Source organism: Ammospiza nelsoni, chromosome 9 (assembly GCF_027579445.1).
Source record: "Ammospiza nelsoni isolate bAmmNel1 chromosome 9, bAmmNel1.pri, whole genome shotgun sequence".
In the NCBI taxonomy this organism is placed as follows: Eukaryota; Metazoa; Chordata; class Aves; order Passeriformes; family Passerellidae; genus Ammospiza; species Ammospiza nelsoni.
This window is the reverse complement of record NC_080641.1, coordinates 17,284,229-17,428,407: the sequence shown is the minus strand read 5'-3', so window position 1 is coordinate 17,428,407 and position 144,179 is coordinate 17,284,229. Positions and strand designations below refer to the sequence as shown.

At 38.0% G+C, this 144,179-nt stretch overlaps 1 protein-coding gene and 1 long non-coding RNA gene across 2 annotated transcripts in view; one reads left to right on the top strand and one right to left on the bottom strand.

Moving 5' to 3' along the window:
* LOC132077221 (uncharacterized) overlaps window positions 1-53,751 on the top strand; it is a 57,132-nt gene extending 3,381 nt beyond the window's left edge. The window contains exons 3-4 of the long non-coding RNA XR_009419022.1: window positions 52,922-52,991; window positions 53,564-53,751. This is a non-coding gene — a long non-coding RNA (uncharacterized LOC132077221). The remainder of the gene's footprint in view (window positions 1-52,921; window positions 52,992-53,563) is intronic.
* A 19,716-nt stretch (window positions 53,752-73,467) lies between these two features.
* OLFM3 (olfactomedin 3) lies at window positions 73,468-122,803 on the bottom strand. The gene is made up of 6 exons (XM_059478741.1): window positions 122,596-122,803; window positions 88,870-89,016; window positions 86,321-86,476; window positions 83,208-83,427; window positions 76,506-76,612; window positions 73,468-74,815 (listed from the first exon to the last, which is right to left on the bottom strand). The coding sequence occupies exons 1-6, from the start codon at window positions 122,662-122,664 to the stop codon at window positions 74,138-74,140; spliced, it is 1,377 nt and encodes a 458-aa protein (XP_059334724.1). The 5' UTR covers window positions 122,665-122,803; the 3' UTR covers window positions 73,468-74,137.
* Window positions 122,804-144,179: the final 21,376 nt, after the last annotated feature.

Genomic DNA, 144,179 nt, shown 5'->3' with positions numbered 1-144,179 from the left:
CAAAGTCCCCCATATAGGGAGTTCTTGTTGTCTAAAGCCAAGACACAAAACCAGCAGTGCCTTCAGTAAGTTCAGGGAAAACCAATAAGAGCAATTTAAGGATTTGCTCACAGCTGAGTGAGGGGGTGGCTGCTCTCACTGGTGTGTTGGCTCTTTCCAAGGCCATACTAATTTTCTAAACCTGAGGATTTTTGTTGCTTTGGCTATGTGACTATTGACTTAGTTTTTCATTCTCAACAGCAGGAGTTTTTTGTCATTGAAATAATTTTGTGGGGGAAGAGGAAAGCTCCAAGCAACTTTATTTCTAATATCCATTACATGCTCTTCAAAATGTTCCTGGCATTTCATGTAACCTGCAAACACCTTTGTTGGGTAGATTGTTTCTGTGATCTCACCTCAAGGACAAACTTTTCTTGTGCTATGAAGTCATAAGTTTTAATTAAAGGGATACAAATATCTGAATAATATAGCATTCTACTCTGTGTAATCCTAAATCACTGGACAATTTCAAAACTATTATTATAAAGTTTTAGGGTGTTTTCCCAAATACTAAACAGGTCAAAAAGAAATGGAAAGCTGAAGAGAATGGCTGTGTTCTTAGTTACTGGTGTCCAGAGGTGTCTCAGTGTTTGGTTCACTAATGGCCTTTCTCTATATGTGGAAGAGTATGTCATTTATTCAGCACATATTTATTATGGCTGCCTATTGAGAACAGGACTGAAATACCATATCTCATGTTGTTGTGAATGAGAGGAAGAAAGCCTTCCAACACAAGGTTTGTTATTTATTAGAGAACAGAGCTGTACAAGTTATTTTATGAATTCTGATTAGGAAGGCATTTTTAGTTAATGTACTGCTTTCCAGCCAGTCCCAGATTCTGAAACCCTCTTGTAACACAGTGGTCACCAATGAATAAGTTTTTTAACAGGTAATTAGAGATAGTTGTGTGAAATAACTCAGAGTGCCTGGCTAAGTTTGTTTTCATTATGAATGGTCAGATAACTAGGGTAGGATTGGACTTCTAAATGCAGTTGTTAGTTTTCAGTGCCTTGGTACTTGAAGGTTCGGCTTCATGCAGTGTTGTCCTATCCTCTTCCACCCCAAACCCCTGTGTCACCTAGGTTGCTCTGATAGGTGAGTATCATCATTTTGATGAACTATATTAAAGATATATTGTTTAGGAACCCCTCTCAAAATTCATGTTGCAGTGCCATCATTAGAAGCTATGGCTGGATATATGTGGCATCATTTCCTTCATGGAATGTGAGGAATAGAAATGGTATTCCTAAAAACATCTTCATTTCATGTCATATCTCAGACTTTGTTCACTGTGTGCCAGAAATATTTGGGCACACCTGAAAGCTCTTTAAGAATTCAAGGGGTGTTCTGATTTTCACAGGCCTCATGATACAGCCTGTGTCTGTCACACTTTACTGTAGCAAATGGAAATTAAGAATACACTTATATTTTAAGAGATCTGGCTATTAGCTTTCTGCTAGTTTTCATTGAAAGCTGCACTGTTTTGTGACTTTTGAGAAGGGCTGTTTTGAGGTTGGGAAGGTGGTATTTAAACATAGTTATTCCTGTAGCAGTTTGATACCTGAGCAAATAAATAATGTGGAGCCTATGAACAGTAAATTTAAAAAACTTGACTGTCTCTGATTTCTTTTTTAAATATCTCAGATGCACTTAGGATGCATTTACATGAGAAAATCTGCTACCTCTGTAAATCCGGTTTTTTAATGTGTCACCATTTCTATAAGGAAAAGTACTTTGCTCTTAAAATTGAATTGGTGGGGGTTTTTTTCCCCCCCAGTAAATGATATCACTCATTACCTGTCTGGTGTTAGCTAATCAGCAGGCTTTGTCAATCACTGCTCCCTTCCTTCAGCTGTGGAAGTGTGTGTACATTGTCCATACAGCTGTTTCCAGCTGCCCTGGGGAAGGTGCAAGGCCACTGGCAGTGACTGTGTCCTTAGCTCAGGATGTGTAATTGTCATTGCTCCAGGGTCATCTGATAAACCAGAACTCTGAGAGGACAAGAGCAGGTCCAAAGGATTGAAGGTCAAGGTTTTCAAAGGCTTAGATGGGGTCTCTGCAGTGGTGACCTTGCTTGCAGAGGAGGCTGCAGAAAAGCTGACTGGCTTTAATGTTGGACCTGTCCAGGCCCCAGTGGGCAGCTGCTTCCTACAGCAGCTGGATGTGGGAAGCAGCTTGAGGATCCCTGACTCCTAAAGCATGTTGGCTTGTAAAAGCAAATCATTGCATGTTCTGGGTACCACAGGCAGGAACACCATTAAAGAAGTGCTCTGAAATGGTTTGAATACAGCAATCACTTGTTCAAGTACTTTATATTTAGGTCTTAATGAGAAAATGACTGCATGTTAAATCACATAAATCCACTAAGTGCGAAAATGATAATTGTAGGATTATCTTTGGAATGGATGTCTATTTTGTCAATTGCAGAGATGGTACCTGAAGTTAAATGTGCTTTGGCAGGTGGTCATTCTTTAACTGTGGTATTTAAACTAGTTGAGTTGCTGTGTCTTGATTATGGCAGCTGGCAGATATTACATTCTCATTAACAGCTGTAAGTTATGGATATACCCATGAAAATACCCATGTATTTCTCACTCAATAAGAATTTAACATATTTCTACTTGCCTCATGGGGTTGCTAAAGCCTTTTTGTGAAGAAGGACTGAGTTAAGCTTTTTCTACAGCACTTTATATGGGAATGGATCTGTGTTCTGGAAGAAATTAATGGTGTTATCTCTGGAACCAAAGCATTTATTTTCTTGATTTAGATTCTCTTTTTATGTGAAGTCTGGCCTCTACTTTTCCATGTCAGTATGTGTCTTTAAACTGTTAATTACACTGACTTTTTGCTGGACAGATGGCTAAATAGATTGCAGCAGTTGTGAACGCTCCTGTACTGCCATGCAGTGTTCTCATTATGTTCATAAAGCCATCAGGTTATAGGGTGCTTTTTTTCAACCTAATCCACATTGAGTCATTTCAGATGAACAATGTCACCATTGATGTGAAACAATTCCTGATCTTGCTGGAAATGCCTGCCTGTGGCATTTATTCTTTGTAGCATCCCTACAGGTGCTTTTGCCAATAAGTGATTGCTTCCATGTGACGGGAGAATGGCTGTCCTTGTAGTTAAGGGTAGTGACTACCAGCCCTTCTCTATAAACTCAAGATCATGAATCAGTGGCTCATGTTTCTATTTTATTTCCTTCTAATGTAATATTGCTACTGAAAGCTTCAGCATTTCAAAGGATTGTCCACCTTACACCTGCTGTACAAGTTTATTCTATGTACTAGCCTACTGATTACTTTCCTGCCTCACAATTTTATTTCATTGAGGGTGTGAGTTTAAAGTATTTTTGAGTTTTAGAATGCTTCACCAAGGGTTTACTTGTTTGCTACAAATCCTGCTAAGAGGCATGTCTGATAGCCTACATCTTATGAAAGAGTTCAGAAATCTAGGCCTCCAACTAATGGCTGTGATGTACAGAATACAGTGAAACAGCTCAAACCTTTCCTTTTTGCCATGAAGTTATTTGTTTTGTAATGGATTTCTTAAAATCAATTGGGAGACAAAGTTTCATTCATGTAAAAGATACTCTAAATTTCATTTTGGAGTTTGAATAAAATGAAAACCTCAGGATATTTGAAAGGAGAAGTTTTATGGAATTGTTTGTTTGGAATAATAAAGATGTATGACGAGGTTATAGGTACCAGATGCTAAGTTCAATTTGCTTTCTGTTGTAGCAGACCAGGGCTTTGATTTCAGATGTGCTCAACCTTGAGCATCATTGCTATCCAAAGGAGAGAAGCTTTCTGGAATTGTGGCAGAATGCCAACAGGGCTCAGACATGCAGAAGGTGCAGAATTCTGTAGGCCGTGCTCCTGTGACTGCTGAAAGCTCTGCTGAGGTGTCTTGGGGCTAGAAGGGGAAGAGGCAGCTGGGGAGCACAGCAGGGCTGTGTCAGGCATTCAGCAGCACTGGGGGGAGGCAGCCCCACCTGGGCCAGGGCTGCTCCAGGACTGGGCTGGCAGTGGCCACCAACTCCTTGTGCCACCAGAACCCCTGCAGAGTGATGGCTTTGGCCAAGTTCACAAAATAATGGGTCAGAGGGCTTGGAGGCTCCATACCTTATATAGGATCTCTATATTTAAAGATACTTGAATTTTACTACAGTTTATATTAAAGTTAGCTGGATGCAATTGTTGGATCAGGTTATATCAGCCTTGCCCAACACTGGCTGAAAATGATGGGACTTAAACAGTGATAGAATAAGTGTCAGGGTTTGTAAGCTCAGTTTGGAATGATATGAAAAAGATTAAAATGTGTTTAACAATATACTGGTACTTCCCCCCCCCCGAAAATGTTACCCTTATTGGCTATCAAATTAAACTGTAGTTGAAGAGAAGCCATTAGGTTTGTGTTCCCATCTTCAAATCTAGTTTATTTTAATAAAGAGGAAATCAATGGAACATATGCTAATGATATTTTTAGGAATTATTTGCAATGAGCATATGTAGTTGTTTGGGAATTGAAAGGAAAAAACTCCCAAAAAGTCACAATAGCTCTTATTGTTTTCTTAGAGGAAAAAAGGAAAGGGGGGAAAAAATGAAGCTCCTGTGGAGATAATTGAAGCTGAAACATTTCTTGTGCTCTTGAGATGAGCTGCAGAAAGCAAATTATGTGAAAAAAACAAAGGGGGAAATGTCATGTGTCAGCTCTCCTCATTTTCTTTTTGGCTGCATGCCCAGTCTCTAAAGTATTAAGCTTTGCCATGGCAACAATATCTGTGAGGTGTTTTCCATCCAGACTGTACTTCTGGCTGCAGGTTTAGGGAGTAGAGATTTGAAAACTGTTTGTCTGTAATCTTATACTTCACTAAACACGAGACTTTGGAAGAAATGTGTATTTTGTGTGACCAGAAAGGTTAAAAAAGAAAAAAAAAAGGCTTTCAAAAAAGCAAATGGAACGAACTCTGCATTACAATTGCTTTACACTTTTTCCTATGGAAAATACTACAGACATGCCATGCTTGGAAGGGCATGGGAACACGACCAAGCTGTGGGTTCACTGGTAGTCCCTACTGAAGAGAAGCACAGCAAAGCATTGTTTAGAGCAACAGACTAAGGATAAAAAGGGTGACAGAAATTCAGGTAGAGAATGGCTGGTACTAAAGAATTTAAAGCTATTTAGGCACATGAGTTTTCTATGGATAGGACATTGCATGATCTTAACCTGGATTCTTGCCTTGGATCACTCCATAAAACCTGGGAAGACAAACTTTGGAGAGGCAAGGATACAGAACCTGCCTGCCAATGAATTCATGCTGAAGCTGTAATAGTATAGATATATTCCTTTTTGCTGTGTGTCAATTCACTGAGAAACAGCATTAGAAAGGAATTATTTCAGTATCAATTATTCTGAAATTTTGTAGAAACAAATACAAGATTCCTTAGTTTTCAATCTGTACAACAGTGTTTTGATGACAAATCCAAAACACAGCACTACACCAGCTACTCTGTGGAAAATCAAGTGTACCCCTGACAAAACCAGTGCAGTCCTCTGCTCTCATTTCCCCCCCTCTCAGCAGTTGTGTAATGGCAATTATTCAAGGAAATATCTAGTGAGCTGAGTTAGGCAATGGAAGGATGAGAAAAAAGTAGTGTTCTTTTACCAAGAGAACCATCTCCTCATGTGGGTTGCAATACATTCTCACAAACAGTTTTATCTCTCTAAGTAAGGCAGAACTGGCTCATCAAGGTGCTGCTCATCAAGGCCAAGCCCAGCAAGAGTTTCTCAGATAACAGAGCAGCATGGAAGGGGGAAGGTATGCACCACCCCAAAAAGATAGAATTTTTTTGAGGAAGAAAATGTATTCAGTGTTTGCAGTGGAGTATGATTGCATATTTTGTTCAAGAAATGCACATTGGGTTGAAATAGCAATTATTTGTTAATTTTGATGTGCATTTCCTTGGCAAAAAGGAAGTTATTTTCTATCTGAACTCAGATTACTGTACTTCAATGTAACTGAGTGTTTCTACTTCTGCTTTAGCAGCTTTTTAATATAGACTATAGAAGCAAATATTCCTGTTAGTGCTGCTATTTATCTGAAGGACAGGTCTGTTTTAAGAGCTCTGGATATGGACATGAAAAATCTATGGAAAACGTGTCTCATTCTGAGCTGTCATGTGCCTAAAATGTACCCAAAAGTAATAATGCATTATGCCTCTTTGAGAACCTGTATTCTCAAGGGCAAAACAAACAATAAAGACTTGTTAATCACTTTGTGATTCACTGGAAAATGATGCTGTTTAGAGGCTAGGTATGCTGGTATGACTCATTAAATTAACAATTTATTCAAGCACAAAGCTATGTCATATGCTTTCTTTCTAAGAATCCATGAAAAAATGACATTATTTTGAGTAAAAATCATTATCTTTTGACATTATCAAAACTTTCTTAAAATATTCTTTATCTTTATCTTGATTGGCATAGGTACTATTCTCATTTCTTGACTGAAATCTGCCAGCTGGGGGAGATTTTGACTTATTCATAGCCAAGCATTGGAATGGCTGATTTTTTGGAGGCAGATGTACTCTCCTATGCCCTGCTCTGTCTTGTTTCTGATATCCCCTCCTGAATCCTGTCAGACCATGTCATATTTCCTAGCCAAGGCTCCTCTCCTTTGGAAAAGAACCTAAGCATTTGAGCCAAAAGTTGATGGGAAATGACAGATGTACCTCAAACTTTACTGGTTTCTGACATAGAGACAGCTTATCACTTGAGACCATGTAAATGCATTTTATTACCCTTGTAGAATCTCAAACATCTTTGTCACCCTATAAGCTGTTAGTGCTGAAGCAGCTTGTAGATGTGTTGGTGGGGATTAGGGCTTCAATATGGTTAAGAAATACAATTTCAAAGATGGTGTATATAGTCTGTAGTTCAGACTGACCTTTCCAGGCAGCAGCTTCAAATCTAAGCTCAAGATCCTTCAGAACTGTAGAAGCATTAAAAAACTCACCCCTCCAAACCCACCATTTTTCTTACCTGTGTGTGCTTGTGTGCACTTAAAAAGTATAGTTCTACACAAAGTAATAAGAACAATGCTGCATGCTTAAAACTGTCTTCTTTCTTACATTTAGAGTTTTATTTTACTGATTCCTTTGCAAGTCTGAGCTAGTTCTCCCCTGAAGAATCAAAGGCATCTCTTCACAGCAATAAAGCAGAATGTAATTGGTGTGGCCACAGCAGAACAAGACAGTATCAGAGCCAGGAAGCCTGGATTGATGGCAGAGCTCAGCCTGGGTGCAGTAGTGTGATATAAGGCTTTATGATGCTTCACTGCACCATATCTGTGTCCTACTAGTGCTTCTGCTAGTTTACATATCTCCACATTGCCCTTCATTTTGTGATAGAGGCGTGCCTGGAAAAATATGATAGTCTGAGGTATTTTTTTGATTGCATATATTTCAGTCCATGATACAGATAGTTCTAGCAATGAGCACTGTAAAATTTTGTGTTTTGGTGTTGCTTCTCTTGGAGGGAAAGAAAACTTTTTTGTCATTTTAATATATGAGCTTTTACTGATATTATAGCATTAGATGGGAGGGGAAAAGACTTTTTTTAAGTAGTTACTCTGGAACTGAATGAAGGACGTGGAGAAGGCCAAATGTGAGTGGAAGCAATATTTTCTTTGAACGTGAGATCATTCTACTTCAGACACTTCTTTTTTTTTTTTTTAACTTATGCAGTCAGAAGTTAGCCAATCAGGTCCATGCCAAAGTATGTAATTAAACAGTTTATTTTTCATAACTACTGAGGCAAATAAGAGCAGATGGTTCTCAGCACTTCAGAAGTTTAGGCTGTTTCCTTCAAGTCCTCAGTGCAAATGGAGATGACTGGCTTTATAGCCTCCACTTGAAAATACTGATCTTGCCCATTAAATACTGTTTTTAATCTATTTGCAGAATATGGCCCACAAAAGATCTGAATTACCTTTCTGCAGGAGGGGTCTCAGTGTCAGTACCCTTTCATAGCTCTGTGCTGTTTCTCTGGCATTGTTTCCATTGAGGGTGGGGATGTTCCTCAGCCAGCACTCACCAATCACAGGCAGCTGTTGAGCAAGCCCTCAGCAGGGAGAGCTCTCTCGAGTGCTCTGGGGGTGTCCCTTGTGTGGCACTCATCAGTTGGTGACACTGAACTAGAGCAGGGTATCAGTGACATGAGGCTGGCACCTCTGGGAGAACAGCAAGAGGATGTGGGAAAGATTGGGCAAGACAGGTTTCAGGGTGCTGGGGTGACTGATGAGGGAAACAAGGAGTTGGGGTAGTAGCTGTAATCAATTTCAAGGCAATCAGATTTATTATGTAGATATTTTTTTTTTCTGCCAACAAACAAGAAAAAAATATTCATCAGATGCTCTGGGTAATGTTCTAATGTTCCACCCTTGGTTCTGATGCATTTTCCATTTACTGTTAACATCCCTTCTGTGGCAAGCTCAGTTTGGGCTTGGAAGATTTCTCCCAATCTCTGTAGTGCTGCAGTGATTTCAGTTCCACATTCCTAAGGGCCCAGGGATTCAGGTGTGCTGATGTAGGGAGGAGCAGGGGACAAAAATTCCCACCTTCTATTGCTTCTGGTGAAAAGATTTCTGAATCACATTGAAACTTGAAATAGTAATTTTAAGTTAAGCAGGAGGAAAGTGAATTTGATTCTAATGTATCCTGCAAATAGAAAGTCATGGGTATCTAATATTTCTTTGATATCTTATCTATCAGTACCTTGACACTTATAGATGCTGTCCAACATTTGTACCACACGTAAGGGATCACAAATATGATATTCCTGTATCCATTGCTGTATCAAGTGAGACAGAACAAGTTTGTTTTTTCTTGTGCTGCTATTTGAATATTTTTCTTTGTTTTTCCTGCAACAAATGGGAGATTGTAACAAAACCCTCCTAATATCTCACATTTGCAATCAGCTCAACAATTCTTTTAAAAGAACTATTGAATCTTACAGCAAAGTGCTAGGAAGACATAGTAAGGCCCAGGACTGTCCATAGAGGCAGCTCACCTCATAAATGCTTAGCACCATATACAATGTGTTTTATTAAGATGTCTGGTTTGCACAAAGTAGCCCAACAATAGTGACTTGCAGTTGTTCACTGCTTGTTAGTAAAGGAGGCCCCTGACCTCTAGTCATTCCTTTTTATATCCCTGAAGATTGCATCCCTCTCTTTATAACCATTTTATGCCTCTTGAATAATAAAAGGGCTGCACTTGGCTGTGATTGTCTGGAGAAGTGCTTTGGTCTGTTTTGGAAAAGGACAAGGGTCACTTGCCTCAGAGAAGTTCTTTATTTATGTTAATTTTTTTTTTTAATGACTTGCATTTTCAGGGAAGTGTATCAATTTCCTCCTTGTCTGTTTACTCTTTTCACCTCAAGAAAAGACAAAATTCAGGTTTGAGCCTGGATGGCTTCCGAATTGTCGTCTCAAGCTTGTGCTGTTAACTAACATGTGCTGGTTAGGATGGATCTCCAGTAAGATTGTGACTGGCACACATTATCTGGGCCATGATGGAGATTTTGCTTCAGTTCTGGCTTCTGCTCAGTAGTTGCATTCTATCATTTTCTACATGCTGCATATTCCTTCAAGCTAATAAAGCATCTCTTTGCTATGCATGACCTGCTCTGTGGTGTGACTGACTGATAACTGCAGCATTTGAAACCTGGCACTACATTATTCGACCTGCTGCCAGGTCCTGGTTATTTGTCAGAAGTATTTCTTGCCACTGGAACTTCAGCAAGATGGAAAGTAATTTTATAGGATCACTGCAAACCTGTGGGATGTAAAGTGCTGGGATCCATCACAGCCAAGGCATTACCTACCAGACTTATGGATGTGGAGATATGCGTTCCTAAGAAACCCCCCCACAAAAAATGCATTCCCCATGGTACTGTGTCATTCAGTCTATCAAATATGAAATCACTTCAGCTTTACTCTTTGCTATAAAGACATTTATCTAGCTGGTGAGAGACTTTTCTCCAAATATAGATACACCTTAATGTGAGGCAGGTGAGCTGTAGTTTGGGGAATATGGGATGGCTGTATTCCTGTCTTTGACGGAAGGGTATTATTGCTTCTCATGGGAGCCAGGCCCATTTTGTGCTTTAAGGAATAAATATCTTCAAAGGCATCCTTATACAGCTTTAAGACAAAGAATGGACTTGGTAAATCTGATTCAGTAGTGCCTGTTAGAAGATCTAAACAAGGTTAGAAAAAGCATTTTTCCCATACCAGTGTGCCTTAAGCCCAAAAGAAGCCCACTGAAGAAAACACCTCTTTCCTCTGACCTCATTCTACCTCAGCTGAGATCTCCAGAGCCTGGGTTCCCTGAAATATGAAAGCAAGGAAGTGTCTGGCAATGTGTTCTGTACAGGAAGTCCATCTATCTTTTCCAGTCTGAAGTAGGTTCCAACAAATTTGTTACCAGAGTATCAAAGTGTTTCCTGCACATGCCAAAGGCAAAGACCTTTAGGGTGTATGGGATGTAATGTACTCATAAGCAGTACTCACATCATTCTACTGGGGACTGCCTGGAACATCTAATACCAAAGTAAAAATACAAAGTGGAACAGAAATCTGTGAATATGAAGGACTGTTGCAGAGGCAGGCATAATTTGCCTGAGATTTCTGTGCTCCAAGCCAAATATCAGATTTGCCTTGCTGTTCTGGATGGTGTGTTCTTGAACAGAATGGATGGAGAATAACACACTGACAATAAAATAATTCAGTATTATTTTCCCTGTAAGTGTAGGTAATTTTCTAAGATGTTAGTGTCAAAGACTGAGATTCAAAAGCATGGATAATTTGACTTTTGACTGTCGATTATCACACATATGAAATTGATTTTATTTTCTGGGGTGCCAAGTGCAGAGATAAATATTTTTATTTTTGTAATTTGCAATGTATGATGGATTTTGAAACCCCAGGCAATATTCATCTCATTTTGCTGCAAGAACCATTTTCATGTTAAAATGGTACTCCAGTTCATGCTATTTTTCATTATAAGCTCTTTGAATCCTAAAAGTTGCAGTGCAAAATAATTATAGTAATTTGAGGAGTCTTAGTATGTGAAACAATGGCTTTCTGAATTGCCTCATGGTGGCTGGGAAAATGAAATGAATAATGTATCAACTTGAAAAACATTTTATAGAATATGTCTGACCATGAAAGGGAAAGTAGGGAATAAGCCTCGCTTCTCTTTGGACAATAATGTCTATTTTTTTCTCTTCAGTGAGGAGTAATCAGTTTGTAGTCAGCTGCTAGGTGGCAGATGTTGTAAAAACACAGAACAAAGGCAGGATCCCTGTCCCAGAGACTTTATAATCTGTGTTCAAACAGGCAGCAGATGTGTGACACCAGCACAATGAGAAGAGAAGGGTCAGCACTGGCAGGATCAGAGCTGACTCTGGGTTGTTCAGGTTTAGATGCCATTCTGGTGAATTGCTGTTTGGGAAGATTTGGAAGAATATAAGGGGTTGTTCTGAAGAATCCTAATTTACTGGTTACTTATGCTGCAAAAACCTTATTAGCAATTCAAAGCAGAATTCAAGCACAGGTTTGGTTTGATCTCTTCAGTGATTTGAGGCTGAGCTTTATGGAATGACCTAGAAGATTAACCATCAGTGTCTCAATGCTAGCAATAATTTAGATAAGACTGACTAATAATGACATAATTTGCAATTCTTACCTGCAGCTGTTTATGGTTTGTATTTCTGAACTCTGTGGTCACATCTTATTGTGTGTCATGCAAAGTTTGTGTTTCTGAGTTAATATATACAAAATCTAGTCAATACATAATGGGGTTAAAGAATATTACATCATGTTCAGTTATTCTGTTATTGTGGCCAAAATATATGGTTAATTACTTATTATTACATACTGTTTGTGCTGAAATTCTTTGACTCATTTTCTGAAGATCCCCTTTTCTGTCCTGTCACACTTCCTCCTTTCTCTTGCCATTAGACCTCCTTTCCATCCCTTGCTGAAAGAATTCAGTTTCCCTGTAAGCTGTGGCCATGCCTTACATTTTTACTCAGTTATTAGAGTAGCCACAACATTTATTGTCCCTTATAGCTAGAAAGTTGTCTATTCCATCTAGTCAGTATTTGTGACACACCTTTAATAGCACATAAACATATGCTTTCTGAAACAGCTGCACAATTTGCTGATAATGCCTTTCAGTACTAATAGGACCTTTTAGCTTTGGATTTTCCTACTAACAGATGAAAAATCTGTAAAAAGCAAGCTGTAAGAGGAAATACAGAGCTGGTAAACCTTTTTAAGCCCACATTTACACACACTTTTAGCCTGTGTGGGAGAGGCTTTTGTATTCTCTCTTTGCTTACCTCTGTATATTTATGTTGGCACTCGGAAAACTAAGTTCCCACTCAATTCAGTGCCAGGGCTTTAAATGTGTTTGCAGTTTTGCACACAATTGGATGTATTTGTATCTGACATGAAATTAAATTACTTTTAGTGAGAGTAACAGCTGAAGCAGATTGCTACCATGTTGTAATTACTGAGAAGTTCTTAGTTTTTGTTTTTAATAGTCAAAACTTATGGAGCATGCCTGGATTGTACCAGCCCCTTGTCCATAAACTAAGACAGAAATCACATTATTGCTTTAGGGATTTTCTTCTATGTATCCTCATCACTTTTATTCTGTGTGGATGCATTTTATAATGCATTTTCAGTGGTATATGATATTTGTATTCCAGGCAGTACTTGTACTGCACTCAGATGTTGTGCTGCTGCTGGGGATACTGCAGAGGAGTTGCTGGGGCACCGGGCTGTTGGAAAGCCTGGCTGGGGACATGACAGGAGAAAAAGCTGCAGTCAAGGGAGTTTTGGTTCTGAGGTATTGTTGGAGAGAGCAGCGAACAGGGTCTTAGGAGAGCTGGGCTTCTGATGTGCAAAATAAATAAGGAAAGCAACTGGGAAAATGAAATTGAGAATCTCAGCTGAGAGACATGTCTTACTTCAGTTTTCCCAGCTCCCTCTCCCAGCAGCAGTGCTGCCTAAAGAAGTGGGATGTAGTTCTGAGGGTGGGAGGAGAAGAGTGTGATGTGAAGACAGAGGCAGCTTACTAATGTGGAAGAAGCTGTCAAGCTTCATAAATTTAAATATCTGCTCCTAGTTCTGGTTAACCTTCTACACATACATGGTGTCTGCAAACAGTGACTTTGGGAATCTCATGTGCTGGAAATACATAAACATAATATCTTCTAGAAGAGTTCTTTTCTCACAGAAACCGTCACTCATTGCCTCTTTATGCTTGATGTTATTCAAATTGAATGCAGTGCTACAGTTTCTTTGGAAGTTTCTATTCAGGAGAAGAGATCCTGGGAATGCTGGGTTACATTCGTGTGACCGGCAGACGGCCTGATTTGTATTCCAAAATGGAAGAAATTATAAACTGTACTTATTTGGGGGGAACACTCCATCCCCTCAAATCCTCTTTTGAAAGTAGTGATATTAATTCTTCCAGGGAACAAAAAAAATCAGCATTCAACAACTTTATTCAGCAAGACTTGATTTACCAACTTTGCCTTCTATAGTTTGAAATCCCACCAGTAAAATTGTTCAGTACGTGTTTGTGGCCCACTGGTTTAATAGGGCACCAAGAATTCCTGCTTTCCTTGAAAGATCTTTAACAGGTATTGGGAAAATGTTGCTAACCTTGGCATAGGATGGTCTGCATTTCTGTGTGTAGAGCTGTAGTGTGATGATAGGTGGTTATTTTGAATGCTTTCAAAATGGGAGTTATTATGAGAACTGTACCCCTTGTCATTCTTAAGCAGCTAAGAATGAGGCTTTACTTTGCAGTGCTGTCAACTTCATCATTAGTGTGCTGTGTAGGGTTTGTAGTTATGTTTTGATTGGCCTATTTTAAGTTTTTGTTTTCATTATTTTGAACTGATGTTTTTGAATTTGAATATAGGAGCTTCTGTAGGACTGATTTCTATCAGTGGCACTTCTGCACCCAAATACCTTTTAAAAGCTGTGATCCAGGTACTTTTATGTTTCTTTGTTTTTGAATGCCTTTACAAATCAGGTTTTAGATGCCTACTTAGCTCTGTTCCGCTCCCATCCTGAAGTGCGGAAGCACAGGAAACTCCTGGAGTGTGTTCTCAGGGAGATTGTTGTGGCTGTCTCATCAGAGATGCCCTCGAACCCTCTTAAAATCTACTGAAGTCGATGGAAAGAATCTCCTTAACCTTGTAAGTTTTTTATTTAGCCCATGAGCTTGTCAGACCTGTAGCTGTCACTTTATTTTTTATTTATACAGTTTTGGGCACTGTCACAGCAATATGCAGTTACCTTAAGCATATTTTAAGTGTTTAATTCATTATTTATCATCTCCCATTACAGTTGTGGTACTTACTTGGCTAATACTTGAGTGCTAACAATTTAGAGAGAGATGGGCAGTGGGGAAGTTCAGGTTTCTGTTTCCACTCTGGTGAGCCCTAGGTTCTAGAATGCCTTCTTGAGGTCTTGAGGTTGCAGTTTTGGAAATCCATGAAACCACAGTATTTTTTTTACTGTGGGCTAGAATTAAAGCAGACTGTGTAACATGTCATTTAAGTAGCAGTGGAATGGCCATTGGTTCTAAGAAAGGGATGGATGTTGTGGGCATCTCCTGGAAGCAGATGTGGGTGAGGCTCCTGACCTGTGCAGCAGTGTCTGGAGCAGTGGGTGCTTGGCCATGGCTCCTGAGCACTGCTGCACAATCTGAACTGCTCTAGGGAGTATTGTCTGTGCTGGGAACAGTGTGCTGCAGTGGAGGGATTGGGATTGAGGAAGCTGCTGTCATGCTGCTGCCCTGTCACAGAAGCAAAATGCTTCACCTTGCCCTTTCTAAGGACAGATGCTCCTTTCCTCACAGACAGCAGGAAGAGTGGGCTTGAGTAAATGATTCACAGAAACTCCTGAATTCCCTCATGTTCTGGTGATTTCTGGCACTGGTGAATGCTGGTAGGGTGTTGGAGGGAATGTAAAAAGAATGTAAAAAACTCCTGTGGGGAAAGCTAAGTTTTGTGCCCATGCCCCTGTAAGTTTTGGCAGCTTGTAGAGAAGATCAGAGTCTGTTATGCTGTGCAGTAGGATAGGGAGAGAAGGCTGAAAATCTAAGAAAAGGAAGCATATAAGGCATGACCTCCAACAGTTGAATATGCATAAATGTACAGACTGCTCTGGAAGCAAGAGGTCAGACTCCAAATGCTTAGTGTGTTCTTGGGCTATGTGCCAAAACAGCTGTGCACCAAGCTGACCTGACATGCCAGGCTGTGGTTGAGGCTTTGTTGTGCTGGCAGGCAGTAAAGGCCCTTTCACTGGCTCAGCTGCCTCCTGGCAGTGGGATCTGGCTGAGAAGTCAATAAGGATTCATCCATTCACAGTCCAAATCTCCCATGGATTCAGGGCTAGGCCTTCCCCATAAGCAGGTAGGACTGTCTGGATGAATTTTTGGCTCTCAGACCTTGTATGTTTCATTTAGGCCATTGTGAGCATCCAGAACATTCAGCATCCACTGTACTGAACCACACGTGTCTAAGCAGGTAATGTAAGATGTTTGTACTGCAATTCTGCAGTACTCAGCATCCATTTGTTACTTGAGTCTGACACAATCCCCTGTTATGCATAATAAGGATGTTTCCATAATAACTTGAAACTATGCTCAAAGTGCTGGGGAAACCTTAACAAATACCTCCAAATAACACTTTATTCAGCAAAGGAAAAGAGAAGCTGAAACAGTTCCTCAAGTCTCCCAAGAAAGCAGTGATACACTTTTAAATATTTGGAATTTCATGACCCTTGGGGTCTCCTATCAGTGTTTTTTGGGGCACCAGAGTTGACAAGAGGGTTAAAGAACTTAAAGTCCACACTCAGGTAGCTATACTGCTTCTAACATGAGGTCTGCTTTTTTTGGGTCCAATTTACTATCTTACTTGTGTTGTGATGATACCAGGCAAGTAATAGCTCATTTCATGTGCTGATCATTACATTTCTTGATATTTTTCTCTCTGCAGTTTCTGCATTAATGTTTACATTTAACTTCTGTAAATGAGCTTAGACACAGGGACTGAGCTTGAAACATACTGCTCTCTGTTAACTGGGCTGAAACAGACACAGTATTGAAGGGCAGCTATCCTTAGACTGACTAAATAGACAGCTGTATTAAAAGTAGTGTTAGATTTTTCTGCTTATCTCAGAACATAGAAATTGCGTGAAATTAACTTTTGATATTTGCTTCTCCCTTTATATTTATGAACACCTGGTCACAGCTATAGTAGGGGTAAAGTTACCACATTCTGCCTTCTATTATGTTCACCCAGCTTCTGCAGGGGCAAGAGAGTTCAAAGCTTTTACATAAAACTGAATGGTAAAAAAAGTCTGAAAATAGCCCTACTTTTGAAACAGTAGCAAGACAATATTGGTGGATCTGGTAGATAAAAGCGTGCATAAAACCCCACTGCTGTGCCCACAGCTTTTCTCCCAGCTATAAAATTCCCTGAACCCCAGCAGGTGGCAGTGAGCAACAGTCTGAAATTTGAATGCTGCAAAAAGGAAGAATAATTTCCACCACTGAAAATTAAAAGATACTGGGTTCATTTAGGACCTAAATGACACAGATGTGGCAGGTACCTGCAAGCATCTAAACAAATGAAACACATTTTTCACAGACTGGTACCTTCTAAGGCAGTCCTCGAAGGTGACATTTTCCTGCTCCCTGCATTGCCTCTATTTTCTCCCTGGGAGGGTGCTACAGCTTTATGCAGTGATGCAGTGCTGTGGAGGCAAGCATTGTTGGCTTTACTGCATAGAAAACAATTCACTCTGTTAGATTAATAGAAATGCAGAGTGTGTTTTGAATAGCTCATTTACATCTAGGCCTTTCTTCATGGAAGGCATAATGAATTGGATTGGGATAGGCAATTTAATTTTTTACAGCTGTCAGCCAGTGAGCACTGCTGCACTTGATTTGTTTTGGTGCCTCTTGCAGGTTGCTGCCAGGGTGGTTGTTATTACACTTCATTTTGTGAACTACTCAGGTGGGGCAAACACAGAAAGGAAAAGGTTACTGGGCAGGAGGGGAGCAGAGCTTCATTTTCTATAGCTGTGAGGAAAGCACTAGGAGAAAAAAGTTATGTTCTGGTTAAGCCCTTTTGTGCTGAGGTATACATTGAGCCTTTGTTTAATTAGATGACATTAGTGGTTCAATCAAGACCTAAAAGCATCCTATTGTTCCCTGGTATAGTTTACCTTGCTCTGTAGGGAGGAAATAAATACTTTCTGTAATGAGCAAAACAGAACTGAAAGCCAGATTTAGTGACAGATTTTGTTATTAATTTATTTCCTTACCACTCTAAATATAAAGATTTAGGTCTTGGGTGCTACTGACAATAATTACATTTGTGAGTGTGGAGGTTCATTTTCTGCTTCTGCTCTTCTCCAGCTAGGGTATCTTGTCTTCCACTGAGGGATATTTTTGTGTTTGAGGTGTCCTGAAAGGTCACTGATTTTTAAGGATCCACACAAACTCCATGTGTCATACATTGCAAGAGACTGCAAGGTGAGACAAACTGTCTTACATCTTGCAGATGTAGAGAGCTGTGGCCCCCTTGCCTCATTGCAGTTGGATTAACTTGTCCTCCAGAAAAAGGACTTCCTGAAAGTCAGTGTGGACGTGCTCATTAGCCCCTGCTATAAAAGGAGCCTACACCTTTTCTTGGCTGGAGTTGCAGTGTGCTTCAGCTACACTTGTCCTGGAAGGAGCATGGCTTGGCTTCAGGGGATAAAGGTGAGGTCTAAAAGGTGAAGGAACATTCTTCCTTCCCTTCAGTCAAACTCTGGGGGGAAGTGGTGAATGAGAGGTGCTTGGCTTCTGCTGTATGTTGGGTGGTGAAGGGAACACTGCTGCACAGTGGTGCTGTTGGGAGTGATGTCCAGGAAACCACATCAACAGAAGGTGGCAACCATGGCTGGAGCCCTTTTCGTGGGATGGTGAGGTGTGACTGAACTATATTGGCACAGTGTAAAACACCCTGAAGTGAAGGGCTTCTTAACTTATCTCTCTGGGGATTAGAGGAGATTTTTGTAGCTACATGTGTAGTCCTTCATGTAGAAAAGGAAACTTTTAGATGTGATTTTTCTGGATTAAATAGAAGTAGAAAAAAATCCTGTGGCTGGAAAAAGAGGGGACCTAAAGTAAGCCCTTTCACTTTGGCATGCTCAGAGCATTTTCAATATTCCAGTTTTACTAATTTTCTCATTTATATATGTAAAAATGACAAAAGATGCAAAGGGTAAATCACTCAAAATAAAACAAAAACCTTCTGGATTTGTTTGAATAAAATCTTTCAGATTGAGCAAAAAGAAATGTAGAGAGGTTTAAGTTTGATTTGAGATAGCATGCTTTGGTTCAGTTACTTAGTTATTGTCATGGAAAGAAATAAATATAAAATAAAAGAAATGCCTAATCAAAGAGCTTAGCTTGCTGTGTAGCAGTGCATTTGTTATAATCAGGTTGGTTTGTTATTGAGAAAGGCATCACTCCTGTGTAGTGTGTCAATATGGGCAATGTATTTATTGGCATCCTAAGGAGCTGGTTATGAATGTCAGGGAAGGGCAACCCTGCTGCTTCCAAATGTAAATCCAGCAGTTGGTCCTAAGTGTGTAACCAGAGCTGGACAGATGTGGGAGGACCTATATACCAGAAGTCCTACTCTTAAGACTAAGAAGTAGTCCAGTAGTGCCAGAAGTTCTCAGTTTTTCAATAGGTATACACACCTTTCCTGCCATAACTGAGTGCCAGTGCCCTGGAGAAAAGTAAAAACCTCCCTTTTGAACTCCTCTTAAAATTCTAGTTATACACTGAGAGCAGTGAGAGCCCTTCATTCCCCCTGGAGTGAGCCATGAGAATCCAGGCATTTGAGATGAATTCAGTTTCATATCATGGTATGAGAAATAAAAGTTCCCCAGCTCTAACTCCAGATGCTGCTTTTTCAGTTTCTGGAGAGGTGGCTGCTCAGTGACCTCTCCTGCCATTGCCAGTGCATCCTTCCTGAGTGATGGATTGAAAGGTGCACTTTGCAGCTCCACATGTCAAAACAAATGAAGCAGCTCCAGTCTTTGAATACAGCAGCCAGTCTGAATGAAAAGGGAAAAGTGAATTATAAAAGATGACTTATGCCACTAAGGTCGTCATGGTGAACAGAGCTGAATGTTCTTTTCATAAAATGGAATGCTGTAAGAAGGACAATGAAGAGCCCAGCTCCTGTGCTATACCTGAGTGAAATGAATGTATCACTGTATGTGTGCTAACTCAGTGCAAAACAGAATCTGGACTGAGTTACACTGGGATGAACTGATTTATGGGACCTTCAAATACACCTAGTTGATCTGTGTTTAAAATTTTTATTGGATTCAAACTTTTGGATGTTGTGGAGAGGGCAGGCTTTATCACCAAGTTGCTATGGTTTAAAAAATCCGCTTTGAAACACACACCCTGACATTTTGTTAGGTGTGAGCTCCCATGCATGTGTTCCCACTGCAGTAAGCTGGAATCTTTTCCATGAATTTACTGTCAGTTTCACACAACTGTCTTTTGGGAGCTGGTGAGATTATACAGGTGGTGTTTTGGACTTTTGAAAAAGTGAAAGAGTGCACTCTAACCTAGCTGATCAGCGAAGTGGCATGTGAGGAGACTGTGAGGTGATGAATCCTAAATACAGGGAAAATAATAGACCTGTGCAGGAAGTAGATAGTATTTTTGACATGCTGTATATCTTAAAAGAAAACAACACATTTTAAAAATTTGTAATTAAAAATGTTTTACATGTCTTTCAGATGGATTCAAAGCTTGAATTTTCAGAAATATTAGACAATTATTTCTTTGTAAGTTTAAGAACATGTTTTTTATGCGGCAGATTTTATAAAAGCAGTTTCTAAGTGCTGCCTAACACTGTTGAAAAGGTCAGTTTTAATTTTCTTCTAGAACTAAATTAAGAAAAAAAATTTTAAGAGATACTTTGATGTATTACTAATTCTGTCTTGCTTCTGTTGAATTTTAGCTAGATGCTTGACTCACAGTAGACAATAAATGGACACCTTTCATCTTTCTATGGGGCAGAGGGCTCATAAATTTGGGTCTCCTTTGTTCAGAGAAGTAGCTGTATGGTTTGCTTAATTTCTTTGAAGGAGGTGGGAATTAGTATAGAATTATTAATGTATTTCTAGAGTTAGCTGCAGTAGCTGGAGTCTCCTTGAGGGCCTGCTGGACTTGCTGTTTAATCCTTGGAATTACAAGTATTGTGAAATGAACATCGAAGAGAAATTGATTGAGTAATCTCATGTCCAATGCTTTCTGAATGGTCTGATGGGCTGGTTGGGCTCAGGCTATGTGAAGGCACCTGTAGTACATGGTGAAATCCCTGGTATTTTAGTGATGGGTTTAGATGATGAGCAGATAGGGAGAAGAAGCATTGAGTATCAAGAAGGAAGGTGGGGTGAATCCAACTGGATTTTATTTTCTGTTGCTCACAGTTGTGGCCCATCTGCTGCTCTCATAAAAAGAATAGGTTGGCTGCTGCAGATGCTTGTGTTGCTGTAATTAACAGTGCAGTGTGATCTGAAGAATTCAGTCAAGTGCAGCAGGACGGGTGCCAGTCAGGCTTGGCTTTTTTGGCTTGCTGACATCTTATTGTAAGTGACACTTTCATTAGCTCATTTATTGCACCACTACTCCTATAAGTGATTGTCAACTAGGAGAATATATCAGGCTGTTTACAGCAGCAAGGTGAGTCAGGATTTTTTTAGCCTTCTCCCTTTTTATGAGGAAGAGTGTCAGTCCCAGTCCCAGGCAGTATTAGATTGATGGCTGCATTGAAACCATTTCCTGTCACTTCTAAACTGATGTGGCCCTGGGTGGCTGGGGGATAGACTGGGCACAGGAGAATTGGTAGTGCTAACTCTCTAGTGGGGTTTATTTCTGCATTTGCAGAGAAGCTGCTGCTGACTAGTTTTAGGAGTTATAAAATAACTCATGTTTGAATTACTCAGCTGCTTTTTGCCAGAGGCTTTTTTTCTGTAGTTAACTATAGGATTATAATTGCCAATTAAGTGATAAGCCACAAAAGAGTTTGTGTTCCTGAACTCCTGATGCATGCATTCAGAGTATTGTGCAGCACAAGTAGCATAGGAAGTGACATAGGATGCTTATGGCTGTTTGTACAAGACCTGTTTTTTCTATAAAATATTAAGTATTTTAAAAAGACGATGTGGAAAGGAGGTAGGATTTCTTTGTGGACAGTGCAACTACAAATAACAGGATAACAGATAACAGAAACTGGAGGAGGAAAAGAATGATTTTTACTTTATTCACCCTCCCAATTCTCCTTTCCTCCCCTGCTCTGTATCAGTCCTTCCTTGTGGTTTAATTTCAGTTTGGGCCACCTGGGGTGCAGTTCTGTGCAAAATACTCTGTTAAAGTGGATATGCTATATCATTCTTAGGTTGAATTACAGTGGTAAGAAATGAAAGTAGTAGAGGCATTTTCTTTAAGTCATTCTTTGTGTTCTTTAAAGATCTGTTGCTACAGCTCCAGCTGAGATGCTCCAGAACAAATGAAAATTGACCGTTGTCTAGCACCAAAAATAGTGTGATTTAGCTGAAATGCTTATGCTGAATTTGTTTCTTCTCCAAGGCAGCAGAGTAATTTAACTGCAGTATTGCATTGGAGCAATATGGCATTTCTTGATTGTTTTCATAGCACAAGGTGGGAAAATAGCTTTCCTGTCCTCTAAATGTTTTAAACTTGAAAATGTGTTAATTTGGTTGTCGATCACAAGGAGATGCTTCATCTTGTCAGAAGATGTTAAGGGAAAAATTTGTTGTGAGAAACTTGATACAAATGAGTTGCATTTTGTGTGTGTGTACAATAACGAGAGGTGGAGTGAGGAGAAGATTTGTCTTTCAGAAAAGAAGAAATTTTCTTTTCTGCAGAAAAGTAAAATAAGCATGCAACTTTTACTGAGGTGGAATGCTTCAGTTGTTTCACTTCATTATGAGCAAAATCAATACTAACAAAGTTAAGTTGTAGTAGTGTGACAGTAAAGTCACCTCCTGATTTAACAGCCAGCCTTCAAAGGCAGGATGCCAGGTGAAATGCCCTCTCTGTGCAGAGTGAAGAAGAGTACTTGATGCAAGAATTTATTCTCAAGTATGGTGCTGGTCACCTGGTCAAAGGATTACTACAAGTCCAGTCACAGTGCTAGCAATGTCCAAATTAGCTTGTTATTACAGCTTACTTGTGATGATAATATAAATAGATATGTGCAAAATTTATCATCTCCATTTTTGGCATTGCCCTTTGTTCCTATGCTACTTTAGACCCTAGGTTGCATGAGTTAATTTTCCTAGAAAGGAAGAGAAGGGGGTTTTACAATGAATTGTAAACACAATGAGCTCTTTGCTGAGGCAACGGTGATGGTTTCTTCCCCATGATTTTGCACCTTCTTCAGCTCCTTTTTGTGTGATTGCTGAAGCAGTCTGCTCACTTGCTTTTCCTGCAGTGAATGTAAGTGATGTTGTATTGAAGATCTGTTATTTGTGTACATGATGGCTGTTTGTTCTTTGGTCATCCAAAGCAGGTTTTACCCAGCTTCTAAACTTGCATGCATGTAGTGACCGTAAATCAATCTTCTGTGATTTGTTTTTGTAGTTCTGTGGTCTCTGTTGTCATTCTGTGGTTGCCGTTTCAAAGCCTCTGTTGTAATTTTCCCCCTCTATTTTTGGGCTGGTACCACATCTGTTTTTCTTAGACGTCACTCAGGCTGAGGTTAACTGATGTTCTGAGAGCACAAGCAAATCTTGTGTTTCTCTTCTTGGGTCACTGAGAGTTCACTCTAAAAATAAGAGATCCACTAGAAGACACATAAATAGAGACACAAACTGCTGTGGTTGCTCCTCGCTACAAATGATCTTCTAGTTATGCCAATATCATTGCTATGTTATAGAAACTGCAGCAATAAATGATCATACAAAATTGTAGTGGCTAGGCAGGAAGAATTATTATTTGAATATATTAGTGTGATGTATGCTTGGGAAGTAGGATATAAAAGATGAAAAGTCATGACTGAGGATGTACATCTGTGGAGTTTATTGAAGAGCATGTGGATGATTTTGCTATGTCAGCCATCTTTATTATGACTTATTAAAAGTAAGCTATAAGAACCAAATTGATTTTAGCAATAAATTTTAACTGTCCTTCTGGACTTCATTTCCAGTGTTCTGTATTTTTTTATTGTGACTGGCCAGAAACAAGACTTGCAGAAGGAACTCTAACATCATCGGTGCTTTGGCATGACCTGAGATTTTAAGACAGTAAAATTGACAGTTTGAAAATAATAAGGTTTTTCATCTCCTACAGTTCTTGGCAATTACTGCACCCATCTCTTGACAGGAGAATGCTTTTCTGTGGATTTTTCACCAACATTAATATGTTATTATAAAAAAATCCTTTACTTTCCATTAAACAATGTTTTCTAGGCAAATGTTTTACTGTGGAATTCCTGGCCTTGAGTAATGGACTCAATTGAATTCCTGTTGAAGGGGATGCAAAGGTATCCAGTAGCTTTAGAGAATAATTGAATAAGCATTTGAATAAATCAGGAAGGTGGACTTTGAAGGTCATAAACACATACCTTTTTGAAGTGGTCACAAAACTTTATAGGCTCTTGGGCCTCTTCTGAACAGCTCCATTTCACAAATAAATGCTCTCTGCATTAGAACAGTTAAATCTGAGCATGGAAAGCTGAGCACAGTTTCCATATTGTGGAATAATGAAGTGGTATAATTCCAATTAGATAAGAGTTCCTTATCACTAGGTTTTGAAGCCTAGATTTTAAATCAATATACTGCGGGAACTGAAAACAGTGCCAGTCAGTGCATTTTAAATGAGGAACTGTTTTTGGAAGACAGTATTGATACCACTACCAAAAAAAGTTTAACATAAACACAATTCTACAAAGAGAATGAAAAAGAAATCATAAGTTCTAAGAAGTCTTAAAACCACAAAATTTGTCTACTTTTCTCTTGTTTCACAGGTGTGGTTTTTCTTTTTTTGTCTTATCAATCATGTTTTCACTACTCATTCAGACCACATGCATCCTGTTCAGGTGCTGGGCAGTTTGGCCTAAGATTGTTTTCAGGCCAAGAGATTTAGGACTGGGATCTTACCCCATGTGTTTGCATATTTACATGAATCCCAGGTGAGTTTGAAAGAATTAAAAAACTTGATCCATCACGTCAGGGAGTCATTCCTCCACCCACACAGCTGGACATTGGCACAAAAAGGGATATTGCTGGAGAACAGCTTCCATCCATGAGTAAGGTGTAATGTTGACGTTCTGACTAATAAATGGAATGTTAGAGCCATGAGATAATAGGAAAGTTACTAGAACTTAGAGCATTCCAATAGGGAAACATAAAAAATGTAAATGCTAGAGGCAAGTGAAATTTAATACATGCTCTTTTCTAGTGATCTCATCTTATTTCAGTCACTTTGCATGGGACAGCCCAAATACCTGAAGATGTATCTGGTATTGCAGTCAATGTAAACTTTATCTCCTTTTATTTGTGTTTTTCTCAGAAGAGAACTTTAATTTTGCTATTGACTTTGGTTTACATTTATGTGCTCTGCTTATGAGTATTTGCTGTCTAGGGTGACCTGACCAGCAGCACTTGGAGTGTCATAGTCCTGTTCCAGTTCTGCAGAGCCACGATTCCAGCTGCAGATTTGGCACATACCATCAGGATAATGAGCAATAAGGGCTTGTGGTTTTTGATTTCTTGCTGCAGGATACCACAACACTGTGTGAATAATAGTTTTAAAAGCCAGTAGGAAAGCCTGTGATTGTCTATTCCACATTGCATGGCAGAGGCTATGGTGTTTAAAAACTGATAAATCACATAATGACAAAAAACACCCAAGATCTGCCAAACCTGGGGCTTGTCTTGGTCACTTGATGCATTAGGTCACTGGCAGTGAGTTCGTGGCCCTTACTGAATTCCTTTAGCATTGTTCCTGATGCTTCATTATTCCTTTATTGAGCCAATGGCTCTGTGCCATCTTCAGGTGAAGGGTAATAATATTTTATATTTTTAGTGTCTGTGGGGATGAAATAAATAAATGCTGGGTTAGTTTGTCATTTTCAGCTTTCCTGTTTCAAGTGTTGTTTTGCTTGTAATTTGATTCTGGGCTTTTTTTATTCTGGCAATTAACTAATGACAGAAAAGCATAGTGTGTTGGCATTGGCTGTTGGAATTCACACAAATTTGGGAAAGGAGAACGTTGGTGGCAAACAGTGATTTGTTACAAAACTCAACCCTTTGCTGACTAGTGCCAATGTGGAATACTTAAAGGATGTTATGGGAAAAATACTTTTTCAAAGTTGTACCTCATTCAACTCTCCCCTGTCCCCATGTTTCAAAACCAAACATTAACCCCAGCAATCTCACCAAAACCAGAAAAAGTCCCACAAACTCCATGTTTGAAAGTTATATATTTTAATATTTATATAACCAGATAGAGTGGCTCATCAGATTTCATAGAGGAAATGAACTTAGCAGGTAAGCAATCAGACAGTTACTGCAAACCAGCATCACTGGCACTAGAAGAGGATAGCTGCTTTACTCCCTCTTCATATGATATGGCAGGTATTTGCCTTGGTACAAACAGCAGAGAGAAAGATGTGTTTGTCTGGGATCCAGCTTATCTATAAGCTCTGAGGAGTTATTCACTGATGTCCTGTTTCTGATGTGAGCATCATGCCAGTTATTATGCCATTGTACCAAAAACTTGCACAGAACTGTGGTGGTGGTGGGCACTTTCATGGGCAGAGGACCCTGTTTTGGTGGAGCTTGCTGTAACAGTGGGGCCCACACTTTCCCTCAGTTCCATCTGTCTCAACGAGAATTTTGTCACAGACTTAAAATGAGCCACGATCACGTCTTGGAATCAGGGACAAACGAGTTGATTAAAGGGAGCCACAGTTTGTAAATAGTGTTCAGTGTTGTCAAACAGGCAGCATTTATTAGCCAGACACTTTCTTTTCTGAGCAAACTGGAGAGGAAATCTCGTGTGCTGCCTGACAAGTGTGAGAGGGACGGAGTGCTCAGGGAAGCAGATGGCTGGAGCTCCAGTGGGATGGATGGGACAGAGCTGGGAGACTCCTGGCTGCCTTGGAGTGACAACCAATTGGAGCTGCAGCATGTGCAGCTCCTGAATTAAACTGCTCACATTTCATGAAGAAGAATGGCTTTTGTAGGAAATTTGTGCTCTAAAGCATAGGAATGTAAAGGAATTGAGACATCCACAGCTGCTGCAAAAGAGTAAAAAGCATTATGCTATTGGCATGAATTGTGAGTAAATTTATTGTGCATTCACAGAATAGTGAGAATTATTTGGCTGAAAAGATTTCATTACCCAAAAGGAAACTGCACAAAAAGGTGCTATGTTAGTGAGAATAAGTTTTTTTAGCAGCAATTTAATTTCTTTAGGTAAGTTTTCAAATAAAACATTCTTCTGTGATAATAATTTAATGATTTCTTCCTACTCATCAACAAGACTTTTAAATTAAATACATACATCTTTTTTCCTAATATAAAAAAATATTTTTAATCTTCAAATGAGAATTATTTTACATGTCAAATTCTTAGAAGAATGGGGAAATTTACTGTTTCTCATTCTTCGTTATATCTGAAACCTAGAATAATGCAATTACTTGATAAATGTGTTAATTTAGCAATAAATATATGTGAAAAGTCATGACCTACCTTTGTCTAAAAAAATTAACCTTGTGGCTGAATTATTGTACAAGGGCTTAAACCTCTAATTTGGAGAGCAATCATTCTCTGAATAACAAGTAGAGGGGCTTTGACACAGCAGTTGCTGGTAGATAAAGATTGCAGATGTCTGAAAATTCTATACAGATCCTGAGAACAAACTTGGATGGCAACTTTTGAAAATGGAAGAGTATTTTATTGTAGATCTGAGTTAAATTGACAGCTAAATTGTGAGCTGTAAAACAGGTGTCTCATATTCAGTATAACAGCAAAGAGTTTTTCATCAATCTGACCAGAGTTAAACATTTTTTTTTTGGCTTTTGTCATCAGCTGAAGGCTCAGAATGACAGTGCTGTATTTTTATGACTTTTGAGGCTCAAGATAAAGAGAAAAATGAGATGCTAGATATTATGAATGAGGCTTGGATTAGTCTCCTGCTAATACGCTTTATTCAAGTTGTTGTTGTTATTAGTCCTGCTAAGGTTTAGTCATTTATTCTGAGTCACAGAATATTGTAGTTTATTTCCATTAATCAGTGTTACACCTATATATATATGGGGTCTGAACAATGCAAAGGTTTAATGAGGCATCATGTTTACATTTTGCAGGAATACTCATCTCTGAAAGAAATGAACTGAAACTTCTTTTGGGGGGTATTTACTAATGCATTTCACTGAATATGCTTTTTAGTTTCACTTCCCATAGGAGAAAGCCTTTTTCCTGCGGTCAATTGAGTATGGCACAAGGGTAATAACAAGTCTAATGGATGCTGTAAACCACCACTTTTTAATGCATAATGTAATTGAATCAGAATATAGTGTCTAGACTGATGGAGTCCCTGGTGCTTCAACAACTGAAATTATGATTAGAAAGATCCAGATAATGCTGACTTCTCATTTATTAAGCCTCTATTATACAATTTCTTTTCTACAGCACATTCACTTTTACTTTTGAATTATGTCGTGCCATCTTAAACAGTCTAATATTACACTGGAATAAAATTCAGAGCTTCAAGAAAGCTTTATCATTTCTGTGGAAATACATATAGAATAAATTTGTAGTCATATTGTATGACTAATATTTCCTCCAAACAGCTCTCACATCAAATTCTGCATTTAAAATTGTGTTCTTTGGCAGAAAGCTTATTGTGAAACCAGTTCTCCTCTGTTGGCCATTATTGAACAGAATGAAGAGCAGAAAGTGCCTCTGCATTGTGTGCTGAGAGTGGGTTATAGGGTTTTCTGCAGGCTCTGGGATAGCAGAGTTCTTTTCCTTTTATTGAAAGGACAAAATCTGAAGACTTTTCAGAACGGAAGTAAATGGGAGATTGTGCTCTTGAGGCTCCACAGATCATCTAACCAATGAGCTGCACATGAAATATGTTGTGCTTTTACTTTGAGAGAAAATTTCTATACTATTAGCTGACAAGATTCTTCATATATATGGTAAAACCAAAAATTTCTAAGTTTTTTTAGCTTTCCTTGAGGTGATTGAAATAACTAATTTTCAAAATGGCTGTAATGCAAGCAATTATTTCTACTGTCAAAGAAAAATTATGTTCAGATGAAGTTGTTAATGGAGTTCTGGATAAATGCAGGGCCATGCAGTGCTGGAATTGCTAATGCTGAATGGGAGCTGCCTCCAGGCTCCTGTTACTACAATTATCTGGCAGAGCTGCCCCTGCAGCCAGCCCAGCCCTGGCCAGAATGTACACGTGACACAGCGCTCAAACCTCCTCCATGTACAGCAGCCCTTGGGTTAGGGTCGCTGCAAGAAGACACATCTCAAAAGACATCAGCTAGAATAGCACAAGCTGTGTGCATAAACTCTTTTCACTTTCATATACTTGAAATAAGTGTATGCCAAAGGAGGGAATATTATATCTTGAAGTGCTTGCTGAAAACTGGGTAACCATCATCCCTCTCAGTTCTAAGCTTTCAAACAGCAACTAGTGTGGGATTGAACTCCTTTCTGTTGTCTTAGGCTAGAAGATATTCTGCCTCAGTCTTTGTGTAGTTGGTGGAGCTGTAGTGTGATGAAAATGACTCTTGGCCCATGCTGGCTGCCTTTCAAATCAGCAAACTGACTTTGCTGTGGGTTGAGAGAGGTGGAAGAATTTGGATTTACCTGGTAAGAACTGCTCTACTTTGAAGGGGATCAGACTGCAGTCAGTGGACATTGCTTAATCCTTTAGAGATGGAGCAAAACTGTGGGGGTCTCCACGTGCCAGAGCACAAAAATTTACAGTGAATTGACAATGAAGTCCAGTATGAATAATCTATTAGCCCTGAGAGCATGGACTTAAACTAGTACCTCTTGGTGTTATGTATTCTTGGAGAATTTGGCATAATGGGCAGAGGCTGAAACTCGCTTTTTAAATCTTAAACCTTCAGGATTTTAGTCTAACATTTATTCAAGAAGTTACTTTCATAATCTCAGTGGTTATAAGACCCAAGCTGCAGTGAATCAAGCACCTATGTTCAAATGAAAGCCACCAAAAATTGCAAGAACATTTCAGATGGCTGCAAGTGTACAAGAAATTGGTAATGGAAAATGCTGTGAAGTGCAGCTGAGAGATTCATAGTTCATGTCCTAGCATTATCACTTTGCTTCATATCTGATAAGCATGTTCTGTTGATGAAATCTGTATTTGTATACTTAAGGATGCTTTCATCAGCACTGTGGGCCAAGTAAGATTTTTCTGGAGATCCTAAAATTCCTAAGGAACGCTGTACTGACAACAAAAGCAGAAAGTTTTGCTGAGTGAGGATTTGATGCAAATTGAAGCTGACAGAAACTGTCCTTTATCTGATGGAACTGTCTGAGAATGTGGAGGTCACCTAATTTTCAGTCTCAGATTCAAAACAGCTTCTTTTCTAACAGAATGATAGAGATTCTGGGTAAATGCATGTTCTGTGTCTATTATTAATGCTGCTGAGATTAGCAGGCCACATCTTTCAGAATTGAATGGAAAGGATAAGTATCAGATATGCTCTGGGAATATTTGTGCTGCATCACTCTATTCATAGAGTCTGGAAGTTTGTGATCTAAGGCTCTAATTCCAGTTATTCTAGATGTCACAGAAATAGCAGAGAAATACAGTGAAATGAAAAATAAAGCAGAACACTCCTTTGCTTCAATAGAGCAATGTTTTGTGAATGAGAGTCTTCATTTTAACTGATGTGAATGACTCAGGCTGCAGCAGCCCTGTGCCAAAAACAATCAGCCACATAGCTTGGCAAGTGTTCTGATAAATTGCTTTTGCTGGCAGTAGTTTTGTAACTTCAAATGAGTATTAACCAAATGACAGTCTTAATTTTTCAAGTGCTAGCTGGAAATAAAGGTTTTTAGCTCTGTTGCATGTTCAGTACACAAAACACTAGGACTTCAGTATGGTGTGTGTGTACACAAATAGATTCACAAAATCACTTCTTAGTACATTAGGGGCTGTAAATCCCTCTCCATGGGCTCCAGCGCCAGCATCACCATAGCACAGATGTTGCTGTCTGTTTTCTTTTCTACAGAATTGTAATACATTATGGAATATCTTGGGAGTTTTTTGCTATTCACGGTGTTCATCCCAAGTTGTTCCTGCTGTAAAATCTTGTTTGTTGCTGCTTTTCAGCAGCGTTTTTCCCTCCCTTGTAGTAACAAAGTTCCCTGAAGTCAGCTACCACAGGGGAAAGTTTTATCTACAAGGAAACACATATGCCCTTGGTGAGATTGCTTGTGGCTTTCTAGGCCTCTTGAGTCTTAAATTTTTAATTAAACATAGGTGGGAAAAATGAGACAAGTATTCCTCCACATTCATGACAAACCAACAACCTCATGCTTGTGCTGCAATCCCTATTGACCCAATTAGCACCCTACAGTCCAGCACCTTTGTTTTTCCCTAATGGCTCTTACCTGAGATGGGCTTTGGCAATGGAACATGTTAGGCTTTTCCACAGGAGAGTCTGAGTATTAATCCTGAGGGTCTGGCAAGTTCCCATCTGAGGTGGTGTGTGGGAGAAGATGGGAAGCATCTCTAAGGCTCGACTGTTTCCCTCCTTTTTCCTGAAAGAGAGGAGACAAATTTGTGTAGGGCTAATCCACTGCCTCTTTTCTGGTTCAGTGGGCTGGGTTTTTTTCTCCTCTACAAACATTCTAGTAAAAATCCCCAAGTGTCTTTTCAGGTGTTAACCCAAGCATGGGTTATCTGTTTTTCATCTTGTGGGATGAGACATATGAGCTAGAATAGTGGAAGGAAAAAACCCTGTATTTAAAAAGCATGTGCTAAATTATCCTGCATCATATTTGTTTGGAATTGTACCAGTGCATATGGATATGCACATTACCTGTGTTGATTGACCTTTTAAAACATTGTCAGTGACATTTAGCTGACAGGAAATGAGGGGAGCCAAACCAGGGTATTTTATTAGAGTCTTTAAGTGTTTCCTGCTGTGTTGATTTTTCTGGTCCCCAGAGACTTCACAGCTATCCCTGACTTCATCCTCAAGAGAGGAATACATTTTTGTACATTCTTCCCTGACTTCACTAATCCTGTGAATTATTCTCAATCATAAGGGGGAAAATGGAAGAAAAGAGTGAGGAAAAAAAACACAGTACCACTAGGCCTGATCTTCACTCTGTCTCTGAGAGTTGTGGGGGCACTTGTATAAATGCTGAGTTTATTTTGCTTTAAGACACAATGGGAACAAGGTTACAATCTCCAGCAAGCTGAGAAGCAAATTTCCTTAAAAGTTCTACTGAGCAACACTGGAGTTTTCTTTATGTCCACTGCACTGCTCAGGCAGCGAACTTATGTTTATAAGTTAACAAAAAAGTGCAGAAAAATGTGTCTTTTTGATACTAATCTAAGAAGTTCAATGCTAATTCTTTCAGCATATCAGTTATGCTTAAAGTAGTATAAAGGAATGTCTGTAATATTCCTATTAACAATGCTGAGATTTCAACCCATTGCTGATGACATGCCTGATGATAGCCTTGCTTAGACAGTATAGTAAAAATAACAAAGAATGAAGTCTGAGAGGTGGAAAAATAATCAACCATGTCATAAGTCATCTCAGGAGATGGTAAGTAAATAAGGTGGATTATGAATGCTATTAGGTGATCTTAAAAAGTTATATTCTTATGATCTCTAAATTGTACTAATAAGAAAATGATATAACATCATATTCTTCAAGACCTGCTTTGGATTAAGCCTAAGAAGCCCCTTTGAAGCTGACAGCCTTACTCATATATGTGGTGTTATGAAACTGTTTAAATATTCTGGTGGACTGTAGCTACAGATTTTAAACTCAAGATCTTGAAGTGATTCTTGTGCCTGCAGAAATAGTAAATTGCAGGTATCATTGTTTACATGGGTCTTTTCTCCCTTTATTTGAATAGCAAAGTCTCCCATAACTCATTCAGTAGACTAATAGATGATGTTTCTAGCAATGACTAATAAGAGAAATTCTTAATATTTTGGAGTATTTTCACAGAAAAACCTGTTGGGTTTTGTGTGTATGAATTTAGTTTAATCTTAGGGTTGTGAAAATCAATCCCTGATTGTATGAGAACTGGAGAAGAACAGCAAATTTTTAGCTATAAAATAAAATTATTTATTCAGCTTGAGTTATTAATGTTAAATTGCATTTTTTTTGGTGTGAATATGTGGCACAAGGCCTTTTTTTGTAATGTAAATTTGATTTGACTGAAGCTTCTGTAAAATCCAGAAGCATTTGGCAGTGATCTCAGGCATCTTGAAATGAAACCACAGAGATGACACAAAAAGCAAACTGCTATGCTTGTCTGTGCTTGGAAAATACTTCCAAGCTAGATATACTTAGAAGACTTTTAGGGTTCCTTCCAACCTAAACCTTTCTATGTTCCAATTCTTTACTGTATTCATTTGTGGAGTATTAAGAAGGATATCACATCCTTTCTTCAATATTTTAATTAAGATTATAATTTCTTTGAAAGTTCTGTGTTGTCTGACTTCAGCACCCAGGTTTTTTCATGTAAAACTATGCCAGTATTAATTAGTGACTGAGATGGGAAAAACTCAATATGACACCTTTCCCTTTTTCTTGTCTATATTTGTGGGTTTTTAGTAATTTATAACTGAAAGTATATGGTTTACCACAGAAATTGATTAAAAAGAGTAAAAAAATTGGAAATAATCGAATAAGAATAAATTGTAAAGAGAATGAAATAGCTGACTTCATTCTTGGGCTCTGCTAGGTCATCAGCCTAAGTTGGAGCACTCCTCATGCTGATGATGTGTGATTGGCACTTAACCAGCAAGTGACTTTGAGGAGGAGAATGATGTACCTGTAAAAATTTACTACTCTGCCTGAAAAATAGTGTTTGCAGTAGCAGTGGTGTTGGTGGCAGCCTCTTAAGATTATACCAATGTAATGCAGACCCATATTCAATCACTGGCAGTGTGGGAAACTTTAAAAGAATGAGGAGCTTTACTACGTGATACCGTGATCTTCTCGGGAAAACCAATTCATCTTTGGATGAATCTGCTACAGCTCAGCCATAGGCTATCAGGGCAGGCAAATGCTGAGAAGAAGCAGTATCTCTGTATTTGGCAGCTGGCTTTAACACTGACTTCAAACTTCCTCTTGGGGAACAGCAGTTTCTCCTTTTCCCACCAGTAACAAATTTAAGAGTGTGGAGGGAAATGCTGTGATTTTGTTCTGCAGATAATTGGGACTAAAGCATAGAAATGAGAAGCTCTTAGTCTGATACTTCACTTAGCCAAGGGTCCTGGAGTCCCAGGGGAGTTTTTATGTGCAATTATCAGAGAACACATAGAAACAGCATGCAACAGTCTCCACTTCTTACTTGCAATATATCATCCAAGCAGTTTACAAAGAAAGCAGATCTTCTATTTTCTCTCAACAGGTGAAGCCTAAAGCAAGGAATAATTTGTAACACAAACATTGCTTTAGTTGGTCACTAGAGGATTAATTGTAACAAACAATTATGTTTAACACCTGGAAAGATGAAAAAAAACTCAAAAAACCTGACCCAGAATAAAAGTATAAGAAACACTTTGGAAAAGAAGGAGGCAGGCAAGACAAGCATTAAGCAGTTCTGAGGTGAAAGAAAAAATACTAAAACAGAAAAAAGGGAAGTTGCCATGTATGAATGCTTATCCTCAGGAAAGAGCAAGATAGTAGATGTTATAGTCTGAGCATGAGGTTTCCAGAGTCATTTGTAGACCAAAGGACCAGATCCTGCGCTGGATCTCTTCCCAGATTTTCCCCTGCAACTTAGTGCGAGTCCTGGTTGTTTCTTGCTCCCTCCCCCTTCACCCACTGGCTTTCCTTTCACAGCAAGTTGAAAGATTTCTCCTCTTTGTTTGTTGTGTTTCTAGAGTAATTTTCCTTTTTTCCCAGGCATAGCTCTTTTGATAAATTCTGCTTTGTAACAATGTCCAGATCAAGCTCCCAAGCATCATAATATTTGCTTTTAGGAAGTGTGATTTGTGTGGAGTTTTTTTTTACTTTTACTGCAGTAGGTACCTACAAATACAGTGGAAGAAAATGAGATGTCAGTTTTTTTTATAAAGCTATTTGTCAGGTGAAAGATTTATTTCTCACAAAGATGGATAGCTGAATACACTTGTAAAGGGAAAACTGAATTCTGTGGGGACACTAAAGGCTGTCTGTGGCTCTCAGAAAATGGAATCTGAGAATAAAGTTTTTTGAAGGCCTGCACTCATATTTTGGCTTCTACTGGAAGCTATACCTAATTGTGATATATCTGTTAAAATACATTTTCATGGGACTGCTGAAGTGTGAGGAGTTTTTAAAAGAGAATTGTGAAGAAAAGAACATCTAGCTTTTAGTTGTATAATATGAACACATTGTGGTGTTAGATAATGTGATGGCTGTGCTTGGGTCATCTCCCTTGGGATGGTGCAGAGGCAAACTGAGGTCCTCTTCCCTTTTATGTGAGAATGAACAAACTAGATGAGTAAAAAATGAGGATGAGGAAAAAAATAAGTCTCATATTGAATAAGAAAAACGAGTGGAAATAAATTCTCAAATGTCTTAAAAATTAGAGCAAGATAAGCAAGACAGCCTTTCCAGCTCCTTGCTTTGTGGTGCTGCAGTTGCCTGCCATACCCTTTAGGCACCACGTGCAGCCCTGCTCTGTCCTCAGCTGCCTCTGTAAGGCTCTGCAGCCTGTTCACCTGCGAGAGCAGAAAAGATGGGCTACCTGGAGCTGGCCTCTTTAAATAAAGTGCTCTGTCCTGTATATGCAGTTTAGGGATTTTGCTAGTAAAGCATGCTAATAATTCATTGCACCTAAAGAAAAAGATTCTGAAACAAATGAGGAAAAACCCCAAGACTTGAAAGCAGCAGTATGAAAAGATCTAAGTTAACTTACAGCAGAATAGATGACATCTAAGGAGACAGATCACTTTTTGCATTAGAACCAAACTAGGTTTAAGTTGGCATTACTGGTTTAATTATTTTTAATAGGATTTGCATTTATTGTTGATTTGTATTCCTACTATTAGAAATAGTTGATCTTCTCAGAATAGTTAGATATGAATTCAGTTTAAATATTTCTGTCTAGAAATGGCTATTGATTTCTAGGGATCTATTTGTAATTTAGAGGTACTTGCCAGACAGCTCAGCCAATACATTTGCATGATTAGGTTGTTTGGGAGCTGCTCATTTTGAATTTTCATGGTGTGTGACTAGTGACCTAACTCGTGCATTATTGCTTCTATTCCATTTTTCATCAGCAAGCTTTTAAAAAGCAGGAGAATAAACAGCAGAAAGTTTATAATATGTACACAGAACTTGTTTTCATGTGAACCTTGGGTGCCATCTTTGAAAAATTTTGGGCTCAATGTTTCTGTGAATAAACCCAGGCTTGAGAACAACTAACTGTAGAGCAAATGAATAAAGTTTCTTACATGTGAAAAACTTGAAAAGGTACCTGAAGAATTGCTTTCCCCAGATGTATGATGAGAGATGGGGCATGTGAAATGCTTAATGTTAGTATCAGTCTTGTGTTTCAGTATCCCCTATATAATTGTTACAGAAGTTGTGGTGCTCTTAATGACTGAAACTGAGTGTACTGAGTGTAGATTAGTGAATGTTAGATTTTTCTTGTTTAATTCTGTCTAAAATTAAAGCACATTAAAATATTTTTCAGAGAAATAGAATTAAATAATCTCTAAAATTGCATGTTTACCTTCAAAAATCCTCAGACTGTTTAAAGACTTTTTCTTTAAATAGCATCTGAAAAAGATGTGTTTATTACCTTTTGTTTTTCAAGTCTGTTTGTTATCTCAGGCAGGCCAAATTCTTATATCTCTGTGTAGCAGTCTGAGGAAGAAACATTAGAATGGAACAAAATCTTTCCAACTGGTTAATGAGTTACTTCAGAGTCATCCCTGTATTTGCTGGTGGATGCTGGCAGAGTGAAGTTGTAGTAGGAGTATTGTTTATCTGTTTGTTTGTTCTAATAATTAATTATATGTACATTTAGAAAAATACAGTTTCTGTTTACTTTTAGCTAATATTTTTAAAATAATCCCCTAATGTTAATACAAGTGATCAGTAATGGACTTGTTTATAGGAATTAATTGCTGCTAAGAGATTTATTTCATGCGATATTCTGTTTATTGGCTTAAGCTGAAGAAGTTTCTGAAGAAAAAGTCCAACGACTCAGTGTTAGTCTGGGGTTCTGATGGGTAACAGGCTTTAATGCCAGCTTTGTCCCGTCTGCTTGTGCTAGTGTTATTACTGAGGTCAATGGATTAAGAAATAAAAATGTAGAAACTGTGAACTGTATCGACTTTTGTCTCAATGGATTGCTTTTTGCAGATGTATGAGGCCGTATTTATTCTTTAGTCATGTTTATGGAACTTACTGAGTATCATGGGGATAGTGCTGGCTATACTTCAAGTAGGAATTAAAACCATGTATTTTCATTGTCTGAAAAGGAAGACTCCCTTCCTTTCTCTAGTGTATTCTGTAAAGAAGTATTAGACAAAGAAAATAATATCCATGCTGCATAGGTCTCACTTTGCTCCCATTTGAGTCAATAGTAAATGTTACTGAATTTAATGAGGGTCACCTGGGACAAAACAATGCCTGAAAAAAAAAAAGTTTTTTAGGCAATTTAATAAGAAACTGTAATAACATGTTGAAACAAAGCAATTATTTTGTTGGCCACAAATGGAAGTTACTTCTAATATGTGCAAGTTTTTGAATGGGTTTATCCCACTTTGCAAAATTAGGCATCTAATCAAGGGTAGTCGTCTGGACCTTCCTTCTGATGCCATAATAAAGCTGAATAGCCTGAGTGGGTCAAGGATAATTCTCCTTTCTTCACCCCAAGAAAATTCCCTTACAAAAGTATTGATGCTGTTTTGTTTAGCTGAAATCCTAATTTGTAAGTATGAAGAACTTATCTATAGTCAATGCAGTTGTAAAGTTACAAAGGTCTGCAAGACTGTTTAGACTGAAACTGATGTTTTAAGGCAATTACTACTGTAGAGTGAGGGGAAATGTTTTACAAATACTGTTGATATTAACTATTTTCTTTTGTAAACCCATTAATTTCTTTGCAAATAAATATTTCCATTATTCAGTGATTAGCCTATACAAAAATGAGGTGTATCTGAAGGAATAACAATGAGCAGTAGAAGGCAGTGTTTGTCCTTACACTGCCCAGTGAGGGTTTGGACCAGTGTGATGAGCACAGTAGGTTATGCTGAAGGGGAAAATGGATACTTTTACCCAAAGGTTAGGAATAAACCCTGATGCATATTGTGATTAACTCCAGTAGATTGCAGTAAGAACAGTAATTTGAAACGTGTGATACATGAAGCCAGACACTGACGCAAAGCAGAAGTAGGAGAGCATGATTTGCTTTTTCAGAAAAGTGGAGTCAATTGGCATCAAATGCCCTTAAGCACTGGTGGTGCAATCTGTCTGATAGTAACCTATAAGAAATAATTGTTAGATTAAAATGGCAGCACAAAACTTGGAAAATAAAATGATTATGTACAGTCAGACACAGGATGAAGTGGCTCATAGGATGCTATAGGGGATAGTATTTATAGTGGTCTTAACTCTCCTTCCCAATCCTGTTTCCTTCTGTGTTCATGTAAAAGTCCCATTCTTTTTATTGCCATTTATTACAGGATCCTGCAAAAAATAAAAAGTATAGTAAGGAAAATCCATTGTCTTGTTTTTAGTAATATCCTTATTTCTTCAACAGTTTTGTATGGCTTTTTTTACTGGTTACTTTTTCTCTGAATATACAGGGTCCTGTAATAAATGTCTGACGAAAAAAATACAGACACTATTGAAAATGTCAATTTTTTTGTTCTTTAGAACTTCTTTTTCTTCTTGTTTAAAAGATCCTGTGATCAAACTCTGCTCAGATAAACAACACAACACTGAACGCAGCATATGAGTTGTGCAGCCAACCTGTATTGATCTGTATCCATCCATCCATCACTTGTACTGTGTGTGATTGTGTAGCTCCAGGAACTGCAGGGGTGGTGCATTGTGAAGAGAGGGAAAAGCAGCCCCTTTTGTTTGTAGAGAATACAACATTCAAGAGCAATGAAATGGCATGTTCAGCCTGTTCTGGAAACAGAAGGAACGTCTGATTCATTGCAGTTTCTTGCACACCTATTTGAATGTACGCTGATTATTTCAGTTAGAACTCTCAGTGTGTGGTGGTGATTTTTCTGGTATAAAAGTAGGTTTTTGTTATGGTTTTTCATCACAATAAAGAGGTTTCTTCTTTTTTTTTCTTCCCCATGGCTGGGTTATTCTCTACAATCTGTACAATGTTCATGTTTATTTCCTTCTGCATCTTCTCCATATTTATATTGCTCACTTGTGTGACAGTTTTTAAAATTTCTGTTCTTTGACTCATATGTCAACAGATTTTTAATTATGCAAATATCTTACCTTAGCTTTGATCAATTACAGAAGAGATAGAATTTTTTTCTTCCTTGCCATTATATCCCACTGATGTCTTTCCATTGTGGTTGTTTCATGTTGCCCTAGCAGATCCTTTTAATTTTGAGCTCTGGTACACAGGAATTTTTTTAATGATCAGAAGTGCCCTTGTGTTGATCTTTTATTGGTCTCCAATAAGATATTAGTTTAAAATTATTTGGATTCTCTAAATTTGGGACATGGATTTCATTTGGAAAGTCAGTGTCAGCAGAAGTTCCACTAAACTGGTGCAACTGGTTATTTCCAAGCAACACTAATTACTGTCTGTGATCTCTTTGTAGAATACCTCATCAATGTACTGCCTGAATGCAATAATGTATTTGGATTGGAAATATTCCCAGAATTCAGTTCCAGATGTTCCTTTTCCAGCCTTGCAAAAACAGTAATATTCTCCAGCTGCAATGGGCTACGGTACAGACAGCATTTCCTCAGAATTGGTGTCTGACAGAAGGCAGTAGGGAGGTTTCAATAATATTTGGTTCAAAGTTTTGCATTCTGTGCTGGTTCAAGCAGAATAATCTGAAAATGCAGTTTTACTAAACTCAAACTAAATATAGGATTATGTAAAAAAGTCAAAATATATTCTGAAAGTGGTTTAATTTTGATGCCACTGAAATATTTAATTTTTTTTTGTCCGTCTTGATCCCTTTTTTGCTTTGTTTTCTATTCCAGAACTTTCATTAATATACTACTCATTACACCTTCCACAGGTTTGATATTGTAGATATATCCAATATATGAAATTCAGTAGTTTTTTTCAGTGTTATTGAGGTGTAATGCCTCAATGTCAGACGAAACTGATTTATATTAAAGTGTGTGTTTTAAAAACTTCCAGACCTAATTCAAAGCAAAATGAAATTACAGCATGTAAATAGTTCTGGAAAATGTAAATGGTTGTTTATGAGATTCATAATGGAATGTTACAGTATAAGGCCAGGAATGTGTTTCTGATTTAAGTGTCTATTCTGCTAGTTTGACATTGTGCCTGGTTTTAGGGAGCTTGTGAATGAGGCTTCCAAATGGCTTTATGTAATATTAGAGAGAACCCCCTATATTTAAGAAGATCAAGCAAAATGTTGAGTTCATAGGGAATTGCTGCTCAGCAAAACTTCAGAGAAATGTGACCATGTGTTAATGCACAGGTTGGTGTGAAGTCTTGGGTAAGCTTGAAATGTTTGTCCTGGATTTTACTTTAATTTTGCATCTATTCCTCATTTGGAAAAAATGCCTATTAGTACAGCTGTCATGGAATTGGAGAAACAGTCACCATAAATGCTATTTCCATGTAGAATTAGACTTACAGTTAAGAATGCCTTTAAAACACAGCTTTGAGACAATTTGTAGAGAAAGTGGACAGACATAAAAAAAGCAAATTACTCTCAAGTAAGGCAGTGATTCAGTGATTAATTCTATCAGTGTTCCACTCTTATACCTATGCCTTCAATATTTGCTTGATTTTTTTTTTTTATGGTGCTTCATTATTTGCTATTCAGCGTGCATAGTTTGTTTTTCTCTTGTTTAAACCATTTTAGTCATTCAATAAGAGCACTAGAAACATTGTTTTTTAATTAAGTTGGCCAAACATTCCAGACATATAAAAGAGTAGTATGGCACTGAGGCAAAGATTTTACAAACATCCCAAGGACTCAAAATTGTTGACATAAAATATTCAGCAAATGCTTGCAGGTAATGAGTGTTTGAATAAAATGATGGTCATTTCCTAGAGAATTTGTGATAAGAGATGGGACTAAAGTCACAAGAATGTGATTTGCAATGAATAATTCAATTGAAGCAGAACAAACATTTGCAAGTTGGGTTTCCTTCATGTTTCATAAATTTCACATCCTATCATTTATTTGCCAAAAGTTATTCTCTTCTAATTAGTTTTCTAGAAATCTGAAGTCTTATGCATTTCACAAACTTAAAAGAATAAGTTCCTTTACATAGTCCTTGTTTTTCTTTGAAGTTGGTTCTGTGTTTTCATAAGTATGAAAACAAAATTTAATTTGTCCTAATGAGGAGAAAAGCTATTTACACATCTGCAGAAGGAATTGCTGAATACATTAAACAGTAAACTCTAGAAATTCTGGTACCTAGGTGTCTTATTAAACTTGTTTTTCTGTCTTTTGATATTTTCTCTTTTGTTGAATAGCAATACTTTGTCTTAACTTTTTTTTTGCAGGAAGAAGAGGTTACACTTGGATTGATATTAAAATGATAATTTCCTTTTTATTTTTATTGCTGGTCATGAATTATTTGACTACAACTAGAGACAGTTGTGTTTCATGGGGGAAACAATGTATTCTGTTTATTTTTCCTCTTGTAAGCTTACAAATTACCCATAAAGACATTAATTCATTTATATTTTTAATTGTTTTCAAAGAAGTTTTTGACCTGCAGACAAGGATGCAGTGTTCTTAGACTTCCTAAAAATGTTTGATACCAGCAACATCTGTGGAATGGGAGTTTACCTCATAAAAGGCCGGATTCTGGTGCAAATTCTTTCAGGGCATGTTCAAAATTAACTTTCAAAAATATGCTGCCATAGTTTAATTCATTGTCATTGTTGCTTCTGCCCCTTTTCCATTTACTCACAGAGAGAACATGAATGTAACTGGTGAGAACCCCAGGCTGCCTGGGAAGTTATTTGATGTAAACTTCAAATTAGGCTGCTGGCATCAGAATAGCTTTAGATTAAAAGATATGAGTTTGGTTTAAGTATGATACCAGCTTATCAGCAGAAAGAGATAGAACTTCTTTCTGTCAGAGATTTTTAACAAGATTGCAATGATAAAATGGAGAAGACAATAAGATTATTGTATCATGAAGCATAGAAGCTTGAGGCAGTTTTAAAAAACTTGTTGCTGTAATTAGTTTAACCATAAATGTCATAAAACCCTGCTCTGTGTGTGCTGTATGACAGACTGTACAAATCAAATTGTAAAGATAGTGGCTTAACAACTATTCCCTTCAGCTTCTTCCCCATAGTATCTGATTTCCATTAGCATGAGGTAAGCAGCTCATGCCCTGACTTGCAGAATTATATTATTTCTGTGGTTTCTTTTCTATAGATGCAAAATTGCTTAAATTATCCCCTCCAAGCTGACAGCTGCGGCAGTGGCAAGAAAGGTGCTCAGGCTGTGCCTCTGTAGCATTTGTCAGGTGCCTCTTCAGGAAAAACCAAGGTGCCAGAAAGGCATCAGTCCTGAGGAGCCAACAGCAGTAAAGGCAGATTAATTACCTGTAATCACCTGTTAGAGAACAAGAGAATGGTGTAGCATTTTTTAGTTAACAAAAATATCAGACTTGCTTCCTGCCTCCAAACTTCTCAAAGCTTGAAAATATAAATTTCTACTGTTCTTCCCCACTGTGATTTTCAGTTGAATTTTGTGGGATTTTTGAAACAGAACACTTGGGCTGATGGGGAGATGGATCAGCTGAGTGTTAGGAATACCCAAATTTTCATAGCAATAGCTTTCCCTAATGTGCTTCACGTAGTATCAGGTTTATTTCTCTTGTATAATCATGCAGAAATAAGAAATTTATATAAGAAATTTATATATTTCATCATACAGAAATAAGAAGTTGAGCAGCTTCATATTTGATGTTTAGAGGATAGGCTCCAGCTAGAGCTGGCCCTCATCCTCTAATTAGTCCAGTTATGAAGAGTCACTGTTACTCAGATAAATCAATATAAAGAATATTGTTTTACAAGGCTAAGAAACAATTATTTTCTTCAGAATGTGTCCTCTGTAATTGCTACAGATTTCTCTGCTTTTCAGGACTGTGTGTTGTGAGTTCTGATGTTTTCTGATTGCGTATCAAGAAAGTTTGTCACTTTAACCAAAGGTCTATAATAACATCTTGTAGAACCAATTCTGGTTGAATTCACTGAACATTAAAATCTACTCAGCTGTTCATGAAAGGAGTTCGAGTTTTTCCACAAGAAAGAGTCTGATTGGAAAAGTCAATGATGGTATCAGGAAGGTTTCTAATTATTGCAGCAGATTTTGGATTAGGCATTCTGCATGCAGGCATTTTAATGAAGAATTTTTTTCCCTGTCCCTTGCCAGTGGGTAGGGGATGCTTGAGCTGCACCACATATTTAGAAGTCCTTGATACATGCCTGATAACACAAATTAAAATTTCACCAGATACAGAGCATGAAATCTTTAAACCACTTCCTATTTATAAAGCTTTTCTTTTGGAGACAATAGAGACTACTGGGTATACCGGAATGGTTTGTGAATATTGAAGTAAAAACTTGTGATGTCTGTATTGCCTGAGGGCTTAGGAAAAAACAGATAAGGATATCTTGGATCAACAAACTCAGATAAGGTGAAGTAAATTCCTTGATCTTCAGGGAAGATAATTAGTCAATCTCTAATCCCACGAAGGAAGTCTCCTTATTAATAAAGCTAGATCACATACCAATTTGTCCCTTATCTAATGTGCCTGACTGATTACTAAAATCCTCCATTTTTCTCTGGTTGTTGCCTTCCTGAGTAAACAAATCACCAGGTTCGATTGGCTCCCATTTGCACTTCATTGCCCCCTGACTGCAAACATGCTGTAAAAACAAGCTGCCTCAGGTTCTTTTCAATCTCCAAAGGGAGAAGGAGCAAATCCATACCTAATTATTTTAATTTTTTAGTTTTGTTTTCCACGAGACATAGTGTTTAATTTTGAGTGCAAAACCATTTTTTCAGTAAGATAATGTCAAGGTTACAATAATACACTTTTTGCAGTCAGGAAGGCATAGAGAAATCCATCAGTGTTTCAAATCCATTCCTGTTACTGTCCAAATTATCTTCCAAAAGTGCAAGGTAATTAAAAGACTAAAACGAGGCTAAGAAGTAAATGGCTTTACTTGCATGCACTATTTCATTTGGATGAAAGTTAGTTCAGAGCAAGTTAAACAGTGAACAAACTCTGCTGAAATGTATTTGGTTTCTTCCCTTCATTTTAGGGGGCACATATGCATCAAGAAAGTGAGTAATATACCAGTCTGGGTGTATTCTCTTTGAAGAGATCCTTTTGGCACCTGTCTGTACTTATTTTCTTTTTGATATTTGATCTCTACATTAGGACTAAATTAACAAAAAACTCAAACCCCAATTATATGGTATGATGTTTTAAACTCAGCACCTTTTCTATGTTTAAAATATCTTTTTTTGGAACTGGTTTGATATGTGTGAGCTAGCTGGAAATCAAGCAAAATATATTCAGATCTAGCTATTGTCCTTGACTTTCCTTCTGAACACAGCAGAAACATTTGTGTCAAGGGCACAAAAGAGAAAAAAAGGGTTATCCCAAAATAAATGCTACCTGAGGGGTGGGGACCTGCCAAGGGCCAGCCCCCCTGTGAGCTGCCTGGATTCCTGTGGGGAAAGCACTCGTCCTCTGGTCCCTAACACAGGTATCCTGATGGGGGTGCAAGGGGTTTCTGGCTCCCTATCCCTGAGACTAACCCTGCTCTTCTGACTAGGCACTCTGGCCAAAACCAGGCAAATCCTTGCTTTGATGTTATTTATAAATAAGATACAAAATGCTATTTTTTAGCAAATTGCCAAATGGTGGAGAGGAACGCCTCAGTGACTCAACCAGGTCAAATTTATGTATCAACTGAGTTGTAAAAACACTATCAAGTACAGAAATGTAGGAGGCAATTCTGAGTATTGGTAGGTGAGAAATACTGTTCTTTACCATTTTTGATTTCATTAACTCACAGAATGGAAGACAGGGGTTCTCTGGGTTAATTATGCAAGAGGTAGAATGGAAATTAAAAACAATCTCTTTGGGGCCTATTAAAGAAAGAGGGCAGGGAATACCAGAGGCTAATGAGATTGCTGTAGTGTTGGGAAAGGAGTAGAGGATAGCTCTGATAGGAACTGGCAATATGAGAGCAGAAACAGTTCTTGAATATTTCAAGGCTGCAGTGTTCACTCTGGGGAAAATACTAAAGAAGCTAATGGAAACAGTAATTCATTAATATTTTATTTAAGATATTTATGCAAGTCATGTGTTTTTAAGTATTTCCAGGCTACTTCTATGAGATGGGAATATAATGAGGCAGAAGAATTGAGGAGCAAAAGTATCTGAAGCAAGTTTGCTAATTGAGTTTGATCCAGACTGGCCACTTGAAGCAATATCAAGTGAATGGGTTCTTGCAGTAGGTTGCTGCTTGTTGCAGCATGGCAAATCCCTGCAGGTCATACCCAAATGATCCCACTGCTCAGAGGAGGGAAGAGCTGAGAAATTCTTGTCACACAAGATGCTTCTGAGGTGTATTTGATTGAAGTTAATAATTCAGGGGCCTTTGAAGAAGATTGCTCTTAATTGTCAGTAATGAAAATGGGCAAACCCAGCTACAGCCAACTGAGTTTGTGAAGTGCTCTGTGCTTTGCAGTTGCCTGCATGTGAGACCCCAGTAAGGTTAACATTAAGGAATGAATGAACAGGAGACGTGAGGTAGAAAGAGAAGCTGTGCAGTTTCCCCCTGTTCTGCTTGTCTCTTCTGCTTTAGAGCAAACTGTCATAATAATGGCATGGTACATGCACAGCCTTATGTTAACAGCTTTCTGGAGATGATATTCTATTCCCTTTGGGCAGCCTGCATGCCAGCATTTGACATATGCACAAAGAAAGGAATTGAGAAAGGGAGAGTGGGTAGTTCTGTGATCAGCAAGTAGCTGGGAAACTACAAGACAGCAGACTATTTCATACAGCTTACTTGATATTTTTTCACTCTTTTCATTGAAAAGATCACTATTAAATAAAAGGAATTGACCAAAAAGCCCTCAAACTCCAACCAACCAGACAAAACCCCCAAAATCTCACCTTAAACCAAACCAGTAACAACAACAAAAAAGCAAACCCCCAACCCCTCTCTCCCCTTTTCCCCCCTGAAAAACTAAGCCTACCTGTGACTACATCCTACTTGCTTGTTTTAGGGAGTGTTTGACCTCGCTGGAGGTTAGCTGAGGTTTGGAAAAGCCTTTGAGAGGTGTGAGGGATGCCCTGGGACTGTGCTGAGTGCCCAGTGCAGGGGTGAGGCTCTCAGAGCTGCAGGGCACTGAGAACAGTGCTGGGCACAGAGCAGGCTGCAGCACCTGAGTTACTCAGAGCTCTGAGCAGCCTGCCTGAGAGCTCTGCACACACTGAGCTCAGGTACACAGCACCCTCGTAGATAATTCATTGCAATTATTTTTCCTTATAGATATCAATAAACCCAGATTTTCAGAGACTTTCAGATTTGTGATGTGTTCTGTTCCAGTGGGAGCTGTGTTACCTGCACATGCCTTGAAAGCTCATGTTATAGGAGTGTGCTTTGTTTCTTAACTCAGTAAGCCAAAATAAATTCTGGCATAACAGCTATGCTTAAATGCTATTTATCAGAATGTTAGGTGGCTCCTAATATATTTTCTTAATTTTCTCATATTTGTGTGTTTTTATGCTCCGGTTGAAGAAGATCTCAGCAGCTGCAACTGCTCTTTGTCCTGAACTGAACTATTGGCTCAATTTTACATTGTTTAACCAAACTGAAAGGAAAATGGTTGAATTGTGTGAAGACTTATTTCACTCATTCTTAATTCAAAGGGAAATATAGTCTTTCAGAATAAATTTAAGGAAGAAGAAAAGATAATTCCAACATATTTTGCTGAGGTTTCTGTCATTACCTGTAATGCAGAGGGCAGAGGTTTTTGAGAACTTAAAGTCAAATATTTTTATTTATTTAGTGTTTGGTTTATCATGTTATTAAGAATTTCCTTTACCAACAGAAGTATACTGTTTTCCTTGTGTAGATTGATTCTGAGAAATTTAATGTTTCCAAAATAGGAACTCTTGAAATAATAGGAATTAACAAAACAATCAAGGGAGGCTTGGGGTGACATCATGGGGTAACAACAGCTTACTGTCATAAAAAAATATACATGACAAGCTTTATGTGCTGCTCTGGGTTGTGTATTTCAGTGATATTTGAAGTGCTGTGGTTTTGCTGTTTCAGTCTGGATTTGTGCTGATATTCCTGACTTTCCAGTTCAAATGTAACTCAGAGTGCAAAAATAACTCTAAGAGTTTGGAGTTTAGTGGCACCTGTAGATTAGAGTTACAAATGCAGTAAAAGTGTCCTGGTAGTGTTCCAGCAGTCAGACTCTGCTCTGGCAGCTCATAAGAAAAGGCAATAATGCATAAGTGAGGCTGTGTAATTGCAGTTACCATGGGAACAAGCCTTGGGTTTGCAAGTTCCCTGAGTTCTGTGGATTGAAATTTCTGTATCAGCAGTGTATCAATATACTGTTTTGAATAACATCTCTTTAAATTATGTCCCTGTAGATGTTAGAATTGTCACGGACATTATTCAACATAAAATAATGTCCTCTGCTATAATTCTTATTAGCACACAGTTGTATGCATTATCAGTTGATCTATCTGGAAGCAAAAAATTCCACTGACATTTTAATATGAATTTTTTGTTCATTGTTTTAAATTTCTTCTTTTTGGAAAATTTATTTTTAATTTATTTTTATAAGGAGTGTTAAATTCGAAGAATTGACTGACTTGGTACTTGTTGCAGAGCAGCTTAAGCTGTTATTTTAAAGACTTCAGGGAAAATGAACCATTTTTTCAGTGTAAAGCTACTAAGAAATATGTTTTAAAAACAATTTAGAGGAAATTTTTTCAAGTGATTGTTCTTGAAAGTAAAGATATGTATTTTCAATTTTTAGTTTCTGAGCTTTTCATTAAGGATTGAAGGTCAGCTTGTTAAAGTAACGCCTCTTTCCTAAATTCTGTTTACCCACATCTTCGGCCAAATTTTCTAGATTATATCTGGATACTTCTTAATGGTTATCATATGAAAAATGAAATGCCATCATGTGGGAATTTCCATCAGAACTTTTAGAGATAATTTTTAAAATTAAGCCTTTTTGAAGAGACACTTGTGATTTTTGTTCTCTGTGCCAAATCTCTTCCCTAGAGGCCTGAGTTGATCCTTGATGAGGTATCAGTTGGTGCTGTTGGCAGAAACACATTGTGCATTGAAATATAAGAGCTTGCTGGGTGAGCCCTTCACCCAGGAACTGCACATTTCATTAGCTGTGGTTCCACTCTGCATTAATGGGGGTGACAGCTTGTCCTGTGTCACTGCATAAACAAGGTGACCTTCACAAAACCTTTCCTAATTGATTAGAGACAGAAATAATGTAAATATAATCCATTAGAAGTAATTATGTGTGTGCTTTCTCCATTGCTTTGCATCATGGGGAGCTGTACATAACATGAGGTAAGAGCACAATGCAAATAAAAATGAGGAAGTTATGGGGTGCTTGAGCATCTTGCTCTCTCTGATTGCCATGCTGTCTTCCTCAAGGCAACTACATTATTTCTTCATTGCTATTGCAAAAAGAAGCTAGAAATACCAGGGGATAATCACCAGGAGAAATAAAAGTCACACAACATGTAAGAGATAATGCAGTCCTGCACAGTGGGGGGAAGGGAGGATGTGATGGCAACAGCAGATGACGTTTCTTGATATGTGCAGCAGACCACTGAGCTGAGCTCCTGCCATCATTCTGAAGGCAAAGAGTCACTGGGCTTTCCCTCTTCCTTCCTAAGGAAAACCTTGGCTGAAGGTGGACAGCAGTCTGTGTTTTGCCACTGACTGTAGTTTGAAAATCACCGTCCGGGGTTTGGGACATCTAATGCTTAGAGGTTCAGCAAACTGCCAAAAACAATGGTGATAACGTTGAAGGCTTTAATTTGCCAAAAGGAAATACATCTGGACAGCCTTCCCACAGCAGTTAGGCTTCTTATCAAAGTCTGCTGTCAGAACACAACAATATGATAAACTGTGTTTTTTAATGGCAAAAAGCCCAGCCAAAATTATCTTCATAATTTCTTAGCAGCAGCATATGGCCACGGTGAAGTAATAGGTACATGGGGATATAAACTGTACAAATACATCAATTTCAGTACAGTAATATGAGGAGTGAGATACTGCTCAGCACGTGTAAGATCATCAGAACCTGGTCCAGAATGAATATTCACAAGCCTTTAGGTTGAGTTTTCTGATTTCTGGGGTAGATTAGTCTCAGGATTCAGCCTGCTGCTTTGTGCTTGGTATTTTTTATTTTCATTTAGAATTAGGCACCTGAGATGTGGCAGGCAACACTTGGGCATATTTTACAAAAAGTGCTGTTTGGACACTTCAAAAATTGCATTTTGAAAAGAAAACTAATTTTCTGTAGAAGTACTCAAGCTTGGCATGTTTTTATGAACTCCAGCTTTTTTTCTATTGACCATGGTTAAAAATACTGCAATTCTCTGGTAGGCATGATGAAGGGAACTGGACTGGGTGTGGAAAAGGATATTTCCCACCTGAGTTAAGAAAGAACAATAGGTCTAATAGGGCTCACATTTCATCTCTCTTGGACGCTCACCCCCGTGAGCTTCCTTCAGGCTATACTGGGCTGTGTGACAAAGATGAAGCTCCCAGATCCTTCTTCATAGTTTTGAAATCAAATCCCTGCTGTGGGAATTCAGCCCAGCAGAGGCTGTGCTCTATTAATTATTCAGTTACTACTTCTGTACTGGTAGACCAGAGGTAACCTAGCATAGGCTGTTGTCTTCAGAAAATATTATCCAATCCTCTACAAAGGATTACCAAGAGAAGCCCTAATTTCTGGAGTTGCTATAGAATACCAGAAATGGTGGAAGTGATCCAAACCTGTATAACCAAATAGTGGTAATCTCTGTGCAGGTGCTTTTCTACCTGGGAATGTTTTTGAAACATTTCTTCTGGCTTATTGCAGTGTCTCTTGAAGAATCAGAAACAAACTGTGGGCCATTGCACATAATCACAAATCCCAGTCGGAGATTTCATACCGAAATTGCAGCAGCTGGGTCTGGGCTGAAGTGGTGCCTTTTCACTGTGATCTGCCATTTTTAAACAAATGTGTTCTATAGGTCAGTGTAAGAAAGCACTCACCATATAGCCCTTTATCATGCTGGTTTTCAAAGCCAAATCTGCAGGACTGCTAAATTATACCCATTTGGTGTGTTAAAAATGAGAATCTAGCAGCTGATCTAATTGGACAGGTAAGGTTACTTATTGGTAAAATAAATCCCTATGCATAACAAAGGTATGTTAACTGTCTGCACTGTTCTTCCATCTTGGAGTATACTGGATTGCAGCAGCCTTTGGCAGGCATAATTTCCCTGGCTCTTGCAGAAAAAGTGGAATTTAGAATAGCTTTGAAACTATTCTAATTTACATCAGAGAATTAGTATGTTCAGTATGTCCCTGCAAGGCTTTTTGTTAGGTCAAAAAAATCCTCTTTTCCCAAACTCTGGGAAAAACCTTTTTAAAAATACAATAATTTGAGTCTTTTGGCTTGATAATGATGAATCTATTCCAGAAAATCTAAAATTCCTTGTCAAAGAAAAAAAGAGTTACCCTCAAACATTGTTCTTTTACTTCCTTTTTTCCAACTCAAATACTTCAAGGTCTCTGCATGTATGGGGTATGTTGAAGAGTTGGAAAATTGATTTATTACCATGGTCACCCTTACTGTAAGAGACAGATGGGACCAACCCAGTTTTTGTGTTTGCAGTTCAGGTTCTGTGCTTGTACCTTCAAACACCTCAGAGAGGTGATGAAACTCTGACCTCCATTCTGCAGATTGTGTGCACACTTGCAAGCATCACAGGGAATGAGACTGTCCCCAAAATTGTTTTCCTTTGCTGTGCAAATGGAAGTTCATTTTTGCTTTTTGATGGTGTCTATAACATCAAGGAAAGACTTTGGTTTTCAATATCCAGTGGGTTTTTGGAATGTCTTTAAATGAACTCAGCATATCAGAATTTATTTTATTTTGGACATCCATATTGGAGTAGATGGGGTTGCTAAGGATTTTCTAACCTATAAATCATCTTATACCTTAGATGTATTTGTGGTAAAGCACGGCTTTAGTTGTGCCTGTGACTTCAGCAGTAGAGATACTTGGATAAGATTTAGTAACCGAGGAGAGCTGGCTGAGTCATGGTTATAGCCCCATTAATTTTGAACAGATGATACCATAAAATACATGGACTGCTGGATTTTGTGTTTCAGCAAAGAAAAGTAGTGAAAGGATAAAAAGCCAATGGACAACATATCTGATCATATCTGCTATCCCTATTTTAATCTGTTTGTGAAACATTGTAGCTGAAAACACCTACAGAATTTTAATGGCAAGTGGTTTATCTTTTCCCCAGCATCATATTTTTAGCACATTTAAAAATTTTGTAATCTTTGTATCATTCTGAAGAACGTCCAACACCACATTAGAAACCCATTATTTACATGTTTTTACTGATGTTGTGTGAAAGTGTTTTTCAACTACTTTAATTTGCTTGTAAACAAGTATTTTTATCAACATTAGGCTGCTGTTAGTCATGTCGAGTTGCCCCTGCCTTTCCATCCATTTCTGTGCCTGCAGTATCCATGGAAAATTAACTATTGAACAGGCAATTAGTCTTGGGTGTCTTCATTCCCTCCACTTGTGCAGGGTATCCAGAGAAAGAAAAAGCTGCAGAGCTTGGTGGAAGTTGAGTGTTGAAGAGATGAGATATACTCTCATCTGCCTCTGTCTAGAATGGGACTTGGGCTGGCCAGTCTCTCTCAGGCAGCTTTTTATAATGGAAACAATAATGGTAGAATGGAAACAATATACACAGTATGTTATGCTGAGGAACCGAATCAACTTTTCTTTGACATATGCTATAACATGGTATAATGTACCATCTACTTTTATAATATTTTATAAATAATAATATAATATAATTTATAAATAATATTATAATATTTTCACCATTTAATAAGTAAACTCATTAATATTATTTGACCAGCTGTACAAGTTGTGTTATAAAGGACCATTAATTAAGAAATCTGGGGGTGTATTGTAGAGCATTTAAAATCATACTTTAGTGCCATTTTGCAACATTTGATTGGGAATTATTGTTAACAGCCAAATGTTGCTGAAGTCAAAGGCAGCTGCAGCAGCCAGGGTCTGGAGAACACAGAACCTGGCTCTTACACCTGCTCACATCTCTAGCTGCTGTGCTGGGAAGAACCTAAAAGGCCCTAAAAAGAGCCCCTATCCCTCGTGTGGGTCTGAAACTTCTTTTAGCAAATGTGTAGATATGGTGTTGTCCACATGAATAAGTGCAGAATTAGGAGTTTCTCATCCTTCTTATTCTCAGTTTCTTGTCGGAGATCTGCCTTTGTAAAAATCCCATAGCAAGCTACTCCTTTCCTTTCATGCTTGTGCAGTGAGGGTGAACTGAAATAAACTCTGTAGACTGCAGTGGAAGTTTTGTGTTTTCTTCATTCTTTGCTCCTTTCAGCTTGTCCAAAATTACAACAGAGAGGAGCCAGACAGCAGCATTGTGCCCTCTCACTGGTTATCTGCCAATTCTCACCCTGCCTGCAAGGGGATATAGAAATGCAGCCCAGATGGCTCTAAGGCTTCTCATCCTGCCCAGCCACAGCTGCTGTGCTCACAGGTCTGGTACAGCTTCGTGCTCTCCTCTCGGGCCACTTCATTGCAGAGGATGGCATTGCTACCTGAGCAGCAGATACCCTTTCTCTGCTAAGGAGGCCTCTTTGACCCTGGAGATAAGTGTGCAGAATATTGGGTCAGTATAATGCTAACTCAGAAAATATATTTCTAAGATGACAAACACAGCTCTAATGTCTTGGACTTTGTGTTGCTTCTGCAGTTCAGAAGTTCTTACAACAACCTCCAATTTTTGGACTCAGAATCGTTTGGGTGTGTAATACAACCTGACTGGTACTTCAGTTTATTTGTGGTATAATTTGATTTGTCATTTATTTAAATGTTATTTTAAGGTTCTAGGGTTGGGATTGCAAGTTAGAGAAGTCTTTTCATGGTCTGAAATTATTGCTTCCTAAACATTTCAGGAGAAGAGCAAGGATATTTCCTGGCTCATCAATTCTATGCTTACATTATATTCAGTACTATTTTCCACAGGTAAGATATCAAATATATTTTGATTAAACACCTCATTAGGAATAAATGAATTGTGTACTTGCTACTAGAACTGATTCTTAGTCTGGATTCAGTTGAACAATAAAGCTGTCATCATGTAGAGAGATACCCAAAAACAGTGAAAACAAATCCATTGGTGTCAAGTATGTGTGTGTTGCTGTAATATCATTGCAGCACTAATTATTTCTAACACACAGTAATATAGTTGCATCTCAGTAAAGAAATAGTCTGCATACTATATATATAAACCGGATAAATAGTATATAGCTATAGAAATTCCAACATCCTTTTTTTCAGAAGGATATCTCTTCTAAATAAAAAACTTTGGCCCTGTCTTTGCCAGAATATATAAACAAGTATAATCAGTGTACAGCATACTATATTGAAATTAATGAGAGGTGATGTTTCCTGAAGAAATGTTGGAGATGCAGTGTTTACATTCTCAAAATTAAGAAGCCTGTCCAGTAAAACTCTGTAAACTCAGATAATTTCAGACAGACAGTCTAAGCTTTACAAAAGCATGGAAGTGCTAATGAACATTGTCTTTTTTGCAGACAAAGAGTGGTGGCAGAGGGAGCAAAATCCCCACAAGAATTTAAATATCTGAATTTCAATTATAACCACTTGTTATCTGGGAGGCTTTGTCATACAGAAGCAGACAGAAGCATATGTTAATCTGAAATCTGATTAAGCCTAGTTCTCAGCAGTAATTGTCAAGATATCCAGAAGACCTAAATGTGAACCTAAGATGTGTTTGGTATGCTTTTAGAACATCTGCAAGCATCATTCTCTTGTGCTTTTTTAGCATTCCAATGTGCTCGTTGTAATCCCTGTACATAACCCAGAACCAGCACTCACCAGTTCAGTACCAGTACAGAGCGGCACAACCTGAAGGTGGTGTAAGAACATCATAACTGGGGTGCAGGGGCAAGCTTAAAACTGCAACCCCAGTGCTGCAGAGGCTTGCAGGGGTGCCTGAACTCTGGAATCTGCACTTGCTCTGAATGCAGACCCAGGGGCACCCCTGGATGTTGTCTCCACTCACCCCATTCAGAACTGGCCACTGCCTCAGCAGCTGCCACAGCACTGTGGCTTAGGAAGGAAGAAAGGATGGGTCAGAATCCAACTCTGCCTTGATTGTACCCATATGTCTGCTTTATGAATAGCAGCAGTGGATTAAACACAGAAATACAATCAGTTCAATCTATTTCAATTCAACCCAATTGTAATAAAATAGATGTAAATGGAAAGCATTGCTTCACTTATTGGTTTACATTACACAGTCACAATGTTTCAGCATATTGCTGATCTCTTTGAGTGCTTTATCAAATATTTAGCTGTGGCATATTCTTTGATAAATTGTTAATGTTGATATTTAGCTGTCATTTTTTACTGGCTTTTTGGAACCTCCCATCTTAGTGTTAGTCAATTTATTATCCAAAAATTCTTATATATTCAAAATAAAATACGTATCTATAAAAAAAAAATTAAATCAAAGTACTGTTGGTACCGCACATTTAAATCTGCTCCCAAGATGGAGGAGCTTTTCTCCTTATAAATTCAGAAAGATAAGTAATTGAAAACTTTTTGTAACAAAAATCCCATCACTTTAGAGCTGATAGCCCAGGTACAAACCTTCAGCCTGATTTGATTTGAAGCTGTCTGATAGCAAATGTATAAAACTGGGGGCAAAATTGTTATAAGCTTACAGAGCATTGTTTGAGCTCTTGTCCAAGTAATGGTGAAAAATAAAGGTGTTTTTTCCCCCGTTTTTTGCATTTATCTGTGAAATATTGCTTTTGGAGTAACTGCAAAGTGAAGACAATTATTCTGTAATGCCCTGTATTTTCTAGATGAATGCAGGGCTAGGATTCATAGCTGTTTCACTCAATTACTGCTTTCAACAATGTTTTTACCAGGATATTGCTTTTTGGGCACTTAAGAAAACTGAATAAAATTGGATTTTATGTAAGATGAACCATAAAAGGAAAAACCATTCCACTAGCACAGGGTTATCAGCCTTCAAAACCATAAATTTTCAGCTTAACACTTGCTGTCTCATGTCTCTGCTATTTTAAATTTTTTTAGTATGAGGAAAAGGAGGTGTATGAAAAGGTAGCATAACCCATGAGAAACCTATTAAACAGTATAGTAATTGCCTTTTATATGTTTCAGAACACACATGTGGTTCTAATTTTAGAAAAAAAAAGAATGTTTGTTCCAAGCACAACAGAATCACTTTGATGTACTATTGCCAAAAAAAAAAAAAAGAAATATATATGTTCTGCAATTTTTTGCTGCTGTCTTTAGTGAACTATGTACCTTTTTCATGCCTAATATTTTTTTTAATTAACTCATTCACTTCAAAACATGTAAGAGTTGAACGCATATTTAGTTTATTCAAATCACGTGAGGATGGATAAGGATTGGGAGTTAAAGAAACTGATCTACTTAGTTGAGAATATTTTCTATAACCTGACTCTCCTATTGCAGTTTAAGGTTGTTACTTGTCCTTCCCACAATGAACATGGAGCAGAGTTTACTTCTATCTTCTTCACTGCAGTCTCATAATCACCTATCATCCTTTGACTCCACAAGTTTTTATTCTCCCACAGAGCAAAGAAACCAAACTCTTTCAAGAAGAGGCCAGATTTTCCAGATTTCAGATGATGTGATGATCTGGATTTTGTCCTGTTATTTCTCATCTTCCTTGAACAGGATGCTGCAAATTAGGTTCAGCATTAGAGCCCATGTGCTGGGTTCCCAGAGCTTGTAAGATTTGGTTCACGTATTTGTCTAACACCTCTACTTCTATGTGACTTGTATCGACATGCACGTTAGTGCAGTTGATTACTTTTTTCTCACAGCAGGGGAGTTTTTATATTTTTTTCAGCTGTAGAAAATCACTGTAAACTTTCTTCTTTCAGAACTGCCATCACTATGCTGTATTTTCCTAGTAGTCTGCAAATACTTAATTCTCACATTTATTGCACTACATTGCTTATATTACATACTTGTCTTCCCTCCACAGAAGAATAGAAGAAGCATTTTATAATGCAAATAAGGTTACAGCTGAGGCATCTAAACAGCCTTGTCTTCATTAGGGAGGTTTTGTTCATTGGGCACAATAGGCATGGACACTGTGTGCCAAAACTATTTCTGGGCTTGGGTGAAAGGAAAACAGAGTAAGTGTAAAACAGTTTGGTGGCTCTTAATAAGTGATAGTTCAGGCAAATTTTGAACTGTGCCAGTATGTTTCTTTTCCTTTCATTCCCTGATAATTGTATTCCTTTAACGAGTAGCAAAATACGTAATGTCCTAAGTGTGAATGGGTCTCATTTTCACAGTTTCTTGATGTTTTCAGTAGTTCCACAATGCCTTTCAAGGGTTCTGTCCCCAAAACACAGCCACAAGCAGACACCTTGACAAACACGTGTGCCCTGAGCCTTGTACTGGTGCAGAGGGGGGTCAGTTAAGCTCAGCTATCCCTAGGCAGGGAACTGCAGCACCAAAGTTAAGGTTAGATCTCCCTGAAGCTGTTATCCTGAGGGATTAGAGGAGTTCCTACAGCTGCAGAGTTAAGGGCTGTTGCATCTCTAGGTTAATAATTTTGGTTGGGTACTTGAAGAGGTGGGATGCTGGCTCTAGGCAGAGCTGACTAAAAGTGTCTCACTTTAATGAGGTGCTATCCAGCTGCGTTCAGATTTGGCAGTGCTTGACCTCTTTGCATCAACCTGTATCATGGAGTCCAGGGCAGGAGTACTTTTTACATTACTTGTTCTGCTTGTCCTGAAGGGACAAATTCTGGCAGAGGTGCCTAATATATGTAGTAAGGCTTTCTAGCAATGACTGCTATAAATGAGAAGTGCTATTCCAAAGGCTGCTTTCAGCACAGTGCCTCCCAGCCAGTGCTAACAACAACGTGTCCAATTTGCTTCAGACAGAGCTCAATTGTCTTAGTAGAAAAGTTGGCTGATATTACTAGTTTTAATTATTTTAAATTTGTCTACAAGGAAATGTCAATGGAAACTGGCTTCAGTAGATACATGAAAACATTGTTAAAAAATTTTGCTTTTAAGTCATTCTCATTGACTCTCTGAAATGTCAGTAGTTGGACAGATTTTGATTAAGTGTCACACATGATCACTATCGTGAACATATCAAAATTTAGAGTTTCTGTTTCCTCTAGACACATCCTTTTTTAATATGTGTCACTACTCTAAGAAACAATATATGCTGCAAGATGGATTTGATTTGATCTTGGATATATTGTTCTAATTATTTTCTTACTCATTGTCAGCCTGTGATTTTACACACTTGGAAAACTGAATGGAATATTAGAGAAGCACATTTGTGCTTCTCCTACACCCTGAGGGAGCCTATGCTCATATACTTGTGGTATAATCAGTGGAAATGTCCTTACAAGCTCAGAATCAGTTTGGTCTCTTTAAAGCTCAGTACCTGTGTGATGAACAGAGAACAGGAACAGGGAAGTACAGGTGCCTCTGTATGTGGTAAATGAGCAGATCTGAGCAGCAGAAGTTTTCTGGTCAATTCACTGGAGATGAGATGTCTCTGAAATGCCTTGTTAAAGATTCTCCTTTACTTTGTACTTACAGCAAGATTTTTGTCTGGAGGTTTGGAGCAGTTCTTATGCTTAGAACTAACATTTCATTCAACCATGCAAATGGAGAGGAAATGAATAAACATTGATTAAGGATGAGAATGGGTATTTTGTGTTATATCAGGCACACAGGAGAGACTGCATGTTGCTGGAATAATTACTGTTGGCATATATGCATAACTGAGGCACAAATGGGAAAAACTGAGAAAGCCCTAAATAGAGGTTGCAGCTGTTTGTTAACAGTGTGATGGCAGATATCCCTCACCCTTAACTGTTCTTTACATTCCTAGTGCTAATAGATTTTTTTCCCTATGGAAAAGCTAAGGAACTAATTAAGTTAATGAACTATTAGGCTGTTTTGTTTCTTCAGATAGCTATGTTATTGTAATAAAACACATTGGCACTTTCCTTAGACCTTTTATTTACTCTGTTGAATTATTATTTGAGAGATATTCTTGAAGGATTGTTAGCTTTTGAGCTACTTGTTAAAATGGTACTTGGTGTTATTTAAAAGTCTGTATGCATGGCATTTTTTCTTCTACAAAAATGCTTATGTTTATTGTAGGAATATTAAGGTTATTGCTTCACATGATTTTAATTTGAACAATGAGAAGAATAGGGTGAGTATGTGCAGGTGTGTGCAGCAGTAGAGGAGCTTTTCCAGAGATATCAAAGCAATGGGTTTTTTTATACCTGTTTTTCATGGCTCTGATGTCTTTGCAGGGTAACCACCCCACCTTAGGGAAGTCAATTCTGTACCGATTCTGTACATATCTGAAAATTCTTTTATAAGGTCATAATTAACTGTGGCTTTTAATAGGCAGCATTTGATTTTCAGAAATAAGGTTTGCCAATGGTAAAAAACCCTCTGATTCTCAAGTGAGGGGTTTAAGAGATTTGACATGAAATACCTCTCTTCAGGGATCTCTTCTCTTGCAGGAGTGGGCCAGCTTTTGACCAGGGGCTCTGTTAGTGATGCTTAAAGGCTTGAGCAGACATACCTGAGGATGAAGTTTATGGTCTGATTAGAGCATGCCTTGGTCACCTGCAGATGCATGGCAGAAGGCTTGTTTCCCTTGGAGCTGTGCTTGAACTGATGTGCAGGTATTGCAGTGCACACCTGCAGTGCTGCCTGAAAGGGCAAAGCAGGAGTTCTCAGGGGGCTGCTGTGGTGCAGGCCTGTTATCAAATACCCAGCCTCAACCTGCCAACAGCCTTGCAGATGTTAATGGCTTTGAATTTTCAAAACATTTTGAATGCCTGGGGAAGGAGACAGTGGCTATCAGCCAAGAATATCCAAAGAGTATTTTGAACACTCCCTTTTTTCCTGAATGCTGATAGGGATAGGGTGGAATTTAATTTTTTGTTAATTTGGCATGGACTGCTATTCTGTTGTCTTTCAGACACAGACTGCATGAATATTAAGCTTTTGTAATGCCTAATTACTTTTTAAGAAAACCTAGATATTAATTTCAGTCTATGCCTCAATAAGCTAATGCCTACATATTTGAAATGTGCATTTGAGATGCTGTGAGTTTGAAATGTTAGTCTATGAAATGTAGCAGGTAAATTGAGAGTAAGAATGAAATCTAGTCTCCTTTCTCAATAAGATAATCAGGAAATCATGTGTTTGGTTTTTTTATTTTATTAGAAAAATAACAGTGCAATTTTCTTGCCACTCTCTGCTCAAGGGCAGCACTTTCATTGACTTATGTGATATAACTTTAATAATTTCTATCTACCCCAAGAAAACTTATGTTAGTGATATACAATTACAATAAGCTGTGACTATTTCCACAGATCTGTTTCTGTGGACAAAAGATAATCTGTACAATATATCCCAAAAGTTACTAAGGACATTCATCCTCTACAGCCACAGCTATGAAATGAAAATATAGTTAAAATCCCTGGAAAACAGGTAGGCGTTTCTCAGTTTTGCCACTTGTTTATTTTTAATCTATGCTTAATAATGTGCTGTGTTTCAGAGACTGCCAACAACTCCACAGTGTTTGATGAGGCATAACTAAATCTTTCACTACCTATAAAAAGTGCTCTTATCATGTAGAACCAGAGACGTGCACCGAGGCTGACAGGACTTCTCTAGTGACTGTAAACTGATGTTTGGCTGCAGGGAAGTAGGGAACAAAGAGTCTTTTAGTGGCTTTATTGATCTCCTGAAACAAGTGGAGAGATAGTGAGACAAAGCTGGGTGTGGCTTGCTGTGCTCACGGGACAGGAGGAGTGAGAGGCAGTGTCACTGGGAGGAGGGATGGTGGGACACGTGTATGTGGTGTCTGGTTTTCATCCATTTAGCTCATCTGGTTTGCCTTTTGTACCCCTCAGCTTCTGTGTATAAATGGGAACTGAAGGCAGCAATTATTTTCTCTTTTTTCATCCCCTTATCCCTTTTTTCTGTGCAGTGGCCTGGGAATTGCAGGGTGCAGTGCTCACCACACTGTGCTCTGCTGCTCAGGGTGGGTAAGGAGTCCTGTCCTGGAGAGGTTAACCACGGCTATAGGGAAAACAGCAGCACCTGGAGGGGCCTGGGGGTCACGAGGGGAGAAAGGACAGAGGGTGACTTGCCCTTGCTGTGTGAGGACATGATGGCAAAGCACTCCTTGTTCCACAGCTCAAATATGTACTCATTCTTCTCTTTGCTGTTTTCCAGAAGTGAATTTTAAACTGCCTGACACTCTATTGCCACTCTGTATTGAAGTACAGAAATGCAGGGAAGACCCTCTTTTGTTTGACAGACAACACTAACTATTGGACAAATAAAAAGGAATTAATAGAAATGCTGCTAAATATTTCTCCTTGAAATTTGAACAATAGATGTTGTCTTTTGCCACGTTATGTAGCAAAATAACACATTTTTAAATCATATTTAGTATATCTTGGAGGAAAAAAGAATAAAGAGTAGTTTGTGTCTCTGTCTACTTAGATAGATACTGTAAATTTCCCCTTTGTTTTTCGGAAGACAAAAAAAGAATTGTGGCGCTTTGATTTTCAAAATATTTTCCGTGCCATCTTTTAAAGAAAGACAGATATTTAAGTGCATTCAGCTACAGGCTCTTCTAGTTCAAAGAAGGGAAAAGAATAGATACAGTACTTGGCAGTCCAGTCTTTTTTGACTTAACACATTGTTTTTTTCTTCCTGCTGTGGCAGTTTAAATTTATGTATGGTTGTACTGCCAGTGCAGTGTCTATCCATCATACATGCCAGATAAAGGTCAGAATAGAAAAATGCCACAGCTTTAGGAGAGGAGGATTAAAAACATTTGTCTGAGCTAAAGCACTGGAAAATTAAATCTAGATTCAGTCAACTACAGTTTAAATATATATTTTGATAAAGTTATTTCATTTAACCAGACACCTTGTAGGGTAAATGAGCTCTATTAAAGTAATCAGAACTGATGAATTTGCAATGCACTGAAGTGAATGAATGGGCTTCAGTGTTAGTTAACCTTTTCATTTTGTGAATATAATATACATTAGAGTGAACATTTAATCTACTTGTCTTATTTGTCCTCATGATCAGTGATGGCCAAGGTATGGAACTCTGAAATAGTCTGTAGACTCCACACTTTACTGTATTTTGTCACTCAATCATCTTGTCAGCTGCTGCACTTCTGGTTTTTAGTAGCATCAATTTGGAAACTGCTGAAGGAATTGTCTTAAATCCAGGTGCCTCTAGAACATTACAAGACAAACACAAGAGGATGAGGCTGCTCCTGAAGTCACACACACAAACACATCTCTTTCATTTCTCATTTAGTGTTTTAGAACCAAAACCTCCCTTTCCTTCAGCGTGTTATCTCTAATGACACATTGACTTGTTATCTGGGCTAAACAAATAACTTCAATTCAGGTTTGATGCTTTTATGCTGCTTAAATGATCTGATTTATTATTTTACATGGTGTTCCTTTGTGGTATGTATGTATATGATGTACTCTCTCATATTATAATTTTCAGTCATGTGTCACATGAATTCCACAAAAGCAAAAATATCTACCATTTCTGTCTTATCAATGCAGCCATAAAGCCCCCTAAATGTCCCCCAAACATTAATTGAAATACTTGCTGCTGGCCAGTGTGAAGAAACTGGGACAGTTTGTCTGAATCTAAGTATGGCCATACACAAAGAGTATTTGCTATAGAATTTACTATAGAACTTATTATTAGCTACCAAATGAAGCTCCAAAGGTACATTAAAAATGTAAAATATAAAACTTACTCATGGGAAAATCAGCATAGAAAATGCCATAAAGAAGTTCCTCAGAAAGCTGACTTTCTTTACTAGTGTAAAGACTTACACTAGACTGGTTAAATGTGCATCCACAGTGTTTTTCTTAACCTGCAGTCTCCTGAATCAGGAAATACATTTGGCTCCATGTGCTTTTCTTTACTTATGAAGCAAAGGTAGGCTGCTTGTCAACCCACCACCAGGGCATTATTCCAAAAAAAAAGCTATTTCAGTGTTGGTAATGAATGGAACACTTTCTAAGGACACTGAAGTAACCTTAGAGAAAAGAAAGAATAGCACCAAACCCAATCTTTTCTTTCTAGAACAAGTTATTGGAATATTTTATGGCTAGCATCTTCTTTCTTTACCTGTCAAAAGTGTTCCAAAAGAAATTTCTCTCCCTGTTGGATAAATTCACACTGTATTAAACAAACATAAAAGTTTTTTTTCATACATCATTCTCTACATTTAATGACATCTTTCATTTTCAGAGTATTTGGGGCAAATCTGGTATAATCCCCTATTCTGTATCCCTGGCCATTATGCAAGTTACAGCAAGAAAAGTGTTCATCTCCAGGAGTTGTTCTCATGGTTTGATCTTTCTAAGGTTCTTAAAAGTACTTAAGTGATTTAAAATGGTATTATCACTAACTTCTTGATTTAGGGAAATTAAAACTAATTTTTTTAGGAATCATCATTATTCTGTTGCTAAGGAACAAGCCGAGAATGCTGGCTAATATTCTTTCACAAACATAATCCCTTATAACATTCTTTCTATGTATTTATGCACAGAGCTGCTGATGACTGAATGGAAATAGGATTTAGTGGGATTTAATTATATTCTCAGTAGAAAAGCTTAACTTAATATGCAAGTTCTAGTGGGAATTTTCTTTCCCAAAGATATTTTATAAGCATTTAGATACTTTAAAGTATACAAAATAGTGATCCAGCTCTCAAGAAGAAAAAGTAACTCTCATAAAAATATTACTGTATTAAAATGTAGATCTTTGTAGAAGCTGATACTAAGCTCACGAGCATAAATCATGGGATTATTTATTTTAAGGCTTTGAATTGCCTGTTCTCATTCTTGTTATCAACTACATTCAGTACAGTCTTTTAATGTATGCTCAGTATTATCCAAAATTGGATAAAAAGAATTATCCCAGAATTGGATAAGAAGAAATTTCCCACAGCTGGTCAATGATAAAGAGGGATGAAGTAACCAGCAGCAGCTGGGCACTCTCCCCCATACAGTCTGAGCCCCCTCTGTGAGATGTGGAGTTGTAATCCTGAGCATGTCCTCCACTCTCCAGGAGTGACAGGTTTGACACAGCTGCTTCACCCTGGTGTGACAGCACAGATAGAAATTTAGCTGGAAAACTGACTATTTGTGCAGGTTTTTGCTTCCACAAGGTAGCTGTGAAGCTGGTAGAACATTTTTTCCCCCAAAAAGGCCTTGGCCTTGATGGTTGTGAGCATCATGACTGATATGGTCTGGCAACTTCAGCTTCTGTAATGAATTATTAACAGGAGAAAAGCTATTTAGTACCTCTGGAAATTGTAGCTGAATGCTAGTATAGAGTCTCAGTATTGTTGTAAGGGATGCTAATGAATGGGCTCTGTAAAATTGAAATAATGGAAAAATCTTTAGAATATTAATGGGGTAAAATCTGCCTGTCATGAGTCAGTGACACAGCAACAATTGGTTACTTAGTACAGGTTTGGAGATCTTGAAGATGGTTTACTGAGCCAGAAAATTGTCTAATAAAGTGACTTTCATATAGATGTTTTGTATAAATTTGTGGTTATTTGCTAAATTACAGTCCATGTAATTTTGTAATATAGTGTGGAAGGTATTTATTTCAGCCTTTTTTGCTCAAATTAGATGGATTGGCCTGGATCATTTATTCAAGAAAATGCTTCCTGAAGAAGTGATAGCTATTTTAGAAAGAAGGAAACTCAGATATCACCAAAAAATCAGAAAGGCGAAGCTAGTGTCTTCATACATTCTCTTAGAAATATTTCTATCCACAGCATTTTAATGTAGTGACTTGGAAGCTGAGTAGACAAAGGCAATATCCTCATTGGACTATTGCATCTTCAAGGATGGAAATAAACAAAAAAACAAATTAAAATAATTGGGTTTCTGTCTTTGATAATAAAATTAAATGGAAATATGGAGGTCTCTAACTCACTCCTGTGTATTTGCAAAATAAAAGGTGATGGTTAAGAAAGATGGATTTTATTAGCAAGTATCATCCAGACACAAACCATAGTGATTAAAAAGCCAGACATAAATGTGTAGAAGTAAGGGTCAGGTTATCTGGGGTCTAATACCTGCCCAGATTATCTGGCTTGTGGTTATTTCAGTCTCTTTGGGTTTCTGTGAGCCATGCTGGGACGGGGTGAGTTCCCTGCCTGAGATTTGTTTTTTCTGTTGGACAGACACTGAGGCAGAGCAGAGCCACTGAGCAGAATCACTTCTGTGGGGGTTGGTGGGGTTCAGACAGCCCCTGTAATGCTTCTCTCCTGACCCAAAGAGGTTTAAGGGTTTACTCATCCTAATCCATCAGTAGCTCACCATCACCCATGGTCTCTTCCTACATAGCTATTGTAACATCATTTTGTTTTGTTTTATTTTTAAGGCAATTTTCTTAAATTTCTCTGAAAAAAGAGAAAGTCCATTTGTTGCATCCCACTGTTGGGGCTCTTGCTTTAACATTTATGTTCCACATGCTACGTTGACTTTACTACAGTCAAGATAGAGGTCTGGAGGAACCTATAATTGAAGGCTGTAATCATGTCCCAAAATCTTTCTTTTCTTTTAACCTAATCTATAAGCCAAATCAATGAGTGCCACATTTATAGGGCATGAGACATTTATGGCTGTTTATGTGGCAATATCTATCTAGTTGTCTATGTTCTCTGTTTATTCCCCCCTGCCATTTTTTTTTTCTATTTAATTCTAGATTATTCTATTTGTCAATTACACAGCACCCCACACAGTTGTATCAGCTCAAATAGGCTCTGAGTAGTACCAGGGAGCTGGAAACAGGAGGTGAAAAGAGGGAAGCTCTTTAACTGGATTTACTTCTACTGAAATGAAGTGTAGAACTATACTCTTTAAAAGCTTGTGATTAGTCTTGATTCCTGGCAGGTCTGTAACAGTCATTGAAAAGACCAAAAATCATTCTACATTTACATATAAACATATATCCAATAAATATATTGGATAAATCACTTATCCAATATACAGTCTAATTTTTATGTTAATGATAATTGTTAAAATTGATTAAATGCCGGTTATCTCATTTATATTGCCAAAGACAATAAAGGCAGCCCGAAGTTACCATTGTTTAGCATTATCTGATTTTTTGGAGCAAAAACTCACAAAGGGTTACTCATAACCACTTTCATGGGACTTTCTAGATCAGTAATGTCCATGAGGGCAGGAAAGTCCCAATCGATGAGGCAATTTTTAAATGTTGACCTTTTTGTGTTTCTTGAAGCATTGCTGTGTTTTTATTCAGTTTTAACAAATATGAATGGAAGAATGCACCCAAAAGTGCTGATAAACATTTTAGATTCTAAATCTCAGAGATTCATACTGTCAGAGTGTAAATCTATACTGAATAATGCATTACCTGATCTGACCTTTCCTATTTCGCAGACCATTACACTTCTCCAAAATTGACTCCAGTATTGGTTCCTTGTTGAGTCCGATAGTTTGGGATTGACTGAAGCAAAACAGAGGTGAAACTTCCCACTGTTCACACATCACATCCTCAGCATCTCTGGGTGCACCAATCATTCAGTCAGTTCTTTTACAGCTCTTATTGGTATAAAAATATTTTCAGATAGGGTTCCTAATGCCTCTTTAAAAGTCAATAGAGACAGAATTGTTGATGTAGAAGGGAAACAGAAGAGTGTTTGTTGAAGACATTTCTAATTAATTACTTGAAATGGCGAAGGTCCTTTTCCATAGCTTAGTGAAGCACCTTGTAAAAGGGCTCTGAAATTTTGCAGGACAGGGCCCAGTAGTGTCAGTGAAAGATAATTTAGCTGTTAATATTGATAGGTGCATTCACACAGACAAGACATCCAGGCATGACAGTGGGGCCAATTTCTATTTCAATATATATGTGTAGGCTGTTTAAAATGGAATATTTGCAGGCCAAAGGAATACCTATTTAGTAGCTGATGACTGACGCATTCCAAAAAGAATACAAATCAGAAAAAAATTTGTAAAAAAACCTAATTAGGGTTTCTAGACTTGCTGTAGGTATCTGCTTATTCATCAGAATTTCTAATGAATCATCCTAGTTCCTGAGGCTGTGCCACTGAGTGGCCTAGCTAGACAGTGGCACAAAGCTTTGCAAACCCCTTACAAGCTGCTTACACGAAGATTGTTTTCTTACAGAGCCTGTCACACTGTACAGTCTGCTTGACTTACAGAGCTTCCTGTGATTATTTGGATGACCATTATGTGGAACGCTAGGGATCCTCAGGATTATCTGCTGAGAGCTTCACAGTTTCCCCAGGATGAACATATTGCTGTTAGCATGAACATATTGCTGTTAGCACTGCATGGTGTGGCAGCTGCCTGATCACTGGGGGCTGTGGCTGTCCCAGTCTGTCTGTCTGGCTGCAGCCTCTGCAAGGCATGGCTCATTTTGTTCCAGGTAGAAGAAATATATCCATTTTGGGAAGTCTGGCTAACAGGGGAGTAGTTTTCTTATGCTGCATGTTGGATTGTTTTCTGGCTGTTATTGCTTCAGTCAGTGTCTAAACTCTTGCCCACACGTGCTATATTCTCTCCAGGCATGGTTGTAAATATAATGTACAACCCAGGTACAGTCATGTGTCTCTATTTACATCTGCATCTGTCCGTATTATCTGCAAAATTGATTTTGTGCTTTTTCTAAGTACAGTTTGGAAAGAAAAATACAAAACTGAAATTTATGTAGCTCTTTCATCCATATATATTTGATACACTATATACACTGATTTCTAGTTTTCATCTTCAATAGAAATATCATCCTACTCTGTGGCATAAAACATTTCTATTGAAATGTGTTTTCTTCTTCTAATTTAATATGGCAAATAAGCAGTGTTCCATGCTCATAATTATAGGATTTTAAAATTTTTTGTCTGTTGAATGACATAAGTATTAATTTTTAGATGGTACATAAATATTCAATTCCATAATTACCTACTTATGTGATGCATATTACTATTCAGTAATACCAATAAAATCAACTGAGCTGGTATTTGGTATATTCTGTTGAAAAGCTATGAGTGTTATTAAGCTAGAGCATATATTGGGAAGCACTAATTGGGATAATTTTTTAAATATGTTATATTTTATAGTGTTATTGTCTTTCAGATTAGGAGCACTGCTGTGTGTCATTTTTCTGCTCTCTATCATGATATTGCATTGCTATTAGGATAACAGCATTTTAGTATTTGCCATAAGAGTGCAGTTTAGTATTTTAGAGTGTAATTCATTCCTGGGCACGGGGCCAGAATGAGGCCTGTGAATCTCCCAAATAAGTGTCAAAGCATATAAAATTTGTCATGTTTTCCTCCCTCATTTGGCCTGCTGAGCAGAACTGCTTTTGTAAATACTTTGATGAGATTTGTGCTGTGAGGAGAGCTAGTCCAGAGATGTAAGAGCCTAAAATGTGTTTGGGTAGGGACCCTCTGCTCCTCCTCAGCATGGCTGGGCTGTGTCTGATGCCCAGGGATGGGCAGAGCTCTGTGCCCAAGGTAGTGCCCATCCCTGATGCTGCCCGGTGTGGGAGCAGCCTTTGGGCTCCTCCTCCATGAAGGGACCAAAGTGACTCCATGTAAAATGCCATCTTTTTCCTCAGAAATTACTGGAAGGCGTCATCCATGGCAGGCGTAGCATGACTGTGAACTGACCAGCCACTTTACCAGTGGACACAGGCCTTCTAACTAGGCTGAAAACAAAACAGGCAAAGCATTGAAAATCAGTCTGAGAGTATGGGAACTGAACTTTTGGACACACATATCTGTCTCAGCACAAGTGAGATAATGAGTGATACACTGACTGGAGAACTGAAAATCTAACATCAGCTGCTGGTGAGCCAATGAAGCCCTGCTGGGCTTAAGCTGAGCACTTGTGTCCAAGGCGCTCAGCCTCAACACTGAGACTTGTACAAATGTCCTTTCTTCCCTGACAGAGTGGGAAATGGTCTAAATGAGTGTCTGTAAATAACCTGCAGTCCTGAGGAGGTGGCTGCTGCAGGAATGGCAGGTGCTGTGTGCTCTCCCCAGGAATGAGTCACTGCCAGTGCTGTGGTGATGAGGAACCTCCCCAGGGCACCTGTCTGTCCCCTGCTGCACTGACAGGGACAGCCTCAGCCACCATCCATCTGGGGTGTCCATCAAGGTGACAGCAAGCCAAATTTACTGACATGAGGGAAGCCTGAATAAATGGCCTGTTTGCATGGTGTGACACAGACCTGGAGCTTAACTCGAGAGGTGTAAGGACCTTTGACAGTGTGCACACTCAGTTACTGTGAGACCTGATCTCCTGCAGTTGGAAGTGCTGCTGACCACCTTGAGGCTGTCATCCAGAAGGGAGAAATGGATGTCTAAACCTGCTAGGGACAATGATGAATTTAATTTGAATGAATTTCTTGCCATGGCAGATATGAAACAAAATATTTCCTTTAAAATAAATAAAAGGGAAGAAAGTTATCTTGAATCTGATTTAAATTATTTCTGTAGAGCATTCCATGATATACAATCAGTATTGCTTGTAAGCAGTTTTATGAGCATGCTAGAGCTAAACTGGAAAAAAAAATTATACCTTCTCCAGATGAAACTTGCTGTACTATAAATCTTCTATGCACTTTGAGTTCTATCTGAACAGCCATTCATTAAACATACTACAAGATGAGAGGGGTTGAGGCAGCTTTAAGTGAGGATCAAGATGATTAGAGCCAACAAAAGAAGAGAAAATATAAAGAAAAATAAGCTGGAGTGGTTTGTGTATGTGGCTGATAATATGTGGGGGAAAAATGTGTAGTTCTGGCCCAGTGGGTTCTTCCTGTTTATGTTTAATATAAGAACTGTGTAAATAGGAATTCAAACTTCTGTACAAAAGGCACAGACACATCTCAGTGTTTTGAGATGGCAGATCTGAGCTGTTAGCTGTCATTTTCATGTGTCTTCATATACTTTGCTGTGCTGCCCTGGTCTATCAGTCACACAGTTTCTAGGGAAAAAGGTACTTCTGGACAGTGGATGTCGAGGTGGAGCCAGAATGCAGCTGATCTAAATATTGTATTCATCTATAGTGAGCTCTGTTTAAAACTCTGCTGTTTTTTGAAACACAATCCTGAGGAAGCTTAAATCAATAAAAAATGATTTGTATTTTAAGAGTGAGGATTCCCTCCAGAGGTGGTATTGGAAGAAAGAGAGTTTTGATATCAATCAAAATCAATATCTATATTTATGAATAATCCCTCCTGAGTAATGAGAGCTGCAGAAAAGGTGTGTCCCTTGTGTTCATGACCCTCATGGCCTGACACAATGTGTGCTACCTGTGTGAGAGGCTTCTGAGCAAAAGAGAGAGAGGTAGCACTGTAGAAGTTACCTTGAAATGCTTACTAAATACACAGATTGACCACAAGTAGAAGTCTACAGGAGCCCACAGATTATAAGGATGATAATTAATCATAATACCAGAATATTCAGGAGGGTGATGTGCTTGCAGTTTTGAGAAAACTGCACACCTCAGTTTAGTGACTCTGTGGTCATAACTACTGCATCAATATAGACTCTCTGTTTTATAGGGCCAAACAAAAGCCATACTATACAAACCAGTCATTTTTGTGTACTTTCCACAGCTTGGTGCTGGGTAGCTCTCTTTCCTCATTTTCCCATTAAGTGAGTGCAGAAACCCTCATAAAAACGATCTTCACATAACCTAAATGGTCTTTCCTATAGAAAAATAACATTATTGTATAATTCTAGGATTATTTTATAGTTAATTTATTTGCTTGCATGTTGATGTCCATGCATATGATCACGTGTTTGGAGAATTACTGAGGAGAGTTCAACTTAGAAAACAGGCTTTGCTTTCAGTTCTGGAAGTAAGGTGGTCTCTTCTTGGAGGGGAAGTGAGTTTCAGGATTTGGTTTTTGATTCGTGGAAGGTAGTTTGCATGCTTGAGTCATTTTGAGTGTGTGCTTCTGGTGGGATGCAGTTGTGACACTGTTGCAGCAGTTTCTCTCCTGGGAATTAGTGGTGTGGGGAGCTTGTCAGCACAGCAGCTGTGATGCAGCTCTGCCCAAAGATCTGCAGCTGCAGCCCTCATTTGCCTTTTGTGGAAAAGATGCCCAAATGCTCAGCATTGCCTTCTGCATGTCAAGGGTATGAGATTCACAGCAGGGAATGCTTGGGTGATTTATAGGAAGAGGTGCTTATTCAAATGAGTTCAAAAAACATTTTCACTGGCACAGACATCAGTATGTATCAAGACTGTTCCCTGGCAATTCTTGAACAGGAACAGGATACAATTTATTGGATGAGTAATTTGCTGTGAATGGTTTGTTCATCTCTACTCTGGCATTTTCTAAGCAATTGATTATGACAAATTAGCAGGTAACAGGTTTGTTCAGACTGTGCTTTGAAACAAACAGCCCTTGCTGTGGATCTAGCTGCTGGGCTGAGTGACAGCCAGAGCCCCTGGGCTTGTCTGAAAAGGAGGATTCTTAGATATTAGAAATCTGTGATTAAAACCTTGTACCAATCCATCACTCAGCCATTTTATTTTAATTTTTCAAATGGAATCCCATATTTTGCTAGCAGTGATTGCAGTGCTGGGGAGGTTGCACACCACCCTTCCAGGGGTCTGCCTGGCATGCTGTGACACACAGGGCAGGCTGCTCAGCCTTCCAGCAGAGCAACAGACTTGGGAGCTACTGGCTGGCACAAACTGCCAGAAGGGACCACAGAAGGTTATTACTGTGCAGGAAGCTTTCTCTGGGAAGGTTTGTTCTGCCTATTTTGTCCTGGGCAGTAGTCAGTCCTTACCAGGGAGAGTGCTATGGCCTTTGTGGTGTGCATCATTCACCTTCCTTAGGCTCTTTCAGGCCAGGATGCCTGGAGGATTGGCAGACTTGTGCTCCTGGGGTAGATGTGGGAATTGTCTGCACCCCTCTCTGCTGCCAGCACAGCTTGGTGAAATTAGGTATCCTGTTTGGGTGGAGGAGTGACATGGTCCTTTTACATGTTTATCCCTTGAAACAGGAGGTCATTAAGATACTGAGAGACTTTACAATTAAATTCCTCATGTTTAGGGAGATTTTTTTTTCCCCTACCTACTACTGGTATCCCATTATCATAATAAAAAGCACATGCTTCAACTATAAAACTTGTAGGTTGCTTCTGCATTATGAAGATTTTTCTACCTGTGCTGCCCAATTATGAAGGCAAAGCTTGTAACAGAAATCTGCTTACATTGAGTCTTGGTGGTTTCAGCCTTATGGGAATATTACTTTGGAATTTTCAGTTTTGAAAAGACAGGTGATCAACACATTCACAGAAAAACAAGTGCTCCTTAGCAGAAAGCTGTGTTACTTGATAATATCTCACCATGTTTCATATTGATTGTATGGAAGCTGTTATTTCATGTTTAAATATTGGAATCCAACCTGTTGTTACTGATTTAGAAGGGCAGGATTTATCTTGGTTCGACAAACCACCTTACAAAGGTGCTTTTCCTAACCCTCTTCTCCATCCACCTCTGTCACCCTGTGGTAGTGTTTTTCTTTTCTTCGCCTAACCAGGTGTATTACCCTGTAAATGGTATTGAAATCAGGTGAGAGTAATCTTACTGTAAGAACTGTTATCAACCTATCCTAGTGTATGTATGCTAATTACACAGTGTGAAATTCTTATAAAGAAATATGGTAGTAATCATTGTTTTCAGATAAAGTGATTGTGGCTATTCTTCAAGTTTATGATGATAGAGTAGAAAGAAGTTTAATTTCTCAATCTAATGACTAATGTTGTTACAAATACTCTACTGGTTGAAAAAACTTGTGTTTTGTTGAAATTACTCTGTACAGAGGAAAGGTTGAGGGGTTTTTAATGGCTTTTGATAAAAATCTGAACATACTCCATTTTCATAAAACATCCCTGTATAACACAAAATACCTTTTTTAATGAATAGTCATATACATTTTCACATGTCACAGAGAAGGTTTCATTGTCAATACAGGTAAGTTGGTTACAGGAGGGAAGTGATTAATTTGTCTATTTAGCTGAACTGAGTCTGTCCAAATTCTGTGTAACTGATTGTATGGGACAATAACTACCATTTGATCTAGAGAGGAGAGAGGAGATGGGAGCAAGGAAGTAACTTTTCTCTGGTCATGTTGCAATGTAATTAGTTGTTTGTTTTGCAGGGGTTTTTGCCTCCTTTATCAGTTTTTGAAAACTTATTAGCATTTTTTTGTTTTGCAACTGGTATGAAAAATAAGGCAATTTGTTCAGCTTCACATGGGCTTGTATTATAAAGCATACTTGTAAACATATATAGACACATATATTTATAAAAATGAAAACATTAATTAGACTTTAGGTTATCTCAGCTGGTACATTAGAAGAACCAGCAAATAAAATATCCGGCTTTTCAATTGCAAAGGATATAAAAAATAGAAGCTGAGATAGTTTGAGGAACACAGCTTTAACAGAATTTTTCAGATACTTGTCTTTTACTAATATGTTAGAGCCCAGATATTAAAAAAGTCTGATTACTAGTGTTTAATGGTAATTTCTTTCTATTTTTGCCAAAACAGATAGATAGCACCTCATTCCTTTTTTCTCAATTATGCACACCTCTGCCTGCCCCCCAGTTTCTAATGAGATAGTACAGCAATTCCTAGAGTTTTCAGAAATATTTGTTTCTTGAAGGCATCATTTTGGGAGTAGCAATTCTACTGCCAGCAAGCCCCAAACCTCTTTGCAAGAGCTTGGCCTTGATGGCGCTCTCTAACAAGAATTTTGGTGAATACCAGTGGCCACACTGATCCTCTGGGCTTGGCACCTTCCCTGCTGTATTTTCTGTGACTACTGTCGTCCCAGAGAAGAGTTTTGTCAAGAGATAAATGTTCTCCTGTTATGAATAAGAAGACAGGCAGATGGAGAGCAGCTTTGTGCTCCTCAGTGCCCCAGAGCAGCACAAACACGGGATGCACTCCCACTCTCAGCTGGTGGGCACCAGCTCCTTCCAGCTTCTGGCTTGTAAAGTCACAGCAGGGATAAGCATAAACAGGGGCAGTCAAATGGTGGAAGGGAAGAAAGTAGGAGAAAAATACTGAGAGAGAGAGAGAGAAGCCAGCAGCAGGAGATTAAAAACTGGGCAGAGCAAACAATTGTGAAGCTGGAACTGGCAGGAAGCTTCAAAGTTGCAAATGTGCCAGTAAGCAGCACTGGTGAAGAGGGGATCTGGGAAGCAAAGCTGAGAATATAAATCATGCATCTGAGAAGCTACTGGTCTTTCTCAGAAATAACAACCTTTTATCAGATTTTTACCACTCATAGCCAGAACTGCAATTAAGCTTCAATATATTTTATAAAAAATAGTACTTAGTTTACTTTCACATAAGTGAAGAGATACAATTGCACAATGGTGGTTACAATGGTAGAAATACATACTGTTGATAAAATGTTTGCAAGAGATTTAAAAACATACTGTACAGCACCACATCTGAAATTGGATGATGACAAAATGAACCATACGCCTTGTCTAAGAAAATTAAATTCCTACTAAATCTGTTTTTTGGAATAAATAAAAAAATACAATGTGCAATATGTGTCTGACACTACTGAAATATTTCCTGAAGTTAAGCAATATATTAAAACAAAAAATGAGGTAAAAAAAGACATTCATGCATTTAAGCCACCATTAGTCTCTGACTCTAAAATAAGGCAGATATGATCTTTTAAAAACTGTCTTTAGCCATTTAAATCCTCTTTAGTGCTTTTCAAGACAAGGTCTTGACAGACCTTGCAAAGTCATGAGTTAAGATGCTTTTTATCTCTGACAGGTCATTTTTGACAGGTTCAGCCATATTTGAGATGCATTACATAGTAGAAAATGTTGCTTTTGTTTAATGAAGAAAGAAATGTAAATTAAAAGGAACTGAGAGAGATAGATGCTTTTAGAGTTAATCACAAATGAGACTGCTTTGAGGGAGGGAGGGGTAAGGGAAATAAAATTATGTGTCATCCTCAGTTTTAATGATGTGGAAAAGGGTGACGTTAAACAGGACTTGATGTCCATTATTCCAGGCATAGAGAGCTCTATCTCTTGCGTTGTAGTCAAGCATGGATATATGAAAATACTGATTATGGAAAGGAATGTCTGTGTACTCATAAGTGGAGGTTTTTGTGGAGTAGGAGTAGTAGACCTTGGCTCCTGTTAAGTGCGAGTTAGTGACATACAAGGTGCCACAGATCATGAAGGATTCTCCAGCACTTCTCTTTGGGTAGCCCGTGCTCCAGCTCTTCAGCACCTCCAGCGTATCCTGGTTCAGCTGGCTGATGACAATGTTGCCTGCGTTCTGGTTGGTGGCATAGACAGCCCACAGCCCAATTTCATCTGCCATCAGGTCGATATCAGAGAAGCCACCCCAGGTGTAGGGGTAGACGTTGTGGAAGCCAGCGTACTCCAGGCTACGCTGCGCCAGCACCCGCCCCGTGTCAAAGCTGTACTTGATGATGATGTTGCTCTGGTACTTGTTGAAATAGAGGGAGCCATTGTAGACAACGTGGTTGGTTCCTGCCCATTTGAATGGAAGGTTGTATGTCCTTGATTCGGCCCCACTGACGAAGTCTGCGATGGATTTGTATTCACGGACGATTTTATTGTTGGTGTAACTATCCATGTACCAGACCTGAAAAGGAAACAAAGATTGGGAGTGACCATCTTAAACACAGCGTGTGGTAGGTGATCATGATATGGCATGAGGGAGTATCATGGTTTGGTGTCAATGTATTCTTCTCTTGTGGAGAAGTCTCCATAACATTAACAAGAGGGACTTCTCTCCCTAAGTGCACCGAAGAAAGACTATTTTAGAGGTGGTAAACTGACTGGGAATTTTAGGTTTTGTTTCTTTACATTGTCAGTGGGAAAGAAAAGGTTGTGGAGTGAGGAGAAGTGTTCTGAAGGGTTTGCTTTGATTCCTACTACTTTTTTTTTTCCTTTTAGTTACTGTTGGTAACATTTTCTTTATACCTTTTTAAAGTTTTGAGCCTGCTTTGCCTTTTTCCTAATCCTATCTCACAGTAGGAAGTGAGTGCATGAGTGATTGGCCAGCACCAAAACCTGCCACACTCTTTGGTGCGTTGGCCAGGAAATCTTAATTGGCAAACCAAAGCCACTACACAAAGACCTTGCAGAAAAAGAGGGAAAACAAGTTTTAGCTGTGCAGAAGGCTATGAAAGTGCAATATTGCCCATGTTCCTGTTACAAAAGCAGGAGGAATTCTTGAATTTCTGTGTCAAACTTACCTGTACAGGTGAATTCTCAACACGTCTGTTACTAACTACAGTGTCTGCATTTTCAGAGAAGTTTAATTCTGGGTTATTCAGTGTTTGCGCTTCTGCTATATCATGCTTGCTTAAAGGTATTTAATAATCTAAGAGAGAGAGGTGGGAAATGGTATATGAGATAAACTTGAATTTATACTTAAGAATAAATGTGGTTAAATTTTTTTCAGCTGATTCTCTATTCACGGAAAAATAGTCTTTATTAGCAAAGAAAACAGAACCAATAGCAATGAAACCAGTAAACTTTCAAAGCCCTTTTCCCCCCTTAAAACAGAATTGTTACTTCTTTTTAATGTTCTTTAGGCAGCTTCCATTCCCCCATTTTTTCCTTCATGCAGTTTGCTTTTTCTCCTTTTAGTTTCTCTGAGTTTGATGCTCTGCTAAAGGTAATTGAGATTTCTGCAGTCAGTAGCAAATATGTACGGACACAGTGGGCAGGGGAGAGCTGCACACAAATCTTTATCTATTGTCATTTTTCTGTTGCCTGTAATGTTGTGGGTTTCATACAAATGTAGCCTAGTGTTTTGACTCCCAAAACTCTTTGATGGAGAGAGCATCTTCTCAAAACTGTAGCCGATTTGAGATCTTATTGGAGATCCAAATAACAAAACATGGGTATGATAGAACAAATGATCTGACCAGAGCATATATGGGGCTGAATCCTGCAAATTTTAACTGTACTGCATTATGGGTCCTGTTCTTGGGTAAAAATGTTGATGTTTTAGATTACTCTGGTTCTTAAAAGACCTAAGCACAATTAAATATGTTAGGAAATAAAAAAAAAATTAAGTTCTGATAGATGATTATCAACCCTGAAAAAGTTGAAGTAAATGGCACAAAAGTGCTTAGATAACTTTTGTAGTTGGATATTTTCCCAAAAATACTGTTGCTTTTTCTCTGCATATGTTTGAGTGTGAAAATGACTGAAATAGAAAAACATGCTTAGGAACATAATGTCCTAGGGGAAAATATCTTTTATAAGATTAAAATAAAGCAAGTAAGACTCCAGGACACAAAGATAGTGCCTCAACATACTCGGTTATTCTTCTCTGATGCCAGTGGATCCGTCATCCAGGCTCCAAATCGGGTTCCAGATATCTTCACTGTAATGGGGCCTGTAATTTTCATCAATTTGCCACATGCTGAAATCAAAAAAACAAATGCAATAATGCACAACTCTCCTTGACATCAGTTAGAGCACAAGACCAAAAGCTCCAAGCGACACAGTGGCTCCAGGGGATTCAGGCTTATGTTGAAGATTTATTGTCACCTTCACAGGAGGAACTTTTCCATATTGAAGAGTAATATAAATATGCAAAAATATGCACATAAAATTTTATTAGTATGCATTTTTGTATTTACATCTTTGTAATTTACATTTTGTATTTACATCTTGCATCAAAGCACAGTTATGGTCTTTGGGCATAAGCTAAGATACAACCGATAAAATATCTTCTGAGCTGAAGAGCATTTAATAATAATTGAAAAATCAAAACATAATCCCTCTCTGGCCTTTTGCCCTCAGAAAGTTCAGCACAAAGCTGGGATTGATGGATGTTTCAGTTTTCCATTGGCCAGGGTAACAAGGTGGTGAAGGGCAGACACACAAATGAGCTTGTACACACAACATAGCTGTGCTCTAAGCTTGTGCCCGCCTGCCCCCTGCTTACACACACACACGGCTCTTTCTTTACTGGAGGCTGCCTGGAGAAAGTGAGTGTGAGAATTATTTAGCAAGCTTGGCTGTATTGGTTGGCTTCTAATCTATTTGGCTGCCTGGGAGGAAATAATGAAAGTCAATACCACCTCAGATGCTGACCTTCCTAACAACTCAAAAATCTATATTTTAGGGGACATTAATAAGATACCTCTTAGTAACAAGCTCCTGGTGGAATTCATGTGTTTACCAAGATGTAATATCACAGAGTGGTGTGCATGCAATTAGGTTGAATAACATGTTTTTAAAAAAAAGAAGGTAAAAAGAAGTGAAACAAATTTTTTAAATTTAAAAGTAAGTGCTTCTCTGTGCTACATCGTTGTGCTATACTGATAACCATATCTATGTAGGAAATGTAGAAAACAAATGGTATCTGGTGTTGAGAGGGAATTTATTCAGCTCAAAAGAGAGGGTCACATCAAGCCTGAATTTTATACTCTGTAACTAGAAAGGAATGTATCATGCCAGCCTATTTGGGTCACTTAGAATGGGGTTAATGCTGTGGTGAAAACTCAGAGGCTGCTTGGGTAGTTTTTGTTCACAGCCGGGGAAGTTGGACATAACAGAAATGAAGATAACTGAGCGCATGCTGAGACCTCAATGAGCAGGGTAGGCTGTGGCTATTTTCTGGGTCAATTAAGAGACATTAAGAGACATATCTCAATCTATTTACGTTGTAGTATTTTGAAGATATTTTTTGGAATTTCCCATTTTAAAGAATCTTATAGGTTTTTAAATACTTGGTTATGATAGGACATAACTTTTTATTCTGGATTTTTTTGTCGGTAGGCTGCTAGCATTGTGTGCTGAGTGCTCTTTTTCTACAGCATGAATTGCTATTAGCTTGAAAGGTAGAAGACTATAACCTATCAAGGTGAAGGCTTTTATTTTTAGGCAGTCTGTTGGTAAATAGTCTCAGAAATGGGCATAAGATAATGCTTCTGAAGGTTTGAGTTTGAATTTGGAATACTTAATTTGGAATGAGTTATCAGAAAACTAATAAATAGAAAGAAATCAGAATAACAATTACTCCTGAACTTGTAGTTTCTAGGATAATTAAAACACAGTGAATGCATCAGTTATAAGGTATGCTAATACTATTTGGTGCCTTTACAACACAGTATTGCAATTAGTGGGAAAGAATAAAAGGAATTTGGAATCTGAAGCACTGTTTCTTCTATAAAAAAGAAATCCAGGAAACTAAAAGTGGACTCATAATGAGTTATGAAGTTTTGCTTCTGAATGGGCAAACCTATGGAAGAGCCGCTGGCAGAGATGTGAGGGCTCCCTGAGGCACTTTTGTGTCAGGGGCCCGGGCAGGGCAGGTGCAGGTGCAGGAGCACTCCAGCTGGGCTCAGCAGTGCCCGGCCATGGTGGGAGCAGCATGGGCACACAGCAGGCTCCAGGCTGCAGCAGGACAGGGCTAAAAGCAGGGGATGTTTCGGTGTTTGCAGTTCGCAGGGGGGTGCACACAGCTCTGGGGCTGTTTGGGTGCTGCTCTGTGTGTGAGGAGGTTAGAGAGCAATTCAGAGATTTGTATGCCTAAGTACAGTGGTTCCCCTGTTTTATTGTATTTATCCTAAATGTATAGCTTGCTGATTAAGAGTTAGTTACACATTGTTAATAATTAATGAACCTCTTCAGCCTTCATTTAGTTTAAACTATATGAATAGAGCTGTGTACCCCTGTCACAGGAGTTAGATGCTTTTAGAGAATAATCTTTCAAAATGTATTGAGATGCTGTTCAATGTGAAGAGATGAAGTACTTCAGCAGTTAAATGATCAGTAGTTTGAGTCAGGGTGAATTTCTGATCAAATCTTTATTCCCAGACAGCATGCAGTGATCAAGAAAGGAAGACTTCTAGGAGAGCTGCTGTATAGCTGGGGGGCAGCTGACTGAAAAAGTGACAAAGCTTCCCTTTTTGGCATAACAGAACAGAGCACTTTGTAAGAAGCATGAAGACTTTTTTTCCCTCCTGCCCTATAGTAGGTCCCATTTTTCTTTTCCTTCCTCACTAAGCGGAAACCTTTTTTTTTCCCCCTGGCAGAAGGGAACATACCAAAAGTTTTGGTTTATAGCAATTTGATTCCCTGAAAGAAGGACCAGATGCTAGTAAAAAGTTAGGTCAAATATATCTCCATACTAGCACCTGTGAAGAAGCTCAGTAACTCTAAGAAAAGTGTGATACTTCTAGGCTTTCTTTTTCTTCTTTCCCTAAGAGGTTCAACTGGGGATAGACACAGAAAAGCAGTGGGATTTTTAGAAGCCCTCAGTCTCTTTTCCTTGGCTTTGAAAGAAGCAGCTGCCCTACATTAGCAAGTTCCAGCCATAACTGATTGCAGTAGTTGGAAAATCCCAATCATAGAGTCTTTTTAGATCCTAAACTAAGCTGTACAGGAAATATCATATGCAGAATCCAGGTGTTTCTGGCTTGATTCCTCTCCTGAAACAATTCTGTGCAGTGGACTCTTGTAAGTCTGTTCATGATTTCCACTATTTATATTTAGGAAGAAGTTGAGCATGAAGTGACCAGTAGAAGAGAAAATAGATGTACTTCTATACAGCCTATGAGCTGTGAAAGTACATGGGGCAGAATGTGTCTGGAAAGCTCCAGAGTGATCAAGTACCAGGGAGGAGGCTGTGACAGTGCAGCTGGAGAGAAGCTGCCCTGGATTAGCTATAAATGTGTGGATAGTCCCATCCTCTGTGATTAGACTGAATATTGGTAGCTGCCGTATAGAGCAACTGAATGTATCATTTGTAGAAGGACTGGCAAAGGAACTAAAACCACAACATTCTCTTGAAGGGTTCATAAGCATCATTATTATGGGTTTTTTTGGTAGGTAATAAATAAAGGAGAATGAAGTGAGGGTTTTTTGGCACTTGCACAAATGCATTCCAAATGTTTTACTGCTTGCACTTTTCTGCTTATGATTAAATTTATTATAACATACTAAAATGAGTGAATGAAGAATTAGTTCTTAATGAATGTATGTCTATTTTCCTGCATAATATGAATCCAGGAAGCACTATTATATCATTTTTAGAGATATATATATATATAGAGATATATATACTTGCTGAGAGGAAGTCCTGGATTTTTCTGCATAAATGCCATGACTCGCTTTGGAAAATCCATTTATACTTTTGGGCTGCTTGTTCCTTGATCTACAAAATAGGGATAAGAATCTATATCTCTATTGTCCAGTTTTATACTAAATGATATTTGTAAAGTTCTTCAAATTCCAAAGGGAAGGATGCTGTGGAAGTAGAAGTACCACTGCAATCAATAGTCTCATGGCTGCACTAACAGCTCCTCTGCCACTGATGTAACAGAACTTCTTTGGACACATAGAATATTTTACCTTGCAATTTTTAACAAAAAAAATTACTGTAAAATATTTTACAGTCTCTACATTATAATCAGATGCAGTTAGACCTTAATCTGATACATATCTACTCTAATTATATGTCAGAGTATTAGCTTCTATGAATGTTACCCATGTAAGTTTTATTCTAATTTCATAAACATGTCATGACAAGAATAGGAAGGTTCCAAGCATCCTGTCCAACCTGCATTCTCTTATAAATACCCATGACTCACAGGACTATCAGCAAAGGACCCATACATGCATAATTACTTGTGAATTTGGTGTGTGTTTAATCACATGGACTCTATTCCTCCGTGGTTAGCTGCATGCACCCTTTAAAAGTTTTGTTAACTAATTTCCCAGCAGCTTCATCTTGAATTTTCTCTTATTCCAAAGAGAAGGAGCAAAATTCAGTCGTCAACAACTGCTGTGGTAACCATTAAACCTCAGTGAGAGTGAGATAACTGCTTAGTGTACTGCAATGAGTGCTGAAAGTGTTGCCAGTGCAGATGGAAGAACCCTTTTAAGTGGCCAGGACAATATAAATAATGCATTATACTGCTGAAAAACACCTGCTGGGGAGAAGAATAGAGAGTAGCTATTGCATACACTGATTAGAAAATTGTATTATGAAATGCAGCAAAATCTGTGAAGATTCAAGCCAGATCCTGTGGCACACTGGGGCCATTGGCTTCTGGCTGTCAGCTGGCATGGACAGGCACGGCTGGGTCACCTCCAGCATGGCCACTGTGGCCACAAAGCAGGTGCTGGCATGAAAGCTGCTTTTTCCTCATGCTCTCTGATCTGAGCACGCAGCCCCAGCTCTCAGCAGTTACAGGAAGCCAAACTGAGGCTGCTTGTGCTTCAAAAGGCACACAGGGACAGGGCAGAAAACCAGCCAGCCCATCAGTTGGGGACCATAAAAGTCATTAAAGCATCTAAGGCCAGGGAATAATGCCAATAATGATGAATGATTCTGTGTTACATTTTGAGAAGGTCCACTCCCTTTTGTTAATGGCTATGCTTAATAATTTATTTTATACAAAAACTTTCTACTGCTAATGTACATAATTTTAATACTTTTTTTCATTAGGTACATCAAGAGATTAGAATGTGTTGCAGGAATTCAGGATAGATAGGATGTCAATACACCTAGTGATTCCATTTACAAAATATATCTTGCACTCATTGCTTCACTAACTGTTCTTACAAGATGCTGTAAAAGCAAAGCCAAACAAGATACTTGCTAAACTGATGATTTTTGGTATCTAATAACTTACTGGAACACTCACTATCAGAAAATACTGTTTATTCACAGGAATTTTCTTGCTTGCTGCAGTATTGCAACACAGCTGTTTTCTCCTGACTGCCTTCTGTCAATGCAGTAATGTGCTATTTTGTGTGTGTACTGAGGGGAAAATAGGATCATAAGAAATTTCTGTTTGAAGAAGTCTTTCATGTATTTTAGCACATCACCACTCTGCTATTTCCAGAATAAAATAAAGAAATAAATTATTTAAGAAGCTAACTTAACCTAGATTTTTCTCATTCTACTGCATCACCAAAATAAGGAGGCTCTGCTTATCCAGTTAAGAAGATATTTAATGTCCTGGGTAGCATTTAAAACATCCCACACTTGATAACTGAGACACTGATCACAGTGTCTCAGGCATAAACCTTGGATTTTCAAGTTTATTCACGTTTAATGTTAAGTAAATTGTTTAGTGTTAACTAAAGTGTGGAGTGTTTATTTTTCATTAAGGGGCTGAATTGTTTGTTGTAGTTATCCAATCACTATTGTTTGCAATAGTGATCCATTCAGAGATCTCCAAATGCATGGAAAGACTGGGAAGACTGCATTGTGTTTGTAAAGCAGGTTACCTATCCCTGATGGAAGTTGAGGCTGACACTTGATATTGATCCTTCAGGCCTTAGTTTTATAGCTGATACTGAGCTAGTGCTGATTTTCAGAAATGCTCAACATTTGACTTGTAAAGGCAGCACGGGAGCAGCCAAGGTGGAGGTGGCCTGAGGTAAACCTGGTGTAGCAGTAGCAATGGATTGCTGCTGTGCATCCTGCAGAAATCATGCTTTGGTCTCTTTAAATTAGATGTGAAGTTTGGTTAGATTATAATGCTAATTGGAGAATGGGAGATCTCCTTAATACTGATATTGCAGGCTAAGGACAGTACAGTGAGAGTGGCCTCTCAGGTGACACAGCAAGGTGCCAGGGTTATGATGTGGACATCTCAAAACTGATTCCATTCTACTTTTCACTGTTTTTTTCACACTGACAGCCCAAAGATGTCTCTAGTAGTAGTGTCTGTCTGAGCTTTTATGAAAGAATATTTGTAACTCTCCAAGTAGTTTTTAAACCTCAGATTTTGAATTTGCCATCTGTTATGATTTTTCATTTAATTCCTTTTGTATACAGTAAGGCATTACATTATGTCATGCACTTAGAATGATATAACTGACCTTAGGTTGTTACTCTTGTCTTTTTTTAGGGTAGCACAGATCAGAATATAATGCAGTCTTTCATCAAAGAAACAAACAAATCCTCCCTCCCTCCAAACTTTAATCTTTCTAAAGAGAGACAACTAAAAACGCAGAGCCAAGACAAATTTGCCATGAACTTGTTAACTTACTGAGCTTTTTCATGCAGTCACGAAGCCTGGTTTCTAAACTGATTACACGCTGGTGCAGTTCCTCATAGTCATAAGCACCAATTTCTTCCTGAATCCCAGTGAGCACAGTAGACAGATTCCTAATTTCCTCCTTGAACTGTGTGATCAGCTTGGCATCAGTTTTGTATTGTTCCAGAACTGGGATCAGTGGCAGAAGCTCATCCATCTTTTCTTTCAACTCCTGTTAAAGGCAATCATATGTGCATTACAGTTGTTTAAAGAAAAAAATCCCCTAATTTCCTTTAATGTAATATTTAAGCCTGATTATTAAAACAACTTGAAAATGATTATTTTAGTTACAAATCTATTATTAGTCAACTGTGAAAGTCTCAGGCACTTCAGACTTAATGGTAGTAAGCAGGAGATTCAATGCATGAGAGAATAGTCTTTCTATTGAACATAAAGAGCTATCTTCAAATGATCTGAGCCAAACCCACTGACTTTTCATCTAGGGGGTATAAACTACCCCTAAGTGTGTCTTTCATCACAAGATGAAGGGGCCTGAACTCACAGAAGTGTTCAAGGTCATACCTGGTTTACAGAGAAGTCATATGTAGTTGTTGAGCTGGTAATCTCTATTTCATTCCCTAAAAGTACTAAATCCTTTGTTTTTCTCAATGTCTGTTGAAAATTGTTTATTTCTGTTCCAGCCACAATGATAGATAACTTTTTCTTCTGAAGTAAAAATCCATGGTTCTGATTTGTACTTGTCAACTGGCTGCATCACTAAATGCTTTTGAACTTGCTCAGTTGACATCTCTTCTGGAATATCACCAATGATTTTTTGCCATGTGCAGTTGTTGCATTGCAAATGCTATTCTTAAACATTGACTGAAGGAAATAAGACTCCATCTTAAAATCTCAGACTGCCCTTTCCTCAGAAGTTTTTGAGACTCATACTTTGAGAATTTATCCTAATCTGTAGCATATATTGGTTGGCCATCTTTCATTTCTTAATTATTCTTTTAAAAGCACTAATAATAGGGGCTTTGCTAAATTTAAACCAATTGTTTGAAATTGTTTTTTGTTCCTATTCTGTAGAAAATGTCAAAGAATCCTTGTAGTCAAAAAATTTTGCTTTACTGAAATGTAGCAGATATATCATTTAATAAGGACTTCAGAGTATTACTTCTGTTGATTCTGTTCTCAGTTCAATGACATTATGGCAGCAGTTACCAAAATGGGCACAAAGAAATGAAGTCCTTTTGTTTACAGTTAAAACCATTTTTATATTGCTGTTTTTAATAAAATCTTAACCTAAATCTACTTTATGCCTGTTGAAATGAATAGTAATTTTTTCCTTGATGACAAGGGAAGTAGGCTTTGTGACAGAGAAAGAATATCTCCAGAAACCATAGTTTTTGTTACTTCATTCTGAAATTATGAACTTAGGCTTCAGTTCTGTAGGACAGTGAATGGCCAACTCAGGAAGATAAAATCTTTTTGAATTAGTGAAGGTAATATATTCCTGGTAGCATTTATACCAGATGATGTATCACATTTGAGCAAACTTGCTGTGTAACTTTTTGTGGCAGTCAGATACCTCCTGCCTGGCACAAAGTAAAGTATATACTGAGTATATGCTCAAGCGTGATCTGAACCAAATTTGTACTCCTTGGCTCTGGTCAGCATGAAAACACAGATTTAGAATATCTCACTTCAGTAAATCATGTAGAGTTGATTCTCGCATTTTCATGATAAATAAATTTAAAAAATGGCTTCTACTGACACTGCAGACCTTGTTGCTGTGATAAGTGGCACAAGAACTAATTTCTATTGCAGTACAGATAGTTGGTAGATGTGTTCTGGTACTTTGTGGCAGTTGATATGAAAGGTTATGTTATATCCAACACGATTTCTTTATCTCAGGAAAGATAAAGCACTGAAATTTGAGTAGACTAAATTTCAGAACAACATATTGTATTATTTTGACTTTTAAAATGATTTTGTAACTGGATTGGCTGGAACTCTGTTTTATACTCCTGGCAAAGTGTCAAATGAAGCTAAATGACTGGCCAATAGAAATATTGAATTTTTAAAAGGTTAGAGCACTGGAGTGCTCTGACCTCTGCTACTGTGTATCAGACATTCAAATTTTGGTATTTTATTCCCAAGGAAAACTAAAATAAGAACAAAGAATATATAATGGAATTATGCAAATGTGTTATTGTAGCAATAAGGGATAAAAGGGAAAAAAAGGTGCAGATATTTTCTATTAACTAAAAACCTGTGAGAATGTGCTCAAACAGCTCTAAACTAAGAACAATGATATAATTTATAAAGCTTGGTAGTTAGATCATTAGTGTACTTAATTCCTGATATTATTAAGATCCACTTGATATTCAGTGGCCCTGAAGAAAGTCTTGAAAGATTAATTTATCAGACTGTATTTAAAGAATTTAAATATGCTATTGAAATATTTTTCTCCTGAAGAGTACTTCAGGTAGCTTTTTCAGAATACACAATATTACTTGTAATATATGCAAGCCTTCTTCCTCACAAAAGGATTGGCTTGTGGTTTTTGTTGTCATTAAAATTCAGGGGAAGTCTTTTTTTTTAATCACACAAATGTGCCTGGGAGTGATTGCCCTCCTCCCCATCCCAAATTCAAAAGAGCAGACCTTCAGACACGAAATTAGATCTTAATTGTACTGGATAAAACTTACAATAAACTGATTTATTATACCCTTTCTTCCTTTCAACTGCAGTAAATGTCATGGAACAGTATGAGCACAGAACTCTATTTGTTTGCTATTAATTCCACTGGATCTCCCCCTTTAGCAGTGCAGCTTGAAAGAATATAAATTTCGGTATGACATGCACATTGATACAGAAAGAACAGGAATCTGTTTATAGTGACATTTCTCTAATGACTTAATAATTATAATTCCTCCCTATTACAATTAAATTGAACAGAGCAAAAGATTATCATCATAAAGGAAGATTTGTTATGCTTTTCTTTTAAATGGCACCCTTGTAGGAGCATTTCCAGCTGAGACCTTAGCAGTCCATGCATTGTCACTCAGCACATTGTTTCCAGCAGGTTTGGGAGTTACTGTAAAAACTGGAGCTACCTGGAAGTGCTTTGTCATCAACGTCTTCCGATCGTCTTCAATCTGCCGGAACTTGGCCTTCAGCCCCTTCATTTGCGTCTCCATTTTTAAAACGTACTGGAAATCCCTCTGAGTCCGTAGATTTAGAACTTCAATAGACTGGGACATGTTCTGAACCTGTTAAAGAAGAACACTGTCTAAATGCACCTTTGTTGCTTTGGTTTTTTCCCTGGTTAAATGTCAGGCAATGAAATGCACTTCTGTCAATTAGTTGTGAGTCATTCTACCACACATTCTGTAACTACATGATGGTATAAATATTGGGGAACAGGGCAAGGCCTTGAAGCCAAAAATTGTTTGGACTACTTAGAGGTAAAGAGAGACAGAGAGATCCCTCAAGCATCATCTTCATTGTTCTCAGGAAAGGCTGTCAGGCAACAGAGTCTACTTTGAGACCTGTAGTAGATGTGGCTGTGGTTCAGAAGGTGCTCATATAGCATATATTTCTGCCCAGGCACTTTGGGAGGGACAGGACTGAAATTTGGAGATTTTGGTCAGTATGAGGAGCATGACTTTACTTGTTAGTAGGCATTTATAGAATCATTCAATATAAGGCATTCAGAAGACTACCCAGAGATAAGCGGGGCTGTGTCAATCACCACAGAGGTGTTTCCTCATAATTTCGTAAGTAAATGTAAAACTAGAAATTTTATCCATTTGTCTCAGTGGTAGAAAAACTACTATTTATTTATTTGTTTTTCAGAAGAAAAGTAGTGAGTGTTTAGGTTACTTTGGTAGAACAAGTGACTTTGTAGCTATAGTGAGGACTTTTACCACAGTGATGCAACAGTAACTGTCATCCAGAGTGAATTACACATACTTTTAAAAGTTTCTGTTATGAAAGCAATGCTTTTGCCAGCCATAAAAACACATTTTCCAAGTGCAGTTATTCTGTTTTAGCAAGTGTTTTGTTTTTCTAAAACATGATGAAACTAGACTGCTGTAAATGTATTAGGCACCTTATTGAAGTTTTGGCTCAAACAAAACATTTTGTACCTTCTTAAGGAAAGACAAATCCAGCAGTACTCCTGTGGTTAGCAAGAATATGCAGTATTTCAAGGAATATTCATGTTTGGAGCTAACTTATGATCTACAGAAAGTGTGGATTTAGAAACTACTCTTAAAAATAGTATACATTACTTATTGTACAGTTGCCACTAATAGTTCTGAGAAAGGATTTGTAATGTAAGATGCAGAGGCTTTTTTTTTTTTTTGCTATCTAATTGTTGAAAGCAGGCAAATAAAGTCCTTTGGGTGCTGGAAGAATTTTGAGAATTTCCATTTGGCAGAAGACACTTCACACAGAGGTTCTAATTAAAGGACTGTATGGACTCAGGAAATAGTAATACAACATTACCTATCCATGACTGCCACAGTCCTAATCACAAGAAAACAGCTTTGAGAGGCTGATGATTTAGGTTCATTTCTGTGGCAGCTCAAAAATTATGTTGCGATCTTATCACACCCCTCCAGGCCCCCCTCAAAATAAAGAGTTTTTTTTAGTAATATTTGAGTATTTGGGGAATATGCTGGAGCAAAGACTGGAGAATGTTCCTTTCTTCAGTAAACAGACACCATGAGGGGAGGCAGCTCCTTTTCTCTGCTGGTCCATCAATGTCCTCTCCATGTATCTCATGTTATGGGCTCTGTCAGCTTGAAACTTTCTCCCTTCTGAAGTTCATGGAAGCACAGAGAGCAAAAATCTATGGGGATCTGGCACTATATTAACACTGGAATGATTTTTCTATAGCTAGAAAAATACTAAAAATGGTGTGCTAAAAATGTATTTTCAAGTCAACATTTTATGTTGGTTTTTGCTGCTGTTAAAACTCCCTTGGGCCTCAGGTTCTGTACCACTGGCTGTGATACAGTAACTATAACCTTGCTTACTTATGCAGGGAATGTAGAATGTTTGTGTTTTCATATTTGCAGCATTTTTCTGTTGATGTAAAGCAAGACTTCATTGGTTTCACCATATGTGCAATAGTGGATAATACTGGAATTAAGAATTGGGCTGTTGGGGAAAATTTGCACTGTCAGGAAATGAATAAATAAACTTGAGAAAAAGAAACAACAAAAAAATTAGAACTGTTTATGCTCTGCAGTTTGCCTTCAAGATGCTGTGGTGTCTCTCTCATTATTTTTTGATAAGAGATGAGAAATGGCCTTCAGCAGTCTCACGTGATCGTAGCAGAAGCTGTAGTTTAAATCCCTGAGCTAGCCTGAAGTGGGATTTGTAACTGATTTTACACAGAAAAATCTGTCCTATTGTATGTAAAAAAGAATTTGGGAGGAGTGACTAAGAGAGGAGATGACACTTGGGTTGGGAAAGGTGTGATGTAAGGAAAATAGATAACAGAGATGAGAACACAGATAGGGGATATACCCTGAATAACAATTTTTATCAGGTAACTCTTCATTAGTTCATGATGGATTAACTGAGAAGGAAAGCAGTAGATTTCCATGGGAAGTTTAATGACCAAGAGGAGGAATATTTTGGAAAGACTTACCTTCTCTAGTAGTTGTCTGAGCTGCCTGCTTTTGGCATCTCTCGAACATAGGTTTTGTTCAGGTGCAACAACAGTGCAAATGCAACGGCCATCAGGATCCTGGGCTGAACTATAAACTTGCCACCCTTCCTTGGGGCTAATCTGAGTCTGTAACAACAAAATAATAACAATCAAAGGAACTGAACTGACTTTTTATTGCTTGAAAAAAACACTGCAGCAGAATATTTTTATTTTTGCAGTACATGTCTGCAATGAGGTTCCAACTTGCCAACAATTATTACTCTTCACTAATTAGTTTGGTAGTTTCCCAGTTTTGCCATATCTCAGACCTTTGCAATAGTTCTCTAGAGGAGTTTAGCACACACAGTTTCCAGGGTGGATGAGAATGGCACTCTGCCTGTGATTCAGCACAAACCAGGTGATTTAATTCTCTGCAGAGGGACATTTAGAGTTTTTCATCAGCAGAGAACAAACATGTCCTTTCAGCCTGGATGACTTTTACTTTAGACTAATGGAAACAACAAAGACAGGAAAGAACAAACATCTGAGCCTGGGGAGAGCACAGTGTGTGACTCACAGGTGGGAACTGGCTCAGCAGCACTTTGGGGGTGGGGGACAGGTTTGCTCTGTTAGCTGCACCTCACAGGAACTGCTCCCCAGGCTCCCACTGCACTTAGCCAAGGGAACAGGGGCTTGCTCAGGGTGGGATGGAAAAGTGTCTGGTTGGGCCAGGGGAATGGGGCTCCTGGCAAGCAAGCCACTGGGCAATTAAGACACTGCATGTCCTTCACTGGGACAGCAGAAAACTGGGAATTCATAATCTGTTCTTTTTTACAGCAACCATGACTGAGAAAAAAAGGCTAAAAAAAATTTACATTTGTTTGCAGAGCAGGGTAACACTGAACTGCATTTAATGTTTGTGTGGGATTCAGTATCTCTTTAATGGGATGTACAGAAATAGTGTAGGAATGACAGAAAACAATATAATGAGATGATTGAAAGCATTCAGGTGATGGAACTTAATAGATATAAGAAACAGTTTTTGAACTTTCTTTTTAAACTGTAAATTACAGTTAATATTGTGCTTTATTCTTTCCTAATATTGTACTGAGTGATGAATTTCATGGTGCAGATGCTAATGGATATCATTGAAGTAATTTTGGTCTGGACACAGTTGGAATCAGTTGCTATTTATATTACACAATTGTACTCAGTGCCAGCAGAGAAAGTGATTATTTAAACTGGGAAGCTTTGATACTGACGCTTTCCTGGCAGCTTAGTGCAGGAGTTGCAGAGTTCCTTGTCTCTGAAGAGGTGCCAGTATCTCTGTGGACTGACTCGTCTGAAGAAGTAATTGAAGAGGCAGTACCTTCTACAATTTTGGCTACAGTCCTATGACTTTTTCTGTTATTCCCTCTATTTGGATATTTAGGCTTCCTTCATTAATTAGGATGGGTAATATGAGTGATGATAGAGAAAAACATGCATGTGTGCAAAGGGGCACTTTGCTTTATTTTTCTTTTATTGTTTTAGTTTGACATTTAATCCCTACTTCAAACAAAAACTGCTGTGCAGAAAAAGAGCTCAAATCATCAAAACCTTACAGAAACTACTGCATCAACTTTTCAAACACAGGCCTTAGTAAACACTGCTGACAGGCCTTAGTAAACAAGAAAGAAAAGAAATGACAAGTGGAAAACAACAATAGTAACTTCTAGTAGTTCTTGAAAATCTGGGGAAAACAGACAAGTCCCTGTAAAGTCCAATATTAGCCACTGTTGTGGCAGGCTGCTATAATAAAGACTTAGTTCACTTCTAAAAGATTTATTTTTTCACTTGCACTTTCATATTTTCTAATAAAACTATTACAGCTACCTCTGTTGTTACTATGGTGACAGGTCAAAGGACAGTACCTTACTTAGGATGCTTGCTTAAACATAAACAGTATTTTCTGGTTTGTCTTGCAATTTCAAGCCTGGTACTGTGACAGGGCTCAAAAGAGGAGGCCCTTTTCCTGACCCCACATCCTTGCACAATTCTTCCAGCTGAAGGCAGGAAATTGGGAGGTTTTGTCCTTTTTGTACATTGTACAATATACACAATTTATGAGCTGTGTATGTGCTGGGAGAGAAATTCTGGAGAAGTGCTCAGGCTGCAGAGTTCACTGGAGAAGCTGCAAGTGGGGAACTCTGGATGGCAGCCAAAAATCAGTCAGTGATGACCCTGGTATTACTGAGCACTTGGGACATAAAGTCTTTCAACCAACATCTACTGTTCTAAGAAAGGCACCAGATTTGTGGTGCTTGGTTTAGTGAAAAAAGAACCCTACGTGATTGTAATTCATGTTTTTTTTTTTTTTTATTTGGCAGATGTTGCCAAGCTCAGATAATCAAGTTTTTATGATCACTCTCCCAGCTCTACTGGCACTCTTGCTGCCCTTATCAAAGCAAAAAATATTCTTATAGCTCAACTCAAGGAGTGAAAAGATCATTCTTGAAGGAATTCTTAATATTTAGAAGGCATTTCTATCAGCAGTGCCCTGTTGTAGCCAAGGGGAGCATGACAGTTTTGTGCTACTTGGAATCTGAACATATCAGTACAAACACATATATTTGTGTGTGTGTATAAATATATACATATATCAATATATATCTCATAATAACTAATGTGCATCTCGTGGTTACACAGTGGCAACTTTAAACTTGGATGTAAATGTGATAGGGAACTTCTACTTATAATATACAGCCACAAGAACTAGCAATACATACTGTGACTCAGTGAAATGAAATTACATTTAAGGAAAATAGAGCTTTTCTTTGTACTCTCAGATGCTGCTTTAAAAGATAACAGAATTTTTCTTACAACATATTTAATTTTGAAGTATTAATATTTATAGACTAAATACAGTGATTTTCTGCAGTAGTATTTTTCCTGCATGCCTATATTCAATTATTCCATTTTGGTTAGTAAATGCATAATTGTTAGTTACAAAATTCTGAGTTTTGAGAATTGTGAACTGCTATACAAATATTTACATTTATATTTTACATAACCTACTATTATATAAACATCTGATTGCAATTACACAAAAAGATACATAGACAAGAGTGTTTTACTAAACATTTAGGGAAATTATGTTCTAATTTAATTTATGAATACCAGAATAGTGTTCCCTCTAAAGTAAAAAGTTACTTGACTTTTTAGGCTTCTCATGATTTCATAGGTATTCACAGCTTTCCTGGAGGATTTTATTAACTGAGGCTGCTGTATATGAGCATCAATGATACAAAGTGATATTTCTGTCATTTGTATTATTCCCATTAGCAGCCTTTCAAAAATTCTGGTAACTAACCTCCTAGTACCAATTTTATTTTGTTTCTAACAGCTATTTATTTGTTTAACTGTATTCCAATAAAGAAAAATAGGAAGGAATCTGACCCTTTGCATATTATAGTGAATAGTTACTAGGTAACATTATCCAATTCTCAAAAAGAAAGCTACTGCCAGATGTAATATTCTAAACAACACAATGCATTTTTCTGGAGCAGTAAAGATAGGAAGAACAGTCTAGATAAATGAAAAGACATTGCTGTACTCTTTTTAGAATGTCATGCTCAAGGTGAAGGCATTTGTTGTTACATATTTAAGGATACTATTTTGAAACCTTCCCTTTCATTGTAAGACCACAACATGCTCAAAAATTTGCAGTTTTATGATGCCCAAAAATAAGCATGCATTAAGAGATGAAAGGAAGATTAGTAACTAAAAAAGAGATTTACAAAGAGGCAACAAACTAACACTTTTGCTGGCACTTAAATACTAATTCAGCATTAAGATAGTTTGCAACATATAACAGCTACTTACTAGAGAGTCTGAAGTGGTTATTCTGGTGGTATTTAGTCCCACCAGAGAAGGGAGAGTTTGGGACATCCAGTTAGAGATCATTGCTATGGTACTAAGAACAGCACCCAGCTTCAGCAGTGGAGGGTTCATTGCTGTGGAGCTAATGAGTTTTCATAGTGAGTGATTATCATCCCAGTGCAGGCTGGCAGTGAGAGGCGTGACTGCAGCACACAACATCCACAGCATGAGAGGAGATCAAGCTACCCAGATTTAATCATCCATTAAAAACATCCATATCCTCATCTGCCCTCTCTCTGCTCTTACTAACAAATACTTATGTGTGTCTTATGCTGACCCCTAAATAAACAATCCTTTCTATGCTAATAGTCATTGCAGTTTCCAGTGGGAGATGGCGTGGGTGAATTATCTCTTTATAGGTGCTAGACAGTCAATTAGCCCTTAATTAGTTGAGTCCAGGCAGGGCAGTGTGTTCCTGTCTGAAATGCAAAACCTGAGCACAAATAACCCCCCTACTCCCCATCAGTGCTTTGGCAGAAATATGCTCAAGCCTGTTTGTAAATATTGTCCATGGGGAAGGGGCAGAACTGCCAGCCTGCTCATCAAAGCACCAGAAACCTTTCTGGACCTCCTATGATTTGCTGATCTCTCATAAATCACAAACATCAGAGACTTTATTATTTGCACAGCTTGTTATTAAGATCTTTATTGTTCATAAAAGACCATTGAGGCTGTGAAGAGTCACATTTCTCAGTGTTCTTGTTAGTTTACAAGTTTTTGTACCAAGAGTTATTGCATTACTCCCAGGGTTGGCAGACTCACTATGTCTTCATTTGGGCTGGGATGGGAACAGAAGATAAATTGGGGATCACACATTTTGAGACTTCTTTTGGCTTTGCTGTTAAATCTACTGCTCTCTAGTGCTGTAGAAGGAGCTGCAGGTTCTGTAGCAATTTATCTTGTTTATATATTGAGTGTGGGGGAGGAAAGAAAAGCAGAAAAAACAGTCTAGAAATCATTGTGCCACAGGGGCAGTTTTACTTTTTAAGAATTATTTGTAAAAGAAGTGCTGAGCGAGGACTTTTAATGGCACTTATTTGAGAGAAAACTTGCATAAAGTTTGCTGAGAGACAGACTACTGCATTTTCCTCAGGGCAGTTATGGACTTAGTTTCTGAATTTGCTTCAGAAAAGCAAATTACTTTTTCTTAAGGATTTCTGGCAGTGCTATGAAGGAACCCTGCGTGCACTGAAACTGAAGGGATGTATATTTATGGGTGTGTGTCAACATGGATGTATTTATTAAAACCACTGTAACTCTGCAAAAGTTTTTCAGATTCTCAGAGTTTATGCATCAATTCAGGCTAGACGTTTCTCTTTCAGTATCCATTCAGAATGATTTCCATAAATCTCTGCAGTTTAAGGAAGACACATGTAAACTCATTTTTTTTAAAAAGACAATGAAAACCCATTGAGAGCTATTATATAAACTTAAGGAGTTGCCCTGCAACAGAATATAGAAAATCTCTGTATCCAGGTATTAAGTACCTTGTGGTAGTTACACAGTAATGTGAGCTGTGAAATATTTCATATACTCAAAAAATTAATTCACTGAAGAGATCTGAATACAGTGAAACACACTGAAATATATTGATGCTAGAAGTTGTGCACAGATGGCAAATTTGAGAAAGGCTATGTGATCACAGCTGTTTTGCTCAGAGTGTTTTCTGTATTTCAGGAGATAAAGTTGATATAAGTTTGGGTTGCCTGATAGTGGTCATTCTGTACATTTCTCTGTAGAGTCCCTGTAGTCCATTCTTGATATGGAGATCTTGAGACTGAGAGCTGAGTCAGGCCTTTATCTGAGCCTGATGAAGGGCTTAGTGGCAGGAGGCATTTGAGCCTTTCCCTGAGTCTGTGTTTCTGTGGAGAGGGGCTCAAAGCTGTGCCCTGAACACATGTGCAAACTGAACTGTCCAGATTGACATCAAATTGAGGCTTTTTGCTGAACTGTCATTGCATTGGCAATTTGTCCATTTCCCAAGGACCTCCACTGATTACTTCCACTATGGATTAGGTAACATTTGACAATGTTGGATAATTTTCTAGTTTTACTAGATTCTTCTGAAGTGTCTCAGCATCCTATCTAGACCTAATACAAAAAAGATTCTAATTAATCAGTTTTATCAGCTTTTTCTATTCCCATCCTCTCTCAGAAGTTTAATAAGCACAGTGATTCCCTCAGTTCCAGGACATTTCCTGAATGTAATGACAGAATTTTGTTTTACCACACTGAATTGCAGCTTTTGACATCTTTGGTTTTCTTCTCTCCAACATTTGCTGTTTCACCGAAGAATGTAATTGGTCTCCTCCTGAATTTTAACATTGGACAAAATACATTCAAAAGGCAATAAAAGACTTTTCTGATGCCCAGATTAAAAATTTTTGTTGGTTATCCTCTATCCAGGGTAATGTCAGCTTCTGGAAAGAATGCTGCTTGTTGAGTTATTATGATTATTCCTAACAGATGACAAGCTTCTTGGTTCTTGTGACAGAATATTCATTAATGCAGTTTAGCACTTTATTTTCTTCCAGCTGGTTTAAGTGCAGAAGAGAAAGCTTGCTGCTATGTAATTCCCAGTACTGCTGCTGGATACATCTTTTCAGAACTCAGCAGGAGGTGATCCTCCACTCTTCTTGGCTGGTTATACAATTCAGCATTCCCAGAGCTCTGGCATCCCCGTGCTGCCCAAGTCAGACCTGCTGTAGCTGCACAGGCTTTAAAGCCCCTTTGTGCTGCAGTGCAGGGATCAGGGCAGCTTGTGCAGCTGTCTGGGAGCCCGGGGGCTGCAGCGGTGAGGCTCACCTGGGGAGATGAAATCCCTTCCTTCCAGGGCAGCTGCAAATGGAATGGCAGCCCCGGGTGTGCCTGCACACACAGGGACAGCACGTGCTCTGGGGGATTGTCAATATTCCACATAGCTGATATTTCCCATTTTGTGCACCCACTTGTCAAGAATTGCTTCAGAGCAATCCTTGCTTCTATTTCTAGAGAAGATGTGCAAGGGAACACAGTCTTAAAAATGTTTCCTTCCTGAACAGTGAAAATATTCAATTGAAATATAGTGAAACTATATTTTGTATTTTTACCAGAACGGTGTAAGTGTTCAAACCCCCTTTTTGTTAAGGAAATTAAGTGTTAAAATAACTGTAGCTCTATTTTACTATAAATAATTGGGTAAATTAAAAAATGGCAAGCAAAGAGTGGAAAATTTTTCTACCACCTCTGAGGTGACATATACAAAGGAAGCCACAGAATAGCTGAAGATTTGTTCTCATATTGTTAGAAAGTAGAAACAAAACTTTATGATCTGTGTTTAATTTCAGCTCTGTATTTTCTGTTTTGTTGGTTCTTTTTTTAAAGCTTCAATTTCACATTTCTAGTTTATGGTTAACTGCTCTGAACAAAAGCTAGAATACAACAGCAATTCTAAAATCTGAACAATTCTTTATTACCCTAGATTTCTGCTGGTATGATAACTTTCTCTTTTAGTTAACTTCTTCTAAAGCCAGTAAAAGCTGAAGCATCCCTACAGAATGACTTCAGATGACATATTTTGATCTTACATAAAAATCTGTCAACCTGTAGCAATTTCAATGCTGTTAATGTTATTGTATGCTAGTCCTGTAATATTCAATTACTGTATTACAAATTACTAGGGTCATTAAAGGTATTATTTAAAAGCCTTATTTAATAAATAGTCTGAAGGCTCTTCTAGTCTCTGATATTACTTTTGCTTTGAGATCCTGTTACATTTTGATAGGAATTAAGTCTACTGAAAATGAGAATACATCCCAACATTCTCTTATTACAACTGAGGTAGTAGGATCTCTGTACTGTAAAAAGCAATTAACATCAGTATTAGGAACAGCAACAGAACAAATGTCCTGAGTCAGCAACATGTGAAAATATACCCAGCCACCCAGCCCAAAAACTAATTACCTCCTGGCCAGAGGAAAGCATTGATTGTAAGAAAGAGGAAATTGTGAAGTTCAGCCACAGCCACTTAACCCTGATGTCAGCGTATTTAATATATGTGAAAAACAATGCTACCTTCAAAAATTCTTACAATTCGAAATTGTGTTCATGGGTAAATGCTATAATGTAAACACCTGAAACCTTGCATTTTATGATGAAGTGATTGCATACTCATGGCTCAGCTGGCTTAACTACATTCCTTGGAAGCAGAGCAAAATCAGTAATCTTAAATCTCTGTAAATTTCTATTTTGACAGATTAGGTTTAGAAAGTAAGCTCAAGAAGAAAAGCCAAAGCTTCCCTCATTGCACTGCTGTTCTACAGTGCATTTAGTTCTTTATTTTCTGTGATCCATTGTGCTCAGTAGTACATTGGTTTAAAAATGGCAGTTCATTAGTCATGTTCCTGAGCATGATTATTTATTCACATTAGGTTAATGCATGCACAAAGCAAAGTTCTCAGAACTGGAATGGCAATTACCATTCCTAGAGCTGCAGATTGACTGAGAAAGCACAGACTTGTGCTATCAGTTCAACTGCAGTTCTCTGAATTTAGAGAATTGTGCCTTCTTCATCTTACTCTGGTTTTGTTCAACAAAACCCTGTGGCTTTGCAGTGCTACCTGTGAGTAGCAATATCCAGTTTTTTTAAGGGCAGTTTGAGAGGTATGTGCCCTTTCTAGAAAATTTCTTTTCACAGCTCATCAGTGCATACACAGTGACATTCTGCAGTCAGGTGTCTCCACTGAGAGAAGTACTGAGCAAGGGAATTTTAGTCTGTGTCCATTACATGCTTCTGTACCACTGCTCTTGAGGTGACCTTTCTGAAGTGGTCTTAGCTATCTGCTTGTTAATTTTTCAGGCTTCAGGGAGCTTCTTTTGAATGAAGACATTAAAGAACATTTTCATGTTTTTTTCACACCTATTCTCTTGTGTTCTGCTGTTAGCAAATCCCAAATGTACAGAATAACAAAGTAGTGTCTCTACAGAAGAATTAGTTCATTATGAGAATTGACTGAAACAGGAAACACAGTGGGCAGTCTGCTTTAGCAAAGTCTGCAGTTAATTGAAACAGCTGGGAAAATAAATGGGTGGTGAAGGACTAAGTGAAATAAAAAGAAATGCTTCTTCTGTTGATTTTCTGCCATTTTAATTTCCAGTAACATTTATATCAGATACTCAATAAAACCTCATAAGTTTTTCCCTCAAATGTGTGATACGATGATGGATCTAATGGGAGAAAGAGCATGTTTTCTAAAATGAATGGAGACATCTGTTAAGTAGATAATGACTAAAGATTGTGCAGACAGTCCTCCTTTTAACAGAGGCTGGAAATCTGTATGTTTTTAGAGGATTCTGGGATCCCTTATCTTGCTCTGAGCAATGAGGATGCAATGTTGGATGGTTCTGGGGCTGGAATTTGTTGCAGTTTTGCTTTCCTTGAAAACTGTATGGATTTGATATGAGAATTTATACAGAATTCCTCCTGGAGTAATTCTCATGCTTTATGTACAATTTTGGTTTTCCATCTTGAAAATACATATTATTCTATAGAGGCTGGATGAGGTAGGTGAGCTGGCTTTCATTGAAAGTAAATTTTAAGAAATTAATGGAGCTGAAACTGAAATTCCCCATGAAGTTAGTTCATATATAATCCTGGAAAGAGCTTGAGCCATGAAAATCAGTAAATTCTGTAGTAATTTAATAAAATAAGTGGTTTCAGCTAACTCTGACTGCAACTTGATGTTCAAAACCAGAGACCTAAGGTACTTAGGGCCAAAGTGCATTTAGACTGTGAGAATGGTCAGTAGAACTATCCCTTCCCCTGGTTAATGCAAACTTACAGCTTTGCAGTCAGCACTTAACTGAACCTTGCCTGTCACATTTAATAGATACAGGTAAATTTGTTCAGTGCCTTTTTAAAATCTCCTTGAATCTCTGCAAGTGAGAAGACAGAAATGAAAAAGTAGAAAAGGTTTGCAAAACAAAATTCCTTGTCAAAGGAGAATTTTGTCTTAGGGAAAAGACTTAGTGGGGTATGTCTCCACTTACAAATACAAAAGGGTTGGGGTATGGGGTTGAATGTTGGCCCACAGCAAACCAGAGTGTTTGTTGGTGCCACACACCCTAATTACCTTTTCCTTTTATGCCTGGGCATGATTCAGTTCGATGGTTTGGGCATGGATGCAGCATTTCAACAGGGAAAGAGTAATTTTGCTGTGTGGAAAGGAGCTGTCCCTCAGAGCCCAGAAATCAGCTCCTCTCCTTTTTATTTAGCAGCTGTATGGCTGTATTTGCATTTGGCCAAGTGCTGTCTTTGGAACTGAGAGCAGAGGAACCATGTACTGAGAGCAGTACATGAGAACTGAGAGCAGAGGAACCATGTACTGTTTGATTTCTGCTGCATTCTGACAAGCAAGTCTTTGTCTGTTCTTTGTAAATTTACAGCTTTGCATTAGAGAAACACTTGGCTGTATTCTCCCATGTTTCCCAATGCAGATAATTGTCAAGACTGACTAATGAAAGTTAAGGTGGGGAGGGTTATCCTGCTGACTTGCCCTTCATCCCACCATGTTTTCATACAGTCTTTTGGCAAGTCTCTTAAACTGTCACATCGTGCTGATACCCTTTTCTAACATATCTCTATAGAGATGAAATAGGGAAAAATTCTTCAGAAGTTTAAAGCTGAGTTTACTCCCAGTGGTCTGGCAACCCACATGCTACAGTACTAACCAAGAGTTTACAGGTTTAAGCAGCATGGCACTGATAATGGCATTTAAAGGCTGTAGCATCTTCCTGTTTGGATTTTCTAACAGTGGTGGCATTAACAACTTCCTGAGATATAAAGATCTTTTTCCGTAGGCAGAAATTCCAAGAAAGAAAATTACATCTCTGTTCAGAAAGCACCACACATTTCCTGCAACATCTTAAAATAACAAGATTTTGTGAATGTGTCTCAGTGCAAGCAAATCCATTCTTAATGTATTCTGCTTCTTGACACCATCCTGGAAGGCCTGGTTTACTTTTAAATAGGGATGAAAGCTTACAAGTAGTGTAAGTGAATAATGAGAAAATCCTATGGGCAATCTTGCCTGCAGGACAGAGGTGTTAATCCAAATGCTGTGGCCAAACTCCAGTAGTTAGCTGTGTTCTGTTGAGCAAAATGCTTCTTGCAGATTCAGTTGGATACTTAACCTGTTCTAAATGCTGTGGAGTGCTTTGAACACAATGATCCAGGTGCTGTTTCAGCTCAGTAAAACATGTTGCTTTTCAGTAGTGGGTGAAACAATGTATGGATATGCCACAAAGCATGATCCCAGATGCTGTAAAATACTTCCACGTTCAAATAAGGGTATAGAAAGTAAGTGCTTGCTGTTTTCTAAGGCTGTTTCTGAAACTGAATAATTCTGAGAACTGAAGCCATTTATTTGGGAATCAAAATTGTATTACTCAAAAAAAAAAAATAGAGGATATACCACAAACCTTACTGAAGTTATGACACATGTTTTTCTTGCTGCTTTTTAAATTTCCTATTTATGTTTTACAGAACAGAAATAAAAGTTTTAAATACTATTTCACTTTAAGGGATTTAATTGCTGATTTCTATTAATCTTCCCTTGCTGGAAGGAAGAGATGGGGAAAAAATAGCTCTCAAAAAGCTGACATATTTAGTGGTGAGCTATTAGGGATTACTGCCTCTTTGCTCCCACCTTGGCACTTGAATATACCAAAAGAAAGATACCTAAAAGACGATTCAAAGTACGTTGTAAACTAAATTTAGTATTTATGCATGGACACAGTGGCAGTCATGGTAGTGTGCCCATCCTCAGCCTGGTCATTCTGTCACCTCCTAGGCATACTGCCTGCTGTGTGAAGGTTGAGATTCTTCCTTGAGACTTTACAAAATCCTGAACAGGTTAATATTCTTAGCTGCCTCTTCTTAGAGACAAAGGCTCCATCAGTCATACAGCTCATGATATTCCAGGATCTCTGGCTCAGCAAATGTGTTGGAAAACCAGAGATCTCTACATTTCTTTGAAAGAAGTGATTTGAATTCTGACTTCCCTTCCTCCATTTCTACTAGGAATTTGACTCAGGTGTGATTGCCACACCATTCTGTAAACTTTTACTATCAGCACAATGCTCAGAAAAATCCATATGGGCAGCAGTTAGCATCTATTAGGAGAGGCCACATTCTTTTGATTACAAGGAAGTGGTGTACATTGAAAGTTCTCAAAAACTAGCACAGAAAATTGTGAGCTAAAGTAAACACTGACATAAATGTAGGTATTTTTTCAAACTTGGGGAAAATTAAAACTGGAGACATAATCTAAACAACTGTGTTCACAATACAAGTATGTAGCTTGCATGGTGGCACTCAAAGGTTAATAATGTCAACACCTGTGATTCTTCACCCTGTTATGTGTTATCCTTTACCCCCTCCTTGTGTCTCTGAAAGAGGCATTGAATCCTATTCTCTGAGTTAGGAAGTTGTGGTCTTGGACTAATACTGGGTGGTTTTTCAGTTGCTAGAGACCAGGCCTGCAGCAGTTGAGGAGCTGGTGGAAATGGCTGGGCTTGGTGCCTTTGCAGTCACACAGAGCACACTCTGATACTCCAGACTGGGACACTGCAAGGGAACAAAGCTGTTACACCTCAGTAGGCAGGTCTGACACCACACCAATCTATGACTTATTCCACACAAAAATTTCATTTTTCATCTTCCAAATGAAGATGGAAATGTATTCTAAAAAAACCTTAACAACGCACATCAATCACATTGCAGTCATTCTTTAACAGTTGCAGTTTATGGCCAAAGCAAACAAGGTCATTCCCAATTTAGGACATGGCTGGAATTTTGCAATTTTGTGGGATTTAATGAGCTGACAACAGTGGAGTATAAATAATGAAGACTCAGGTGATACCCCATCAGAAGCCTTCTGACACTCTTCATAACCTGTATTTTTAAATGTCTCTTCAGCATTTGAGGCTATTATCATCTCCAGCACTTAATCCCCACATGCAGTCATAATCCTCTAGTTACAATATCAAAATTAAAGCACCACTATTATCTCACAGGAGAAAAACATGAAATAAGTGAGGAGTGAGCATCAGTGAACAGCTCAGAAGCAAAGATTTCATTTACAGAGAAGAAGGTTTCTGTCCACAAGAAGTTAATGCAGGCATTCTTTCTAGCTTTAATGAAGGCAAATTCACCAACTGAGCATCACAGTCAGTGAGTCCTTAAAGGATGGTTTAGCAATGTGCCTATGAGAATAAAATTCATGGGCAATGCTGGTGAAGTTTTCCATAAGCTTTTAGATCTAATTAATAAAAAAGGGCCAAGATTTTGATTAATGAAGGCATTTACATAACCTTAAAGATTTGATATTAATTTTACAGGGAGATTTAACTAACTTATTAGCAAATGGCAGAGAAATTTAATAAAAAACTTGTAATCAGTTTCTGCAGCTTGGCTAGCAGTGCTATAGAAAGTAGAGGTATTTGTACAAGGACAAAAAATAACTCTGGACACAAAACTTGTGCTGGAGCTCTGTAAAGTGTTTTCAATCCAAAAATACAATTTTAAAAACATGCACAAACTCATATCAAGGGCCACAAAACAAGAACAGGAAATTTCAATCAAAGCCACTATATAGTTCAGACTATAAAGTTCTTATCTGTATTTTATAGCCCTCTCTCCTGACCAAGCAAAAATTCTGTTCTGAGTTTTTGTCTTGCATCAGTTTATTCCTAGCCAAGATTCCCATCTCCTCCTTCTAAAAAAGCACCAAAACATTAAGCAGTAACAGTAAAAACTACTAACATGAAACTGGAAAAAAAAAAACCCTTAGCCAATTTGTCAAAGTGCTTGTGGTGTTAAGGCAATTAAATAGCAATAAAAAAGCATGATGGCTCATAATGGTTAGCTTTGAAAACCAATTTTAGATTTATAACTAGAAATAAAATGATTTAAAATCTATATAAAAGGAGATGGTTGGACAGAAATGGGAAGATGCTGAAGATAATATCGTGGAACTCAAAAGTGGGAAGAAACTGTATTTCACACATTTTTTATTGACTTTTTGGTTTTTGATGGAAAAAATTATTGCTTATTTGTTTTCTTATGAATACAACAGAGTCAATCTGTCACAAATAAGGAGAAAAGTGATTCCAGATGGAATCTACTTCAGCCAGAGCTTTGGGAAAATATTTATCTTTGGGGCCAGATGGAATGCCATAGGGCTATTTGAAAGAATTTGGGTTTTTTTTTAATGTAGCATATAACGGAGAAAAAAGATGGTGAAAATACATTCTCTAGTATGAAAATATGGCTGCTACAAGGAAACTCCTCTCTGTGTTCCTACTTCTCTCTTGTGGTCAAGGGGAAGGTGGGCAGGCCCATTAATGAGGGATTTCAGCAGGAGGCCATCAGGAATAACAGGAAATCTTCACAATGAACAGGCAGTAACAATTTAAAAGACACTGGCTTTTTCAGAAGAAACCAAGAATTAGTTTATTGCACCTTCTCATCTGCTTTAGACTGTTTAGGAAACAGACTTCTGCAGGCCTTACATCTGATGCGAGGTATCACAACTTTAGCCTGAAGACTGTGTATAATATCCTAAATTATCCCTTTTTGTTTTACTGCCACACACACGTTTTACAGACAATACAAGTCATTTCCTGAAGGGCACTTCAACAAAACCCAACATGATTTTATACCACATATTCCTGGAGGGATTTAAGGGGACTTTTAAAATAAAGGACTAAGTTTCAGCTCTGTAGTAACTTAATTACATGGCAGTCACTCTGCAGACAGGTTGTGCTCATTATAGTCAAAACCAGTTTTTAAAGGCAGAGAGTGACTTGCGTAGTTTACACCAGAGCTCTCTCACAACCCTCCTGGTTTGGATAGATCACACAGCACATTGTAACTTTGCTCACTTTGTTAAGCTCCGGAATGTGAGATTTTTTGATACATTGTTCAGTGAACTCAGGATAGGGAGAAGTTCGTGAATTAAAGGGAAACTCAGTAAAGTTTGTGACATGCCCGTTTTTTCATCCATAGTACTAATTAAAAGTATTCTGATGAATTTAAAATAATAAATTTATCATTGGGGATTTTATTAAATGACTGGTATAAAAAAAAATATTTCCTTTTAATAAATTATTAATAGGTGAAAGACAATTCCTTAGGTTGTAAATGACTTTTTGATCCTTAGAAACTTGTCAATCAAGTAATTTCACATAAATTCAATGGCTTATTAGTAAGAAGAATTTTTGGCTAAGCAACAAATTCTTTTTTAAAGCATTTTGAATAAATATCAGTTTAGGCAGTTTATTTCTTTTGAAAAATTGATACAGACCTGAAATACATTTATTTTGTTGCTTTTGTTGCTTACACCCACAGTCTATGGGAATGCTCCAGTGCTTGGAAAGCAGGCTACAAAAACGCACCTAAATGGAGACATTCAAGCAATCTTGTTTTATTCTGATTTCTACCCTCATGTTTTGCTGCTGGCAGTCTTTCATGTTTGTTTATTGTTAAGTTACACGTCTTAGCTATACAGAAGCTGTTTGCAGCTTTTGTGTATTTCTGATTCTTCACAACTCATGGTTATGGTTTCTCAAGCCATATAAATTCCTGATTTTTCCCTTAGCAAACCATTTTCTCTACCCGTTGGTTCAATAAATGACACAACTTCCTAAAAACTTTACCTGGCTTATATACATACATGAACCTGGAACCCTCCCTTATTGTTTATTAGTTTTCTACAGTTTGCTTTCTGGGGTTAGAGCAGTAGAGTTCAGCTGAGATTCATAGATATGGATCTCTTTGCAGAAGAACTCTGGCTGCAGATTTTCCATCCTCCCTTGCAGGGTCAAAGACTCTCCCAGGAGCTGGAGCTTGAGGGTACCTGCATTAAGTAACTGAGGTATCAGAGTGCAGACTTAGCCTTGCTAAATCCTTCTAGTGTGATAAGCCTTCCTAGTTTGGACTTTCCTTGTTGTTCCTTGAGGGTATAATGAATTACCTAGAAATAAATTTTGGTCTGTGCCCTACATGCAGACCAGCCAGGAAAACACAAATTAGTATCTCAATCAGTGTTCCTTGAAGGCTTTAATTTCTGCTATGAATTCCATGTACAGGAAATGTCACTGCTATAAATCCCTTGAGCTGATCAGCAGTCTCAGAGACAGAATATATTGGATTTGGAAATATTTCTTTCAAAATGTAACAAGATCAGGTAACACATCAGAGCAAGTAGGCAGAGGGGAGGAGATAAAACCCCTGGTTTACAAGGCAGATGAGACTTCTGCTTTTACCTCAGCAGCACTGTGCTCTACAGATAAAGCTGGAAAGCCAAGGTTGTATAATGTATAATGCAAATTCTATCTAGATACAAATGTAATTTATTGTTTTTACTCTTTCTCTTTGCACTTTGAGTCTTGGAGGAATTAGTGTTTAATTCAGAAGATATTGTTCCTGCATTGCTGCAAGTTTATGTTGTCCTGGACTTGGCAAGAATACTAGAATCTAATTAAACCAGTGTAAGAATGAAGGCTAGGAGTCAGCAGGTGCAAGAGAGTCACAGATAAAAAGGGTAAAATCTCTTGCTTTGACTCAAAAGTGAGGTATCAGAAGTCAGATACATTAAGCAGGGAGCAAATGAAGTCTCCAGTGCAGCTTGCTTGGCAGTCAAAAGAATGTTATTATAATGGCTTTTCAGTGGAGTGGAAATATCCAATTTCCCCAAAGACCAATCTGGCTTAGCAGTGCAGACTTTCTGACTTCATATTCTAATGCTTACTTCACAAGATGCCTCATTTCTCCTTATGTAATGAATTGGAAATAACATTGTTTCAGAGCACAAAGTGCAAGTGCTGCTCCATTAGATAAAATAATTCTCAAGGAACTTTACAAATAATAAAAAAGAGAAAACTGACTCTACATGTGAAAAATTTCAAATTTTAAATATTAGATGCCTCTAGAGTTGATAATTAAATATTCTTTATCTCTAAGACAATCTGAGGAAAATAGTGTGGCTGATATAACAACAGAGTTCCTTTAAAATGCAATGGAAACTGAAAGGGCTGACAGTTGGGAATATCAGTCTCTTGGAAAAGAAAAGCACCCCTAAACAAGAAGGTGCTTTATCTTATGTTGAGGGACTGATTATATTTCCAAATTACTTAACACTGTTACTTATGCCAAAGGCATAAGAACTGCAACGTAGCTGTACCATAGTACGCTGTTTTATGCATTCTGAATGTAAGCAGCAGGATAAAAGCCTTTCAGCATTCTGTACAGACAGCTTTGCTGCACGAAGTCAGTCTTGGGTAATTGGGAGGAATCTAAGGCAATTCACAGTCTGTATTCATATTGTAATTTAAGCCTTCTGGGTTGGCAAACAGTTGTCTGCAATCTATTGTAAGAGAGGAAAAAAGAAAAGAAATACTTCACATGTTAATATAAGATTAAAGAAGAAAGAGAAGAAGAATATAAATAAAAATAATAGATTAAACTGAACAAGATAATATTCTTTACTCCTTACCCTAAGTGACTCTTTCTTAAGACTTTTCCTCAGTCTAGTATGATGCTCCTGCCGGGTAATACACTTACAGTCTGCCAAAGAAAACTACTGCAGCTGAAAGCTGAGCTCTTTCAGAGAGGCCAGGATGGAAGTGTAAGAGTTAAGGCTAACAGAAATCAAGAAACAGGAGCTTTCTGATTTGTGTGAGGATGCTTTGGGACTCTCTAGCTGTCCTGCAGTGGCCGAGCAGGGATGTCTGAGCATGAAAACTCCCTGGATTACAGGATTCTCTCTTCCTCACTGCCTTCCTGGAGGCATTAGTTGGCATCACAGGCTGCACTCAGCTCCGGGTTATGCTGCAATGAGCAGGGACTCCTGGCAGCACCAAGGCTGCAGTAGAAAGTGATTTATGAGCATGTCAGTCCTTCTCTGGTGTTTTTACTGGATACATGTCAGAGGGTGCTGAAAGGCAAGCCTGTAATCTTTAGGAAAATGCAGCAGAAATGCCAGCCTCTGGTACTGAGATACAAATTTAAGGGAAAAGGACTGGTGTGTTACTGTCTCTCATGAGTTCCTTATCAATAGTAAAGAAGTGTGGACATATCACCAAAAATCTTGTGTACAGTAGTGATTTTTGATGGCTTTTATTCATGCATGGAAGAAAGGTATGCAAATATGAATAAAAATTTTTGTATCTCAGTGAAAAAACTATTGTTCTAATCAGCAACTGGAGAGAATTTTCTGTATGAATTGATTATTTAATCCCTGGAATTAGGAGAGAAAACCTCATATTCCACCTTATGGAACCTTACTGATTTAAGCACTTTTTTTTGCCTACTTATTACACAGATTCATAGGTATCCTATAACTAAAGGAATACATGCAAAACTCTGAACATAGTTCTGACTCTGAAGTAATCTGCAAATTACTGGTTACTCTTTCAAAAGAACACTTAGATTTGAGGAACATGTACTGCAGCTTTTTAAAGAGTTTTATAAAATATAATATGAACTGTGTCATACTTTCAATCAATTAGTACATTTCTCCTTGCAGTGTTACATGACCAAGTACCATTGACTTCACAGATATCTGTGTTTTAGTGGGTTTCTGAAATAGGAGACTGAGGTAAACCTTTCCAGGCAAGTCCATCCTGTGCTGCACTGAAGAGAAGAGCCCATCCAGAGGACAGCAGCATTCCCACTTTCTGAACCCAGACCTTGCAAAGTGCTGAAGGAGGGAGGCTCAGGTTGTTCTAGTACAAGCAGCATCCTGTTGGTTGAAATAGAAGGGCTCTAAGAAACTTTCCTGGGAAACCAGGATCAATCCCCTTCTTTGGAACACGTTTTTAAAAGTCACAATGTAAGTTACCATCTTTTGCAACTGAGACAACATCAACAAAGGAGTTAACGAACTGGAAGTGATATGAAGCCTAAAGGGGAACATAAGGAATGCCAGATATCTTTAGAATAACATTCTTGAACTACAGGCTGCATATAATTTGTGACATCTGATCAAGCACTAACTTGATCAACTGTTTTCCTTTCTTTGCCATAGCACAGTATTAAGATCTCCTCAGTCACACCTGCACATTCCATCAGCTCCATGCATAGGAGGAGTGAAAACTCTGTAATGCCCAGACAATTAATTCACTGATTTTGAAGACTCCAGAGCAAATGGCCTGAAGTCTTAGTTTGAGACAAATGTGTTCATTTTACTTTTGAGAAAATGTTCTTATGACATCATCTGTCAGCAAAAAGCACTCTAATTTTGGCTGTATTTCTAGGGCAGGGCTCAGAGTTTATGATGCAAGTATGCTAAATTATTCTGTTTTGGAGGAATGGATTAAAGGCATTCTGAAGCTTCTGTTTCTAGTTTATCTTCTGCGATCCTGGGAGTATTCTGATGAAAGTATGGAGCACGAGATATGTTTCTGGTTGGAGGGAGTGAACTGGGAAGGAGAAAAATTTTTGAAGTACCTAAGAGACTTTTTTGCTTTTCATTTGAGATTAAAGTGGGGGGATAGGATCCCCAAAAATACCATTAAAATGAGCAATGCTTTTAGAGGGCAGCAGAGTGACAGAAAAGGAGCTCTTGTGAGCTGACAAGAAATGAAGGCCAATGTCAGTAACTATTGATTGGGCTCGGCTCCACTAAAAGCAGTCAAGCAGAACAATGGTGGGATCTATGCATAGATAAGGTAGCTGTGCCTCCTTAAATCCGTAGTTTAAGTTTGGAACATTTTTAATGACACTGTTTCATTTAAATATTTTCTTTGTGTTTGTATGTGAGCTCAGACTATGCAGTGAGGAGAAGGCATAATGAAGGTTAATGGAGCTCTAAGGTTCAAGCAACTCACACGAATTAGAAATAATTTACTGAGAGGAGGCTTACCAAAACCAAATCTAAAAATACTTCATGCAAAGTTCATAACAGACTAAATATCACTTCCAGACAGCTGCAATGTAATTTTGCCGAATGAGATAAAATAAATGCCAAGTGTCAGAGTGAACAAAAGAAGGGTCCCTCCTGTGTCCCTTTACAAATACTTTTTCTTCCACATTATTGCTTTTGTAAATGGAGAAGGAATAAGAATGGAAAGAACAAGGAACATTAAAAACCAAAAGGAGCTCTAGACCAGTCCTTCCTTCCTTCCTATCATTGCTACAGGAGGATATACTCCTGAAATCTCATAATCTGAAGTCAAACACAACAAACATCATTCTCTCTTATTTTGGTAAACACTTGGAAGCATTATGAACTCAGCATCATATTATGAGCTCAGCTGTGTGACTGCTGAGGAAGAACAAGTCCTGTTCTTTTGTTCTTCCCACAGGGAGCTATAGAGAATTTCAGAATAGGGAGGAATACAAAAACAATTCTCTTCCCAAGATAATATGCCATTGCAATGAGGCAGTGTGACAAGAATAGTAAATAGTTTCTTTTATTAATAGCAATAGTTAACATATTTGGGATTAAAGGGGGAAAGAAATCTTTCTCTGTGTTGTTCATATAATAGTAAACCAATCTAATGATCATTGAGAATTGTATCCCAGGGCATAATTTGGAAGTAGATGACCTATATGGTTTCCAAAGGATTTCTTTACAATTTTATAAACACAGAAAGAATGTCTCACTTCATCTGGAAATGAGTTGTCCCTATACATGCTAGAAAAGCTTGAAGGTTTTGGAACACAATTTTCATTAAGGACAAGGGATCAACTTGTGTCACTTGGCACTTCCATCTTTTCAGGTTCAGTCAGTAAAGAGCAGACTAACAGTACAGCGAGGGTTTCCTGATAGGAACGCTGTGGGAACTCCATGGAGGGGGAGCTGTCCCAGCAGTGCAGTTAATCAGCCATCCCCTAAGGGCCACGGGAGCTTCTCAGAGGGACACCACAAAACTGCTTCAAAGGGTTAATCTTAGCTTATCCAAGCTTGGGTTCTTTGGTAAACCAAACTTGAATTCACAGAAAGTATTTAAGTCTGGAACAAGTCTGACTGAATTATTTCCTATTTCATTGTGTTTCAAACTTTAATATTTAATTTCAATACTTTAATGTGCTCAGTCCAGCCTAGCAACAAAGAGGAATTTTAAAATCCTGTTACTTTCCATGTGCTATGAAAAATGTGTGTTCTTGTCATGAATATGAACCCACAGTTAAATTGCTAAAGCCCTGGAGTGGCAGCAAGGGAGGTAGAACTGGAAGTGACCTCTATTGATTGTAATTGAATACACTGGTGGTGAAATCTAGCCCGTGAGGTGCAGATTTGGTATAATTAAAATATAACTTGTGTACAAGGAAGTAACACAGTTGTATGCTATTTCACAGTGTATGGAGAAAATAAATGTATGTGAGACAACACCACATAAATGCACTTTGTTTCTAGATTGAGTACAATGAATACCAAACACTAGGCAACAACATATTCTCTCATCATTACACAGGGTAAAGGTAACCATACAATAATAATGTGAAGCAACTGTTACACAGAGCTAAATCCCTAAATTCTTACTCAGTTAGACAGGATAAGGATTAAGAATTTTGTTCCATACTGCCTGTTTACAAACCTAATTACTTGGTTACAGGTGTGCATGGTAAAAAACATTGTCTGTCACTGTGCCCAGAAAGAATGGAACCATTCTCTTTTTCACACTCCACTATTGCACTGTTCTCAAATTAGTCCCTGGAAATTGAGCTAAAAAAACCCCAGAAGTGTGAGTTCAAACTACCATATCTGTGTTTTGTAGATATCCAGTCCTGGTGTTAGCAAAAAATGAAACACTGTCTGCATGATAACTAATAGAAAAATGATGAGCGAAATCCTTACTGAATATAAATGATGTTCAGTTCAATAAATATTTCTGTGCATGAAATGCAATTCTGAGTGTTCTTTAAGGTGGTTGCTAGTGATGGCTCTAAGCATCAAATGTCACTGTATTATGCAAGTGTATCTGTCTTCTCAAAAATTATAGAGGCACATTGTCTTCTGATATCTAGGACTAACCCTGAATTGACTGCAGTGTGGTACCTAGGATGTCACCATTTTTTTTCTCTGGAAATTGCTTTTGCTCATTGATTCACTAGAGACAAATGGAATGAAGACACTCTGTACTAACTTCTCTTTCCAAATATAAAACACAAATAAATATTGTTTAGGGCAGAAACAAATCTTTATATGTGCCTGATCAACTCAGAGTAATCTGCAGTAATTGATGTGTTTGCTGGAGTATGTTGGTTTATTTGAATATTTAGGTTTTACCAGAATGAAATATTTATGGAGTTTTATTTAGTTAATGATGAACAGGGAGTAAATAGCAGCATGACTTTCTTTGTTAAAAAGGTTTCAAGGAGAGGAGAAAAGGCAATTAAGAATTCCCATACACAGAAAACAGACTTTTTTCCAGCGCTACAATGGGTCCTCAGCCAGACTTCTCAGAGAACCTTTGGTGACAAAAATGATGCAAAAAATGTCTCTTGTTATTTCAGGTTAGGATTCCTTTAGTGAGGAGGAGGGGAGGAAGAAAATGGGGACAAGGATATTAAATAATGGTAGACAGATTTTGTCTTACCTAACTTTTTAGTGCTGTGCTGATGTCAGGCCCAGGCACAGCCAGTAATTACTGGCTTGGGGATGGCAGCACCACTCTAGGCTCAGTAACACCACAAAATTACAACTGGGAATTTAGTTAGGGTCAGATCTTCCACTGGTATAACTTGTTTGACTTGTGACAGTGCTCAGGGGCTGCAGCATCTCTCAATTAGACACGGATACCAGAGATAAGGCCATAAGTCAATCCTCAGCCTTTGCCACTGTTTCCCTGCTGCAGTGCAGACAGTGTTTGTTAGTACACTGGTTCTTGTGCAGAAACACTGGCCTAGGGCTCCTAACACATTTTAATTGTACCTGAGACTCCAACACATTCTCTTTCTAGCTATAGAATAAGAAAATCTATTTTCTTGAGATTGTACTGTACAAATCCCTTGTGAATCCCATAAAAACAGTTATGTTGTTTGCTCTGCCTACTCTTTCTCTTACGGAAGATTTCTTTTATTTCTTCTGCAGTAATGTATGATATCCTTAAAAGACAGAAGTCTGGACAGAAACAGAACAGGATGGCTTAACAGTTCCCAGAAACACAGTACAAGATAGTACAGTTCAAAGCAAATTCATACACTGAATCCATTCATAATTGCATATTCACAGCAGGCCTCCAGAACAGCAGCAGTGGAATGTGTTAGGCTCTATCTCACTCTTCTCAGAAGTGCTGAGAGCCCCACTGTGTAGTTAAAAATAGACTGCACTGTATTCTCAATAATAAGGCTAAGCAGATAATTTGATCTAAACAATTTAACAAAATTAGCTTTCTCTTTTACTAGACTCAGTCTAAAAAGAGTGCTATTTTCAGCAACATTTCTATAAATAATTCCTAAAATTTGAACAACTTTGGATTGATAAGCCATAAATATATTGGTATTTCTTAAGTGAGTACACAAAATTTGTTATCTTACACAAATGCAAGTACAAATTATAAATGTGTATTCAAAATTATAATATTCATCTAACATTCTGCTTCGTCATTGATTTTGCTTGATAGGAAAGTAGTACAAACAATTTTTAACCTACACTTGTTTAAAAATCAGAATAGCTATTTGTGGAAGATTTCACTTCTGTTTTCCTTCTCATCTACTGAGGGCAGTGTGTTAGGAAATACAAATATTGAACAATTTGCTTTTTCATCCTGACTTTCTTCAGAGGTGTCCTGCACTGATGTGTTGTTCACAATAATCTCCTGTCCACATGAGCTGTGATGGGCACAGGCCTGCAGACACAGCCAAAGGTATGGGAACACTCTAACTCACAGCTGATGGGTACAGCAGGAGATACAGCCACAGGCACTCAGCAGTGTATTTTTAAATGAAATATATCCCTGTCCCAGTCTATTTTGGTACTGTTACGCTTATTTTTATTAACAGGTCAGTGCCTTTATGAAAGACAAAATAGTCTTCAGGTATTAGCTAGTTTTTTCAGATATTCCCATTTTTAATGTTTCCAGACTGTTCCCAGTAGAATTATTTATTTTAATATCACATTGTATCATTTGGATTTCTTATCTTCCCTTTCTAAGCCTATTCTTTCCATTTTTCAGAGTACCTAGTACATTTTTCTCAATGTGTCCACTAGTTAGCTTATTACTTTCATCCTTCTTTTCATCACAAACTCTCAGTTTCACAGCCTGTTCATTTGAGATAGATTTTACATTTTATCCTGTAAGGCTCATATCTTGTGCATTTTTAAAATGTATGCATGTTCCAAATGACACAATTCAAACCAAACATTTTTGGTGCCTTGTGACAACAGAAGTTGTTTTCTCAAGGGACAACACAGTGCAGGTGGTCCTGCATATAGCTTTGAGCTGGATTTAGAGCTCTTTTTTCAGTCAGCAGTGGCATAGTCCTCATCCACAGTCAGGCATTTCAGGGTTTGTTCTGAACTCCCCATTACCTCCAGTGCTATCTTTGGTCATTCAGCCAGCTACTCTTCAAGGAAGTTGATTTCCAAGTACAGATTTGTAATGAACAGACACCATGGCACTCAGTTATACTGAGTTTCTGAGGCAGGGGCCCAGAGGGACTGGAAAGTGAAAAGGTAACATTGGTCATTCTTAAGTATTAGAGGCTACTAAACCAGAAAATCACAAAATACAAATAGCATATAGCTAAGACTGCTAATGAGAATGGAGTGAGTGCTGGATGATATCTAATTGCATGTGGTTTGGGAAAATTCTGAAGGAGAAAAGATCCAGCCTTGTGTCTATTTAACAGAACTGGGCAGTTGGGGCTTATCAGGCATATTTTTCAGTAATCAGCATCATTCTTACCATCCATTTAGAAAGTGACTTGGGGAACCACATGCGAAAACATGAATGTTGTCAGGGTCTGAACAAGGGTCATGTCCCTTGTGTAGACATGGACCCACTGGCTTACTCAGTCTTAACCTTCTTTAATTTCTGTACTATTTTAAATGAGATAGAACTATTAGCAACAGCAATTAGTTTTATTCCTGAAAACACTGGTGAACATAATAAGAATGCTAATAGCATCTGGGGAAATTTTTCCTCTGTATAAACAACAGTGGCGACCTTAACCATTAGTGTAGCTTGCACACTTGACGAATCTAGAGTCGGACAAATTGGAATACTTCAACTACTGCCAGTATTGCAGTATCTGTGAACATCCCTTTTCCTTCATTTTCTCAAAAATCAAAATTCTAGGCTTTCCATGTTGCCTGGTGGCTTCTTGTGCAGTAGCCTTGTCAGAGACTTCAAGGAAGCCTGATGTCATTCTGTCTTTTGGTTTTGAAATGTCCAAAGAAAGAATGTTTCTTCCCTTCTCATGCAGGCTGGAAGAAACTTAAACTGAACCAACACAGTCCTTCTCCTTGTGCATCACATCCACCAGGATAATTTCATTGTCTAGTCTGACAAGTAGAGGAGCAGATCTGCCTGTACACCCCTGCACACACAGGTGATGTTGAAGGAGTTGGAAGAACAGATGAGTTGCATTTGTGGTCCTCATGTGCTGCTGTCTGAAGCACAGAGCAGGAGGAGGAAGAGGGGGAAAGCTAGCACTGACTGAAGTATAAATAAAGGTGTTTTGAGGACAAGAAACTATTTCTCTGCTTGCCCTAAAATTCCACAATCTAGTCCCTGGTGGTGCTCACAAAATCAAGTTATTGCTTCATGAAACACTTTTAAAGATGACTGAGTGCTTTAGCCAATACACATTTTCTCCTAAGTGCTCGAGATGAGAAAGACCACCTTAGAGAGGGAGAACTTTGTCTCTAAAAAAGATAAAACACCATGGTCTGCATACAATGGGCATTCTGAGAACACTGATTCAGTAAATGTTTTGCTTCACAGTTTTGTTCAGGTGCATGCTCTTTTTCACTGACAGGTAAGAGGGGATATATATATATATATATATATACACACACACACACATATATATATATATACATATATATGTGTATATATATATATACATATATGTGTGTGTGTCTGTAGACTAAAGTTGTATTCTGCTGTTTTAATGAAAGAGCAGAACATTGCTGGTGTTTTGAGATCTCACAGAATGGTAACAGCAACATCCACTCCAGATAAGGATAACAGCAAACATTTAAAGCAGGGCACCATATGTACATGCAAGGCCAGTACCCAGAACTTTGGATACACTTATTTTACTCAATCACCACAGCAAGGGTATTCACAGCAGATGTATGTGGCTTTATGAGAAAGAAAGTCCGAAGGGCAAAAATCAGCTAAAAAAAAACAACTACAGCACAGAAATCTGAGCTTCTTGAATTGTGCTGGACAGACCGCTGATCGCAGCAAGATGTATGGAAAGAAAACAAAGTAGAAATATATATCTCTATCATCTGCAAATATGGAAGTATTTATTTTAGCAGTGTCTGCAGAACTCGTATAGCAGAAGGTCATTAAAAATTATTTTTATAAACTTTCTCTTGAAAAGGATTAGAATGCAAATCAGCTATTTAACCTTGCATGAGCCACAGCTGACAGATTTTTTGATGTCATAAGTGAACCTGTTACATCAAAAAACATAGAATTATGTAGTGCATATGTAACTTCAAGGGTTTTAAATAAAATTTCATTAGAAGGGTAAAGACATAGCCACTCCTACTATTTACATGTGCTCCTACCTTAGAGGAACTTGTCTTATTCTTTGCATACACTGGTTTCAGCATATTTTTCAGGGCTAGGAGACTTCTGTAAGACTGAAAACTCTAAGTTTTGTACGACATAGTATGGAATATAGCTTCTGGTTTACTCATTTGCCTTTCCAGCTACATTTCTGCATGTCTAGTTTAATTGCACATGTTACTATACATACATACTATTGAGCTTGTTGAACAGTAAAGTCCATGTTATTTTAATATCACCATATTAATAATAAAGAAAAGTAAGAGCCCTTGCAAAATTTTTGTTGGAGACTGAGGAGGTATCCAGGAGTCAGTAAATTCCTGCATGTTATGTGGCAGGCAGAGGTGGCAGTAGGTTCTTTAGCCTCTAGGTTAAAGAATCAGAAGTGAACTTGAGGCTTTAAAAAGTCAGAAATGCAGATCATCCTCTTTGCTTGTGGCTAAAGCTGATTCTCAGGGGAGATTGTTAATGTGTATGTTTTTAGTGTTTTGATAATTGTGTATGTATTCAGAGACAGGATGGAAAACAGATCAGTGGCAATCTTTGTATTTAGGCTACTCTACCTGACATGCATCTCTATATTCTTTATGCAGGTGCCCAGAAACACCTGTGATGACAGCAAGCAATATTGATCTGAGATCTCATTATAAATGCAAACCTGTCACATGGTTTCAGGACTGGATCTACAATCTTTGTACCATCATCTAGTCTGTGTACTGATGGTTATTCAGTGCAATAGTTTGTTTCAACTACACTGCCTTCTATGAATTTTCTTGGGAAAAACATATATATTGAAAATAAAGTCTTATTATAAGAAGGTTGAATAGTTTGAATAGTATGTAGGAGGTTATACAAAAAGAATACAAAAAACCTAATTGTAGTAGGGAGGCTGAGACTTTAATATGAGTAAGGAAGGGCGTGATAGGTTTGTGTTTATGAGATCTCAGATCAATAATTTTTGCTGTCAGTACAAGTATTAATGTAATCTAAATGCTTCTAAATTAAGCCCATATTTATGTAAATCTGATTTTAAATCTGAAGTCCAAACTCAAATAGCATTTACAATTTCATACATGAAAAACTACTAATGTGTTTAGTTGTCTCCTTGAGAAGGCCACACAAACACATTTTGAAGTATATTCCTCTAGCTGTGGTTCTAAGAAAGGAAATCCATGAAAATCTCTAAAAACTGTCTTTTAATAATGTGCCCCAATAATTTAAGAACAATATTCACCATATTATGAATGGCACTTAATAAGAGTTCATTCAGTTCTCACTCAGACTGGAGTTAGTTTTTTCCAGTTGTTCTGGTTACCCCCTTATGGGTTACCCTGAAGCTTAAGGAGGGTGCCAAAACTATCTCCCAAAACCACAGCAGTGAAGAGGGCTACTTGCTCTCAGAATTTGCTTAGGCTGTTGCTATGCTGACTGATATATGCCTTTCAGTGAAATAAGTAAACAGAATCATTAAATAACAGTCACAAGGATTTGTTTGGTTAGAAGGCAGTGCAGCAGACAGATGACTGTTCTTCAGGGGAATGCAGGATGAAAAACATTGAATTTGTGTTATCTAGGGCTGCTTTAGGTTAGTTACTTAAGTGATTTAAAAGTCTGGAAAAGGCTCAGAAGAGGTCAGAATATTAAAGTTTCTTTAATTCCTCCTGAGAAAAAAAATGTTTTAAATAAAGAGGACTGCATATTTTATGAGTAATTACATAAAATGTTTTTCCTTCATGTGAAAAGACATAGCTGCAGAAGCAGCTGGGTAGGAGTTCACAAAATGCTAATCCATAGGCCTGGTATTCAATCTACTTTTGGCTATAACTCAAATTGCAATTTAAGGTTGTTTACTGAATTATGAAAAATATACCTGAGTGCTTCTTTAGCTTTTCTGATGTGCAAAGCTCTGTCGTGAAGCTGAAGGCAGCATAGCATAGTATGAAAGGAAAGTATTCCACCATGAACATTTCACTATGTAAATTCTCCAAGTAGTTCTGAAATTCTCAAAGTAAGGTTACTTTTTCACTGTTTCCGAATTCTCACTCATGAAGAGTTCTGTACTCAAACCTAGGCACACAAAGTCCTTGCTTTCTCTAGGTTTGGTTCTAAACAAGAAATCTACTGCCTTGTGGAGTGAAGCAGTAGGATAGATGGCTGTTCTTGTTGAAGATGGTTCTTGAGAGGACTTGTCCCACACTTCTGCTGCAAAGATTTACAGAACCCTTTTGAATTTCTCCAGCTTTCAGTCAAGATTCACTAAGAATGCCTAAGTGATGCCCTGAACAATTTCTGTTATACTGCAGTTTTGAAAAAGGGGATTTCAGTGCCCCAAACAGACTGGGGCCGCTCTGAAGACTCCCTGTTCATTTCTTAATAGGTCCCTTATTAATGTCACATGTTTGAACTTGCAATTTTAACACAACTGTGTTAAATCTGCAGCCAACTAGAAACACCATTTTTAGAGCTGATGTTGTTTTAATAGCTTCAATACTGCATTTCTTGTTTCTGATGGTTGTCTTGTCTGCTCCAGCTTTTTCTTCTTTGCAGACTTAGTGAATTGATTCTGTTTCACTGGCTCATGACTTGGCCAAACATAGAAGAAAGGTGGAAGACTGGCAATATGCTGGAAAAATAATTGTTTCCTGTAAGGATATGTCTGTCTGTGTATATGGATACATATGCAAGTATATTTGAGATTTTGTATAACATATATAATTGGTTTTGAGTGCATTCAAATGAGTAAAAGACATAATAGCCATGAGCAACAGAGGAATTGGTTTTTCACCAGAGGGAAAAAAAAAAAAAAGACCTCTTCCCATCAACAGTTTTAAAAAGCCCTTAAAGACCATGTGGTGTCTGATAGCAACAGGGGAGTTAGCACTCATGCAGATGTCACTCTCATGTGCTTTTGCTTAAAATATGTTACTTAAAATGATGTAATGATTAGCTGTCACTCTCATGTGCCTTTGCTTAAAATATGTTACTTAAAACGATGTAGTGAATACCTGTCTGACACCTGGGAGAGAGCCCAGGGCATACTGATGGCAATAGGATGTTCTTCAATGGCTGTCGAGTCACATTCCTCAGAAATGGGAGAGCAGACACCAAGTGAGACTTGACCACAGTCAGCAATTACTGATTTAGAGCACTCTTAAACCTTGGAGGTTAAATAAATATGAATGATTTTCATACTGACTAACTACTAATACTATAGGAAACGAAGGAAATTAATTTCCAAGTAGGTAACAAGATTTAATTTAGCAGTGTATTGTACTCCTGTAAGTCACACTTTCACTAAAATAGTTCATTGTGGTAACCCTTTGCTGTACATGGTGTTCTTGTAAATTCTTGCAGTGGGGATAAATTAATTTGTATTGCTAATTAGCACTAAAGTGGTGCACTCTTCCTACTGATAAGTTCTTGAAATCCAGGAAAAATAAAGATTTTAATGGCTATGTTTATAGTCTGATTATGTGTGAAAATCATAGGTTTTTAAAATCTAGAAACACAGCCATTCCAAGGATGCAAAGTTTAAGCATTCAAAAACAGATGCCTGACTTCAAACCAGCTTTTGCTTTTTAATGTTAATATTCCAAACCATCCTATTATCCATGCAATGAATATAAATCACAGTTCCTTTCTGTAACTGTCCTTTATAATACTGTACTTAGTTTCTGTCTGGGATTATATTTGGCAGTCATTTTCTGAAATATTATTTTGCAAAATTCAAACAATGGAAAATAAATAGATGTAGGATATAAAGCCATTAAAGGCCTAAAGGTCATTAACTGCACTGAAACATGAACATATTTATCAGATCTATTTAGATTAATAAAATTAAACTTACAAAATGCCATCTAGACTTCAAAAAATGCTGAGCTTGATTTTTATGTAGAGCAGCTTTATCACACTACAAAGTGCTTACTTGGTCATACCACTGTGATTATCAAATGATGGTGAGCAAAGGCAACCCTTTTAAAGAAGTCCACTTTACATACTATGAAGGTCATTACAGAAAACTCCAGGTGGAGAAAAGCAGCACAGAGATGCCATCTAGCAGTAACTCTTAGAAATTTCCAAGTATCCTATGGATACTTCCTTCTTGCAAGATACTGCACTTATGAGTAGGAGAAGGAAGGAAGATTTTTCTATCCAAATCCTTTCAGTGTAGCTGACTTTCTGCTGAATGTCTAGCCACCCTGTTGGAAGTAAATCTTTAATGAAATATATTACCATTGATAATTTAAAAAAAATTCTTATGTTAATACAGAGAAAAAATAAAGTCAACAAACATAACGTTTAATAAGTATCTTAAATTGAAATTCAGTAATTAGCACTGTGTTAAAATTTATCACTAGTGAGCTGCTTTCCAGTTTTTAAAGAAGAATTTCTAAAGGTGATTAATATTTTATATCGAGTTTAAAAGAAAGAATTCAAGAGCATGGACAATAAATTACTATGGTTGAAATAAAATCTTGATGTTTCAGAGACTGGGAAATAAAAAATCTATAAATTTTTGTTACATATTTTACCATAAGATGGCGATACTTAAACACTTTACTATCAGTAAATAACTGAGTAAGTTCAGCACAACATCTCTGTCATAACAAGAGTGCCTGGAGACAGCAGTCTTGACTCAGCGATAGCCTGGTACTAAATTAAAGATTTTTTTTTACTCCCCAAGGCATTATTTCAAAATAGTTGATCAATAAAACCTGAAAATTATGTAGGACATGACTAGAAATGTATTGTGTATACCAGAAATATCTGTTGTGATTCATCTCCATTATAAGATAAGCAGTTTGCGAGTGTCAAGGGCATGTAGAAAGTTGTCTTTCTAGGCATGAGTATACTGCACAATTCCTTCTGGAAAAGAAAGAGTTTACCATTCCCTTGTTTCTTACAAATCATAGATTTGCTTCCCAAACGGCAGAGCAGAAAATTGATATTTTACTTCAATTTAGCATAAAGCAAGAGAAATAATTGAGTGCCAATTCCATTTCTGAAGTGTGTTCAGTCAGAACTTTTACTTTTCTGCCAGAAAAATGTTGTTAAAATTTGACATACATAATTTTCCACAGAAGTATGAAATATATTGTTCATAGTCAGCAAAAAATACTGTTTGCTATGTGACACCTTCTTATGTTTAATGTGGTGTAGGATCCACTTGATCTCACTTTTTTAATTTATGAAAACCCAATTAGCTCTGATAAAAACCAGACTTTCAATTTTAATGTAATCTTAAGGACTTTGGAGCTTTTTTAGTCCTGACCCTTGACAAAGTCAAAAGAGCCTGGAAAGAACATCTGAATATCTCTGAAAATGTCACACAGAGTGATGAATAAAAGGCCATTTTCATGCCCTTTGCACAGCATGGCACAGCAAAAAGGGCTGGAAGCACAGCTTCCAAAGTTCATTTGTGCCATTTCATTTCAGTGCCTCATCCTGTTTTCCAGTGCTGGATGGTGACAGAGACAGAAAATGGAACATTTTTCCCAGTGTTATTTTGGAGTCTGAACTAAAAAGAATTGCTCTGCCAGATCTGTTTGCTTCATTAGTGGTTTTACTCTTCTGTGGACATAGAAGGATATAAATTTGCTTTTCTTGCTTTTATGCAGTCTCTTTAGTAGATCTTGCTAAATAAGAAAAATAAAGAAAATGAGTGTATGGAAACCTGTAGTTATGATGAGACCATGTGCTGCTGTTCACACAGATGTGAAACTCCCGTGTGTGCACTGTTTGATGAGTCTCCTTACAGGTACAGCAATACCTGACTTCCAAATAGCTTTATTTAATGGAGCTGATAGAACTAATTTCTTAGTTAATGTTATTAATCCTCTATCACCTCCTGCTTTTTAAAGTTGTCACTACATCTTATTGATTGAAAAGCAGTCAGAATACTGCAGCTGTAAATCAGATTTCCACTGAATTGCTTTTTAGGTTCTGTTTTTGTTTTTAAAGAGGAGCATCCCTTCCATATTGTTGGACATTCAGTACATATTTGTATACGTACAGATTGATATCTTTATTTCAAATGGAAAACCTGCCAGAGGAGCTGAGCATTGCCTCACACCATTGTCAGGTACCTGACTGGTACCATTAATATGACATTCACCACCATGCAATGTAAATCGTGGCAACATAGCACAGAGTGCTGCTGGTAATGGACTGCAATACTATAGCAATGTTTTCTATTGTCACATTTTCTCTTTCTCACGTTTTTATAATATCACAGTTACAAGACACTATGCCACAAAAAAAACCGACAAATGAGACAAGTTCTCCATCTATAAAATACAGCACTACAGACATCTGCAGACCTGGGGGCTTTGAGTCATTACTGCTTCTAAGCGGCAGAGTGCAATTCTGGATTTCTAAACGACTTAATCTGAAATCTCCTTCACCAGCCAGGCTGCACGACTAAAATCTATTGTTTACTTTTATCATTATTTCAATTTCAGCCGCGATCTCTTGGTGACTTGAACACGTTTGTAAATAACAGAACTGCAGCAGCCCGAAGCGTGGCTGTAGTACTAAATTCAGAGTCTTCACGTGACGCCTCCAGTTTCACTCTAAACAAATTTATTTCCAGTCGGAGGCTGCCCATCCCCTCTTCCAGCGCCTCGCTGCTTCCCCAGAGCTGGTGCAGTCACCCGGCGCTATGAACGCCTCCCTGCCTGGAGCGGGATGGATCGCGCTGGACAGCGACCGGCCTTGGACAGCGACCGGGCACGGCAGCGCCGTCCGTGCCCCTGCGGCGGGCACAGCCCGGCTCCGGCGGGCACAGCTCAGCCCCTGCGGGCACAGCTCAGCTCCTGCGAGCACAGCCCAGATCCTGCGGGAAAGCGAGCTCCTGCCGGGGGCTGGGGCTGCGGCTGCGGGGGTGCCCTGCCCTGCGCGCCCGGGCCGGGAACTGGGGCCAGGGCTCTCCTCTCCGTCCTGGCCGCTCGGACAGCCAAGGACACCCCCCACCTCTCCCCGGAGCCACCCGGAGCATCGCCCGCTACCGCGGACGCCGTGCGCGGGCAGGCTCCGCCGCTGCGAACTTGCCGCCCGGCCGGCTCCTACCTTGGAGGGATCGAGGCCGGCCAGCAAGGACAGCAGCAGGAGGTTGAGGATGCCGGCGGGCGCCCGCATCCTGATCCCGGAGTTGCCTCTCCGCGCCGCTCCTCTCGGTCATTCACTCCGCTCCCGCCGCAGCGACCGCGCCGGCAGCCGCGCTCTCTGCCCGCCCGCCGGAGCCCGAGTGGAGGCGGCAGCGGCAGCCGCCCCGGGGACGCTCATTCCGTGGGCAGCCTCGGCGCGGGGAGGGCGGGCGAGGACGGCGCTGCCCGAGCTGGCGGAGCGGCTCCGCGGCCCCGTCCCACCCCGCCCCTCCCCTCCCCCCGGCCAGCCCACCGCAAAACTTTGGGCCCGGGAGACGGCGGAGCCGGCGCGGCTGGACGGGCGGGCGCGGGCGGCGGATGTGACATCAGCGCCGGCGGGAGGGCGCGCGGGCGGGGGGCGCGGGCGGTGCGGGGGCTCCGGGCAGCGGCCGCGCGTGAGGGGAGGCGTGGCCGGACCGCTGGGGGGCGCGGTGCCCCCGTGAGGGCGGCCCGGTGCTCCCAGTTGGGCGGCCCCGCCGAGCCCGCGCCCGGCTGCGGGGCCCCGCCGAGCCCACCCCCGGTTATCCCCCCGGTAGTGGCTGACGGAGGCCCGAGTCTCTATGGAGGGCAGCTGTAGGCGGGGAGGAGCCGCTGTCCCGAAAGGAGCGCCTGGCACCATGGCAAGGGTGGGTTGATGAGGGGAACTGCGGGAAGAGGCTTTTCCTCAGGGGAATCCCATTCTCATCTCCGTCTAGAAAGTTAAATCAGGGCTTGACTGAGCTCTGGTGAGGGTAAAGCCAGCCATGCTTTCCAGCTGGCCTATGTATGGGACTATCGTGTCTCCTTGGTTTGCCCTGTGAGCTGAAGCCTGTGCGGGTGCAGGCAGGTGGGAGTCATTTGCTGAGGGGAACCCTTGAAAGCCTGCCCGAGGGCAAGCAGGAGTTTCCTTTTCCCTGCATCAGCCAGCATCTTTGTAGTCAAGACAGCGCTGTTTTGCCAGCCAGGGCTCTGCCTTGGCTGCTGTCCCTGTGCAGGTCAGTTTCACAGGACGCTTCCACAGGTCTGTTTCCCAGGACGGTTTCACAGGACACTTCCACAGAACGGTTTCACAGGGCGCTTTCAAAGGTCATTTTCACTGGTCAGGTTCACAGGCCACTTCCACAGGTCAGTTTCCCAGGACGGTTTCACAGGTCAATTTCACAGTACAGGGATTGGCTTCCTCAGGTGTCTGCTTTCAGCACAGCTGAGCATGGCCCAGCACTATCCTGTTAACATGGGTGAAGCATCCTAATGGTTCAATTATTTTCCCTTAGAAGACTCATACTCAAGACCTATGGTCTGGCTAATCTTATTTATGACACTGTTAAGGTTATTATAAATGTGTGGTAAACATCTATTTTAGCTTGGAAATTTTTTGGTCTTAACTAGATTCTCTGGGGGTTTCACTGTGTGCTTTTTAAGCATCCTGTACAGAAAGGCCAACACTGTTGTGCCTTTTTTTTTTTTTTTAGGTGCTGTATAATCTTAACTAAGGGAAAAGTGGGTTAAAAATATCCTTAAAGAAGCAAAACTTGAGTGTTAAAATACCAAACTCCAGACAAAACAAAACCCCAAGTTTGGGAGGGTTTAGGATAAGTGTGAACAGAACATGATTTTCTAACTGTCTCCAAGTCCACAAGATTGGTGCCATTTGCCTTGAGCAGCTAAGACCACTGCTAAAAGACAAATGGAGCTTTGTGCTTACAGGCTGTCTGAAAAGATTGCACATCCTTGGCATAATGTTTCCAGATCAAAAATGCTTACTTTTCCTGTAATTTCCAGTGTTTTATTACATTTTTTGAATTGCTTCTAGGATTAAAATAACTAGATTTTGTTTTTTGAGTGAATTAAAATGTATATTTTATGCTAAGATGTCTTAGATACCCCCTTTTCATCAGCAGTATCTTTTACAGAGATACAGTCTTTCATTTCCTTGGAAGGTAGGTCTGCAAAATATGTTTCCTTATGGCTTGGAAAGGAAATTATGAATGAGCTTTCATTGCCATTCCAGGGTCAACAATGGAAAGAGATTCCCCTCTGATGCAGCTGCCTTTGAATTATCTTCTAAAAGGAAAATATAAAAGAGACAGAAAGGAGATTAGATTTTTTTTTTAACCCTCCTGTAGAAAGCATGTAAAACCCCTATTTTCTATTAAGTGGCGCTAAAAAAATATAAAAGAGGACATCCATGTATATTCATATGAATTCAATATAAAGTAATGGTACCAATGCACTGAAAACCTCAGGTTGTCCAAAGGACAAAGTGAATGGTGCTTTCAGCAGAAACAATTTCATACAAAAAAAGGCCATAGATTCAAAGCCACAAAGGCAAGATTGAAGGTATTTAAATCTTTTCTAGAGCACCTCAGTGACTAGTTCCCTAATTTTCCCTAGCTTTACTTTCCCCATGCTTTTCTCCCCTTCTTTTTTTCTCAGTTTATCATAGATAAAGCTGGTGAAGCATATGAACTATTAAATTAATCATAGAATGCAAGTTTTTAAGGAGCTTCAGTGATACAGTATGTTTTTCCACTTCCTGATGCTGCTTGGAGTATCTGTCTTTGAAATCAGTAAAATTGAAGAGTTAAAAAAAACCCCCAGTATTTCCCCTAAAAACACAAACCTTCAGAACTCTGAACTTCTCAGATACTTTTATGTGTTACAAACTAGTAATTTATTTGATATATGAAAAAGTACCAAAACATGTTTCAAAAGGATAACATAAAATGACCCAATTATTTTCTTCTTGATTTTTATAATATATGTAGAAGAAAATGAAAATATGTAATACACATGTTCTTCTACCATCTGGCAATCTGACAAGTAATTTCTCTTTGACAGAAAAGACTGTCTGAAGACTGGTGAGAATCATTAGGAATTAGTACCTGAAATAATTTGGTTTGTTAAAGTTTATCTGAAAATTAAACAAAATTCAAGTTCTCATGAGAAGTTTTTATTTCTGCCATACGCCCTGAAGCAGCAAGAGAATACCTGATTGTGAAGATCTCTCTCTAGCAAAGCTTTTAATCATCTTTAAAAATCTATGAAATTCTCTGTGAATGACATTTCTTCTGGAGGTCTTTGTTTGGAGACTGACTGCTGCAGTCAGTGTGAAATACATGATTGTGAGAGAGAAGAAAAGAGACACCAAAAGCTTTCCTGCAGGCATCAAGGGCCAGAGTGTTAGCAGAGTGGAGGCACGCTGTGAGTGCAGCTTGTCTGGATGGGGAGGGATGTTCTCAGTGTGTGCCTGCAGTTACAGCAGCTTTCCCTCACAGCACATTGTGAGATCTATTGCTGGCAGCTGGGTAAGGCACAGGCTTGTTCACTCGGGTGCGTGGGAAACAAAGTTGATAAATTGGCTGTAGGTACCAAATTACACATAAATAAGTTTGAAGTTCTTCAGTCTGAGTTTGGCAGCTGGAAAGCAGTGATTGGTGTCACGGTCATGTTTTCTGGAAAAATCCCTTTGCCAGGATTTCTTCTCCTGGGAAGCTGAGAAGCCTCAGAGAAAAATGAAAACCATAATTATGTGATTGCTTCTCCTGTGTTTTGCTGCTTTGGAATGTGGTTGGAGATTGTTTATCCAACAGGTGGTGGTTTGATTGGTTTCATGTGAATTGTTTTTACTTAATGACCAGTCACCATCCGGCTGTGTCGGGACTCTGGAGAGTCACAGGTTTTTAATTAGTATCTTGTTAAGCCTTCTGTAAATATCCTTTCTCTATTCTTTAGTATAATATAATATAAGTACATAAAATAATAAATTAGCCTTCTAAGAACATGGAGTCACATTGATTCCTTCCTGCCATGGGGGGCCCCAGAAAATACCACAATAGGAGTTATGAAAAAGGATACCTCACATGTGTATCTGTGGAAAGGCAATATTTGTTTGTAGCAGGTAATATCTGAAAACTTTTGAATTGCAGTGCTAACAAATATTTTTTCCAAACAGGAAACTTAATTAAATTGGTCTTATACCTAATACTTCATGGGTGTTGAATTTTCTACTAGGTTAAGAAGGTGGTCTGGATTTTGAATTTTAGGCATTCTCCTGATTGTGAGAATGAAAAATTTAGGAATTGGAAAGAAGGGTTGAATACTGGCCCTTGTTGATGTTAGCTGCTCTGAAATGTCCTTGAAGAGGATAAATTTGTTCTTCACTGCAGAAAAGATTTTGATATCTCAAGGAAGCTAAAGAGAGAGAAAAAGGTACAAACAAAACTAAGGTATCATTGGTGCAGAAGCTAAGCTTTTTGACACAGTGTATTTGTTTACATTTGGAAGGAACATGACAGAAACAGAACACATGAAGTTTTTAAAAATCAGATGGTTATAAAAATTAGTAAAAAATTAATTTAATTTAGCCAGTGAAGAGTATATAGATGTTAAATAAAATATAAAATTGTTGCACATGTGGGACAAAATTCATGGTGGGACTACTTTATATTATTAAATTTGCTAATATTTTGATAGTTTTTAGCATCAGATTGAAGTACAATTGATAATTGTCCATCTTATTAGCAGAGTAATTTTTGGAATCTGTCAATACTATAAGCTTGCTTTCTAATCCACATCTGTATTAGTTAAAATATCAAAATGAGGCTTTAAAAGCATGTTTTGTCAGTCTAACTGTCCTAGTGATGACTATTTTTCTAAACAGAAAATTTTTTTTGAAGTCCTACTCTTCCCTGAAAAATGTATTTTGATTTTTTGTATGTTATCAGAATTAAAAGGTGGCTAAATAATTGTTGAAAATAAATTTAGGAGTGGATGTTTTTCCTACTCCTTCCATTTTAGAATTGAGTCTTTCAAAAGAATTTTTGTTACTCAGAGTTGTTTTAGGAACTTTTCTGTGAACATTAACTTTCTTTGCATATCTCTGTAAGAGTGCACTGAAAGTAGTTAAAATCCAAGTTTCTGCAGAAAAGCAGTGCTGTTATTTCCTGGTGAGCTTGTGCTGATGCCAGTGGTGAGATGTGCTGTGATGTGAGGAGCTGTGAGTCCATCAATGCTGCTGCCTCCCTCAACAAACATGAAATACCTGATGGATGGCAGAAACATTTAGGTACTGGGTGATGTGGACAGGTTTAACAGAGAACCAGTGACTCAGGCACCTCTTTAACTCTTTGTTTAAAGCTAATCTTTATCTAGAATTTACTTTTGCCAAAGTTTACGTTTGACCTTAATTTTCATTGGAGAAGAAATGGTCTTAGTAAAGTATTCCCACATATTTACAGTTCCTATGAAATACAAGAAAGACTTAACTCTGTGGAAGTTTAAATTGTATATACAGCTAAGATTAATATTTTTAAACATTTCTGTGATTTCGCTGGCTTTGTTTTTCTTTCAGATACCATGCTTATTTATTTACTTTTTAATACAGGACTTCATTCATGCATCAAAAACAAATCTATAAAGTGAATCTTCTTTCTGGTCTTTTAGGAGTTAACATAATCTTTAGAGTAAAACATAGCTATAGGATATTCAGCTTTATAGTTCAGTTATATTTGAATCACTATGAATAGAAATGAGGAAATGTAATTAAAGATTTAATCAGTGGGAAATGTAGGAAGGGCATTCTTTGTAAAAGTGACAGTATCTATAAAGAATGTACCTCTACCAAAAATGCTTTTCCTAGAAGGTTATGGAACTCTGCTCACACGTGTTCTGGCATTTTCCCCTTCCAGTATGGACAACTACTTTACAGCAAATCCCATCAGAATAACTTTTAAATGTATTGCTGGTTATGCATGACTTCTATCATTTTTAATATTGTAAAATTTAAGGATTAAGATTTGCTTCTACAAGATCACAAAAAAAGTATGATCCTGGAGAATAAGTGAAACTTGGAGAATTAAGATAAAAATACTTTTTCTTTTAGAATACAGCACAGATAGAAAAATCTAGAAGTTGTTTGGTAGAATTTGGTTTGTCTGACTTAATATGAGTAGGAATAATATGATTTTTAAATGCTATAATACTCACTTGGCAATATTTAAAATTTACTATTATCATCTCTAAAAATACCTAAATTTTAGCCTGTCAAGTCACAATTAAAGTTGGGTTAAGTGGCTAATTAAGTCTCTCTCTTGGTCTCAGGAATCTGTAGAACGTTTAATATTAGATACCTCTTCTACTTTATGTATTTTTAATGTAATCTGCAAATACAACTGCAGAAGTGACAAAGAGCAGTGTTCTGTATGATGACATGTGTATGAATTTATTTTGGTATGTTCTCTAAATATGCAGGCAAAACTAGTTTGTGTCTCATAGCATTTATGTGAATATTTATTGACCAAAGAGTTGTACTAAAGAGGCTGCTTGCAATATTCTGGGGTAGCAGCATGAAGTTTGTGGGAATTGAAAGGCCAGAGTATGCTCAACTATTGATCGTTGTATAATTCCTGAGACTCCTTGCCTTGCCAGATTGGATCTCAAAGTAATAAAATAATAATAAGGAATTGCTACTAAAAGTTCAGTTGCAGCACCAGTCTTTGTCATAATCACTTAAGGATGCATTACATATTAAGGGAAAGATTAGGTCATGATTGCAAATGATGGTGCAAACATTCTGATGGGCTTTGTGTTCTGTTTTATATTAAGGTTTTGAATTAAGCATCATACCTGATATTTTTCCCCAAATGAAGAATCAGTCTATGTAGAATCTTTCTGGGATGCAGAAATTTCTGCTGGAATGGAGAAAGAAAACTGAGAACTTCTCGCAAAGACAAATGGGCTTAAGAGGTGGGTGTTTTCTGTAATCCAGTAGTTCATTGCTTTGATTTTTTTAATAAGTTTAATTTTTTAAAAGAACCTACCAGTGTGGTGCTATTTGTGGTACTATTACAATATTCATGATTCTGTTCCATATAGCCCAGGGCTTGTTATAACTGATGGCATAAACTGAGGCACTGTTAGGGTACTTTTTATAAGTTGATACATATTTGATATTTAATTCCAGATAGATGTTAGAATATAATTAACTTGGAAAAAAAAGTAATTTCTCAAGATGATGCTGACTGGAATCCCCTGGGTGCCTCTTTAGGATTAGATTTTGAATACTGATGTGGGTGCAGTGGAAGGAGCCTGTCAGTGTGCTCTCTGAGATCAGTTTGAGTAGGTAGGCAGCTTTTCAGGAGGTAAATGTTGGGAAGAGAAATACTTTAGAAAGGTGGCTCCATCCAGGTCTCCAAGCAATGCAGTGGGCTAATGAAGAGTTGTGCTGAACAGCTCAGCTACTTCTGAGCTGGTTTGCATTCCTGCATTCCACATCATTCAGTGTCATTTTTTTTCAATTTTCTCATTACAGTATCAGATTTAGGAGTCTATCACTTGCATGTGGGACATATTATCCCTTTTTTTTATGCTATTCCATTTTCCCAGTGTTACCCCAAATTCTTGAGAGTTGGCTCTTATGTAGTTTTGATTTTCCTCCTATCCTGTTGCTCAGCAGCCACAGAAGGACAGATACAATGATTCCATTCATTCCAGTTACACTCATAGCTCTGACTATGATACTTGGTCAAAGCAAACATAGGATCTCTTCTTTAGAGAAGAAAGTTTATAAAGATTTGATTCAATTTTCTGTAAGATATCAACCCATTTTTAAATTTTAGAGGGAATAACTGTATTAAATAATCCGTAAAAATAATTGTAATAAAGCTGTGTTTTGGAGCAAAATGTGGTGTTTCTCCTTCACTCTGTGGTTTCCATTCCAGTGATTTTATCTTTTATAAAACAACCCATAATTTATAACCAGTGTGTCCAAAAAGTAAATAATACCTACAATATTTAATATTCAGAAAACATAAAAACTATGAATACCTCATATTTTAAGGCATAAGGAAACTCTTTATCACTATTCATCTAGACAGTGGAACTGGTTGCCCAGCAGGGCTGTACCATCTGCATCTGTGGAGGTTTCCTAGACCAGATTGAATAAAACTTTGAGTAACTTTGAAGTCTGACTTCACAGCTGACCCTGCCTTGGGTAGCAGTGTGAGCTGGAGACCTCCTGAGGTCTCCTCCAGCCTGGATTATCCTGGAACAGTGTGAATGGTGGTGATCTGCACAACTGCCTTGTCCCTTCTGCTGTGAGCAGGACTTGGGGCCAGCCACCTATCTTATTCCTCAGCATATCTGAGAGAGTATAGGTGCTGAATTTCACATCACTATGGATTTTTTGACCAGTATGATGTATATTATGCAGTTTTATATGTATACATATATTTATATATTGCTATGTAGATCAGTTTGATATTAATTTTAATTACAGGAACGGTACTGTACAAGTTGAAAGTGTGCATATTTTTGGAACAGCTCTGCTTTTTTTCAGAAGCTAGCTGTAGTCTTTGTGTGAATGGTGTCAAACTCTCTCATAATTAACTATTTAAAAAAGTTGCTTCTCTGTGCTGGTCCCTGACCATTGTTTTACAGGAACTTCAGCTTACACATTAATACAATTTTTTTTTGTCCCAAGCCAGAGGACAGCATTTTAAATCAGAGTAGTACTGAGGGTGGACAATGAGGTACATAAATTGTGAAATTCCTTTCTCACATCTGCACTGCTTGAGGGTTCATTTAAATCTAATGATATTTTGAATATAACCTAGCTTCAGCTGTTAAGCAGTGGACTCAATCCCAAAGTTTGAATGAATTTGCTGAGATAGGCTCCTTTTTAGTTTTAAACTCAGAGGTGAGAAAACCTATGAGACACTACCAGTTCTTTTACAGAACATGAATAGTCATTATTTGACTTGGGCATGAGGAGTTTGATAGCATATTTCTTGGAAAGCAGCACAGCTTTTCTTTCAGAGAGAGTAGTACAAATCCCTTGTCAAATTCAGCAGATGGCAGCATGCATGTTAACTGGCTGGGTATGTGCTCAAATCTTTTAGCTGCCATGCCATATTGATGAGCAAAGTAATTAATTTGTGAGTGTCTTTAAGGTCAATCGCAGTGGAAGTTTTCAGTGTGTTAATATAAAATATCATATTTACCCTGAGGGTGCACTGTCACAGCAGGTAGAAATTAATTGTGGAAATATATCATTTTCTTCCTAGGATACAACCATGTTGAAAAAAAGAAAATGTATAAAACCAGTAGAGTACAATTCAGAAGCCCAGTGCTTCAAACCTTAAAACACAAATGTGACATTTCCACAAATGCATTTCTGGGTGGCACCAGGATTGGAGCCTGGGATTAGGCCATGAAAGGTCATGCAAAAGGGAAGGAAAAAAAAAAGAAAAGAAAAAAGGGCATGACCAAGCAAATGTTTGTCTGTGATTATTTAGTGGAAATACTCATGTCATTTGTATTTGACTGGTTCTGTTTTATAATAGCAGATCAGGTGTGGAGTAAACGACATTTTATCAAACTCTGAAAATAAATAATGGAGGCATATGATAATTATGTAAAACAAATTGCCATATTAGGTAGAAAAATACCCTTGGTTTTTCCAATCTACAGGGTGTTTTTCATTGCAATCTTGTCAGATTTGCAGAAACAGGAATAATGGGATACTTAAGACAAAAATCTAAAATGCTGTCTGAATTTTTCAGCAATGCTGAATTTTGCCCAAGGCTCTCAAGGTGAACTTTTCTGTGTAAAAAATGCTACAGACTTTGACTATTGGTGAATGTTTTAAATATTCCTTTCTAGCTGTTAAGAAACATTTCTTCTGTTTGTGTGTTTGTCTAAAGCGAAGTTAGGCCAGCTGATGGTATTAGTGTAGATATGATGAGAAATCAGTATCTCACTATCTTCCATTTACTTAAGAAAGGTTAGTGAAATATTGGAGTCATCTAGCATAAAAAGATCATTGTATTGTGACCCAAAAAAATCAATCACACAGACTACCATTAATTTTTGAGGGCTAATTGCTGGTTTGTACCAAGTCCTGCTTATCTCACAAGAAACCTTACAACTAAAATTTGTTCAGAAAACTGTGAAAATTTCCCAATGAGTAGATATTTTTTATCTACTAAGTTACAGATAATTACCAATAAAGGAACATGCTCTTTTTGCTCACTGATTTAATGAAAAAATAATTCATTACAATTTAAGTTCTCTCTGAAGCAGTGTAAGCTCCTGATCTGAAGAGATTTATATGCACAGTTATAATCACAGATAAAGTTGGTAGGAACATCAGTCAGTGAAGTTAATAAGAATGTTGCCTCTCTGTATTTCCATCACTGTGAAGTGGTTGCATTTATTACAATTCAGATGAAATGTGTTTTATATGGAGATAAAGGGATGTGCATAACCTTCAGAAGGGTTTCCAGTCAAATCATAAAGAAACCACATTGTGTTTCCATCCTGTGTTTTATGTTGTGGAGGCTCCCCTACTACACCCATCCTTAAAAAAATTAATTCCTGTAATATAGGACATAATGGATTCATTTCCCAACTAGTTGTTTTTTGCAGTTAATATGGAATGTGAGTCAGGTGGATCTTCTGTAAAAGTCAAGAACAAACTGTTATAATCTATTTGACAGGATTTAGGGAGCACAATGCATAAAACAGTGTTCCTGTCTTTGTTCAAGTGTATTAATTTCTCAACTGATTAAAGAGGGCTGGAGAGAGAGAAAAGCTTTATTCACATAATAACATCTATGTTTCTTTGGTTTGCATATAAAGGCCAATATTTGCTTTCTCATCTTTGATCTTGTTACAAAATAAATGTTCATATAAAACCACAGCTCAGAATATTAATGTACCATTGAAAGAACGAGATGAAGAAAGAAAAATAATTACCTCTAGTCTAGGAAGTCTTTAAAGTTTTTTTACAGACAGGCTGTGAACATTAGTTTTGATAATTCATTCAGCCATAAAGCCAACAGTTTGGACCTCTGTATAAGCTTTCAGTTTGATTCCTTTATAACTGTCACTCTGCTGTGCTGAGATGCCTACAATCAAGTTAGAAGTTGTTGGCACTGTCTAGGCCCCTACTGGATAGTTTACATGTACATCCATTGCAATGGAAATTCTGTTTTCTTTGTAGAAATGGTCAAAACTGTCCAAATTACTGTAGTCAGTTTTTGTGTGTAGACTTTCATATTTTAATGCAGTTAAGCATAGTGTGAAAAAGAAGGAAAATTTCTGAGTGGGCAGATCTGCAAGGTGAACCAGGAAGAGAATGATAACAGCTTATAAATTTTTAATGACTTCTAAATTCTCTATGTGAATTAGCTATTTGGAAAGTTACTGAAGCCCTTACTACCTTAATAAAATATTTTCTGTGGGCATCTGTCAGTTTAATTTAATAACTGGATACTAGAAATCACAGAGAAGGCACACAGTGGCTCCAGACAAACTTCTTACAGAGACTGAGACCTCTTAATCAAATCCCTGCATCATTTAGTTGAGAGGATGCTTTTTCCTTCTTGCCAAGATGTTGGATTTCTTTGCTAAGGTATGAGGCTTAAGTTCAAAAGAACATTAAATACTTGAAAATAATTGTCTGGAAGAAGAAAAATAATATGATGCTTTTTGGAGGATTGTTTAAACAGTAACAGACTGGCAAGGCGTGAACTGTGTTAGAGAGTGTTTGGGTTTTTTGATCCGGTTTGCTGCAGGAGAAAAAAGCAAACACTTTGCTCTATCCTTCATCTTCCCCTTATTTTTTTGAAATGAAATGTTGGCTAATTTAATCCAAATTTAAGAAAGGGATAGATGTGTCAAGGAAATTATTTTAATATTAGAATTTGGGGGAAAAGTATTAGTGGTGGTACAGAGGAGACACCTATATGAGCACTGCTTGCAGAGGGATTTTACATTTTGCTGTTCTGTTTGCTAGCAAGGTGATCAGCATATCCTTACTTCTGAACCAGTCATGGGCCAAAGGAATCTCTTATGCATTTGATATTGAGAAGTCCTTGAACAAGGCCAAGCACATTTTGAATGACAAGTATTCCTAATATTTTATTATGAATCTTCAGTTGGAGTCAATGATATAGGTTTGGTAATTTCTTGTTAAATAATCCAGTTTCTCTGTACAAATTCTCAGAAAAAAATATCTGGATTGTATCAGTTTTTAGATTGATCAATACATGTCTGTAAACTATATGGGTGTGTGATAAAATATATTAGAATAGTACTGAATGGTATTATCTTACAGACCTGTAACTGCCACTTGTATTCAAACATTTTTGAGTTATGTGTTAGATAGAGGAGTACAATTACCTTTGAAACAGCAGGCTCTCTCAGCTGGCATGAGGCTATTGTTACTGACTTTGCCATACTTTTTAGATTCTATAGGAATGTAGTTAGCTATGTTCTAAAATGTAATTTCCCAATTAGTTGCCTTCATCTAAATGAAATTAAAGGCATTCTGCATATTTTGATTGTTCAACGACAGAACTAGAGGATCTTGATTTTATTATTGATTTTAAATTGAGAAAATGTATTGCCTAACTAGATTTAGCATATTAATTCTATTAATTATATTGATATTGATAATCTAAGAATTAAAAACTAACTTTTTCAATCAAAGCTCTATAGAAATCTTGCTAAAAGATTTTTAATAGTCTCACTTTTCCCTATGTATTAAATGATGGCTTTTAGAAACATGCTAAGGATTTTAATGCAACTTTGGTTTCCCATTCTGTGAGACTGACTGAAACAAGATCAAAGGCATTCATAAAAAACAAAACCAGATACAAACAGTAGGTGCTTTCTCAAGAAGCTTTGCATAACACAACAAAGATTTGTAAAGATGGCACAGCTTTCCAGGCTAGTAGAGGAAGATGTTAGAAGTACTTGCATAAAATTCTACTATTTGTATTTCAGAATTTCAGCTGTAGTCTTTAGGTGGATTGGTTGAAAAGTTGCATATGAAACTGTTAACATTAATTTATTATTATCTGTATAGATCTTATGTACACAGAGGGAAGACTAACTGAAATAGTAATCCTGGATTTTGCAAACAGTTTTCATTATTTTTGAGGAAAAATGGTGGATTTTGGTAACTGAGAGGGTACAAAGTAGAAGGAAATATTTTTGATTAGTCTTGATATTTTCCGGCCTCATCAGTTACAGATTTTTGACAAAAGCTTGGAGTCATATCCTAGACAGTGTTTACGCAGTGCAGATATGTTTTATGCGCACAGCAGTAGAAGGGAAATGAAGGTAACAAAGGGGACAGGCTGTGAACAGAGGTAAAAAAGAGGGAAAGGACTGAAACAAAAAATATTGAGTAGCAAAGCAAAACAGAAACTGAAACAAATCCAAAAAAATTATCTAATTTTTTAAAAATTTCTGATTACCTACTTAAGCTAAAAAGCCCCAACCATAAGCACGTGTAAAAATGTGTTTTACTGAATTTGTCTGATTTTGAGTTATGTTATAAAGTTTGAGTTTCAACTAATTAAAACTGAAAATGCAAAAAAAAATCCCATGTAATCATATTTGCAATGTTTATAATCAACTCTCAATCAGCACCGACTTGTGATACAACCCTGTGTCATAGATGTACTTCTTTTTATAGATATGGCATTCCATACTTACAGAGGGTGAGCTAAATTGAAATTGAGGAACCTTTTGAAATTTACTCATCATTAATTTGCAATATGCCATTCCCAAGAGTCTTGGTTTGCTTGGATGCTGACCTTTAAGTCACTGTCAGTCAGTGTAAATGACATATATAACATGCATACATGGCTAAGAAAGCTGTTTCTGTTGTGTAACACAGAGCTTTAGAAATGTTTAATGTCACTTAACTTCCAGGCAAAAGAAAGCAACCCCTTAGGATATGGTTGTTACAGTGTTGTTACAGGGTTTTTTTTCCTTGCATAAGGTACAGTGATCTTAAAATGTAGTTTAATTGCTCAGATGATGAAGTGTCCCTTATACTGGAAAATATTTCTGTTGATGTTTTTGTTGTCCCTTTTATATATCAACATCTGAGTCACAGTCAGAATTGAAGGAAGACTGTCTTCTCTTCTTAAAAGCTGTTTGAGAAGAGCTCTTGGAGAATGCACAACTCTTGCCTTGCTATCACCAAGTAGCATCAGGAAATATGTGCGAGCTAAACGTCAGTTAGGTGTAGCAAAGAATGAGTACAGCTAGTTGGAAATTACCCATGTCTACTTGGACAATGCAAAGTTTACTCAATTCTTACTTTCTTCCTGTGATGCCAAACTCAGTGATTTTATCTGTTTTTAGTTGTGTTTATAAAAACTAGTGCAGTTTTGTCTTCTGATTTCACTACTAGGCTCAGACCAGGAGCTATCAAGCAAATACTGGAAACGTTGAGACTAAGTCTAACTGTTGTTGCCAGTTAAAAACAGTGGAATGCGCAGATCCTGGGTATCATTTTGTTTCTTCTATAAGTTTCAGAGGCATAATTGTTGGAAGAATGTTGATTTCCTATGAGCCCTGTGATAAGCTACCCACATTGTGCCCAGTCACAATTCACATGTGTGTGAGGTCAGGCACAATTTAGTTGATGTAGCAGATGTGCTCTCTGGAGTATTTTGCTGATTTTATATGTTGGTATTGGTATGGTACTCCTTCATATTATAGTGGTCTAGATCATTGCAAATCAAAATAGAGATTAGATGAAAGCTCCTTGTTTGTATTTGCTCTAAGTGTAGCATATGGTCTTGTACAGACTAGGAGTTAATTCCGTGCCAGATAAATACTTGAAATGTCAACAGCACATGAAAACTAAGCAAAAAGAAAAATCACAAGAAAAAATGGAAAGCGCAAGAGGTATCCATAGGTGTAAGCATATAGCATTAGGGGTTTTGTGTTAACAAACATGTCCAGATCCATACAATTTTTCACTCTCTTGTAGAAATTTAATAGCCCCAGGGCATTAGTTCATGAATCACTTGCAGCTCTGAAGAGGTTCATATTTCTTACCTGTTCCAACTGCTTTGTGTATGAATCACTAAAGGAATGGGTTAGTATGGGATCTGCTGAGGCCTATGAATTACTGTGGGGAAAAATGGGTCAGGAGAAGTGGTGTCAGAATTTCATGCTGTTTGATTGTAGTAGACCCAAGTGTAGACCCTGTCTATCCTTGCCCTGTGCATTCTTCTTGGAGGAAGCCAGGCATCCTTTGGAAGATGACTCCTCTTGCTTGGGAACCAGTCTGAGGGACTCCCATGGTTTCAATCATTTAGCATGTGCCTGCAGGAAGAGGGCTGTAAATGACACTGATGTAAGGAGGAGACAAAGGAAAGTTTTCTCTGAGTGGACATGATTTGGTAGTGTGGGACATCAGAATAACACTGCTGAGTGCAGTAAGTTTCTGCGCACAAGATGGAGTGTGTACAAATCCTATTCACTTTTTGGCTTGAACTCTGTCCCACACTAAGATTACAGCTTCCGCCTTTCCTCCTTTGGATTTAGTATGTGCCTGAGTTTTTTGTCAGCTTCAAGTCTCTTGGGGTGTTAGTCTCTCTTTTCCCCTCAGGTTGGTGTGGGTTGGAAACTTCACACCAAGCAAAGCCCCTGTGTGTGTGTTGTCTATTGAGAAGATGGTTCCAAATGCTGTGATTGTTCATCAGGCAATGGATTGCTGGCACAGTTTGGTCAGAAGGGAGCTGGAACCATAATAAGCCACTAGAGCACAGTGACATTTAAGGAGATGCTGAGGAGGGTTAGAACACTGAGGGAGGAACTGCGTAAAAAGCTTCAAGAGAAGGCTTTGCAATCTCAATAGCAGTAGAGGGACTGATGACAATTCTCTTGTGCTGTGCTGTTTCAGGCAGTGCTGAACTAGTGCTTTTGCTTAGATAAACCATCTCTCTTGCATGATGCCTTTCTTTTCTAATTTCTGGTTAACAACTCCAGATACCTTTCCTATAGTGTTCATTGAAGACTGAAATTATTCAGCTGTGAAAATCATAATGGGATTCATTTTGATAATTGAAGTTTGGAGGAATAAATCTGAAGCTCTGTCAAACATTTCAGACTCAGAAGTACCACAGCCAAGATATATACCAAGAGGTGATAGAAGCTGTGGCTTCATAATTTAACAACAGCACAGTATTATCATTATTGTTCCTTATACGTAGGTGTGAATGTATATGAAAACAGGAGTTGAGGAGTACTTGGGAAGCTATTTCCCCTAAACCTCATTGCAAGCAATTATTTAGGACCCTAAGTGGATGTGGTAGTGTGTAAGTTAATCCACAGACCTTCAGTTCTGAAGACACATGGTTCAGTTCACCAGTTAAATGTACTGGATAAACTAGAACTTTATCCACATTCGGTCACTGATCTGACATCCAGGATTTGGCATTGTGTATGACAATATCCTGTCAACCTTCTGATGCTCCACTGTGCTTATTAGCTTTTCAAGACTAGGCAAAAAATTATCATTTAAGTTGTAATTAGTCTTTCTTAATTTTCGCCTTTCTCCTAAGTATGTGCAGTACACGAAATCTCAGTCTTACAGCTAAGAAAAGGTGACAATGGTGATTAAAAAACTGAAAGCATAGACATCTGTGAGAAATCTAGTGAGAAATGTTTTATTACATTCAAAAAAATTCTGAAACCCAGTTAAAAATTAAAGCAGAAAAACACTAAAATGGGATGTAAACATGTTTCCTGTCTGAAAACAGCAAAGTGACTGTCAGCTGAAAAATATCAATATATTTGCTCAATAATTTCATTATCAATTGTTTGATTTCATTTGTATGTGTAAAATTTCATAGAAAATTCTTACAAATTGACTCAGAATCAAGACATCATTGAAAATGCTTATGTAGAATTCTCATCAGTTTGATAGTAACCCTTCAGAGGTACAAGCAGACTAAGAATCCTGGTCAGTGTCTAATTACTGTACACTCAAAATGATTGTGAGGGTTTGGGGAGAGTGGGAAAGAAAACAATTTATTGTTGTGTGAAAGCAATAACCTGAAAATGAAATATGCCTGGTTTTGTGTTTATTGATGGCTCATCTGAACAGCTCCATAACCACAAAGGAAATAGCTTTCTTTTAAGGCACTATAGAGAGAGTACTGTCTGAAGAGGGCTTATTGCTTCCTATCCTTCATGAAAAGATGTGGCTTTTAATGAAATATGCATAAAAGTCATTTTAGATATGTGACCTACATAATCACACTCATCCTGAGAGGCTAGGGTAGAAAATTTTTCTATTCAGAATAATTAAACTCCCCCTTTGTATTATTCCTCATTAATTCAATATTCTTCTAAAAAATAAAGCTCCCACAACAGTTTTGGTAATCAGCTTTTCAGATTTATGAGCTATTTTTATGCTAGTATTGTTCTATGAGACAAGGCTCCTTGATCAATTGCCAGGTAACTGTTTCAGTCTCTTCCCAACATCGTGCTAATCCAGCACATTAAATTATTTTTAATTGAGTAACTTCATTAATCAAAAAATCCCCTTTGTCATGATTCTGTAACCATAAACAGGATCTTATACAAGCAATTATCTAAATACAGTCACGTTTCTTCCTTTATCTCCATAGCTCTGTTGTGCAGAAGAAAAAAAATTTCCCAAGCAAAGAAGGAACATACTGGAAAAATTAAAGAAGCTTATTGTCATTGAAATTATTCCCCAAAGTACAAGACCAGTTTTAACCAGAGGTCCAGATATAACACAGCTTTTAGAAAAATTGAGATATACTTTCAGTATACTTTTATGTATAAAAAACAGTTGTTCTGCTTGTCTGCAAGGAAATGTTCTATCTCAGGCCTTCATAAGTACACATACAATGAGGATGTAAAAATTAAGACTAAGCAGAAGTGATTCAGGTAGTGTATTTTCTGGTTGAAATAAGGAAAAGATTACAGGGACAGTTTGCTTTAAAGGAGTATGTTTTATGTTACCCAAAATGATGGAATAATTGAAATTAATGTTCATGCATTCTTTGCTGCATAGTTACAGAGTACCAGCTGCCTCCTTTTCAGCTGAAGAGTGGCTTTTTGCATTCAAGTGCTCTTCCTGAAACACTTTATTATTCCAGCAACATTTTATTATTTTATTATTCCAGTCACAACAATGCCCTCCTAAAAAACACCCAAAAGGAAATGAAAGGTGTGTCTGAAAGGATCAAGAGGGACTGAGGGGGAAGATGGTATAGGCTTTTCTACAGCATCTTCTTTGTTCTCACAATGACTCAGAAATGCTTGACATTCATGTCAGAAGAAGAAATCTTTGTTCTCTGTAGTGAAAACATTATATTTTGATTTCTTGTAAGAATCCTTCACGTAACAGTATTCTTATTTTTACCAAGGGTGAGAAAAAGATATTTACATCATCCAGCATACATATTCAAAGTATATTCCCTTGATCAAAACTTAGGCCTCCAATATATTGCAGTAGATTAAATAGTATAGCTATAGAAGCTATCTGAGCTGCCATTACTGTTGATTTTTAGCTCTACATGTCGCTGAGGGTCAATCATTATTAATTCTGTTAATTTTTCACCTAACAGCAGCTCACATAGTAGACCTCATAGCACTGCTTTCTGTTCATGACCCATGCTTAAGGCAATGAAGACAGAAAGGGTTTCTACCCAGGCTTCAAGCAGACCACTTGTAAAATAGCTGATAGATCAAATAAATGTCTCTCTTGATGGAAAGAAAAACCTGTACAGGACTTCAGTGAATTTGGTGTAACATCACTTTAAGGAATCCAGACATCTGCGTGGATGATTTAGAGCCTCTATAGTGAGTAATCAGAAGTTGACGTGTATTAAAGGCAATGAAAAGTATTTTGGAAATCAGCATAAGGAATGACAATCTGTGCTGATGTGATTGTTTTTGTGATTGTTCTTTGTGGACTCTGTTTAGATTGGATAGAAATATACGTGAATTTTGGAGGCTGGACTGCTAAACCTTAAGTGTGCCTTAAGTGTGTAAAATTAGGCATTATCCTAATTTTGCCATTATCCTCCCATCCATTGACCATACACCATTACATGATGAGATATCATGAACTCATGTCTATTTTTGCTAGTAGTGTTAGGTATACTTTTACTTTTCATTGGTGAATTTTCTTAAGAAAATGCATCTGGTTTACAATCCAAGTAATTCCTCATTAGAGGCTTGAGCTCCAGTAAAATATTCAGTTGTTTTGAATTGATCTTCCTAAGGAAATTCAGTTCCCAATAAATGGTTGCTAAACGAATGCAGTAAGGTTTTTTATTAATGAAGAGTGTTGTTTTGTGTAGGTTCTTTTTACCATTTTGTATTCAATTTTTTAGTTTAAAAGTTATTCATAATTTCTGTCTTTCAGCATTGAAGCTTTTACCCTGAAGAGCCATACTGCCTGGTCTCTAGCTAAGCTCTCTGCCTAATGTCTGCAAGTGCATATTATGATGTTGCAAGTACTTTTTTTGTTTGTTGATTAGAATGACTACAGTTATACCTAAGAGGTCACCTGAAGGCTACTGAGGAGCAAATAGCAGCCTGCACATTGATTTAAGTAGATATGAGCAAGTGCCACAACCCATGTACTCTGCAGATATTAAATCTGAGTGCAGTAAAGTCCTTTAGCTTGGTTGCCATGGGGTAATTCAAGTTGAAACCCACCCATCATGACAGCTGCTGATCTGACTCAAATTAAAACTAACTATTAATACTGTGCTACTGGTACTACTGCTGCTACTAATATTACTGTAAACTATTCCTCCTGCTATTGACTGCTGATCCTGCAGTCATTTCTAAAATTGTACCTGCTAACAGAACTTACCCTGCTTCCATTTACGCCTGTCGTTGGTGTTCTTTGGCATTTCTGATGCAATGTGTGGTAGAGCCTTTAAGACTTCTTTAATGCTTTGCTAATTTAGTCTTTAATGGAAAAAGTGGATACCATATCAATATATTTATGCCTGTAGAGCTTTTATTCCTTCTCAATTCTGCCTTTGTGCAGGCTTGTACCAATTTCTTTATAAACTGTGTTTGCATGGAGTTGTGTGTAGAGGTTGATGATGGTAGAAAATTTCTCCTTTTGAAATTGTCTTAATATCTTTGTGTGATAAATGTGTAATCGGTTGTTTTTCTTTTTTTTTTTTCCAGTTTGCTTTGTTTAAGGTGACTTGTAGTAGAAAAAATACCTAGTCCTTTGCATATTTTTTCTCTACAGGCAGTTGGCTGATGCAAAACAAGTTCTGTCTTTCTAACTGGGTATCTAACCCCACTCATTCATAACAGTTAAAGGCATGAAAAAGAGCAAGGGATTTGATTCATTGCCTGTTATGACCCATTCAGAAAAGTAAATTGAATGAGATTTTTATTCCTACAGTTTAATAGATTAAAAAGAGTCTCAGTCCTCCAGAAATATGGTGTCATCTATGGTAGTGTACTTGATTTTCTCTTCCAGAAAAGTTTTGTGTTGCTATTCAGTGGTCTGAGTCATCATTTCTGTATCCTTGAATTCAGGCTATTCCTGTTTATACTGCAGTGTGTGAATCCTGTCAATCATCCCTGCATTTCTCAGTTCATGCCCCTGCTGTATCTCCCTGCCTTATGCTTTTTGTCCAGCTATTTCCCAGTTTCTCTCTCTGGCAGTTTCCAGTCACAGTGCCTGTGTTGTCCATGCTCCAGTGTTTTCCTTCTCATTTGACCTCTGATATACCAGACTTCTAGTGTAGAATACACAGTTGTGTCTGAACTGGAAAAAATAATTGGATAAATACTAAGAAAAGAACAAAAAATGTTCTTTTATTAAATCCTGCCTGTCCTGGGGTTTTGATGTTTTAGTTCTATGTTTCTTATGATTTCATTGTGAACCTAATTTTATGTTGGTAATTAGTTTGCATATGCAACATCTGTATTTATACTTACCATTATATATATATATCTCTACATTGTATCTTAGTTTGTGTATGCATCTATAATTTAAATCTCTATTACTGATCATCATAGCTGGGAAAACTTTCTGAGGAGAAAATTGTTTCAAAACAATTTTTCTCCCACCATAATTTACAGTTACTAAAATAATTTTTGGATTTTGAAAGGAAGTAATCAAATTATTGGTGTAACATGGGTAAACAACAGAAGATGGATGGGCTAAAACCACACATCACTATTTTTAGTGTATTCAGTCATTTCTTTGTACTTGAAAGGAAGCCAGGACTAGAAATAAGGTTTTTCAAAGGGAGTGTCAATTCCAGTGCTCACTATTTTATACCTAGGCATAGTTTGAGGACCAATTTGTAAAACTCAAAGGACACCTAACACTGTAGTAAATAAACTAGCTGCCTATCAGGTAGATCTCCAATACTGTAGTAAAGATCAAAGGTTGCAACTGTAGTGTGCTACATGAAGAAAATGTGGATACTAAATGAGCCTTGTAGATATCTCAAAATGCAGTAAATTAATTAAAAAAGCTGGGAGAGGTATTGCTGCTTCACTGTGTGTAGGATGATGAGGGAAAGTTACTGATCTGATGTGGAGAGGAAACCCAAATGCCTTTGACTCTGAAGTTGGCAAATTGCATGCAAATGGAGCTCCTGAGGGATATTAACGAAAGCAGGAACGGGGGACCCTGGTTTTGCCTCTCTGGAGAGCTAGAGCCAATACTCTGTGGCTCCTTGTTAC

Bases quoted from the DNA above. Each gene is read 5' to 3' on its own strand.
- OLFM3 (XM_059478741.1), bottom strand. From the start codon at position 122,664: ATGCGGGCGCCCGCCGGCATCCTCAACCTCCTGCTGCTGTCCTTGCTG. The intron at 89,017-122,595 runs GTAGGAGCCGGC...TTGTTGTTACAG, and splicing joins CCGGCCTCGATCCCTCCAAG to ACTCAGATTAGCCCCAAGGA. The intron at 83,428-86,320 runs GTAGCTCCAGTT...TGCCTTTAACAG, and splicing joins TGATGACAAAGCACTTCCAG to GAGTTGAAAGAAAAGATGGA.